Genomic DNA, 144,179 nt, shown 5'->3' with positions numbered 1-144,179 from the left:
TTACCTATATTTATTGAAGACACCCCATGCCCAGTACTGTACTAAGTTCTTAATATGTGTTGGACTTTGGACAAATAAGTGCTTCGTGAACTCAGGATCCAGTTCTATGAAAGAAACATTGACAAAGTCATTGACATAGTCAATATTGGCTATTAAGGTGGGACATTTTGACCTGCAAGATGTTAATAAGTTATGAAAGGCATTGTTAGAAAGTGTCTGGATCACACATTCACTTGCCCTAAGGCTAGGGAAGGATGTTCTCACAGGCCCTGTGAGCCTATAAAAGGGGAAAAACTGGTGTGGTGGCTCATGTGTAATCCCAGCACTTTGGGAGGCAGAGGCAGGCAAATCACCTGAGGTCAGGAGTTCCAGACCAGCCTGGCCAACATGGTGAAACCTTGTCTCTACTAAAAAGTTAGACAGATATAGTGGTGGACACCTGTAGTTCCAGCTACACAGGAGGCTGAGGCAGGAGAATCACCCGATCCTGGGAGGTGGAGGTTGCAGTGGGCCAAGATCATGCCACTGCACTCCAGCCTGGGTGACAGAATGAGACTCCATCTCAAAAAAAGGAAAAAAAAAACAAAAACAAAGAAAAATGGGGGCAAATCCACAGTACTTAGAGGAACTATAGCTACAGAAATTACTCAAAATAGTGAGGTAGAGAGCAACAGACTGACGAGTAGAGGTATGAAAACAACAACTTCATTTCTAAAATGTTCTTAGGAGGAAAAAAATACACATTTTAATTGGGTTCATTCATAGCCAACATCTCGTTATCTTTCATCATTCCTTATGTTTTCTTCAGGTTTCAATTCTAATGAACTGCTAACTGCTTCCTTTCCTTTATTTGCCCAAGAAACATCACATGAAAACACCTTTCAAACACTGTTCCTCTGAAGCCACTTGTCATTGGTGTGAGCTTGTCTCCAACACAAGGGCTTGGACTATTAGAAACTGCAGTTTTACAAAACTGGACAGCTGCCTTTATCCCAAGGCTGTACAGGCAATGATCTGGATATGGATTTGTGAATTTTAGACTTAGAACTACTTGACCAGAAATAAAGTCAGATTGGACAATATTTGTGATTTGATATTCTTCATTGCCATATGCAGCTAAAACAATCTATGCATATTAATTAAAGTATGTGAGCACTTATTTCTCAAAGGATTTGTGTTTCAAATGATTCCAGTAATTGTGGGATTTTCAGCTGTCTTTTCATTGTGTTGCCTGGATTATGAGAAACTTGCAATCATAAATGGTGGCTCTTAGGCCTAGGTCATATCTGGATCATGGATGTATTTAGGGTCTGAACAAGCATTTACAAAATAAAGAAATATACAGAAGAGTACAGAGTTTGGACTTTTGTTGGACAAACTGTTACAGAGTAGCACTCACAAAAGCCAGGGAGTGTGATTTCCACTTTGTCAAGATAGCCTACTTACTGCACCACATTCTCTTCCCTTTGAACTTAAATTACCTCCATATCCATGTTTGCATTTCAGTCTACAATTCTAGGTATAGATTCTGACATAAAATTCTTGACATTTACGGTTTTTGAATGTGGTAAACACCTTGAAAATTAATTTACATTGTACCTGTAGTATAGACATGACAAAGAAATACAGCACAAACTTGGAAATGAACACTTACTTAAAAAAAATAAAACCTGGAATATTCTGGATCTTGCTTTGGCAAATCATATGAATTCACTCTATTGTCTTTTACTAAATGCCCTATGAATGGATACATTGTGTTTTAATATATTTGCATGGTGAAATCAGAATACCCTGGGCATGTTTGAATTGTGTACACTATATAACTGAGAGCCAGTACCCCCAAGTCATTACATTTAGAGGCTGGTATTTGATCTATTACATTCTATAGCTTTCATCTATTCTGCATTGATGTGTGCCGAACGAAGAATTTGAAGCTCTCGTCCTCCTAAGTAAGCTGCAGTTTGCATTGTTTCCATTAGATGGCGCAGAAGATTTTTGAGGTACCAAACAAACAAGACCATCTGAGAGTTCTGCATGTCAACTATGGTGTAAACACCAGCAATTTCAGCTCTACCACGCACATCTTTGTAGAAGGAATCTAATTAAGTATTTCCAGGGAGGAGTTATTTTATAGCTTATTAACTATTTTTCCTAAATGTACTAATAAGGAGACTATTTCTTTCATAACTGAATTCTACTATTTTGTGGTTTATTACTTTATTCCTTTCCAAACTTGAGAAAAATAAACAGTCCAACTATTGCAAAAGATATCGGGGGGTGTGGGGGGGGGAAGGACACTTACATAACAGTGAGCCAAATTCAAAGCTAATGCTCAGGAAATACTAACCAAATATTTCTTAAAACTTTCCAGTTTTGTGTAATTACCAGTTTGCTGTCAGTCCATTGCTAGTCATTTTTGTTCAACTGCCTTCTGAGGATTTCTACTCCCACTAACACTTTATCCTTTTCATGATTTAAGATGGAAAATAGTTTTCAATATCGTGAATAAATCTAAACCTAGTCATAGCTAAGTTCTTCTCGTAATTCAAGTGCCAACCATTATGGCCATTACACATTGTCATTTGTGTTTTTCATGGCTTCAGGTTTCAAAGGGCTTTGGGCATTGTTGTTGTTTTAGATTCTGTGGAAAAGTGTTCCACATTAATTTCATTGGAACTTAAAAAAATTAACAGCCCTGCATTTGGTTTTAGTCCATACATGGAGAAAGAATTTGAAACAGAACCATTAAGATATGTGTTGACCTGGCTTGGATATTCTTAATTCTTCACTTTGCATGTGTTGAAAGACTTAGGGAAGTCCCACAAGGCTTTGTGCACTGGCTAAAATGCAAGCCAATGTTTTACATAAACAGGAAGAAAATTTGCTACCAGAACACAGAGCTCAGCACACTTGAACCAAATTCAGTTGACCTGGTAGTAGAAGTGCACCATATTCATAAATTGCCCGTATTGTCTAATGTCAGTAATTAACCCAATTGCTTTCCTATGTGGCTCGCTTCTATAATTCTTTTCTATACAGTAGTCTAAATGTTGCTGTTTCAAAGTTAGGCCCTTCTTGGAAAACCACCACTTGAACTTGACATAACATCCCTGGCGATAGTGCTATAAACTAGACTGCTTCAACCATCCAGTCATGGAGAACTCAGCATAGGAAACAAATGGAAATTGTAAGAAAAAATGGAGGCAGAGGGGCTATATGTAACTCTGGGACATTTCCATCTCTTTTAAGGTAGCTTATCAGTGATAAAGAATGTGAAGTTATTGTTTATACACTATGCAGTCCTCTTTCAAAAGAAATGAAGTTATTCTAAGGTGAATTAAGGACTCAGGTAAAACATCATAAAAAAAACAGCACAGTGAACAATGAGTCATTGTTCCAGAGGATGTCTTGGATACAGAACAATTAGAAATAAGGGACTGTAAGCTTAACTGAGGTGGCTCACTAGAATTGGGAAAACAGAAAAAGCAAACTCCATGAGAAAGTCATAGCCTAAATTTAATTAATGTAAACCTGTGGATATTAAAACTCTCTTATGATAATGATAAAAGCAGGTTTCACTGAGTACAATCAACATAGCCTATCAGTTTAGACAAACTGAAAATATAACATTAAAGAAATAAAACTAGGAGAAGGAAGACTATTAACATTATTCCTGAGCACTGGACAGGGCATCAGGAGATCTAGGTTCATATCTTATCCTTACTTACAATGCATTAAAATTAGTCTCACAAAAGCCTCCTTTTACTGATTCTGTTTACAGCTGAAGAACAGGTACACAGCATGGTGACTTTTCTGTCCTTTAGGAAGCTATCACCATTTTTCCCTGATTATCCTTCCTTCAGATCATTAGCATGTAAGTACACGTGCACTTGTGCATGCGTGTACGCACATACATGCACATCCTTGTAATGAGAACTGACTTTTCTTGCATAGAATGGATATTCTGGGCTCATCTTTCTAAAATGATTTGAGCCTTTTTTTATATTAAAAATACTGTATCATTGTGATTGCATACTGTTGACCACATACTGTCTGAATAGAATGTGTTCATTTCTAGGCAATAAAAGCTGTGAACTTGATATGATGACAACACTCATACCAATCCAACAAAACAAGACAATATTTCAAAATATAAAAATACTGATTTCTAAGGAAATGAGCAAGAAGCCAAAAAGGCAGGAGTATCAACACGATAAAAAACACAAAGTTTGAAAATAAATAATTACTTTGTTATGGGATCCAAGCAATCTAATTTTCACATTTAGTCAATTTGTTATTATTCTCTATTTAAATCTGAAAAACAAATGCATTTGATTGGATCAACAAAACCAGGTATCGCTATTTATCTCTCATTCTTGGTAGATACTGCTCTTTTTCTATCCTGGGTTGAAAAACTAATTGTGGAGGCAGAAATTTGAAAGAAAACCTAATCTTTCTCTTGGATGGTGGAAGGAAATATCTTGGATAATAAAGGTATTATTACCAACCCAGTTTAGGTTTGGGTTTTGCTATGGATTGTGTTGCTCTATACTGGAGACAGGTTTGGACTGCTGGGAAGCACCATCACCTCCAATCTCATTTGCAAACCATGGTGAATAGATGGAAAAGAGATAGAGAAGCTCAACTTTTAGGGGAAGAGCAAAGTAGTGACAGTAGCACAATTTTCCTTTTGCTATCAAAGAAAGTATCTCCAATTATTATTTGAGAAACACTTATGTCATATACCTTATAACTGGATGTTCTCGGGGGAAATAAAAATAATTATATATGGGTTTAGAAGTCTCTAGATACATCATATCTCCCTCTGAGAGTCACAATGTACATTCACATAGGAAAGATCCTGAGGAAAGCTACTGCAAAGAGCCCTAGTTAACAGAATGCCTGCAGTTGCCTGAATTGGCCAACTAATATCCAACATGATATGTAAGTAACACTGGCTTGAGGCATTAAGTAGGCAGTTGACAAAGTTAAAATGTTAAAAGTTAACGATATAAAGAATGGTTTTCAATTAAAAATTGTAAGCAGGTTCTAAGGACAAATCTACTTTCCCTTCATCAGTTCTAATCCTGCATTAGGCAATGCTTATGAAAGCATAAAGCAATGTCCACAAAATATGGGAAATGGGGTTGACTATCTTCTCAGTCCTTGACAAATGATTTCCACTGGGAAAAAATAGTCACAGTTCAATTTGTTGTCATTAAAGTATAAAAAATAAATTTACTACAAGAACTGAAACTTCAAGCTTCCGGAAGACTACCTTTTCCATATTTTTCTACTTCTTTCTGTGCGTCTCCATCATCATGCCCATTATTAAACTTTCTTTAAAGGAAAGGAATTTTAACAGCCATTAAACCTTAGTTTAGAGAGGTCTGTGTTTGTGCTTCCATCTTCATAGTTATGTGTACTTTAAGTACAGCTATTGTAAACTAAATATTTCTCTCCCTTGTAAAAGAGAATTTTGAAGTAGAAAGTCAAAATATACACGGGTCTACTATCAATCTAAGTTATTTTTATTTTATAATTGCTTTTTAATATAAAGTTAATTCATATCTTATTCCTTATAGTTTGTAATTTAAAAGAAATTGACTTATGCCAAGAGAATTTTTTTGTATGGAATGTATACAATTCACATGTATAAATGTACATACCCTCATGAAGTGACATTGACAATAAATGAACAAGGTTCTGTCATGAATAGATTTTTACCTAGTGAGAAAACTTGCCTAGACAAGCTTTGGCAGTTCTGTTCAAATATGTGTATGAGTGATACGGATTTCTCATTTCACCTCCCTGGCTTACTTCAGGGCAAATTGTCAGGTGGATATACAATAGGAGATCAAAATTATCTTTGTTTTATTTTCAGCTAGTAATAGCACATTTGAGATTCTTCATTCACCATTTTGCAAAATCTGCTGTGGAAGTGAGAAGGAAAACTATATCAGGTAGAAAGATGGATGCAGTACAAAGGCAAGGACAGAGGATGAACTGAGTGGCTCAGAACACAAAAGCCCACATAGAAGGTGGGCACACTGACTCATACCTGTAATCCCAGCACTTTGGGAGGCCTAGGTGGCAGAATCTCTTAAGCCCAGGAGTTTAAGACCATCCTGGGCAACATGGTGAAAACCCATCTCTACAATTAATACAAAAGTTAGCTGGGTGTGGTGGCACAAAGCTGTATTCCTAGGTCCTTGGGAAGCTCTGGTGGGAGAATCACCTGAGCCCAGGAGGTCAAGGCTGCAGTGAACCATGGCAGAGTGAGACCCTGTCTCAAAAAAAAAAAAAAAAAAAAAATGACCAGCTAGAAGTGCAGCCCCCAAATGAGAAGGCTGCCAAACAGACAGCTTATTCTTCTCAGTAGTGCATCTTCATTTCTCATCAATAATCTTTTTGAATAATCACTTGAGAATCATTGTGCAAAGAAAAAGGTATTTACTTACAAACAAAATTCATGATCAAAGAAAGAAAGCAAGTACTAAAGCAAATGAGCATAAGAAATATGTGAGATTCTCACTATCTCGCAGCATTGTTTACTCAGAGAAAAGTTGCTCTCAGGGGACAATTACGATTTGGATTCTGATACCAGGATGAAGCAAAATATTAAAAGGGGCATTTGGTCCTAGCTAGTCCTGGGCAACATGAAACAAAAAAAGATAGGTATTTTCTACTCTGATGTTTCCATTCCCCTTCTGCAATTTAAAGATGTTAGTTGAAAGCAACAGAAAACCCAACCCAGACAAATTTTATTTTACAAAGAATAAAAGAAACATATTGACTCATTTACTAGAGTCCAGGGGCACAACAGACTTCATTCAGAGGCCAAACAGTGCTCAGGATGCTGTTTCTGCATTTTTGTTGTCTCGACTCCACATACTTGATTCTTGATGCTGACCCTAATTGCAAGCAGGTTCTCACTCTGTGGTCCTAAAATGGCTGCTGGCAACAATGGGCTGCATGCTTCTTTATTTGTGTTTGGCAAGGAAAAGAGGAATCTACGATCCAGCATTCTCAGCAATATCCTCTAGGTTCACCCTAACTGGGCTAACTTAGAACATGGCCCAATATCCTTGGACCAATTCAGGGCAACGTAATAAGATGAGCTGATTGACAGGGGCCTGAGTTATGGAACCACGTCTAAACCATTCACTGTGGTCATAAGTAGGTACTTCTCAGATTAGCTTAATGCAATCAAGATTTATCCCTGGAAGAGGGGTGGATTCAGTCCCACCCAAACCATATGACTAAGGGCAAAATGTGTACATGAGGTCTGTAGAAGGTAGGTGATCCTAAAACAAAGAGTCTGTTTCAGGAAGGAGACAAAGTGTTAGGCAGCAAGCCAGGGATGCCCATTGTAGACTCTCTTTCTAGATCCCCAGTTCTTGGCCCCAGTTACATAGCTAGAATCACATTTTATATAATGATGTGTCATTGCTTGTTTATCAGTTGTAACAAGTGTACCTCTCTGGTGGGGGATGTCAATAGTAGGGGAGACTGTGCATGTATGGCTGGGAAGGGCATATGAGAATCTCTATACTTTCTGTTCAATTTTGCTGTTTACTTAAATCCACTGCAAAAAATAAATTCTACATTTTACAAAAAAAAAAAAAAGAAGAAGCCTTAAATTCAGTTGTCCTCTTGATTCACCTTAATCTATTTAATTAAGAAATAACTCAGATTTCACTAGAAGGCCCACTTGAGTGGGTTGTAGGGTAGTGAATTCTTTTGGACACTTGTGTGTCTACATCTGCATTTCTCTCTCTCTCTCTCTCTCTCTCTCTCTCTATATATATATATATATATATATATATATATATACATACACACACACATATGCATATGTGCATATCTATATACACAGTATCTATAATTAGGTGGGTGTATTAGTCATAATTCTCTACAGGGACAGAACTAATACAATATATGTATATATGACAGGGAGTTTATTAAGAAATGACTCACAATCACAAGGTGAAGTTGCATTGCAGGCCATCTGCAAGCTGAGGAAGAAAAAAGTCAGTAGAGGCTCAGTTCAAGTCCAAAAGCCTCAAAAGTAGGGGAGCCCACACTGCAGACTTCAGCCTGTGGTGGAAGGCCCAGGAGCCCTCAGCAAACCACTGGTTTGAGACAGAGGAACCTGGGGTCCGATGTCCAAAGGCAGAGGAATGAAAGGAAGCATCCAGCATGGGAGAAAAATGAAAGCCAGAAGACCCAGCAAGCTAGCTTATCCCCACTTCTTCCACCTGCTTTGTTCTAGTTACACTGGCAGCTGACTGGATGGAGCCCACCCACACTGAGAGTGGGTCTTCCTCTCCCAGTTCACTAACTAAAATGTTAATCTCCTATGACAACATCCTCACAGACACACCCAGAAACAATACTTTATTAGGCATCCTTCAATTCAATCAAGTTGACACCTAATATTAACCATCACAATAGGTTTATCAAAACTATTGTATATAGCATCTACAAAGAAAGGATAACAACTTATAACAAGACTACTTTAAATGTAAGATACTAATTTGTATAAAATCTGGATGTATCAGTTTTATTGCTGCCATAACAAGTCACCACAATACTAGCAGCTTAAAACAACACTTTCTCATTAGCCACAGGTCAGAATTCTAGTCTGTATAGCTGGATTCTCATTTAGAATCTCACTGACATACAATTAAGGCATCAGGCACTGTGGATTTTATCCAAATCTTCTTCCAAGCCCATTGGTTATTGACAGAATTTAGTTCCTTATGGTATAGGACCAAGGTCCTCATTTTCCTGACATGTGTCCTCCTTCATCTTGAAACTAATACTGAAACTAATCTGAAATGAAATATTGAATCTTTTCTATACATTGAATCTCTGTGACTTTATCCTCCATATGATTAATTGGGTCCACCTGCATAATCCAGGCTACTCCCTGTTTTAAGATTCACTCTTTAGTAAGCATAATTACATCTTCAGACTCACAAACTTGCCATGTTACATGACCACAGGTATAACACCAAGGCGTGAAGACCATAGGGACCAAAATTCTTCCTCCCACAATGGATAAATCTTATTTTTCACACTTGTGAAATCAAGTAGAAATAGAGAAAGCCCACCATAGGGAAGAACCCAAAGTGTGAGTTTTTCAGCTTTCACATTTTGGTAAATAACATTCTGATATCTATTGATATATGTACATACATATGTAAATTACAGAAAGATAAAGATGCTGAGACTTTTATTTGTTCTGATTTAGGCTTATAAAACCTCTGTTCTGCAACCTCGGAATCAGTAATAAGGACACCTTTGAAAGAATCTGCCTGCATTTATCTTGTGTTTCTTTTTTGTCAGACAGTACAAAGAAAATTAAGGTTTTTCTTCTTTGCTATACATATAATACTCAGAAGTGAAAGCTAAATTAACTTGTCAGAATTGTGGCATCTCTTTTCTTGAACTGCTGTATCCACCTTCCCAAAAGATTTGAAAAAGAAAGAATAAACCTCCCCATACCTTAACTGGCAGAACTACACATCCACTGCAAACCTGCCCTCTAACATTGCTTCCTGTCATTATTGGTGGTGTTTTTATCCATCTGGGTGAGCACACGCTTTCACCATTTGTCAAGAAGTGTCTACAGTGCAGAACATCAATTGTTCCATAAGGTAAGGCCCATCAGGTTGCAAAGAGGAAGCAAAGCAGAGCAGCTAATTACCATGTACCAAATTCATCTTTTTCAGGAAGACAAAAGAAAAAAAAATTAAAAGAGGTAAAGTAGTTGGCAATTCCAGCATCGCCTGTAAGTTAATTTTCACTTTCCCACTATGGCTTCTTAGTATTCTGCTGTCTGAGAAAGTGATGTTCCCAGAAGCATCTCAAACATTGGAGCAGATCCTCTCAACATGTAAGCTTTCCCTTGGGTCTAAATTATTTACCTTTGAAAGCTGCATAAACTCCTTCCAGAGGCTAAGAGACTGAGTGTAAATTGCAAAGCGCTTCTTTCACTTACTAAGTATAATTCGAGGGATTTGAGGTACTTCTACCTACTGAAAAAGATTGACATTCACTTTCTTAAGCCCACCTCTAACTCCCCTCAAAAATACACCAGAATTTAGCTTTTCTAGCTAAGTTACATTTCGTGTACAACCCCATACCTCCCTGATAACTCCTTTATTCTGGAATGCCATGGATTTGATTTTTCTGGCATTTACAAGCTTGTATTGTTTAATTATTTGGTAAAGTTCCTTATATTGCCCTGTGCCAGTGTTTTCCATCTCTCCAACTGAACCACAATATGCATAGAAATAGAGATCACACTTTTTATTATTAATTATTGTCAATTAATATAATTGGCTGAATCATTGTTTTAGCATCTTTTTAAAATAAAAAACAAAATCACTGAATTATGAGTTCTAAGATTCTTCACACAAAAAAATAGTATGATTACTGGAGAAGCCACTACTCATTATGAATTCATAGTTTTTGAATGTCTCCTGGGTTTGAGGTACTCCTCCGGATTCCCTTGGCTTCTACATTACCCAGCTAAACCATTGTTCAACCCTGTTCGGCTAGTTTTATTTACTTTTTTCTTCTAGACTGTTAAATCAGCCCACATTCTGCTCTAAAAAGTAAATTCTCGGGTAAAAATGGCTTACTTGCTTGTCTGGCTTTACACTAGAAGGAATCTTATGGTTTATCAGATGTATAAAATACCTCCTTCCACAGCATAAATTCTTCCTCAGAGCAATGTTTTATCACGATTCCAGGAGTAGGTAGAAAGGGAAAAACAATGAGTATCAAAAACCTGGAGAGAGACTCATGTCTTAGTAGGAAAGAAATACAACTAATTTATAAAAAAATGGGGTTTATATTTCTACTATGAAAGAAGGAAATCTTGGCTAACTTAAGAGGAACCACAAACAGATTGTCTTGTGAAAGGCTACCTGTACCTTTATGTGTTGGTAGGTCCAATAAGCTACTATATGCTGGGCATAGTACACTGTCAGTGGAAAGAAAAGTTGACAAATTTTTTTCTTTGGAATGCAGCATTTCATTTATCTATGTACATTTTTAAGTGAAAGTTTCATAATAAGAGGGGCTTCTGTATCATGATTGAAAGTGTCAACATATGAAAATATTACTTTTTTATCTTTGCCACAACAATATTGTGTAGTAAGCAAACACAAACCTCAGGGACACCCACCCCATTTGGTTTTGCTCTGGAGTCTGTGGCATGGCTGGCTGGTTCTAAATTGGCTGATGTGGACTGAACTTATTCATGTGTCTGTGATCAGGTACAACTTGGCTAAGAGTTGGCCAGTTAAGGAAGGCCTCAGTTGGGTTGACTAACTCTTCCCTGTAGTCTCTTGTCTTCCAGCAGACAGGCCTGGACTTATTCTCACAGTGGATATAATGTCCAAGAAGAAGAGCACAACCACACAAAGCTTCTTGAGGTTTAAGGTCAGAATCAGCACATCATCATTTCTGCCATATCCTGTTGGCCAAAGCAAACCATGAGGCCATCCCAGTTTAAAGGTGAAGAAAGAAATCATGTTCTGATGAGAGGCAACTGCAAAGCCACTTTGCAAGAGGTGAACAGATGGGAGTGAGAGGAATAATTGCAATCATTTTTTGCAATCACTCTGCCATACCAATTTTCTGACATTCTTGTAGCAATTCAAACACATTTTCCTTTACTACATCAAATGAAGTAAAAAATATTTAATTCAAACAAATAATTCATCATAACTAAAGAGAAAATGCAGTACATTTGCCAATGTGTCGTGTTTGGTACACAGTGCTAGCCCAATTTTCTCTTTTCCCAGTATAAATATATTTCAAAACCTCATGTAGTTTAATAAAGTAAGAGTTTTGCATCTTACCTACAAATATATAGATGTGCCTTGCTCATTTGTTTTTGAAGCTAATAGCAACAAAATCTTCATGGAGGGAAAATGAAAACATTCTTTCTATAAGATGTGTATATATACACCCTCCTCTAAGTAAAGGTAGTAATACCTAAGTCTGTCTTGGCTTTCAATGAGTCCTGGGACTAACCATATAACTGTATCTGCTCATAAACTCTAGGGCTATTCTAAATAATTGCAGGCTTACAGACCCCTACTCCTGTTCCCTATTGAGAAATTCTATTCCCTATTCTCATTATAAAAAGTGCACAAAAATCTTAAATTACTGAATCCCACATTTATTTCTACATGTGTAACTAATTAGGCTTAGCATGATATTTTTAATGCAGTACATCAGGGCAATGGGCTGGAAATATTTATTCCAGATATTTTCTTAACCGTATAAATATTTGAGATCTAGATAGTTTAGAGAGAGCATCTTTTGTTGCTAGCAAGCATGTCCTCCCTGAAGAAGAAAACCTTTCACAGGGACTAAGAATGGAGTACACCACTTATACCAAAATTGAAAAGACATAATCTTTCAAGTCACTGGGGTTCTTACTTAGTATATTAAAGAGTAACTTATGAAATAAGTGTTGCCTTTAAAATGTCGACATGGTGCCATATGGTCTTATGCAGAACCCTGTCCTTGTAAACAAGAATGAAATGTGACCTATCCACACTGGGTATATACCTTAAGAATAGTGTTTCATCCCAGATTCCCAATAAAAAGTTCCTTTAAGGAAATGAGTGCTAACAGAAAATGCCTTTGTTTAAAATATACTATAATAAAAAGCTTTCTTAGGTCGAGCAAATAGCTATTCCAGTTAGACAAAGACTCTGATTGAGAGAGAGAATTCACGATGCCCTAGGTGGTCCCCTGTTTCTAGCTTTCTGACTTTTAACTCATAGGACATTCATGTGAAAAAAAGAACCGTGATAAGTCGCCCACATTTGTAGAATCCCTCTAGGGAAAGCTCTAATTTTTTTCTACAACTGCAGAAAGAGTAAATAACAATTCAAGCAGTGATCAGCAAAGTCTCACAGGTTTTTGCCTGTTGTTTTGATAACCATGTCAAATAGCTCACAATGTCTACTAAATGACAGGGTGGTCTGATACTAAAAGCATAAGCACAAGTTAGAGCATTTTTCAATGAGTGGCTTTGAAACTTTTAAAAATTCACTTAACCCTCAATTCAGGAATCTTTTAAAGGAGGCAAAGAGGTTTCCTCTGCCTACTTCAGATTAATGGTATAAGCATCTAGTAAGTGGATAAATATCTAAATGCTACTAAGGTGCTATAAAATTTAGAAGATCACTATGATGATTAGATGGAAGGTAGAACAATGTGGTAGGAAAAGTATTGAATTAGAAACCAGGTGACCTGGATTTCTAATCCCAGCTCTGCTCCTAACTAGCTGGATATCTTTGGGCAAGTTATTTTCATACTCTAGGATAAAGTATACTCATTGAGCAGTCACCTAAAATTGCAGCAAGAATAAAATGGGGTTCTGGGAAGCAAAATGAATAAGGCAGCCTTTGCCCTGAAGGAGTTCAGTTTTTAGTGGGAGAGATGGAGGTGTCAAGAGATTAAGATGATATAATGTGATGGACTATAAGGGGCACTATGAACTCTGATTGCAGAACATGGAGGAGGAGTGATTCATGCTGCCTGGGGGAGTTAGGTGAGTTCCACAGAGAAGGTAACATTTTAGCTGGGTCTTGAAGGAGGAGTAGGCATTTCTCAGACAACAGGGAGGAAAGAGACAGGAGATGGGACTGGAAAGGTTGAGCTGTGAAGGACTTTTCCTGTCATACTGTGGAATTGGGATACAAGGGAGATGTGATGCCGTAAATGTCTGTTGATTACATGGAGCAGCTGTCTACAGATCTGATACTGTTAACAACTCATTCCCAGGTCTGGCTTCCCATTGCACATGTGGAAAGTAGAGGCATTTTAGGCCTAGGATGGCTTCCAAAATATGGAGTTATCTTGCCTCTTCAATCAATTAACCTGACTTCTACTGCAGGGTTCCTATGTACTAAGAGCTAGTATGCTAGGACCAGTAACAACCTTAGGTTTGTATTCATGTTTGGAATCAAGGGAATGTGGGAAGGTAGATAAGCTTTTAAGAGCTCCAACTAAATGTTCAGCATCTTGTCATTCTTATCACAAAATCAGCTCTGACCCTCAGCTCCAATTATATCCCGTGATAAGATCCTATCCCCCTACTCCTTAATCTGATTTCTCACATACAAGTTTTTGTCCTGACTTCCTGGAGTTTGCACCTTAGAACTTATAGAAATTTTGAGTTATTTCTTAAGGCTTAACAGCCTTTTAGATCCAAAAGCTTGTTTTCTGCTGATAAACTATCTTGAAAATAGCCACTGAGCCATCTGATTAAATGCTAAACACTGCACTCTCTGGGATTTCTGCTACTGATAACTACCAGGCTCCATCCATTTACCAAGGCAATGTCACACTTCCTATCGGGCCTCTATGACCTGGGCTGCAGACCAAGAGTCTTTTGCTGCACACCTCAAATACTGTCCTACCTTCTAGACTGGATTCTTTTCCCACACCTAAAAGTAAGTTTATCCTCATAACCTGCTTCACTACTCCAGGTAAGTCAAGTTTCAGGTCTTAAACCCTGCAGTTTCTCCTCCCACCTTGCCAGTTAGCCATGCCCTCCAGTTAGCCAGGCTTTAAGATATGGCATGCATTGCAAACAAAAACAGACAAAACAAACAAAACTCTCTCATAATAGGTACGAAGTTCTCCAAACTCAAGCACTCGAGACTCCTAATAAAACTGAATAGATTTTCCAACAGGAAAACTGATATAAAAAATCATTACCATCAATACATTTGCCAATACCTGCTTATACTTTAGTTTATCCCTCACAGTCCATCTATCACATGCCAAGACCTTGGGGGCAAAAATAATAATATCTATTGAGGGGCCTACAAGGTAAATGTCATTATACCTATTCACAAATGTGGCAGCTAAAACAGAATCTAATGTGCCCAAGTAAAACAACCAGTTAATAAATGGAAAAAACTGCCATTCATCCTCCCATCTTCCACTCATTTGTGTGTCTAATAACCTGTGCTGATGATTATATAAACCATTTTATAGCACAGAAAGCTAAACAACTCAACAGATAACATCACTGTTGTGATTTTGCATACGGAATTTCTTCCTTATTTTGTCCTTCCATAGGTTCTAGTCTCATGCTATGTTTCTTAGGCAACCCTATTCTCTAAACTCTTCCTCATGTCCTCTCCTTTTTTTCCAGGGTAGCCAGCTCCTCAACCCATTACTATTTTATAAACAGGTTGGTGAAGTGTCAGAAGATATGAAGAATAAAGTGAGAAATGGTAGAGCCTGAGGCATACCAAGATCATAGGCCACACATACATTCTCAGTTGTGAGTGAATGTGCATTGTAGGGGTGGGGGTAGAGTTTAAAAACAACACAAGAGTTTCACAACTGTATAGAGAGCCAGTGCCTGGCTCTCTATGAGCAGGTGTGTAGATGACTGAATAACTAAACTGGTATAACAGAACTGTGCAATTGGAAAGACAGGGTCATAGCCCATGAGTTAGATTCTGTTACTAGAATAATGTAGATGAGAGGGAAAAAGAATAGTGCTGTCTGACTTTCAGTGCCTCTGCCCGTCTTTCAGTGCCTCTGCCCAATTAACCCTATATCAATCTGCTTTTTGAACCGCCCCCCTTTTTTTTGCCTGCCTGAAGTCTCTGGAGAAAATGACATGGCCAACCTGTTTAGAATCATACAATTATATGCTTCTCATCCTTTATGGCCCCTTTCACTTAGTCCCTCACTTTCCCATTACCACATTGCATGCCGCATCACCACTCCCCGCAATCTCCCTTCCCTTCCACCGTCTCACCTCCTCATACTCAGCAGAAGCCTTGCTTCTGACACCAAGGTCATAATGCCATGCAAGAATACATTAAAGTCCCTCCTGTTCACTCCACTGCATTTGGCCATATATTTGTCTCTTCCAGCTCAGGGGAAACCTTGTCTCTACTCCTTTCTAAGACTGACACTTCCATCGATACTGAAGCTCTCTATCCTTCTCTATGGCCTGAAAACTTGATTTTCAAGTATTTCTTCTTTTTGTAGTTTCAATCTTTCTCTCTTTACCCACTCATTCTTTCCAACCAACATATTCAAGTATCTCCAACCTCCAAAATAACGTGTTTACTTCTTGTTTTCCTTTGAGCTGTCATAGTCTTTTCTTATTTTCCTTTATCAGAATTGTTTGAAAGAGTAATCTATATTCTCATCCACAGTTGCATTAATTTTCATTCATTTCTCAACCTGGTTACTTTTTTCCCAATCTGAGTTCTATTTCTATTTATTTTTTATTTATATACAATAGTTGTGCATATTGGAGGGACATGTGATATTTTGATACCTATATGCAATATGTAACAATCAAGTCCGGGCATTTGGAATATCTATCACCTCAACTATTTTTCTTTTTTTAAATCCAGTTTCTGTTCCCACCATGATGTTGTTAAAATTGTTCTTGATAATGTAATCCCTTGTTTAAATTCAAGTAATTTCTCAGACCTGCTTCGTCTTCAGAAACACACAGCTAGAAAAAATAAGGAGACCATCTCTCACTCTACAATAATAGGATTAGCAAAATGGCCTAGGCACAAACACAAGTAATAGCCAATATCAGAAGAATATGTCTGTAAGATGGAAGTTGTGCGCATAATACACACACATGCACACACACACGCACACATACATATATTCAAAAATTACTTTTGAGAAAGTTAAATCAAATTCAAAAATACATGTGATAAGTTGAGTGAGAAAAGCACACTACAAACTATAGATGAAGTTCAAGTCCATTATCTCTATATATGTACGTAATAGAAAACTATACCTCTAAAAAAATTAAAAGAACATTTACCAAAATTTTATCTTTAACAGTCTCTTTTTATATGGAATTGTTAGTGGCTTTTTAAAAATATTTATAAATCCTTCATTGTTTTTAAGTATTGTCTAATCCATATTAAATTTTTTTAGAAAAACATGTTAAAAAGAAAATATCATTTTTATCTTTTCCAATCTCTTATTTTTTAAATAGTCCAGTTTCCATTGTAGGTTTATTTTCTTCTTGCTTTAAGTCTATTCATGAATTTAAGATTGTGCATAATAATCATCATGGTGCTGGGAAAAAAATTAAAAAGTAGACTCTAAACTTTGCCCCTCAGAGATTCCATTCTTTAGATCTGTTTCTTTTCTTTTTTCTTTTTCTTTGCTTTGTTTCTACGCTCTCCTGTTGGTTCTGATGCAGTAGGTGACCCATGTATTACATTAGAAACAATCATGGGACTTCAATTATTATTCTCAATATATAATATTAGCTATTGTTCCCTTACCCATGGAAGACTAAGAAAAACAATGGATGAGAAAAAGGGTAGAATAATAGTCATCTTTGTGATGATTTTGGCTTTGATCAGAATTTAAAAATAGAATCTACAGAAGACCAAGAGCCAAGAAAAAGGCTAGGTTGCTAAATCCAAGGAGTATGCAAACAATTGCAACATAACACTGAGTGGCTAATGCAAAAGCTATTGCCCAGATCCAGGATAAGAGTTTATCATACAAATATTTCCATACAAAATCAAAAGTGCATGGGTAGTCAGCACAGCTAATGAATAAAAAATGAATGCTGTAAACAGAGGAAACAGGTCTAGAGAAATTCTCAAGCTTCGTAATGAGTAATTACAGTGGTTTATTTGAGCTCCCATGAATATCAAAAGAAAAGTGGATGGAAAATTTCTGAAATACTTCTCTAAGATCAAGCTACTACTAGCTGCCAATTAAACACTGCCACTTGATTATCAAACAGGCATCACAAACTAAAGTTTTCCAAATCTGAACTTACTACCTTCCATAATAATCAGGTATCTATTCTTTTAATCTCCATTTCCATTAAAAACATTACTCTCCAACCACTTTCCCCAACACGAAGCCTTAATCCTTCTGCACCCCTCTTTTGATTATTTAACTTCATCTTCTGGCCTTACCATAGCCAGAGTTATGCTATATATAAAACAAGACAGAGATTGAAAGCACCTAGAATACTGCCTGGACAGAGTGTGTATTTCAATAAGTTTTATTAGGTAGGTCTAAAAGTAATTGCAGAATAAGTTCAACCTTTTCTTCTTCAGCCACACTGAGTTACTTGCTACTGGCTCTCTGAAATTCACATTCCTTTGCATCTACTGTTTTATCTGTCTAAGGAATTTTCCTGATTGACATTCTAGGTCACTCTTCCGGAAGACCCAACCCAAACACTACCTTCTTTGTTATACCTTCTAAGATCTCAGCATGTAACTCCATTATGGCACTTAAACTTCATTGAATTACAGCTGTTTATCTGTGTTTCTACCCATTAGACTAAGTGAAACAGATAGCACTTTGTAAGGGCCCCACCCACGTTCATCTCTGTGCCACAGGTATTTCTCCAAACCATTTCAGCCTGAGGCTATACTCAAGGGTTTCATGATCAAAAATCTGAAATTGTTGCTAGACTTCCCTGGGACTTCAGCCTTTGTCTAAGGCCCCTTTCCTAGTTTTATTATGTGTGTATGATCTCAAAAGCAGCTCACAACATGCAGCCAGTCTCAATTTTATGTTTGAGTTATTGGCCCACCCACCTGCTGAGGTATTTCCCAACCATGCCCAGTGATGTATTTTCAGTGCCGCTGATGCTGCCCAAGATGCCACATCCATCCATCTGCTCACAGCACCAGTGCCACTTCTCCACCACCACCTCACTGAAGCAGATGTCTATTGTCTTTGCTCAGAACCTCAGCCACACTTCTGGTAACAGAAACTCTTTCTCCAGCTCAGAATCCTCTCCCAGCAGTCATCTAGATTTGCTAAACAGAATTCTCTGTTCTCATTTTATCCTCAAGAAGTTATTCAGGAATGAGTATGTGAACGATGTCAAGTCCTCACTAAGACTACTCTAAACAAAAAAGCTGTGAGTCTGAGGTTGGCAACCATCTTACCTACCACATGGAAACAGCATGCTTGCAAAGTGAAGTTACACAGACCAGTGAGTGAGGCTTGGAGAATGAGCTCTAGCCCCTGAAACCTGACATATAAGACAATACATTTTTTTGTGGTTTAAATTAGCATAGTATTTCTATCACTTGTGACTAAAGAATTCCAATAACTTCTATTACTGTTTTAGCATAGAATACAGATTTTTTGTCACTTGAAGAAGTAGCATCCATGCATTGCCAGGACTGAGCCCTAGAATGCTTCACCTCTCTCCTTTCATGGCCAGTGTATCATTTCCCTTCCCTTTATTCTTACAAGCTATGAATCCAATCTACATCCCCGCAAGCCTTAGCTCTCTGTCATCTGCTACAGCCTGCTGCTCTACAGTTGCTATTTCATTTCAATTTCCAAAGAATGAATGGGGAATTCAATCCTCTTTCTTAATCCTTTTTTCAGAGGTGAGGGGTTGGATATTTTTTTCTGTAGAGGTCAAGATAATAAATATTTTATACTTTGCAGGTCCCAACTATCTGTGTCACTACTACTCAACTCTAGCAGTGTGGATACAGACAATAAAATAAAGGGACGTTACTGTGTCCTAAAACAACTTTATATATGGACACTGAAATTTGAATTTCATAAAATTTTCATGTGTCAAAAAATTTTTATTATTGCTTTGTTTTCTTCTAATTATTTAAAAATGCAAAACATTCTTAACTTGCCAGTCGTATAGAGACTACAGTTTGTCCACTCCAGCTCTAGGTCCAAGAGTTCTCCCCTTGCCTCCCCAAAATCGTTTTCTCTTCCCTCACACCTAGCCAACTCTCCTCACCATATTTCAGTCAATGAATTGAAACTATTTGAACCGTGTGTTGGTTCATTTCCATTGCTATAAAGGAATACTTGAGGTTGGGTGATTTATAAATATAAGAGTTTTATTTGGCTCATGGCTCTACAGGTTGTACAAGCATGGCAGCAGCATCTATAGGCTTCTGGTGGAGCCTCAGGAAGCTTACAATCATGGCAGAGAGTAAAGGGGAAACCAATATATCACATAGTAACAAGAGCAAGAGAGAGAGGAAGAAGGTGTCAGGCTCCTTTAAACAATCAGATTTCACATAATCTTATAGAGTGAGAACTCGCTCATGACTATGGGACAGCACCAAGCCATTCATGAGGGATCTGCCCCCATGATCCAAACATCTCCCAACAGGCCCACCTACAACACTGGAGGTCACATTTTAACATGAGATTTGGAAGGGAAAAAATCAAACCGCTCCAAACCTATTCCCAAATCTTTCTCTCAAATGTATAGTTCATGTCTGTTATCTAGGAAAACATTCAACCTAGGTTTGTTAAATGACTGAATAAGAAATAGTGGAAGAAATGATAAAATTAGAAAGAGAGGAGAGAGAAAAGTCATGATTTTTTTTCCTTAAGTAATCCTATGGATTCTCAATATCAAGGGTTTTTTTTTGCATAATTTCTTCAGAAGGTAAAAAGGCCATGCAGAACAATAATTCTGGAGGGCACCCAAAGGGGTAATCTCAGTCAGGAAAAACGTTTCCCCTGTTCAACTGGTAGAAATAGCCAGACAGGGATGCTAAATGAGATGTTTGGCCAGCTGGACCCCTGTACTTTGAATGTGAACTCTGAAAGTTTACTCTGAAGAAGAAGATAACAGTTCTAAACTAGCAACATATCTAGGGTTGAGGGAAGCCAGACACAAAGCTGAGAAATGACTAATTTATCATTTTCAATTAATCTAAAGTTTTCTCATAGTCAAACATTATCCTAATTGCCAAATCAATTTCCCTATGGAGTTTAGGCATTCATGTAAGAAATGAAGTAATCTCTTGTATTTAAGTTTAAATATCTAGTGTTTAAATGTAATAAAGATAAAATGATAATGTTATTGCTAAGAAAGAAAAAAGCCATGGATTCCATCCCAAGCCTCATAGTTCCCAGCCACCCCTATGAACCATGCCACATAGTTCTAGTACATGCCACATCTACTAGAACTCCTATCACAGGCACAAATATGTGACTGTACGTATAAGCAAACCTCTGCGGGTGTCTGATTTGTTAAGCAATTACAGCTGCAAGAGCCTGGAAAACCACATCTGGCACCCAAGAGTGAGAGTCTTGGTACTAGCAATATCAATAAAAGAGGAAAATTTTCTGTTTTCAGTTTTTGTGAAACAGAAAGTCAGAGGATCCCATGCAGATGGCTTTGGGTATTCTCTTACTCTCCTCAATTCTTGTCTCCTTCTTCTTCTCTCACTTCCTGATTCTTTCCTCTTCAAAGATGAAAATAAACACAAACACTTCTTTATATGTGGTGCCAGGTTCATACCATACAACAAAATTGAAAGGATTCAGAAACTTTTCTTCTAAATGCAACAAGCAAACATCCAACATTCTTCAAGTAAAACTCCTAGCTCAGGTGTCCACTGCCACATGTTTGTTTGTCTTTACTACGTGCCAGGAAGGAATTGTTCTTGGTGCTTGGGAAGTGTTGTACAAAGCATTTGGGGACATGGCCTGCTCCTCCTGATGTTACTCATGTGCATATGTTATATCACATGCCAAAAGGGACGTTGTAGATGCAATTAAGGTCACTAGTCAATTGACCTTAAATTACTAGGTCCCTTTCTACTTCATGGAAAGTACTATAAGGAAGGAAGCTAGAGAAATGTAAATGAGGCAGTCTTTGATTGCAAGGTAAAAAGAAGGGAAACTATACATCAACAAACATCCTCTATAAGAGTAACTATTCAGGGCTATACTGGTGTATGAATAAAGATATTAAGAAGAGGGTCAACTGGGAAAGGTTTTATGAAGAGGGTACCACTAAACAGGATTTCAGCAAGAAATGGAGCAGGTGAACATTTTGGTTGGAAAAGGTAGCACAGAAGCACAAAGACGGTTCCATTAAATACAGTATGCAGACTCTTAGAGAGCAGTGGCAGAACCAGAATCTGGTGTGCTCAAAGATGTCATTTCCTCAACTTCATTTGAGTGCATCTCACAACAATTTTTCATATCCATGGTCTACGTGTACTACCATTTTATCAATAAAGAATTTGAAAACAACTTTCAGTCAACTCACTTATTTTTGTTAAGCAATAGTGTCTATAAAATCACATTTATTGTACTATATTTTAAAATACACATATTACAATAAATATATAATTACTAAGATTTTTGAAAGTCAGCTTAACCATCACCTAAAATTATCTCATATACTAATTTACTGGAAAGGAGAAGGACTTTAGAGCCAGCCTGACTTGGTTTCTATCCCAGCTCTGCCCTGTAATTTTGACCTTGGGTACTAAACCTCTCCAAGACTCCGTTTTCTCATTAAAGTGTTGAGAATGTTCAAAAGAAATAATACACGTGTCTCACAGTAAAATGATTTATTGGCCAAGTATGATGGCTCACATCTGTAATCCCAGCACTTTGGGAGGCCAGGGCAGGTGGATCAAGAGGTCAAGAGATCAAGACCACCCTGGTCACCATGGTGAAATCCTGTCTCAATAAAATAAAATAAAATAAATTAGCTTGGCATGGTGGCATGCACCTGTAGTCCCAGCTACTCAGGAGGCTGAGGCAGGAGAAACCTTTGAAACTGGGAGGTGGAGGTTGCAGTGAGCCGATATCGTGCCTGCACTCTGGCCTGGGCAGAACAAGACTCTGTCTCAAATAGATAAATAAATAAAAGATTTGTTGTTTGTACCAGTACTCCCAGCCCAGTCCCCACTTAGAATGGATACTGAGGCAAATGCTCTCTTTTGCTGAACAAGAAAATGAAGTGATAATGCAATGGACAAAAGACGTAAGAATAAGAAAGGAAGAAGCAATGCCTTGGAAGAGAAACTTTAGGGGAAGAGCAAAGATGTTTCAAGGACTTGTGGAGGCAGTTTAACTATGCGAGTCCAATAGAACTTGACACACTCTTCATGATACAAAGCTTCAGTTCAATCATTCTTATTTATCAGTATTTTAAGAGGCAGGTTATGTTGTAATGGAATCACAAGAATGCACTGAAGCTGACCTGAGAATAAGAACAGACTACCAGAGGCTGCCTGTGGTGTTTTAAAGGAGCTCTGAGTGAAAAGGAAACAAATGCTCTGGCAGGAGTAATCCAGTTGGCTACAAAGGCCATAACTGCGGAGGCACAGAGAAATCTTAAATCTGCTAGCCCAGGTAGTGGCAATAGGGTCTTAGCTATGGTTGAAAGAAGAGATTAAAAATTGGAAAAAAAAATGTGAAAGCAAATGAAAATACCAATCTGTTGCCAAGGTTTGTCCTGATGATTATACTACTACAGGAGTAGAAACAAACAAACAAACAAAAAATGAAAATAAAGGAAAAAAGAAAAGAATGACAATACTTTCATGAGGGTCATGAACACTATTGACCAATCTACAAATTGAGTTTCTGCACCATTTCTAGAAACCTTTTTTTTTTTTTTTTTTTTTTGAGACGGAGTTTCACTCTTGTTACCCAGGCTGGAGTGCAATGGCGCCATCTCCTCACCTCAACCTCCGCCTCCTGGGTTCAGGCAATTCTCCTGCCTCAGCCTCCCGAGTGGTTGGGATTACAGGTGCGCGCCACCATGCCCAGCTAATTTTTTTGTATTTTTAGTAGAGACGGGGTTTCACCAGGTTGACCGGGATGGTCTCGATCTCTTGACCTCGTGATCCACCCGCCTCGGCCTCCCAAAGTGCTGGGATAACAGGCTTCAGCCACCGCGCCCGGCCGAGAAAAAAATAGGTTTCAGGCCCGGCGCGGTGGCTCAAGCCTGTAATCCCAGCACTTTGGGAGGTCGAGGCGGGTGGATCACGAGGTCAAGAGATCGAGACCACACCGGTCAACCTGGTGAAACCCCGTCTCTACTAAAAATACAAAAAAATTAGCTGGGCATGGTGGCGCGCACCTGTAATCCCAGCCACTCGGGAGGCTGAGGCAGGAGAATTGCCTGAACCCAGGAGGCGGAGGTTGCGGTGAGCGGAGATGACGCCATTGCACTCCAGCCTGGGTAACAAGAGTGAAACTCCGTCTCAAAAAAAGAAAAAAAAAAAAAAAAGAAAGAAAATATTTTTATTGTCTTAGTGGATTTACCAAAATTGAATTCCGTATCTCCCCTCAACTTCACCCTTTTTCTTAGTGATCCATCTTTGATGTTAGCATCCCTTGCTTATCTTGCCTTTTCTAGGTATAAGCTCATCCACTGGTTCTTCCTCCCTGTGACTTGGTGATCAAGGCTGTTTCTGAGTATGTCAGTTCCATCAAAGATCCCTCAAACCTGGATGTAGTCGGGAAGGATGTTTTCAAACAGTCTCAAGTAAGTTAGCATTCCCCTTCCTAAGAGTCCCCAATTTGCTTTTTTTTTTTTTTTTTTTTTGGCATACTTGGATAAAATATATATTTTTTTATTTACTTTAGGTGCATACTATATCTGGCATTTCTCCCCATGTTATCCCTCCCCACCCCCCTGTTGTCTCTCCCCTACCCCCACAACTGTCCCCAGTGTGTGATGCTCCTCTCCCTGAGTCCAAGTGTTCTTGTTGTTCAACACCCACCTATGAGTGAGATCATACAGTGTTTGGCTTCTTGTTCTTGTGTAAGTTGCTTGAAAAGCTTAATCCAACCCCATAAGACATTCCAATCCCCGCCTCTGAACTGTTATTGATCTAGATTTCCCACTGGTGATATGGACATGCCTAAGGGTCAAGTAAAAAATAAGAATTAAAAATAGGAGACACCAGCTTCCTCCTCTTCCAGCCATGTCCATGCCTGGGATGTATCCAGAGCTGTTTTTAGGGTTATTCTTGGAAAAGAAGGTCAATTTAAGACAAGTCACTCTGCAACCTCAGGGTTCCATTTGGCTTTTCTATATTAATAACCCAGCTGTAGTTAATTATGCTAATAAAAATCTAGCAAAATGTGTTGGCAAAACTTTGGAAAATTGTCACTAAAACCTTCATGATTAATAATGAATGCTGAGCTTGGCCAGTTCGCTTGACACAGAGTGACTTGCTGTGGATAATGATAAAGTGAAATGTATCACATTGGAACACAAAATGATAAATGCAAGTCTGATTAAATTATTATAAGCAATAGCTGGACCTAACTAAGCCGTCTGACTCATGAACACTAATAGGTGACATGACAGTCCACATCACTAGTTATCAAATGCTTACTAGTCCTGCTATTGGAGCCAGTACCAGTGAGAATTCACCAGAAACAAGGTAACCTGCACCCAAGGGAGGAAAGGAGTTTCTTAGTCATGCCTTTCAATATTATCAAGAATGCATTCAGCATTCAGTAGTTTTCTAGCTGTACCATTGCAGAGTCAAGCGGAGATATTTTCATATATTCTAAGCATTTGTAAGTATTCAACATTCAGATTTGAAAATGTCTACAGTTTTCAGACTTTTTATGAATTCACCTCACAGAGGCCAAGGAACTGGCATTACTCAGAAAGGTTAGCCTGAGTTCTTTGGAACTTGATTGAATTTAATTTACTGATTGTATATTCATATTTCCTATGAAGAAAGCAAAGTGAGCACAAAAGAAAAATCTCATATTCACTCAAAGTCAGACACCACATACTGAAATTCAGGAACTCAAGTAAATGCCTTAAAACAATGCATTTCAATAATTAATAATGATTCCTCCAGTTTCATGACATAAAATGGATATAAAATGTCTGATACGTAGTGAGAAAAACAAAGATACGAATTCAGAGTAAGCCTAGGAAGTTTCCACTGGAATCTAGAAAATGGGTAAGAAAGAAAAGGACTGTGTTGAGGGTTTACTCCATCTCCTACCCTGTGCCATCCCCCTCATCATGTGCTGTTGGTTAATCATTACAATAGTGCCAGAAGGTATTTTTATTCCCTTTTTCAGAAGAGAAAAAACTGAGGTTCAAAAAAATTAAATAACTCCCAAGGAGTTAATTTAATCAACAGACTGTGGAAAAGCCAAGATTCAAGCTCATATCTGTATCCAAAACTCACATTCATTCTATAATTCCCAAAAGAAGAAAAAATCAAATCTCACATCGAATAAACAAGACGAATCAAGTTTGGGGACAAAAATAATGCAGTAAACAAACACTTTATTATTAAATATGGATTAATTTACTTGAAACATCTTCTCACTAACTGCTATTTCTTCCAATATGCATTTTTAAACTACTTTATTTTAAATGCACAATTATATATTCAGACCAGCAAGCAAATAATGACATCTTATGGATATGATATCTAGCATAATTGATGCTTATGATACATCACAGAATGATATAATCCAGTCTGGAACATCTTCGTCTTGATTTTGGTTTTTTAAATGTGAAACTTAATCTTTCTTAACCTCAGGTTTTATTTAAAGGACAATTATCCTGTGATAATGTTCTGCTCCATGCTAAGTAGCATTTCTTTTTAATGGCCATTCATAAAGAAGCCTAAGAGCAGAATAAATCTGTGGAGGAAATAAATAACATTTCCCCTTTTGGAGAAGGCAAGAAATAGCCCAAGTTGAATCTGTGGAAACAGTTCTCATTTCTAACTGCAAACCTGGTTTATTATGTACTTGAGGAGGACAAATTCTAAAAGATATACAAGGAACAGGTAAAGCTTTTAAGTTCATTATTTACTATGGGTTCTTAAAGAAATGTGCAGTTCACGAGGGGTTATTGGAGCCAGTTTCAGAATTCTGAACAAAGCTCTACCAACAGCTTTCTAATTGAATCTCAAAAGACTATAATTGTGTTCCACTCTGTAGTCAGCCTCCATTCCATGCGGCTACAGTCGGTTGTAGGTAATCAGATTACTCATGGGTTACTGCCTGCAGCCTGCAGGAGAGTGCCAAGAGTAAGAAGGCAACGTGTTGTAGGGTTAATGAAGCTTAATATGGTGCCAATATCACACTGAGCCATTGCCTACAGAGTGAGAAAGGATTATATCCCATGTTAATATCCCATTTGACCCATGCCAGAGAAGCAGTCTAAATCACTGAATAAGTATGTAAGTCACCACAGAGAAGTGTTTGCAATGCCAGCTCTCATTGCTGTGAAAACAAGTTGTTCCCTAGCTTGTGAATTTTAACTTTGGTGCTCTTTAAAGTACAGTTTCAACATTGGCTCCTAACATCCCTAGAAAGGCCATACAGGCATACGATTCTCTTAGCTGGAGCCAATGCAAGGAAACTCACATGCTTTTCTTCATTTTGATCTAAACTTATCTGGAGAATACATCTAAGGTCAACGTACAGCAATTTCCCAACATCCATAAGTGATTTTGATTCTTTGACTTTGCCTTTAACAGATATTTAGGCTATCTTGAGCCTTGGGATTCCTACTAATCTTGAGCCTTGGGATTCCTACTAATCTTGAGCCTTGGGATTCCTACTACTCGTTAAGTTTTTGGCCAAATGAAGTCCCAAATTATGCCTCCACAAAAAGTTAGGAGGCTCAAAGAATTGGTAGAGAAAACAGAAAAGCTTATCTTACATGCACTGCAAAAGCTCAGCCTCCTAATAATGGGAGGAGAGTCATGAGGCAGCATTTCCTTGAAAAATGAGACCAATACTCCAAAGTCTTCTTATCCCTTACTTGACATTTTAGGATGAAGAAGAAGGGACTCTCAGTGGTGTTAAGAATGTGCTGGGAAACAATTCTATCAGCAAATCTTGCTTGTGTTCTTATATTCATAAACATTTATAATTAAAAATCTATTTCACACATCAGAAAATTCTATAAAATTTTCTACATGTAAAATTAGGCCATTTAAACATTTTCTGAATTATATCAATCACTAGATTATAGAAGCAAGAGATTAATACAAGGTAAGCAGACACTAGGGCAGATGTGTACTATTTTGTGAATATTTTTTTCCTGCCGCTCCCTTTTATTTCTTATTTAGAACAGAAAATACATGCTCAGGATACAAATTTCAAAAGATGCAAAATGGTGTGATTTGAAAAGCAAGAACAGTTTCCATTTTTACTGTGATCAATTGTTTGTGCATCCTTTCAGAAATATTCTACCTGCAAGTATCTGCTTTTTTATCTGTAAGTTTGTGTGCCTTTATGTATGCATTTGTGTATATACTTATTTAAATTCAGTTTTCTAATGAGTTGATATGTGTAGGGAATTATATATATTAGTAATTTTTTAATGAGATAACTTACATAAAATAAAAAGCATTTAAAAAACCTTAAAAGTACCATTTGATGATGTTTTACATAATATGTAGTCATGTAACTAGTATTTACAGGTCCCATAAATCTCCCTTTTGCCTCTTCTAATCAATAGTTCTCAAAATCACTATATGAATTGCTGACATTGTTTGAATAAATGTCCTCGCCCAATCTCATATTAAATTATAATTTCCAGTGTTGGAGGCAGGGCCTGGTAGGAGGTGCTACAGTCATGGGGGTGGATCTTTCATGGCTTGGTGCTAACCTCACAATAGTCAGTGAATTCTCCTGAGATCTGGTTGTTGTAAAGTTTGCAAACTGGCCCTCACCCCTGCTCTCTCTCTTGCTCCCACTCCTGCCATGTGAGATGCCTCCTTTTCTTTTGCCTTCCACCATGATTGTAAGCCTCCTGAAGTCCTTACCAGAAGCTGAGAAGACTCTGGCACTAGGCTTCCTGTACAACCTGCAGAACCATGAGCCAATTAAACTTCTTTTCATATAAATTACCTAGTCTCAGATACTTGTAACAATGCAAGAACAGACTAACACAACAGCATAACATAGCATGCACCTTTTATCTCTATCGTTTTTTATTCAACATTATGTCTATAAAATTTATCCAAGCCCTTGGGTGAACAGTTTATTCTTTTTTGTTAGCATGTAAAGTTTTACTGCATGCTAATCTTAAAATTAATTGAGTTTTTGGTTATTTATAGACTAGTACTATGATGGCTAAAACTACTATAGGCATTATTTACACGTCTCTGCGTAGACATCAACAATCATTTCTGTTAGTTAATACCTAGAACTGAAATTACAGGGTTGTGGGTACATGTATGTTTAACTTAGTAGATATTTCCAAAGTGATTATAACAATAAACACCAAGCCAGCACTAGATAAAGGTTCCAATTGTTCCAATCCTTGCCAAGACTTGGTGTGTTGTCAGTTCTTTTAATTTTAGCTGTCTTGATGGGTATCTCTTTGTAGTTTTAATTTATATTTCTCTGATAATAAATAGTGCTGAGAAACTTTTTATATTTATTAAATATCTGAGTATCTTCTTTTGTGCAATACCTATATACATATTTATCGAAGGACTTCTGCCAAGATGGCCGAATGGCAGGAGCTCCAGTCTCTAATTCCTAGCGAGAGAGTGCCAGAAAACAAATGATCTCTGCATTTCCAACTGAGGTACCAGGTCCATCTCACTGGGATGGGTTAGACAGTGAGAACAGCCCAAGGTGGGCAACCCAGAGCAGGGTGGGGCACTGCGCACCCAGGAGGTGCAAGGGGCCAGAGAACTCTCATTCCCAGCTGAGGGAAGCCATTAGGGACTTTTCTGGACACTCCAGCACTCTGGCTCAGATACTGCACTTTTCCCAAGGTCTACACAACCTGCAAATCAGGAGATGTCCTCTGGCACCTATGATACCAGCACCCCAGGTTTCCAGCACAAAACTAGGCACCTGTTTTTGTCGAGTGGGACCTGGAACATCACCAAGAAAGAATTTCCCATTCCCCTGAAAAAGGGAGGCTGAAGCAAGGGAACCAAGCAAGCTCTCTTGGTGGGTCCCACTCCTACGAAGACCAGCAAGCTAAGATTCACTTGCTTAAAATTCTTGCAGCCAGCACAGCAATCTGAGCTCAACCCAGGATGTTTGAGCTTGGTAGGGGGAGGGGTGCCCACTATTGCTGAGGCTCTGGTAGGCAGCTTCAATATCGCCTGTGTAAACAAAACCACGAGGAAGTTGACACAGCAGCTGGGTGGAGCCAAGTACCGCAGCTCAGCAAGGTCTCTGCTGGAAGACTGTCAAGACTGTCAAGTAGATTCCCTTCTTGCTGGGCAAGGCATCTCAGAAAAAAAGACAGCAGCCCATCAGCAACTTACAAAGCCCCCACCTTCCTGGGACAGAGCACCTGGAAAAAGGGGTAGTTGTGGGTTTTGCTTCAGCAGACTTAAATATCCCTGCCCAGCAGCCCTGAAGGGAGCAACAAAACCCCCCAAACAGTGCTTGAGCCCCAATAAGAGACAGGCTGCCTTCTCAAGTGGCTCACTGACCCCCTGTTTATCCTAACTGGGAGAAATGTCATGCAGGAGAGCTCTGGCTGACATCTGGCATGTATCCTTTTCGGACAAAGCTACCAGAGAAAGAAACGGGCAGCAATCTTTGCTGTTTGACAGCCCCCATGGGGGATTCCCAGGAAGCAAGGTCTGGAGTAGACCTTCAGCAAACTCCAGCAGACCTGCAGTAGAGGGGCCTGTTAGAAGGAAAAGTAACAAACAGAAAGAAATAGCTTCAACATCAACAGAAAGTATGTCCACTCAGAAACCCCTTCCAAAAGTCACCAACTTCAAAGACCAAAGGTAGATAAATCCATGAAGATGGGAAGGAACCAGCACAAAATAGCTGAAATCGCCAAAAGCCAGAACACCTCTTCTCCAAGGGATCACAACCACTCACCAGCAAGGGAACAAAACTGGAATGGAGAATAAGTGTGACGAATTGACAGAAGAAGGCTTCAGAAGGCGGGTAATAACAGACTTCTCTGAACTAAAGGAGTATGTTCTAACCCAATGCAAGAAAACTAAGAACCTTATGCTAATGAGAATAACCAGTGTGGAGAAGAACATAATCAACATCATGGAGCTGAAAAACACAGCATGAGAACTTTGTGAAGCATACACAAGTTTCAATTGCTGAATCAATCAAGCAGAATAAAGGATATCAGAGACTGAAGATCAACTCAGTGAAATAAAGGGAAAGGCAAGATTAGAGAAAAAGGAGTGAGAAGAAATGAACAAAGCCTCCATGAAATATGGGATTATGGGAAAATACCAAATTACGTTTGATCCGTGTACCTGAAAGTGATGGAGAGAACAAAATCAAGTTGGAAAACAGTCTTCAAGATATTATCCAGAAGAACTTCCCCAACCTAGCAAGGCAGGCCAACATTCAAATATAGGAAACACAAAGAACACCACAAAGATGTTCCTCAAAAAAAGCAACCCCAAGGCACATAATTGTCAGATTCACCAGGGTTGAAGTAAAGGAAAAAGTGCTAAGGGCAGCCAGAGAGAAAGGTCAGGTTACCCACAAAGGGAAGCCCATCAGACTCACAGCAGATCTCGGCAGAAACACCACAAGCCAGAAGAGAGTTGGGGCCAATGTTCAACATTCTAAAGGAAAAAACTTTTCAACCCAGAATTTCATATTCAGCCAAACTAAGCTTCATAAGTGAGGGAGAAATAAAATCCTTTATTGACAAGCAGCTGCTAAGAAATTTCATCACCACCAGCCCTACCCTACAAGGGTTCCTGAAGGAAGCACTAAACATGGAAAGGAACAACTAGTACCGGCCACAGCAAAAACATACAAAACTGTAAAGACCATCAATACTATGAAGAAACGGCATCAACTAATGAGAAAACAACCAGCTAGCACCAAAATGGCAGAATCAAATTCACACATAACAATATTAACCTTAAATGTAAATGGGCTAAATGCCCCAATCAAAAGACACATACTGGCATATTGGATAAAAATTATCAAGACCCGTCAGTGCACTGTATTCAGGAAACCCATCTCATGTGCAAAGACACACATAGACTCTAAACAAAGGGATAGAGGAAGATTTACCAAGCAAATGGAGAGCAAAACAAAAGCAGGGATTATAATCCTAGTCTCTGATAAAACAGACTGTAAACCAACAAAGATTGAAAGAGACAAAGAAGAGCATTATACAATGGTAAATGGATCACTGCATCAAGAAGAGTTAACTATCCTAAACATATATGCACCCAATACAGGAATACCCAGATTCAGAAAGCAAGTTCTCAATGACCTACAAAGAGACTTAGACTCCCACACAGTAATAGTGGGAGACTTTAACACCCCACTGTCAATATTAGACCAATGAGACAGAAAATTAACAAGGATATCCAGGACTTGAGTTCAGATCTGGACCAAGCAGATCTAATAGACATTTACAGAACTCTAAACTCCAAATGCACTGAATATACATTCTTCTCAGCACCACATCACATTTATTCAAAAATTGACCACATAACTGGAAGTAAAACACTCCTCAGCAAATGTAAAAGAACAGAAATCATAGCAGTCTCTCGGACCACAGTGCAATCAAATTAGAACTCAGAATGAAGAAACTTACTCAGAACTGCACAACTACACAGAAACTGAACAACCTGCTCCTGAATGATTACTAGATAAATAATGAAATGAAGGCAGAAATGAAGACGTTCTTTGAAACCAAGGATAATGAAGACACAATGTACCAGAATCTCTGGGACACATTTAAAACAGTGTCTAGAGGAAAATTTATAGCAATAAATGCCCACAAGAAAAACAAGGAAAGTTCTAAAATCAACACCCCTAATATCACAACTAAAAGAACTAGAGGAGCAAGATCAAACAAATTCAAAAGCTAGCAGAAGACAAGAAATAACTAAGATGAGAGCAGAACTGAAGGAGATAGAGACAAAAAAAAAAAAAAAACCATCAAAAAAAATCAATGAATCCAGGAACTGGTTTTTTGAAAAGATCACCAAAATAGACTGCTAGCCAGACTAATAAAGAAGAAAAGAGAGATAGATAAAATAAAAAATGATAAAAGGGATATCACCACTGATCCCACAGAAATACAAACTACCAACAGAGAATACTATAAACACCTCTATGCAAACAAAACAGTAAATCTAAAATAAACAGATAAATTCCTGGGAACCTACACCCTCCCAAGACTAACCCAGGAAGAAGATGAATTCCTGAATAGACCAACAATGAGGTTTAAAGCTGAGGTAGCAATTAATAACTTAACCAAAAAAAGTCCAGGACCAGACAGGTTCACCAGAATTCTACCAGAGCTTCAAAGAGGAGCTGGTACTATTCCTTCTGAAATGATTCAAAACAATAAAAAAGAGAGAATCCTCCCTAACTCATTTTATGAGACCAACATCATCCCAATACCAAAGCCTGGCAGAGACATAACTAAAAAAGAAAATTTCAGGTCACTAACCATGATGAACATTGATGTAAAAATCTTCAATAAAATACTGGCAAACTGAATCCAACAGCACATTAAAAAGCTTATTTACCACAATCAAGTCAGCTTTATCCCAGGGATGCAAGGCTGGTCCAACATCTGCAAATCTATAAACGTAACCTATTGCATAACTAAAGACAAAAACCACATGATTATCTCAATAGATACAGAGAAGGTCTTTGACAAAATTCAACAGCCCTTTATGCCCCAAACTCTCAATAAACTAGGTATCAATAAATTGTATCTCAAAATAATGAGAGCTATTTATGACAAACTCATAGCCAATATCATACTGAATGGGCAAAAACTAGAAGCATTCTCTCTGAAAACTGGCACAAGACAAGGATGCCCTCTCTCATCACTCCTATTCAACATAGTATTGGAAGTGCTGGCTAGGGCCATCTGGCAAGAGAAAGAAATAAAGGGTATTTGGATAGGAAGAGGGAATATCAAATTATCCCTGTTTACAGATGACATGATTGTATATTTAGAAAACCCCATCACCTCAGTCCCAAATCTTATTAAGCTAATAAGTAACTTCAGCAAAGTCTTAGGATAGAAAACCAATAGGCAAAAATCACAAGCATAGAGAGCTAAATCATGCATGAACTCCTATTCACAACTGCTACAAAGAAAATAAAATACCTAGGAATACAACTAACAAGGGATGTGAAGGACCTCTTCAAGGAGAACTACAAACCACTGTTCAAGGACATAAGAGAGGACACAAACAGATGAAAAAACTTCCATGCTCATGGTTAGGAAGAATAAATGTCATGAAAATGGCCATACTGCCCAAAGTAATTTATAGATGCAATGCTATACGCATCAAGCTACCAATGGCTTTGTTCACAGAATTGGAAAAAACACCTTAAACTTAATGTGAAACCAAAAAAGAGCCCACATAGCCAAGAAAATCTTAAGAAAAAAAAAAAAAAGCTGGAGGCATCACACTACCTGACTTCAAACAATATTACAAGACTACTCTAATCAAAACAGCATGGTACTGGTACCAAAAGAAAGAAATAGAACAATGGTACAGAATAGAGCCCTCAGAAAGAATGCCACACAACTACAACCATCTGATCTTTGACAAACCTGACAATAACAACAAATGGGGAAATGATTCTCTATTTAATAAATGGTGTTAGGAAACTGGCTAGTCATATGCAGAAAGCTGAAACTGGATACCTTCCTTATACCTTAAACAAAACTTAACTTTAGATGGATTATGATTTAAACATGAGGCCTAATATCATAAAAGCCCTAGAAGAAAATCTAGGCAATACCATTCAGGACATAGGCATGGGCAAAGACTTCATGACTAAAACACCAAAAGCAATGGCAACAAAAGCCAAAATTGACAAATGGGATCTAATTAAACTTAAGAGTTTCTGCACAGCAAAAGAAACTATCAATAGAGTGAACCTGCAACCAACAGAATGGGAAAAATATTTGCAATCTCCCCATCTGACAAAGGGCAAATATTGGAATCTATGGAGAACTTAAACAAATTTACAAGAAAAAACAACCCTATCAAAAAGTGGACAAAGGATATGAACAGATACTTTTCAAAAGAAGACATTTATGTAGCCAACAAACATATGAAAAAGGTTCATCATCACTGGTCATTAGAGAAATGCAAATCAAAATCACATTGAGATACCACCTCACATCAGTTAGAATGGCAATCATTAAATAGGAATGCTTTTACACTGTTAGTGGAAGTGTAAATTAATTCAACCACTGTTGAAGACAGTGTGGCAATTCCTCAAGGATCTAGATCTAGAAATACCATTTGACCCAACAATCCCATTACTGGGTATATACTCAAAGGATAATAAATTATTCTACCATAAGGACACATGCACATGTATGTTTATTGCAGCACTGTTCACAATAGCAAAGACTTGGAACCAACCCAATGCCCATCAATGATAGACTGGCTAAAAAAATGTGGCACATACACACCATGGAATACTATGCAGACATAAAAAATGGATAAGTTCATGTCCTTTGCAGGTGGTCATGGATGAAACTGGAAACCATTATTCTCAGCAAACTGACATAAGAACAGAAAACCAAACACTGCATGTTCTCACCCGCAAGTGGGTGTTGAACAATGAGAACACACAGACCCAGGGAGGGGAACATCACACACTGGGGCCTGGGGGATGGGGATCTAGGGTAGGAATAGCATGGGTTGGGGGGATTAGGGAGGGACAGCATTAGGAGAAATACCTAATTTAGACGGTGGGGTGATGAATGCAGCAAGCCACCACTATGGCATATGAATCTCCATGTAACAAACCTGCACCATCTCCACATGTACCCCAGAACTTAAAGTATAAAAAAAAAAGATAATAAAGGGCCCAGCCGGAATAAACAAACAAACAAACAAATAATTAATTAATTAATTAAATAATTATTTGGCCAATCAAAAAAGGGGTCCTTTGTATTGTTTTCTTATTTATTTTTAGGAATACATTATATAATCTACTTATAAGCCCATGGTAAAGTATACGTGTGGCAAACATCTTCATCCAGTCTGCAGCTTACCTTTTACTGCATTTTGCCCTTTTATAAACAAAGCTTAGTCATTTCAAATTACAAACTTATTGAAATACAATAATCTGCACATTAAAAATGTACATCTAATAAACTGATATATTTTAACACTAATGAAGTCATCAGTACAGTCAAAATAATTAACCCATCCCTCACTCCCAAAAGTTTCCTCGTAGTTCTTCATAAAGTATCCTTCCCTCCTGTCATCCACATCCACAGGCAAATACTGATGTGCTTCTTCTCATTATATATTACTTTATATGTTCTAGATTCTTATATAAATGGAACAGTAGAGTATGTACCTCTTTAATTTTGGCTTCTGTCACTTATTACAGTTACCTTGAGATGCATCATATTATTGCATGTAAAAATTATTCTTTCACTTTTATGGCTGAGTAGTATTCCACATTATGGATGCACCACAATTTGTTTAACCATTCACCTGCTGATGGATATTTGGGTTATTTTCAGTTTCTGACTATGAACATTCATGAACAGGCCTTTGTGGACATATGTTCTCATTCATGATGGTTAATACTTAGGAAGAGAATGACTGGGTTATATGGTAGAATGTATATTAAGGCAACCTGTTTTCTGAAGTAGTTATGACATTTCATATTCCTAGAACTGGTATATATGAGTTCCAGTTGCTCCACAGCCATGCCAACACTTGATCTTTTTAAAATTTTAGCATTTGTAATAAGTATGAAGGAATAGCTCAGTAGGACTTAATTTGCATTTTCTAATGACAATTGATGTTGAGCACATATTTATGTTATTCGCCATCTGTATATTTGGTGAAGTGTCTGCTTAAATATGCTGTCCATTTTTGAATGAGTTATTTGTGTTTTATTATCAACTTATGAGTTCTTTGCATATTCTAGAAACACGTCCTTTGTCAGATATATGATTTGCAAGCATTTTGTCCCAGTCTGTTTCCTGCTGTTTCATTTTCATAACAGTGGCTTTAAAAGAGCAAATATTTTAATCTTGCTTAAGATAAATTTATGATTTTATTATTTAATAGTTCATAGTTTTTGCATTATATTTAAGAAATTTTTGACAAACCCAAGATCTTTAAGATATTTTCCAATGTTTCGCTCCAGTGGATGAAACATTAGAAAATGTTTGTAGCTCTTACATTTTGGTATATGATCTCATTCAAGTTAATTATGGTATGGGATGCTGTGTGAAGTAAGGGCCAAGGCTGTCTTGTAGAGGAGGATTGTTTTTGGTTTTTGTTTTCCTACATCTGTCAAGCTGTTGTAATTTATTGAAGAGAATGATAATTTCCCCCAATTAAATTGCTTTTTTTCCTTTGTAAAAAGTTAATTTACTATTCGTGTCATCCTATTTTGAGCATTCTATCCAGTTCTAACGATTCATACTTTGGTACTGTAGTTTTATAACAGGTCTTGAAATTAAATAATGTTTAAGTTATTCAACTTTGTTCTTCTTTTCGAGGTTGTTTTTACAATCATTTTGTGATATCTACAAAAAATAGCTTGAATAGTTTTGACGGGGATTGTATTAAAGCTACAGAAGAGTTTGGGTAAAATGCTGTGTTAACATTATTGAGTCTACTAATAGATTATCAAGGCATATTTCTTTAATTCAGTTCATTCTTTATTCTCTCAGCAATATTTTATACTTCTTAGTGTAGAGTTCATTCACATTTTTGCCAGATTTAAACCTAAGGACTTCATGTTTTTGATGCTACTATCAATGGTATTTTTTAAATTTAAATATCTGATTGCTTGTTACCAGTATACAGAAAAATAATATATTTTCTATAATCGTCTAGTATCCTGTGACTCTGCTAACTCTATTCATTCTAGTTGCATTTCCAATTCATTCCATAAGATTTTCTTTATGGACAGTTATCCCATTACTAGCAAGTAATGCTCTTCTTCTTTTTTTTTTTTTTCAATTCTGATGCCTTTAAATTCTTTTTATTCCCTTATAATACTTCTTAGACCCTCCTGTAGAATGTTGAATAGAAATGGTAGGAGTGGACATCCTTGCTTTGTTCCTAGTCTTAGGGGAAACATTCAGTTTTTTACCATTAAAATGATGTTTGATTTTTCATAGAGGTTTTTATCAGCCTGAGGGAATTTCTATTTGCACTTTTCGGAATTTAAAAAAAAAAATGATTCTATATTGTGAAATGCTTTTCTACACCTATTTGGATGACCATAGGCTTTTGTTTTTTAGTCCATTAATATGATGAATTACACTGACTGATTTTCAAATGTTTAGCCAAACTTGCATTCCTAGAATAAATACTATTTGGTCATGATGTACTATCATTTTTATGTATTGTTGAATTTGATATAGTATAAGTTTGTTAAGAATGCAATCCTCAGTGTCTATGAGAGAAACTGCTCTGTAGTTCTTTCCTCCTTATATCTTCTTCTTTGTATCAAGATAATGTTGGCTTCATAAAATAAATTGGGAAAGCTTTTACCCCTTCAGTTTCTTGAAAGAGTCTGGGAAATTAGTAATATTTCTTTATTAAATATTCTGTATAATTCCTTACTGAAACCATAAAGATTTGGAGTATTATTTATGGACATATTTTTCTTAAAATTTTAACTTAATACATGTAGGAGACTATTCAGGTTACCTACTTCTTCTCTGAGTGAGCTTTGGTAATATGTGCCATTCAAGTAATGTGTTTGCTTCTTCTAAATTATTAAATGTATGAACATAAAGTCAGTGTAGTATTTTCTTATTGTCTTTTGATTTCTGTAAGATATGTAGAAACTACCATGTTCTCATTTTTGATCTTGGCAAATCTTTTCTTTTTCTTTGCTGATCATTCTGGCTAGAGGGTTTATCAATCCTATTGATTCTTTAAAAAGTAACAGGATATCATTGTTTTTGTCTTCTGTTTGTTTTCTGGTTTGTTGAGTTATGCTCATACATTTTCTAATTTCCTTTTTTGTGCTTACTTTGGGTCTAATTTGTTCTTTCTATCTAGCTTCTTGTGGAACAAGCTTAGATATTTGAGTCAAGATCTTTCTTCTTTTGTAACGTAGGCACATAATGCTAGAAAAGTTTTCTCTTAAGTTTTAGCTGCATCTCACAAAGTTTCATATATTATACTTTCATTTTCATTCAGTTAAAAATAGGTTCTAATTTTTCTTTCATTTAGTTCCTAATTCTGTAGGCATTTAGAGGTATATTGTTTATTTTACAAATAAATACTTGGGGAATTTTTCAGATATCATTCTTTTCTTGATTTATAACAATTTCATTGTGATTAGAGAGTATACTTTGTACCACATAAAAGGTTTTTTATTTTTATATTTTTAATTTACTGAGCCACATCTTAATGGTTCAGAATATGATACATCTTGAAAAAAATTCTCTATGCATTTGGAAAAGATGTATATTCTGCTGCTATTGGGTGAAATGGACTATAAATGTCAATTAGGTCAAATTGGTTGATAATATTGTATTTGTTCTCAATATTTTTACTAATTTTCATCTACTTGTATTTTAGCAAATAGTGAGAGGTTTTGAAACTTTCCAACTATAATTGTAGATTTATTTCTCTTTGCAGTTCTACCAAATATTTTGTAACTATTATTATTAGATATATAACATATTAGAATTTGTATGTTCTCTAGATAAATTGACCCATTTATAATTATTAAATGACCTATCTTGTTCTTGAAAATATTTTTGCTGAGGCATATTTTGTCTGATATTAATATAGCTACTCCAATTTTCTTTTCATTAGTATGCCACATCAATTTTTTCAGACCAGAGATTGACAATGACTTTCTAAATGGGCCAGATAGTAAATATTTTTAGCTGTTTCTGTTTCTCTGGTTTCACTGGCTGGCTAAGTTCTGTGTATAGCAAATGCATCAACCAGTGATACTTTTGATGGGTATATTTTTCATTGGTGTGTGCATGTAGTAGGGAGTTCCAGGTTTTACTGCAAGAAGTGGCAACATCTCCTCCCTTCTTTCTCAGTGTGGATATGGTCTCAATCAGAATTCTTCAACATCTCCTTTACCAACATCCCACAATATATCTTGTATTATCTTACCATTGGAGATTGCTTTTTTAGTGATGGTGCCCCAGCAAGATAGTTCAACATTCCATATGTTCATGTTACCCATCCTTTCCAGGATAAACACTACAGAGCTGACTATCTCACTGTCATTCTCTCTCCTCAATTCTCTGCCTCTCTTCAAAACTCTTCTATTCTCACCTACATGGGTACAGAGGGCAGGTCAGAAACTCCTTTGCATAAGCAGATTGCTTAGTTCAAGAAAACATGCCAATCATCCTTGCTTGCCACTCAATGTTTATAAACAAGTCTTTTTGAGTCCTTCTTATTTGAAATGGGAAAGTAATTTGAGAAGCAATCCTTCTCTTTCTCCCATGGGAAAGAAGAAAAGAGGTTCAATATTCCATTTCTAACTTTCTGATGCAGGGTTGTCCGATTTTTTTTATGCCTACCAAAATCCTCCCAATCATCTCCATATAAGGGAAAGATGGCTAGCATAGCAGTCATTCAGCTTTTGGTAGACCTAGTTACCAATTTTCATGCAAGAGGAAAAGTCTCAAGTGACATACTTAAAAAAAAAACACAACAAAACAATAACAGTTGCATACTATGCACTCACCTCTGTGCCTTATTTTATTTTAATACTATATGTTGAAGACTGCTCTGGATCAGTTCATAAATATTAGCCCCTGTCAGACACCCACAGCTGTAAAAACGTTGTCCCAACTTAACAGCATCAAAGGACATCACTTACTATTTTTATCTCTTTCAGTTTCAGAGATTGACAGGACTCAACTAGATGGTTTTTTCTTGAGGCCTCTTATCTCTCTCTCAGATGGCAATATGACTGGAATCATCCTGAATGCTTGCTTACTTTCTTGCCTGGTGGGACATGCTAGTTGTTGGCTGAGAGTTGAGCTGGAATGATAGCTGGAACACCTACAAATGACTTCTCCAAATGGTCTGAATTTCCTTACAACATAGCAGCAACTGGATTCCAAGAGCAAGTATCTCAAGAGAGACTTTGGAAAAAGGAGTGATCTAGCCTTAAAAATCTTGGAACTCATTCTGCAACATTCTGTTTGTTACAAGTGAGTCATTAAGCCTAGCCATTTTGAAGAAAAAGAAAATTACATCCACCTTCTGGACCAAGATTATTTACATTAGCCCCACATGCAAAATTAACTTGCTTCTTGTAAAATCTCATCTATCAGATCTTCAGTCTCAAGTGTATTACCTAGGATGTTATCTAAACTGAATTCAGGTGACCTTAAATATGTTTTCTCACATGCTAGATCTGAATACATGTGAACTAAAAAATAAATTGCGTACCTCTCACATACCAAAAATACAGTGATGGAAGAGACATAAGATATGTGCTCCTGTATCAAGAAAAAACAAAGAAAAGAAAGAAAAAGGAAAATGGGAAATGCGTAACAGTCATGATCCATTATAATTTTGAAATCCAGCCAAGCACATATTCCCAGCTCCCTGATCAGGGCTTATTCCTAGTGCCTTGCAATGAGTCTCTATGGCTCCTTGCTCCATCTTCTGGGTCTTGGTCCCACCCTTTCAATTGTCTTCCTTTCACTTAAAATGTAACCTTTTATTACAGCTGAATATTCTTCTTCACTTTTTTCTTCCCAAGAAGTTTTGGGGCACCAAGACCTCTTTTCATTTCTTGCCATTACTTTTCCTTTTAATCCATGCTGGCAGTGTTTCTGTTAGTACTATCATCTTAAAATTTTTATGGATTTTCTATGAAACCCTTTTAGAGTTCACTCCATTTAGCAAAAACCATTTGCACAAATAGTTTTGATGTAACTTTTCTCTACTTTGAGCTCCTGGTAAAGTTTTTGGGGGACAATGTCATCAAAATTATTAGAAGCCCTAATTTTTAATGAAAAGAAAGAAACTGTGATGCATGGTCTTAAAATCCTTAGATAGCCTTTTCATTTGTCTGAAAAGGTATATGAGGCACCAACTTAAATCTTACTGAAGTCTTAGAAAGTATTTTAAAGTCATATTTAGATCGTGTTTTCCTGACAGTGCCCTGGATTTGATCTTTGCCTGAAAGCTATTTCCTAATTTGAGAATAGTTTACCATCTGGAGAGGTTGGGAATGAGAAACTGTTTTATTTCGAAACCCAAGTCCTGGCTTCTTTATATTTAACAGTTTATTTTTAAGCTCTTATTTCTTTGGTTCTTTACTCACTTTATTACAGGCAGCTAGAAGAAATGGGGAATCTTCAACACTATGCCTAGAAATCTGCTTAAACACATCATCCAGTTAATTAACTACATTTATTTTCCAAATTATAATGGGTGATAATGCTGCTACACTTCCCACCACTACATAACAAGGGTCTGTTTTCCATCATGGAATAAGGGATCCAAGAGCAAGAATGTGGAGAGAGAGCCAGGCTGAAGCAGCACTGCCATTTAGGACCTCATCTCAGTATTTATGGAGCTTCTCTTCCACTTTCATGAGCAAGTATCCCAAGAGGGAGCCAGGGAAATGAATTAGACTTTCCTCCAGCGACTAATAACAGTTTACTCACTTGTATTTAAATTCTCACTGACAAATTCCTCAAGACCCTTTAAACCATAATAACAAACTTTAGCCTCTTCGAGCTATTGCTTATGTCTTATTTTCAAAGTTAATACCCCATGTTTTTGGTCTTGTTATGGCATTTTCCTAGGAAGTACTAAAATATTTTCTGGTTATCTTTAGTGCATAGCAATTCACTCCAAACTTAGCTTCATGTGTAAGCAACAGTCATCTATTAGTGTTGTCTTTTAGGATTCTGAGGGGTGCCTGGTCTCAGCTACCTATTTCTCCCTGGAGTCTTTCATAGGTTGCAGTCAGACAGTGCCTGAGGCAGGAACGATCTCAAAGCCTTCCTCACATGCCTGGTGGTTAATGCAGGTTGCTGCCTGGGACTTCAGCTATCAACTGTATCTCAGAATGTCTACATGACTCCTCTTTGTGGGTTCAGAGATTTTCTCCTTGAAGAATGGTGTCAGGGTTTCATGAGCAAGTATCCCAAGAGGGAGCCAGGCAGCTGAGCCACTGCTTTTTAGAAACAGCTCAGAATTCATGGAGCAGCACTTCCACTGCATTCGATTTTCATTCAAAAGGAAAGGAATTGGACTTCACCGCTGATAGGAATGGCATGAAAGAATTTGCAGATATGTTTTGAAACCTCCATAGTCCCTTTCTTCTTAATGACTATGTGGATATATTATATTTTTAGTAATTTTACATTTTTAAATTTTAACAAAATTCAAAAACAAGTAGATGAAGAAGAAAACTGGAATATTTTAATAGTCTTAGGAAGATCTTCTTAGTTAATCTCCAATAAAATGCCAAGGGAGCACATCTATATTCATACAACTGCAACAGAACACTAATTAAGAGATGGAATGTCACTGACCTAAAAATGCGAAAACACAAGAAAATGTCATTTCATATTGCTGTATATAAAGAAGATCCAAACAGGGTGATGATATTTCATGAAATTTCAGAGACCAGGAAAAGGGTTATCGCTTGGTTCACTGCCATCCTTACTGTAGCAAGTCACATAATATTTTAAGACATTTTCAGAAGGAAGTAAGAAAATGTATGTTACACTTGCATGACTACAGAGAGGAAACCAAGGTGTGGAGATTATAGAGAGATAAATCTGGGCTCCGTAAAGCTGCTTTTTGTTGGAGCAGGTTTTCTATCATTAAAAGTATTCATGCAAAATATACAGAAAATTATCTAGAGCAGTTCATTCATTAGACAAACATTATTTATAACTCAGAGGTTCAATGATAATATGGTTATATAAGAATAAAGGAAACAATTAAAAAATTATAAATGTTTTCAACAAAAGTCTGTGATTTAGTCTATGTAGATTGTCCTCAAAATATGTCTGACAAGAATTCAACAGCACCTAGGAAATCCTACTGTCTTCTCTGAAGCCCATATAGGACCCTAATTAAGTTAGTTGCAAGATGACATAGAACTTTTATCCACTGTCATAGAAACTACCAGAATTAACATAATCAACTGAGAAAAGAGACAAACAATGACAGATGTTTCAGTGATTTTAGATAGCTTGCTTTACTAATCCACTAACTTATATCTCTATCAGAAATATAGCCAAAAAATAGCTGGGAGAAGGATGCTCCTACTGAACAGATTTCTGGAATAATGGTGCATCTTTTATACCTTGATTGATGTGACTTTTTCAATTGATAATTTTTAAAAAGACGCATTCTAAAATCAAGTTCATCCTCTTCATGTTAGATCCTGACTACTTCCTAGGGTATTTTTCTATTTTTCTATCCATATTTACCAAGTACCTAGGGAATACAAAGATGAGTAAGACATTGTCCATTTTTTCATATCGAACCTAGTGACTAACATGAAAAATATAATATCGACCTTGACAACTAACTGTAATACAAAAAGAAAAGTACACTTAAAGTAACTATATCTCCTTGGAGTACAACTTACAAAGTAACATTATGACAAACATCACTTCCAATTTTACAATGAAGAGTTATTTTGTACATACTTTAAGTTTTATTGGATATTTTCTGTAACTAGAAATCAGATACCATAGTCTGAAAAATGCTTTTTGTCTCAGAGATGTAAAAGCATCTGGGAGATATAGTTTAGATGTTGAAAAATTAAATTTTTAGGATAGTCAGTTGGCTTAAAACAAAATGCAAATGAGTATTTGCAAATGAGAACAATTGTTTGAAATTGGGATGAAATGATTCAGAAAATCTAGTATGCTATGTTACCTATGACCAATAAAAATATGCAATAAAATCATAAAGTATGTCAAAGAAGATACTCATATTCAAGGCACTAACATTCACTGAATGTCTGAAAAATGCTGCGAGCTGTACTAAATGCTTTCAGTTGCCTTCATAATAAATTAGCTTTCATAATTATAGTGTGGGGTAGAAACCAAGAATTCAAAGAAAAGAGAAGTCAGATAAGAAGAGTAGATTTTGAAATTAATTTAGAGTAAAAATAGGCAAAGTAATGTAAAAGAAGAAATAGATTCTTTTATTTAGAGATATAATGACAACTTGAATAACTGGTGTATTGAGGCTAAATAATAAAGTCACATAGTATATTGGCAGAGTTCATTGATGAACTGTTCCTGAAAAAGAATAATCAAAAGCTTTAGCCACAACTCAGTCCTATAGAAAAAGCCATCCCTAATATGGAGATCAGCACAAAGGATTATGCCAGTATCTGTAAAATTCCCTTTTTAACCACATCCCTTTCAATATATATTGCTTTTTGAATTTTTAACGATGGCCATTTTTGCAGGCATAAGGTATCCACTGTGGCTTTGATTTGCATTTCCCTGATTATTAGTGATGCTGAGTATTCTTTCACAGGTTTGTTAGCTGCTTGACATTTTTCAGAAATGGCCATTCATATCTTTTGCCCAATTTTTGATGATCTTATTTGTTTGTTTTTTTCTTGCTGATATGTTTGAGTTCCTTGTATATTCTGGACATTAGTCCCTTGTCAGATGCATGGTTTGCAAATATTTTCTACCACTCTGTGGGCTGGCTGTTTACTCTGCTGATTATTTCTTTTCCTATGTGGAAGCTTTTTATTTAATCTGGTCCCATTTATTTTATTTTTGTTTCTGTTGCATTTGCTTTTGTGGTCAGATATGATTTTGCTGTGTCCCCACCTGTATTAATCTGTTCTCATACTGCTATAAAGAACTACCTGAGAAAAGAGGTTTAACTGACTTACAGTTCTGCATGTCTGGGGAGGCCTGAGGAAACTTACAGTAATGGCAGAAGGTGAAGGGTAAGCAAGGCAAGTCTTTGGCAGCATTAGAGAAATAGAGAAGTAGGGGAAGTGCCACATGTTTAAACCATCATATCTCATGAGAACTCACTCACTATTGTAGAAAAGCATGGTCCAATGACCTCCCACCACGTCCCTCCATCAACATGTGGGGATTACACTTCAAGATGAGATTTGGGTGGGGACACAGAGCCAAACCATATCACCACTGAAATCTCATGTTGTAGTTTCCAGTATTCAAGGAGGGAGCTGGTGGGAGTTAATTGGACCATAGGGGTGAATTTTTCTCTTGCTGTTCTCATGATAGTGAGTTTTCATGCTATCTTGTTTAAAACTGTATACCTTCCCCATTTGCTCTCTCTCTCAAGCACCTCATGTGAAGAGGTGCTTGCTTCCCATTTGTCTTTTTGCCATGATTACAAGCTTCCTGAGGTCTCCCCAGCCATGCTACCTGTACAGCCTGTGGAACTGTTGGCCAATTAAACCTCTTTTTTATTTTTAAATAAATTACCAGTCTCAGGTAGTTCTGTATAGCAGTGTGAGAACAGACTAATAACAAAAATTGGTACCGGAGAAGTGGGACATTGCAATAAAGATACATGAAAATGTGAAAGTGACTTTGGAACTAGGTAATGCCCAGAGGTTGCAACAGTTTGGAGGAATCAGAAGAAGACAGGAAGATGAGGAAATGTTTGGAACTTCCTAGAGACTTGATGAATGGTTGTGACCAAAATGCTGGTAATGACATTGACAGTGAAGTATAGGCTGAAGTGGTCTCTGCTGGAGATGAGGAACTTACTGGGAACTGGATAAAGGTTACTCTTCTATGCTTTAGCAAAGAGAATGGTGGAATTGTGCCCCTGCTCAAGAGATCTGTGAAACTTTGAATTTGAGAGAGATGATTTAGGGTATCCGGCAGAAGAAATTTCCAAGCAGCAAAGCATTCCAGAAATGACCTGGCTGCTTCTAAAAGCCTACATCATTTGCATAAACAAAGAACTTACCTGTAACTAGAGCTTATATTTGAAAGGGATGCAGAGCATAAAAGTTCAGAAAATTTGCAGCTCAACCCATATGGTAGAAAAAAAAACTCATGTTCTGAGGAGGTATTCAAGGTTGCAGAAATCTGAATATGTAAAGAGAAGCCTAACGTTAATAGTCAAGATAATGTGGAAAATACCTCCAGGGCATTTTAGAGATCTTCTGACAGTCCCTACCATCACAGACCTGGAGGCCTAGGTGTGAAAAAAAATGGTTCTGTGGGCCAGGCCTAGGGCTCTGCTTCTCCATGTAGCCTTAGAACATGGTGCTCTGTGTCCCAGTGGCTCCAGCTCCAGCTCCAGCTGTGGCTAAAAGGGGCCAAGGTAGAGAATAGGCCATTGCTTCATAGGATGTAAGCCCAAGCCTTGGCAGCTTCCATGTTGTGTTGGGCCTGTGGGTTTGCTGAAGACAAGAGTTGATGCTTGAGAGTCTCCACCTAGATTTCAGGGAATGCTTGGGAATTCCTGGATGTCCAGGCAGAAGTCTGCTGACAGGGCATAGCCCTCATGTAAAACCTCTATGAGGGCAGTGTGGAGGGGAAATGTGGGATTGGAGCCCCCACAGTGAGTCCCCACTGGAACACTGCCTAGTGGAGCTGTGAGAAGAGAGCCATCATTCTCCAGAACCCAGAATGGTAAAACCACCAACAACTTAAACCATGATTCTGGAAAAGCTGCAGGCACTCTGCTAGCCCATGAAAGCACATGTGAAGACTATACCCAGCAGAGCCACCAGTGTGGATGGAGCTGCCCAAGGCCTTGGGGGCCCACTCCTGGCATCAGTGGAGCCTGTATGTGAGACATGGAGTCAAGGGAGGTTATTTTGGAGATTTCAGACTTAATGACTACACTGATAGGTTTTGAACATGCATGGGACCTGTAACCCCTTTTTTTGACTGATTTCTCCCTCTTGGAACAGTTCTATTTACCTAATGCCTGTACCTCCATTGTATCTTGGAAGTAACTAACTTGTTTTTGATTTTACAGGCACATAGGTGGAAGGAACTTGCCTTGTCTCAGATGAGACTTTGGACTTAAACTTTTGAGTTAATGTTGGAATGAGTTAAGACTTTGGCAGACTGTGGGTAAGGCATGATTGTGTTTTCAATGTGAAAAACACGAGATTTGGGAGGGGACAGGGGCAGAATAATATGTTTTGACTCTGTGTCTCCACCCAAGTCTCATGTCAAATTTAATTCCCCATGTTGGGGGAGGGACCTGGTGGGAGGTGACTGGATCATAGGGGCATATTTCCCCCTTTCTCTTCTTGTGGTGGTAAGTTCTCATGAGATCTGGTTGTTTACAAATTTGTAGCACTTCCCCCTTTGTTCACTCTCCTGCTGTTATGTGAAGAAGTACTTGCTTCTCATTAGTCTTTCTGCCATGATTGTTAAGTTTCCTGAGGCCTTTCCACCCATGCCTCCTGTGCAAGCTGTGGAACTGTGAGTCAATTAAAACTATTTTCTTTATAAATTACCTAGTTGCAAGTAGTTCTTTATAGCAGTGTGGGAATAAACTAATAAAAGGTCTTAGTCATTAATTCTTTACCTAAGCCAATATCCAGAAGAGATTTTCCAATATTGTCTTCTAGAATTTTTTTTTATGGTTTCAGTTCTTTTTTTTTTTTTTTTTTCAGACGGAGTTTCGCTCTTGTCACCCAGGCTGGAGTGCAATGGCACGATCTCGGCTCACAGCAACCTCCACCTCCTGGGTTCAGGCAATTCTCATGCCTCAGCCTCCCCAGTAGCTGGGACTACAGTCACGCGCCACCATGCCCAGCTAATTTTTTGTATTTTCAGTAGAGACAAGGTTGTTGACTGGGATGGTCTCTATCTCTTGACCTCGTGATCCACCCACCTCGGCCTCCCAAAGTGCTAGGATTACAGGCATGAGCCACTGTGCCCGACCCTCAGTTCTTTAAAGTACTTGATCCATCTTGAGCTGATTTTTACATAAGGTGAGAAATGAAGATCCAGTTCCATTCTACTTGTGACTTGCCAGTTCTCCCAGCACCACTCATTGAATAGGGTATCCTTTCCCATTTTATGTTTTGTATGCTTTATCAAAGATCAGTCTGCTGTAAGAATTTGGCTTTTTTCTCGTTTCTTGATTCTGTTCCATTGGTCTATTTGCCTATTTTTATACTAGTACCATGCTATTTTGGTAACTATGGCCTTGTAATATAATTTGAAGTCAAGTAATGTGATGTCTCCAGATTTGTCATTTTTACTTAGTATTACTTTGGATTTGTGAGTTCCTTTTGGTTCCATAAGAATTTTGGAATTGTTTTTATCTCATTCTGTGAAGAATGATGATGGTATTTTAATAGGAATTGCATTAAATCTGTAGATGTCTTTGGACAGTGTGGTCTTTTTTACAATATTGATTTTCCCCACTCATGAGCATGCGATATGTTTTCATTTGTTTTTGCCATCTATAATTTCATTCAGCAGTGTTTCATAGTTTTCCTTTTAGAGATCTTTTATTTGGTTAAGTATATTCCTAACTATTTTATATTTTTTACAGTTTTATAAAAGGGATAGACACAGAATAGGCATTTGATAAAATCCAACATCCCTTTATGATTAAAAAATAATAAACCCTAAACAAAATAAGCATAGAAGAGAATCACCTCAAAGTAATAAAGGCCGTATGTGACAAGCCCACAGCCAACATTACTGCATGTGGAAATGTTGAAAGCATTCCCCATGAGAATTGGAAAAAGATAAAGATGCCCACTTTCACCACGTCTATTCAACAGGTACTAGAAGTCCTAGCCAGAGCAATCAGACAAAAGAAAGAAATAAAGAGCATCCAAATTGGACAAGAGAAAGTCAAACTGCCACTGTTCACCAATGATATGATCATCTGACCTAGAAAACCCTAAAGACTCATCTAAGTAGCTCCTGGATCTGGTAAATAAATTATGTAAAGTCTCAGTATACATAATCAATGTATACAAATCAGTAGCACCATTAAACACCAACAATGACCAAGCTGAGAATCAAATCAATAATTCAATCCCTTTTACAATAGCTACAAAAATATTAGCAATTCATAGCTTGTCATAGACTCATAATTGCAGAAAATTGAAGGATGTTACTCTTTTCTCACAATTCTTCATCAAAAGAAAATATTTCACTTATGATGATAGAAATAAGTTGTGGCAGTTGAATGTAGAAAGTATATTATATAGTTGTTGCTGCAATTTTAAAGATTCTGGATCTAACTTTTCCTTCTAACGTCAAGCTTCTATTAAAAAATAAATATGCTAAAAAAAGGATAACTCCATAAAATGCTGTCACTCAAAGCCAATATGAAGTGCTATTACTACCACAACCAGATATTGGATCGCTACAACCACCTTACTACTTTGCCCACTGACTACTCGTTTCAACTGAGTGGAGCACACACTTGTAAAAAAGGGATAAATTTAAAGTACAGCTGCAGTATGCAAGTTCCATTTTATATGATTCTGTTGGAGACTGATATTACTTACATTTTTTTTTTTTTTGAGACAATTTCACCCCTGTTGCCCAGGCTGGAGTGCAATGGCGTGATCTCAGCTCACCACAACCTCCGCCTCCTGGGTTCAGGCAATTCTCCTACCTCAGCCTCCTGAGTAGCTGGGATTACAGGCATGCGCCACCATGCCCAGTTAATTTTTTGTATTTTTAGTAGAGATGGGGTTTCACCATGTTGACCAGGATGGTCTCGATCTCTTGACCTCGTGATCCACCAGCCTCGGCCTCCCAAAGTGCTGGGATTACAGGCTTGAGCCACCGCCCCCAGCTACTTACATTTTTGAATTCTGTATTCTCTTTTCTATTCGGACAATGAGTCTAGTATACTCCAAAATATGAGAGTCAAAAAGTTTCATGGTAACATCACAAAATTGAAATAGAGAGCATAATGCATAATCTTGAAGTTGCCTGGAGAGTCCATTAACAAGTACTTTCTCCATCCCTCAAACTGTCTACTTCATCGAAACGTTACTACTTGTAAATAAGATTGAATATAAAGCCTCTATCTTTGAGTCAGAAGTTTGCATGGTCTTTTCCCTTTTCTTATGCATTCAAATTAGCAAAAGAATTAAAAACCTATTGCTAAATTCTAATCTTACTGTCTTGTAATTCAATTGTAATATGGTGCTATTTTCAGTCATATCATCATAAAAACTAACTGAAAAAACAGAGGAGCTTCCAGGATACACCCATTTATTACATTTCAAATGAAGATAGATGTGGATATATTCACTTTTTCTTCTGTGAAATATCTACTTAAAGAGATATTATAATTTTTAAAAAAAGAAGGAAACAGATACCTAAAATAATCACTGTTTATACTTTAAAACTATGCAAATTAGCTGCTCTAAATGCGATCGATGACTGGTTACATGTATCAAATGAAGATGTGAATGACTGATGAAACACACTGGGTCTTGACTAAAACGTCTTATTTCTTTACTCAGTTTCCTCAAAAGAGTAAGGTATGAAGCAAGAACTGGTGAGTTATATAGAACATGGAGCCAAATAGTATGAAGAAAGGTAGGCAGAGAAGGATAAAGTTACATTATTTTCTATTTCTTAAGTAGTCAAGGCTGAGAACAGTTAGGAGATATTTATGGCAAGATATGACAATATAGTGCAAAAGTTAAGGGCATAATTAAGAGCACCAGCTTTAGAGCCAGATATTCTGGGTTCAAATTCAGGTTTTACCACATTAACTCTGTGACCATGGGGAAGTTATTTAAACTCCTGGATCCTCTGCTTTCTTAGTATAAACATAGAGCTAAGAGTAGGCCTTGTAGAGAATTGTAAGAATTATGCTAAATAATGTATGCCCAATACCTAGCAGATTGCAGGCATCCACTAATTGCATCACCATTATTAATTCTTCATTATGGAGAGGTCCATAAAGGATCCAGAAGGCAAGGTACTTTATTTTTTAATATCCTAAATTATTATTTCAGCCATAGAATTGCTTAATCCCTTCTAAAAGTAAATTTCCCCATAAAACTTAACAGGAAAACTTTTTCAGCTACAACCAAGTCAAAAGTATTCAGTATCTTAGTCTTCACTAAGACTAACCCAACCTTCATTTCAGGTTTTGTTTGTTTGTTTGTTTTGAGTTGGCTTTTCTTTTCTTTTTTTGCCCATTTTCTCTTATTATTTCTTCAGTAAAAATGAACAGGAATGATCTTTATCAAAATCTTACAAGGTTCTCTTAGAAATGGATACAACATGGGAGGATTCAATTAAGATAAAAAAAAAATAGCCTTCCCTCGTTCAATCCCAAAAGAGGAAGTTTCCCAGGATTTCTGCCTCTTATGGAGTTTAAGGTCTATGTCTTGCCATTCTCTCAGTAGCAAGCTTCCCTATGGGGTATTTTAAATGTAAAAAGCAGAAGGGCTGTTATACCAACCACTGTCATACAAATAAAACTTCAGCCATCCACATCATTGACACCGGCTGTTTCTGTTAAGAGAAAAAGTATAATCATTTTCTTGTAAGTATTCTTGCATGAATTCATGAATCTGAGGTGTTGATTATGTCTCTGTTCAATCTAGTTGACCACAGTCATGACTACCAGAATTTAAAAAAAATATGTCAAGTCAGTTCTCCTTTCTGTATAACTTAACCATCCTCACAATTGCTCACAGCCTGAGGCAAACTGAAGACGTTTGACAAAAACTCTGTAAGCCAAAAAGTAATCAATCAAAACATATTTAAGAAGCATTATAATAGACCTCAAAGGGAAAAGTAAAGAATTACAAGCAGACTCCCTCTGTGACTAGGTTATCAATAATATTTTTTTGTCCATTTGCGAGTTAGCAAGCATATAAACAATGTTATTGTGGCAAACACTCAGCCAACCCAAGAAAGTTATTTTAACCAATTACATATGTGAAAAGAAAGATGATCATCTAAAAGAAATGGATCATGACATAGAAAAGTGTTTCCATGTTAAAACTGGTTTCCAGTTCCAAGTCAGCATGCCTGAGTTAGTGTCTTCCTTATGTCTCTTTCTTCCTTTACCTTCCAAAATGAGCTGAACAGCTCTGCCCCAACACAGCAAGGGCTGGGATTTCAGAGGCTATTGGGAGCTCAGAACATGGCACCAAGTCCCAAGGAAGAAAAACTGGGGATCACGGGACCTTGCTGTAATCATCCTTTAGGGCCCTTCTCAAAAGTCTCACTTGGTATTATGGGCTGAGTCATGGCCCCTCCCAAAATTCATATGTTGAAGTCCTTACCCCTACCTCAGAATGGGATTCGATTTGGAGATAGGGTGTTTAATGAGATAATTAAGGCAAAATGAGTCATATGGGTACGTTCTAATCCAATATGACTGGTGTCTCTGTAAGAAGAGGAATGAGGACAGAGACACGTATAGACCAAGTGACCATCATGTAAAGACACAGAAAGAAAGAAGAAAGAAGTCAAGAAAAGAGGCTTCAGGAGAAACCAAACCTACCAACATCTTGATATTGAACTTCTAGCTTCCAGAATTGTAAAAAAAAAAAAAAAAATTCTGTTGTTTAAACCACCCAATCTGTGGTTTTGCTATGACAGTCTAGCAAATTAATACATCTGGCTATCTGCCACCTCTTTCTTTTCTTCCAAGGGCTCTAAAGCAAGTTCTCACAACTTGCTTCAAATAGAATTTCTCCCTTCCCCCAGGAGCAAAATGCAGTCCAGATCTTTCCTTAATGACTGCCCCTGGATCAAGTACAGTCTTTTTAAAATGTGTTTAAGAGTTTTGAGCAGTAGAAACTATAGGGAGAACTCATATGAAATTTAAGGTTGTTTGCTTGCTATTCCTCTTAAATCAGTAATTCCTTGGGATAATGGGAACCCCTTATTTATACTGATAAACTTTTAAATTCCCATGGGGTATCTGCTGATTAATAAAATACAAAATTTCAAAAGACTATCATGTATTCAATAATGTGTTTAAATAATGTCGAATATTTCAGATCATGGTAATACACATATTCAATGGTGTTACCCACTTTTTAACCTTGGGATACAAATATGGTAATAACTGTTTTTTCCAATTTATCATCAAATTTCAATAGACTTCTATTAGCAAAATTGCTATGAATCCTATTAAATAATACTGAGGCTTACTTGGAAAAAATAATTCATTTCCTTCTAAACATCAAGTGGAGTAAGAACTGTAAAATCCTTCTAGTTCATGACCACTGCCATATTGCTGTTGAGTGATTGCTATGACACAATCACACCCTGTGGTACAAGGAACACGAATGTAGTATGCAGTGATGCCCTTGTCATTCTGTTTCCTGTCAGCACATCCATGCTTCCTCAAACAAGACTCCTAGTGCTTCAGTCATTCTTCTCCAAAGGGTGGTGGGACCTGCAGGTACATCCTGGCTCAGACATAGGCCGCACCAGCTCTACACTCCTACAAAAGCACTAGAATCTATACTGAGATGATGTTGCCAGCCATTTAATTTATAGTCAGAGCCTCTCTAGGACTTCTGGCATCCTTTAGCTTTGTCCATCCAGGTATGTTTCCCTTACTTCTATTCTCAGTGATAAGAGGATAGAATCTCACACCCATCCTTCACAAACAGTATCTTTGCTTCTCTTCATCCTTCTCCCTAAAGACTAACTCTGAAAACCCAGATGCCAGGGAACAAAATTGTTTTTATTACAAGATTCGCGCAGCACAATGGCACTTTCTTGCCTAGCAATTGCTTAACTAAGAAGAATTACTCAAGTAGGTCCTCCTGTAATGTGAGAATTCTGCTGCAAGATGATTTGCAATTTCCACTTCTGCGTATAGAAGTGATTAATTGGTAATATATTGTTTCACCAAATGCAAACATACATTAGAAAAGGATATATGAAGAAATAATTTTATATCATATTATATATAAACAAACACAATGTACTGTGTATTGACAGATGTATTATTCAGGTTTGACTCACCACTTTGTGTACTTGTGATATTCCTTGATTGAGAACCACTAACTTAGATCCTGTAAGTTAAAATGCAGGTGACAATGATAGACATTTGAGCTGGTACTTCAGAGGGAATCCTCAATCTGCATCTTTTGCGTATTTAACTAAAATATGAGGATTAGAGGGGTAAGTTCCAAAAGGATTTATGAAAATATAATGGGACTATGGGGCCAGCTACTAGGCAGCCTTGGAGCAGGAGATGTGATAGTGTGAGGGGAGAAAAAGGAATATTTACTGACCTTTCACCATCTCTGCCATGCATTTTTCCATAATTTAGAAGACCTTCTAGTCTTAGAGAAAAGTAGAGACACTCAAAAGGAGAAAAATGGATTATAGAATATGAAGATCCAGAGAAATACTCCTTTGGCAGAGCGGTCACCAGTGAATCACCGTTACTGTGGCGGGATGGCCATTCCTTTATAATTTTGAGACCACCAGTGTGGTATCTGTACCCTGCTCCAAAGAGCTTTATCTAGTCAAATGAATAACACAAACACACATAGAAAAGAGGGGAATAAAGTGCTGCTCTCAGTTCTTATCAAAAGCGCAATAGAGAATAGAGTAATGTGTTACGTCACTTTTCTCTCCTAAAATTTGCTGTTTCCCTCAGGTATTTCTTCCCCTTGCAAGCTTCCCAGTATTTTACAGAATAAGATGGCATTTTATCTGAAAGCATTTGGCAAATGTTCTTTGAGTCTAGGAGGCTGCAATTTAACAAATGGCTTCCTCACACAAACTATAAGTTTGATACAGAATGATTGACAAGGATGCCAACATTTGAAAAGCAGCTAAGAGCTTCAAAGCCTACAGTAGCTGGGCCAGGACTGAAGTTTATCATCAGCCTTGGAGATTGTGGTTTATGTTGGCAATATAAAATATCTGTCATTTTAATACAGCTCTTAAAAGATTTTTAAACATGTCATTAAACAAACACACCAGAAGAAACCAGTTTTAAGATAACAATAGAATCAAAATACATTATCACCAGATAATAGTCGCCTACTGTTTGATAAAGGATTCAGCTTCTGAAGCCAAAACAAACACAGAGGCATAGCCAAGATGTTTGTTTTAGAAGTGGAAGACATTGATCTTATGACACGTTTCTATTACAACAGCTCTGTTACACTCAGGGCAGGCTCTATGTAAAATTATGCTGTGTAATTTTGGAGGTGTTCAATGGAAGGAAAGTTACTTCTAGTGCAGCACATTTATCCTTTGGGAGGTGTGCCCCCTTCTCCCCTGTGCACTATCCCTTCCCAAAACAGGATTTGCATTATGGTAAGACAAAAATAAGAGGATCCTGGGTCAGTAAGTAGAGGGGATGTTTGAGAGGTAGGGGAATGTTTGAGAGGTAGGGGAATTTTTTACTGCAGTGTCTTGAAAACTCATGTGTAAAGTTGAAATCCTGTACCTACTTCTTCAGCAGAGCTCAGGATCTGCAAAGCTGAGATGCTATACCTATCTCTTCAGCAGAGCTCAGGAGTTGCTTAAAGATGCCATTTAAAGTGGCTAAAGGCCATCTTCACTTCCACTGCTTTAGAAATGTATGTGTATTTACATTATTGAAAAGGTCTGTCCTATGTCCTTGGGGTGTAGGAATGAGTATTAGGTTGGTGCAAAAGTAATACCAGTTTTTGCCAGTAAAAAGAATGGATTTTGCCATTAAAAGTAATGGCAAAAACCACAATTACTTTTGTACCTACCTAATATAACGTCTGATTAAAATATTGGGCACTAGAATTACTTTCTTGCCCTGCTATCAGAATAACTCTCTTTCTCTCTGACTTCCATGCTTTACTCAATGTTATACTTTAGGTGCCACTCTTTTCTTTCAGTCAAACCTCAGTGAGTTCTGGTTCCTGCTCCAGTCAGGGTAGACCTTTGTATTTTTCTAAATTATGCAATCAGAGTCAATCTTAAGAGTGGGTGGGTAGAATTATTGAACGACTGATAGATGAATTAACCTGCTCAAAACCCTCACTCCGTCTAACATTTCCACTGCCTGCCATGCCTTTGCATATATTTTATTCAATTCAACTATGTGACCAGCACTGGTCATCTCAAATCATTTAGTCTTTCAACAGATATTGGGTAGCAAATGTATTGTAAGCAATAACATTGGCTAAGCATTATGCAAGGTAACAGTATTATGAAGATGGATGAGGCAGAGACTCAGACATAAAAAACTACACCACCAAGATAGGGAGAGAGACAGACAAATTTAAAACTATAATGCTGCAACGCAATTTTCCCAAAGAGTACTGAACTACATTGAAAAAAAGTACCTCAGATTGGCAATTAGATTTTAATGATGATGATCTTAAAGAGAGCAATTTAAGGAGAGAAGATTAAAGCTAGATTTCATTAGCGTTGTAATGATTGGGCAGTTAGTAGAAGAGACAATGAATTGTCCTATTAAAAATTTTTCTTAAACATTGATAAACACGGGATGGTAGCTAATGGCATCTCCAGGGTCAAGAGAGCATTTGTTTATTTGCCTTGAAGATGGAGCTATGATCCTATTTATGAGCTGTAGTAAAAAACTTTAGGCCTTGATTCTCAGAGGACTTTGTTTTTAAGTTTTTAAGTCAACTTTTGAAGTGAAAATACTACTGGGAAGAGTAGGCTCTTAGTAAAATCTGTCAGTTGTCAGTTAACACCTTAGCAGGGCACAGGATGCTAGGGGGTGCCAAGAGCAGGCAGGAGAACGCTGCTCCTGACGAGGTGGGAGAGCACCCAATATCCGCTTCTTCACAGTCGCATCTGGGAGTCAGCCAAAGAATCCCAGCTGGTCCTGCTTTGACAAACAATCCTCATTCTCCTTTAATAGACTGAAATATAGGAACACAAACAGGGCTCAAATTAATGCTTTTGCACATTGCTCTTCCTTGCTGAGATTCTTTTTTAAGTAAATGAAGATATAGATTATAGAAGCAAACCAAGAATTACATAAGTAGGTTTGAGTATTTCAAATGGTACCAAAACAATGCATATTTGTGAAAAGTTAAAATACAACAGGCGGAATAAAAACAGAGGCCACCTTTCTCCCCTCCCTACTCTGTATGCTCCCACACAATGGTAATCCAGTTACCAACTTGGTGAGGGACTTTCTCTATCTATACTGTGCATTTACACCCGCATGTAAACACAATGCATATATGTAATCTAGTTGCCTGGCACTGTTTTCCCTTCTCTAATATATACACATTGGCAGAAGTGTAATTCAGGGCATGCCCACATATCCTTAATAATAATAATAATAATAATAGCTAAGAGTTAGTAAGTACTCACTATATTGCAGACATAGTACTAAGCACTTTGATTTTTAGCTTTACAAATAATAATTACCCAAGTGTATTTTCAAAACTAGCCAAAACACCACATAAAAAAGCAAAAGTTCCCATAATCAATCATCCTAATTCTCCTCTGACATGACCATTGTTGCCAGTTAGGTGAATATCCTTCTAGACATGTTTAAATGTATACAAATACCTATATATACATGCAGAAACATGATAAATTTTGTTTTTTGTAATCATTACCATACTGTAGATATCGTGTTGGACTCACAATTTTCATTTTGGTCATGTAGATCTTTCAATTTCAAACCATGTTGATATAATTTATTATTTTTAACATTTGCATAGAAGGCATGCTAATCCATTCTGTGGTTTTACCACAGATTAAGCAGTCATTTTACTGGTGGTCATTAAGATTGATAGATTGATTCCAGTTTTACACAGTAAAAAAGAATAGCATGATAAAAAGCACACACTCGCCCTTTGGACACATATGTCAGCATTTCCTTCAGTTAGTGAGAAGAGCAGTTGCAGGTCAAAGAACAGAAAAGACATTCACCTGGCATCCTTTCGTTGCTTCCCATTTGCAACAACCCTTATATTCCACTCAACCTCTTTCAGTCTGGAAATCAGATTCTAACAGAAGTAGAGCTGTGAATTAAGGTAATGAGCCCATTGAATATCTCTGATGAGACTGATGGATTTAGAAGATGGTGCATATCTTAAAACTGTTCTAATCAAATGAAACTCAGGAATTTTGATGAGCATTCTGAGATACTTACTCTTTGTTTCGCATATACAGGAAAAATATAGCCCTGGGAGATGTCAAATACCATCTGTATCAGTATGCTAGGGCTGCCATTAACAAGGTACCACAAACTGAGTGGCTTAAACAACAGAAATTTATTTTCTCACAGTTCCAGAGGCTAGAAACTAAGATCTCCGCAGGGGCAGTTTGTTGTACCTGCCATGAGAGGAGAACCTGTGCCAGGCCATTCTCCATGTCTTATAGGTGACCATGTTCTCCCTGTGTCTTCTTCACGTTGTCTTCCCTCTGTGTGTATCTGTGTCCAGATTTTCTCATTTATTAATTATCCTTAAAAGGTCACCAGTCATATTGGATTAAGTCCGACCTTAAGGATCTCATTTTAATTTAATGCCCTCCTTAAAGACCCTATCTCCAAATATAGTTATGTTCTGAGGTCCTAGGGGTTAGGACTTCAACATATCACTTTTGAAGGGGACATAACTCAGCTCATAGCATCAGCTCCAGATCACAGGTGGAGGCAACCATAGGATAAAAGGGAGAACAGAGAATCAGCAGGAAACTGGGTGCTTACTTATCAAGACTCACTTAAAGCCAACGTGTCTTTGCTGAATTTCTTTCAATTGAATTTTTCAGTTGAGTCAACAATTGCAAACTCACATAGGATGTTTTACTTATGACCATGGAAATCCTAGGAGTGAATAAGTTAAACTGTGATTAATACTGTTCAATTAAACTCCTGAAAATGCAAACATGCTTCTAAGAAGTTAAAAGCTTTAATATGCTTTATCATCAACAGCATATAAAAGTTCTCAGTTCCTCATACTGTCATCAATAAGAATTATTTATAAACTTGTTTAAAAATTGGCCTTGTTATGGGTAAAAACCAAAATCTAATCAATTTTTTATTTTATCTTTTCCTGATGAGTAGGAAGCTGAATTTATTTTCCTGTTTATTGGGCATTTCGGTTCTTTTGTGAACTGCCCATTTATATCTTTGGTCAATAATTTTATTTAGCTATTTAGGAATGTTTGCATTAACTTGTACAGTCATACAGACAAAGCAAATATTTTCTCCTGGATCATTTTTAAACTCTGATGTTTTATGTTATATAGACGTTTTAAAATTTGGATTCTTAGTTGGTTCAAATGCTCAGTCTTATTCTTCGTGATATCTACGTTTTATATCTTTTTGAAAAGGTTGTCCCTATGCCAAAATTACATAAACATTGTCTTATAATTTCATATATAATACCTTAATTCTTAGTTTTCCTTATATTTAGATCTTTCATATATTTGGAATATATTGTTGTGACTATTACAGCAAATGTGATTTGTTTTAATGGCTAGTCAATTGTTTCTAAATCTTTTAGTAAATAATTTGAGTCTCTTGTGATTTGAATTATCTCATTTATTATATATCACATTATCATATTTATAGGGTCTGTTTCTGAAAGATCAATCCTGTTGTATTGACCTGTTGTGCTTATTTCTGTACCAAAATCATACTGTTTCAATTAAGGTAGCTGTATCACATAGAAAAATATTATTAGAAATATAATAAGGTAACTTTGTAATACAACATTTGAAATACAAATTTTGCTTTATTTTTCTTTTTAAACATTTCTTGGCTACTTTTCTCCATTTACTAAAATCAGCTATTCTAGTTTCTTAAAAATCCCAATGATATAATTTCAGCTTATTTACAGAGCCACAAAAGTAAAAGGAGATCACTTATACCCTTGCAATGAAAAAGAGCCAGACTTCAAATTTGTGCTTTTTTTTGAATGCATTAGAGAGCTGAAATACAACAGATAGTCCCAAATATCTCTGGAAAGATGAGATTTGCAGAAAGAAAGGAGATGTGAGAGTTCACTCACCTGGAGTAGACAGCAAACATATGATGGGAAAAGTTAAGCTAGAATAGCTGAAAAAAAAATAGTAAAGGCTGAGTGTGGGCTGGCAGGACAAAAGGAAACCCATGGAGGGCCATAGGTCTTGCAGGCTATTGCTTCCTGAATCCCACGTAGTGCACTGAGAAATGATTGGAAAGAGATGAGGAAGTGTGGGGAAAACAGCTGTACAAGAGGAGCAAGAAACACTGCCTGATCCCCTCCTGTCTCCACTGAGGAACACAAGCCTTCATTAAAAACCATAGGAAAAAACCCACATGGCGTCGGGTTAGGCAAAGAGATTTGTGATATGAGACCAAAGAAAAATTCACAAAAGACAACAAATGATAAATGTGGACTTTCTAAAAATGAAAAACCTTTTTACCTGAAGGATCTTGTGAAAAGAATGAAATACAAGCCATGGGCTAAGAATATATATACATATGCAAATTACATTTCTGAGAAAAGACTTAGTGTTCAGACTATATAAAATCTCTAAAAATACATTAATGAAAGCATGAACATTCTAATAAAAATGGACAGAATATCTGAACAAACAATTCAGTAAATATGATTACTAGATGACAAAAAACAAACCATTGATTCACACAACATACACGAGTCATAAATACATTTTACTAAGTGAAAGAAGTCAGAGCCAAAAGCCACATAGTGCATGATTCCATTTATATGACACGCCAGAAAAGGCAAAAGTATAAAACGATAGAAAATGAATCAGTGGTTTGCCAGCCTCAGGAGTCTGGAAGAGATGTTGTCTACATAAAGGATTTTGGGGGTAAATATGGTGGTAGATTCTGACATTTCTTAAGACCTATGGAACTATATACCACCCAAAGGGTGAAACATATTGCATATAAAAATTGTTTCAATAAATTGTATTCTGTATATTTGAGGTTTACAACATGTTATGAGATACATATAGATAGTAAAATGGTTACTATAGTGATGAAAATTAACGTATCTATCATCTTACATAATTACTTTTTTGTGTGTGACTAAAAGAGCTAGAATCTTAGTTACAAAATGACAAAAAATTTAACAAAATTTGGAAATTTTAACAAAAATCCCCAGTATAATTTTGTTAATGTTAGTCCTCATTAGATGATGTACATTAGATCTCTACACTTGTTTGTCCTACCTATCTGGTACTTTATATCCTTTGACTTAAATCTCTCCATTTCCTCTCTCCTCCCTGGCCCCTGGTAACCACTGTTTTATTCTCTATCTCTGCACATTTGACCTTTTCATAAAGCTTTCATGGGTAAGCAAGATTATACATTTTTTTCTATGTCTGGCTTATTTCACTTTGCATAATGTTTTCCAGGTCCACCCATATTGTGGCAAATGGCAGAATCTCTTTCTTTTTCAAGCCTGAATGATACTTAATTATATTCCTATATTCATATATATTCATATACATTATTCCATTATATTTCTATTCATATTCATATATATTATATATTTATATATCAGTAAGTTAATAAGGTGTATATATACATAGTCCATTACATATAATGAAATATATATATTAACATACATAATGGGATATATATTAATACATATATAATAGAATATGAATATACACACATTTTCTTTTTCCATTCATCCATCTATGGACACTAAGGTTGCTTTTATAACTTGGCTATTGTGAATAATACTGCAATGAACAGAAGACTGCAGAGAGCTTTACAAGGTAATAATTTTATCTCTTTTGGGTACATACTCAGAAGAGGGACTGCTGGCTCATATGGTAGTTCCATTTTTAATTTCTTTAGGAACCACCATATTGTGTCCCATAATGGCTGTTCCAATCTACATTCCTACCAGCAGTGCACTAGGGTTCCCTTTCCTCTATACCTTTTCCAAAATGTATTATATCTTGTCTTTTGATAATAGCCATCCTAATGGGTGATGTCTCACAGTGGATTTAATCTACATTTTTTAGATAATTAGTAATATTTCACACTTTTCACACCTATTGGCTGTTGAATGTTTTCCTTGGAGAAATGTTTGTTTAGGTTTCTTGCCCATTTTTCAATGGGGTCATTTGTTTTCTGCTATTAAATTATAAGAGTTCTTTTTAAACTTTGAATATAGTCCCCTTATCAGATATGTGGTTTGCAAATATTTTTTCCCAGTTCATAGGTTGCCTTTTCAGTTTGTTGATTGTTTTCTTTGCTGTACAGAAACTTTTGGGTTTGGGGTGAATCCATTTATTGATTTTTGCTGTTGTAGCCTGTGCTATTTGGTGCGATAGTCACAAAATTATTACCAATATCAAGTGTCAAGAAGCATTTCTTCTGTATTCTCTTCTAGGAGATTTTTGATTTCAGGTCTTATATTTAGATCTTTTATCTATTTTCACTTGATTTTTTTTTGATGTGGTACAAGATAAGGATTCAGTTTCATTCTTTTGCATGTGAAAATCTAGTTTTCCCAGTACCATTTACTGAAGCAACTATCATTTCCCATTGTGTCTTCTTTGTGCCCTTGTCAAAAATTTGTTGACTACATGTGTTTAAATTCATTCCTCAGCTGTCTATTCTGTTTCATTGGTCTATGTTTCCATTTTTATAACAGTACTATACTGCTTTAATATAATTTTGTAATAAAATTTTACATTAGGAAGTATAATGCCACCAACTTTGTTTTTCTTTCTCAGTATTGCTTTTGTGATTCAGAGTTGCATGTGGCTCCCTACAAATTTTCGGATTCTTTTTTCTATTTCTGTGAAGAATGCCATTGAAATTTTTATAGGGATTATGTTAAATCTATATATTGCTTTAAGCAGCATAAAAATTTTGAGAATATTAATTCTTCTGGTCTATGAACATTAATATCTTTCCATTTATTTGTATCTTCTTTAATGCATATGAACTTTTTAAAAATTAAATCAGCCAACATGTATGTGTGGGAGGAAGAAAGATGAAATGTGAATTATGACAAATGAATCTATATTATAAATAAATCACATTATCATATTAAAGAGAATGGGAAGAAACAAGATAAGTAAGCAACTTTGTAACAGTACTTTGGAAACCACAAAGCTAAAGATGGAAAGACCATACTCAAACACTGCACTGTAGTTGGGGAATTATTTCTCACAGGGATCTAGGGTAGAAATTTTGATTCTACTTTGTTTTTATACTTGAACAAATAAGTAAATGTACTGTGCATAAGGAGACCTAGAGCAAGTAGCTACAAGTAAGGAAATGAAGACTAGAATGAATCTTGCGGGGCTAGAAAAACGACGGAGGTATCAATACAAACATGTGGTTAAGGATCCGATCCAGGATGGTGGATTAGACACAACTCCAGCACACAACACCCAGTGAGAGAGATTCAGAAATCCAGAGACCTCCTAGCTCCAAATGAGGTACCAGGTGCATTTTAACAGGTCTGGTCCAATGGTGAGCAAAGCCCACTCAGGGCAGACGGAGGCAGGGAGGGGTGCTGTTTCACCCAGAAAGTGCATCTGACTGCCAAGTCGGAGGCTCCCCCTCTGGCACTCTTGTCCATATACAGCACTTCCCCCAAAGCCTCAGCAATACACAGAACAGGGGATCTTTGCCAGTCAAGCACCAGGAATTACCAGCACAGAGTTGAATGAGAGCCTGCAAACTGAGCTATCACTGCCTCCCCACCGTCAGGAGAAAGAGGGAGGTGTAAGCGGGAGCAGCTGTGCAGGCCCCTACCCCATGACTAGAGAGAGAGGAAGCTGAAAGAGGTTGATGGCTGGGTGCAGCTGGGTGGGTCCCTACCCTCCCACACAAACCCCAGGGGGCTGAAGCTCTGACTGTAGTTGGTTGCTCAGCCAGTGCCACAGACCGAGATGAACCCTGAATGATCTAGCCCGGTGGAGGAAGGGCACAACCCACAGCTAGAGGGGTGGTACTAGACTATATGTTTTAAAAAAAAAAACACAGGAAGCCTACATAGCAACAGGATGGTGTTCTTGACAACCCAGCAGCTCCTACAGGTCAGTGGAAGAGGTGGGCCTAATCTCCCAGTATAAACAAAAAAGACATAGCAAGCTTCCCTAGTAACTTGAAGGAGTCCCTAGAAACCCAGTAGCACCTCCACAGGCAGACAAGCAACCTCATCAAGCAGCTCCCTGACACCACAGCCAGGTAAATTCACAAAGACAAGAAAAAACCAGCACAAAAAAGATGAAACCATCAAAGACCAGAACACCTCTACTCCTTCAAGGGATCACAACTCCTCAGCAACACAGGATCACACCCTGACCAAGGAGTGCAACAAATTGATAGAAACAGGCTTCAGAAGGTGGGTAATAACAAACTTCTCTGAGCTAAAGGAACATGTTCTAACTCCATGCAAAGAAACCAAAATATTGAAAAAGGTTAGATGAAATGCTAACTAGAATAACAGCTTAGAGAAGAACATAAACAACTTGATAGAGTTGAAAAACACAGCATGAGAACTACATGAAGCAAATACAAGTTTTAATAGCCAAATTGATCAAGCAGAAGAAAGGATATCAGAGATTGAAGATCAACTCAATAAAATAAAAAGAGAAGGCAAGACAAGAGTAAAAAGAGTGAAAAGAAATAGCAAAGCCTCCAAGAAATATGGGATTATGTGAAAAGACCTAATCTACGCTTGATTGGTGTACTTGAATATGATGGCGAGAATTAATCCAAGCTGGAAAACACACTCCAGGATATTATCCAGGAGAAATTTCCAAGCCTAACAAGGTGGTCCAAATGTCAAATTAAAGAAATACAGAGAACTCCACAAAGATATTCCTCAAGAAGAACAAACCCAAGACACATAATCATCAGATTTAACAGGGTCAAAATGAAGGAAAAAATGCTAAAAGCAGCCAAAGAGAATGGTCAGGTCATCCATAGAGGGAAGCCAATCAAACTCACAACAGATCTCTCGGCAGAAACCCTACAAGCCAGAAGAGAGTGGGGGCCAATATTCAACATCCTTAAAGGAAAGAACTTTCAATCCAGAATCTCATATCTAGCCAAACTAAGCTTCATAAGTGGAGGAGAAATAAAATCCTTTACAGATAAGCAATTACTGAGAGATTTTGTCCCCACAAGACCTGCCCTACAAGAGCTCCCAAAAGAAACATTAAGCAGAGAAAGGAACAAGTACCAGTCACTGCAAAAAGCAAACCAGTTGGCAAAGACCAAAAATGCGATGAAGAAAATGAGTTAACTAATGGGAAAGAAAACCCGCCAGTAACAAATTGGCAGGATGAAATTCACACATAACAATATTAACATTGAATGTAAATGGCCTAAATGCCCCAATCAAAAGACACAGACTGGCAAACTGAATAAAAAGTCAGAGCCCATTGGTGTGCTGTATTCAAGAAACCCATCTCACATACAAAGACACACATAGACTCAAAATAAAGGGATGGAAGAAGATTTACCAAGCAAATGGAGAACAAAAAAACAGGGATTGCAAACCTAGTCTCTGATAAAATGGACTTCAAACCAGCAAAGATCAAAAGAGACAAAGGATACTCATAATGGTAAAAGGATCAATCCAACAGGAAGAGCTAACTATCCTAAATATATACGCCCCCCAACAGGAACACTCAGATACATAAAGCAAATTCTTAATGACCTAAAATGCGATTTAGACTCCCACACAATAATAGTGGGAGACTTCAACATTCCATTGTCAATATTAGACAGATCGATGAGACAGAAAATTAAGAAGGATATCCAGGACTTGAATGCAGAAGCTGGACCAAGAGAACCTAATAGATATATACAGAATGCTCCACCCCAAATCCACAGAATATATATTTTTCTCAGCACCACACTGCACTTACTCTAAAATTGACCACATCATTGGAAGAAAATCACTCCTCAGCAAATGCAAAAGAACAGAAATCATAACAAACAGTCTATCAGACCACAGCACAATTAGACTACAACTCAGGATCATGAAACACACTCAAACCCACACAACCACATGGAAACTGAACAACTTGCTTCTCAGTGTCTATTGGATAAACAATGAAATGAAGGCAGAAATAAAGATGTTCTTCAAAACCAATCAGAATGAAGACACAACTTACCAGAATCTCTGGGACACCTTTAAAGCAGTGTTGAGAGAGAAATTTGTAGCAATAAAGGCCCACCAGAGAAGAGAGAACAGGTCTAAAATTGACACCGTATCATCAAAATTGAAAGAGGTAAAGGAGCAAGATCAAAAAAACTCAAAAGCTGGCAGAAGACAAGAAATAACTAAGATCAGAGCAGAACTGAAGGAGATAGAGACACAGAAAAAAGCCTTCAAAAAATCAATAAATCCAGGAGCTGTTTTTTTTTAAAGATCAACAAAATAGACCACTAGCCATATTAATAAAAAAGAAAAGGGTGAAGAATCAAATAGATGCAATAAAAAATGATAAATGGGATATTACCACTGATCCCAGAGAAATACAAATTACCATCAGAAATTACTAAAAACAGCTCTACTCACATAAACCAGCAAACCAGGAAGAAATGGATAAATTCCTAGACACTTGTACTCTACCAAGACTAAACCAGGAGGAAGTTGAAAGCCTGAATAGGCCAACAACAAGGGCTGAAGTAGAGGCACAATCAATAGCCTACCAACCAAAAAAAGTCCAGGTCCAGATGGGTTCACAGCCGAATTCTACCAGACATACAAAGAGGAGCTGGTTCCATTCCTTCTGAAACTGTATCAAACAATATAAAAGGGGGAAATCCTCCCTAACTCATTTTATGAGACCAACATCGTCCAGATACCAAAAGCAGGCAGAGTCTCAACTAAAAAAGAAACTTCAGACCAATATCCATGATGTACATCAATGCAAAAATCTTCAATAAAATACTGGCAAACAGATTGCAACAGCACATCAAGAAGCTTATCCATCATGAACAAGTAGGTTCCATCCCGGGGATGCAAGGCTGATTCAACATATGCAAATCCATAAATGTAATTCATCACATAAACAGAACCAAAGACAAAAACTGCATGATTATATCAATAGATGCAGAGAAGGCCTTCAATTAAATTCAATAGCACTTCATGCTAAAAACTCTCAATAAACTAGGTATTGATGGAACATATCATACAATGATAAAAGCTATATATGACAAACCTACAGCCAAAATCATACTGAAAGGGAAAAAGCTGAAAGAATTCCCTTTGAAATCAGGTACTAGACAAGGATGCCCTCTCTCACCACTCCTATTCAACATAGTATTGGAAGTTTTAGCCAGAGTAATCAGGCAAGAAAAAAAAGAGTATTCAATTAGGAAAGGAGGAAGTCAAACTGTCTCTATTTGCAGATGACATGATTGTATATCCAGAAGACCCTATCATCTCAGCCCAAAATCTTCTCAATCTGGTAAGCAACTTCAGCAAAGTCTCAGGATACTAAATCAATCTGCAAAAATCACAAGCATTCCTATATACCAATAACAGACAAACAGAGAGGCAAATCAAGAGCAAAATCCCATTCACAATTGCTACAATGAGAATAAAATACCTAGGAATACAACTAACAAAGGATGTAAAGGACTTCTTCAAGGAGAATGACAAACTACTGCTCAATGAAATAAAAGAGGACACAAACAGATGGAGAAACATTCCATGCTTATGGTTAGGAAGAATCAATGCCATGAAAATGGCCATACTGCCCAAAGTAATCTATAGATTTAATGGTATCCCCATCAAGCTACAAATGACCTTCTTCACAGAAATGGAAAAAACCACTTTAAACTTCATATGGAATCATGAAAGACCCTGCATAGCCATGAGACTCCTAAGCAAAAAGAACAAAGCCAGAGGCATCACACTGCCATACTTCAAACTATACTACAGGGTTACAGTAGTCAAAACAGCATGGTACTGGTACCAAAACAAGACATAGATCAATGGAACAGAACAGAGACCCCAGAATAAACACCACACATCTACAACCATCTGATCTCTGACAAACCCAGCAAAAACAAGCAATGGGGAAAGGACTTCACGTTTAATAAATGGTGTTGGGAAAATTGGCTAGCAATGTGCAGAAAGCAGAAACTGGACCCCTACCTGTCACCTTACACTAAAATTATCTCCAGATGGATCAAAGATTTAAATATAAAACCTAACACCATAAAAACACTAGAAGAAAACATAGGCAAAACCATTCAGGACATAGGCATAGGCAAAAACTTCATGACTAAAACACCAAAAGCATTGGCAATAAAAGCCAGGATAGACAAATGGGATCTAATTAAACTCCAGAGTTTCTGTACAGCAAAAGAAACCATCATTAGAGTGAATCAGCAACCAAGAGAATGGGAAAAATTCTTTGCAATCTACCCATCTGACAAAGGGATAATATCCAGAATCTACAAAGAACTAAAACAATATACAAGAAAAAACAAACCCATTCAAAAGTGGGCAAAGGATATGAACAGATACTTTTCAAAAGAGAATATATATGAGGCCAACAAACATATTGAACAAATGCTCATCATCAATGGTCATTAGAGAAATGCAAATCAAAACCACACTGAGATATCATCTCATGCCAGTTAGAATGGTGATCATTAAAAAATCTGGATACAACAGATGCTGGAGAGGATGTGGAGAAATAGGAACACTTACACAGTTGGTGGGAGTGTAAATTAGTTCAACCATTGTGGAAGACAGTGCGGTGATTTCTCAAGGATCTAGAAATAGAAATTCCATTTCACCCAGCAATCTCAATACTGGGTATATATCCAAAGAACTATAAATCATTCTACTATAAAGACACTTGAACACGTATGTTTATTGCAGCCCTGTGTACAATAGCAAAGGCCTGGAACCAAGCCAAATGCTCAACAATGATAGACTGGACAAAGAAAATGTGGTACATATACACTATGGAATACTACACAGCCATAAAAAACAATGAGTTCGTGCACTTTGTAGGGACTTGGATGAATCTGGAAATCATCATTCTCAGCAAACTGACACAAGAACAGAAAGTCAAACACTGTATGTTCTCACTCATAAGTGGGTGTTGAACAACAAAAACATGTGGACTCAGGGAGAGGAGCATCATGCACTGCAGACAGTTGTCGGGGTAGGGGAAAGACAGTGGGGGATGGGGAGGGGGGGAGGGTGGGGAGGGATAACATGGGGAGAAATGCTAGATATAGTATGCACCTAAAGTGAAATAAATAAATAAACCAAATGTGGTTAAAAATGACACATAGATAAATGATACATAGATAGAAAAATAAACATAAATATGGCTATATACATCAGTGTGTTTGTGTGTCCTATCTCTATCTAGTGACAGGAACTGAAAGCAGTGACACCTCAGTAGCAATTTGCATACCTAATAGCCTGAACTTGGTTTCTATATACCATTCTCTAATCAAAGGCACCAGGGCTCATTAGAGAACTGGTTTAGTTAAAAGCCAAGGCACATAAAATACAAGGTGAACCTGAAGCATCTTGTGGTGCCAGAAAGCATCAAAGATCCCTTTAGAAAGAATGAATAAGAGCTAGTATTTGATAGCAAACAGGGTGACTATAGTCAACAATAACTTAATTATACATTTAAAAATAACCAAAAGAGTGTAATTGGATTGTTTATAACACAAAGGATAAATGTTTGAGTGTGCAAATACCCTGTGGTTATTATGCATTGCATGCCTATATCAAAACATCTCATGTGCTCCACAAATATAAACACCATATACTCACAAATTAAAAATATTTTTTTAAAGAAAGAAATAAGAAGTGTTCAAAAACAAGAAGATAGAAACTTATCAAAAAACTGTAAAAGTCCATCTGAAAGCTCCTAATGGTCAATGATGGAACACCTTGAACAATAAAATAAATAATATTTTACTATAATCCAGAGAATATAAATATCCATGACTCTATACCATACAGATATAAATAAAAATAAATAAATGTGGCAATTATTTCTTACAGAAGAATAACAGTTAATAAATGTAAAAAGAAAAAAGGAATTATGGGGATTTTGTAGTGTTTTTGTAAACACTTCTATAAATTTGAAATTATCTCAATATAAAAAGTCAAATAATAATAATAAAAAACAACACTGCCAGAAGGATGTTGATTGAAGCTAAGTTAAAACTACAGAAAATCACTGCTGGAACACCACAGTAGGAATCACTGATGGCAAGATGTACCAATGGCTACTAAAATTAGTGGGTAAAAATTTAAGCAGAAACAAACTAAATGTTTTGATGGTGAAACAAATGAATCATATAATCATTGTTTAATGATTTTAAGAAGTTTATTAGATAATTTTTAAAAACTGTTTTTAGTGGAAACTGTAAAGCTTAAGAAAAAACAAACACTGTTTGTTTTTTTATTTTTTATCCATATAACTGATTATTTTTATTCCATAAAGAGTAATAAAGTACTGATTCGTGCTACAACATGATTAATCTTGAAAACATGTTAATTGAAAGAAGCCAGTCACAAAAGACCACATATTGCATGATCCTATTTATATGAAATGTTCAGAATAGACAAATCCAAAGAGACAGAAAGCAGATTACTGATTTCCCTGAGGCAGCAGGGGTTGAGGAATGAGAAGTGACTGCTAATAGCTCTGCAATGGGTTGAGTGGTATCCCCCAAAACTTCATGTCTACCTGGAACCTCAGAATATGACTTTAGTTGGAAATAGTCTTCACATATGTAGTTAGTTAAGACGAGATCAAACTGGATTAGGCCAGGCCCTAGAACCAATTACTGAAGTCTTTATAAGTAGGCCATGCGAAGACACAGACACAGGGAGGAAGGCCACATGAGACCCAGACACAGGGAAGGCTATGTAAAGACAGAGACAGAAACTGAAGTGATGCAGCCACAATCCAAGCACTGACAAGGACTGCCAGTAGCCACCAGAAGCTAAGGGGGAGGCATGAAAGAGTCTTCCTTAGAGCAGCAGTCCCCAGACTTTCTGGCACCAGGGACTGGTCAAACCCTGTCTTGATATTTAATTTTTAATTACAAAGGAGTAAATAGTTATCTTAGAGTTCAGAATCCTGGCAGATACCACTCTAATCAAGTAATCAAGTTTAATATCACCAGTATTACGAACCATCATGCGTACCCTGAGATGATGCACTCCAGCACATCATCTCTGTGGGATTCATCCCAATAATGCATAACCTGCCATCTAATGAAGAGAAAATTTCAAACAGACCCTCACTGAGGGACAGCATGCCAAACGTGACCTGTATGCCTCAAAAATGCCAAAGTTGTGAAAGACGAGAAGAATGATAGTCGCTCACTGATTCAAAGAGTCCAAGGAGACAGGACAACATAGTGTGATAATGCAGACTGAATTCTGGAAAAGAAAATCAGTGAAGACTAAGAAGTTCTTTACTTAATACTATTTACCAAAGATAATTTCTTAGTTTTGATAAATGTTCTAAGGTTGTGTAAGATATTAAGAAGAAGCTGAGTATATGGTATATGGGGATTTTGTGCTATTTTTGTAAACACTTCTATAAACTTGAACTGATTTCAATATAAAGAGTTAAATTAAAAAAAAAAAACACTGCCATAAGGATGTTGATCAAAGCTAAGTTAAAACTCTAGATTAATTTGAAAACTGATATATTTATGATAGTCTTACATCCAGATATCATGTTTTTGTCCATTTACTCAGGTTTCTGTTTTATCTTTTAATTTTTATCAATACCTGTAATTTACAACTTCTATTGTCTTAAGTTCCTTCTTATATATCTTATAATTTTATTACTCTTATTAAAATTATATTTTTCTATTAGTGCCTAATTGGTAATTGCTTGTTTATAGTCAAGCTATTTTTTTGTTGTTGTTTATAAAACCAGTAAGTGGAAATTTTGCTGAACTCTTACTAGAGTCCTAATATTTTCAATTATTTTGTCAGGACTTTCTATGTAAAAAATAAAAAAATTTACAAATATTGACAGCTTTTTTTCTTCTAATATTTATATTCTACAAACTCATGTTAGGTTCTACAGAACAAATTGGAACACTGACACTGATAGGCATTACTGCTTTATCCCTGACTTTACCGTGGAGCGACTTTAGTACAACTGAGTGATTTTTTTATTGTTCATTTTTCTCTTTCATATCAATGAGTTTTAGAATTTCTTTCCTTCACTTTTAAAGCACATTTAGTATATTTCCAATTACTATCAATATTATTTAATATTGAATCTTCAGCCTAAACAAAATAAAACTTTTAGCATGCTTTAATTTCTGATGTTCACCAATCCAACATCTTTATTTAGAAAAAGATTTGGAACTTTATTTCTAAATGAGGCTAGAATATAAGCTCAGTAATTCATTTGAAAATTTTGTTGGTGATCTCTGAATCCTTACATGGTTGAGCATTTTTTGCTTGGCCTCTATTCTTAAATGATATTTTAACAATATCAAAAGAAATGTATATTCTAAATTATGTTCCCCCAGTGCTTTGAAGAAATTTTTTTTTCTTTCTAATATCTGTCCTGCAGATGGGAAGTCTGATGCCAGTCTAAGGATTATTCTATACAGCAAACTAGAAGTTTCTTCTCTGAAAGTTTAGAATCTTCTATCATAGACCTTCTGAAATTTAGTTTTGTTTTTCTTGCTGACAGTCAGATATTCCTCCAACTGTTAAGACAAATCTGTCTTCAGCTAAGGAATGTGTTCTTCCATTATGTTTTAGGTATTGCTTCTCCTCTATCTCTTCTGAAATTCTCTTCATGCTGTTAAGAAAACTAACGTATCTATTTTTATATCTCCTAATGTTTCTTTTGTATCTTTTATCTCTTTGACTTTTTTGTGACATTCTAGAAGAATGCCTTCATTCTGTTTTCCCTTCATGAATTCATACTTTGGCTCTGTTTATTCTAATATTCAGCTTACTTTCGACATGTTGTCTAAATCAATTATTGTATCTTTAAGATTGTTTAATGAACTTTAAGAACATCCTTATTAGAGAAATCTGACTTATTAGTTTTCTTGTTGACTTTTAGTAAGCTTAATATATTTCCTCATGACTCCAAAAATTTATATAGCAGTAATAATCAAATTTATGTTAACTATTTGTTCTCATTATCAAAAGTTTTCCTTAATGTTTTTATTCCTTTTTTCTTGTTGCCTGATTTTGTTTGTTGTTGTCTGATTAGTGATAGCCTAGATTGATCTGTAATCAAGGTTACAATGAAGGCCTAGATTGACTGATCCTAGAAAATGATATGTCCTAAATCCAGATGAAAAATATTTCTTTCACTAGCAGTAAATGAAGGTTCAGATATGTCCTAAATCCAAGTGAAAAATATTTCTTTCTTTTTTAAAAAAATCTTTATTTTTATTATACTTTATGTTCTGGGGCCCATGTGCAGATCATGCAAGTTTGTTTCATAGGTATACATGTCTTTCATTAGCAGTAAAGAAGGTTCTGACTGTAAGAACCTGGGCTATGCAAATATCTGGAAGGTTAAAGGGAGTACATAAATCTAGTAGATTTTCTTACCAAGTACTGGTCATTTTTTTCATGTAGATATCAATTTCTCTTTGCTCCTAGCCGGAATAAGTGCGGTAAAGAAGTGCCCTGATTTGATAGCCCAAAGTATCCATTCCAGGGATCACTTGCATCAGAACTGTCAAAGGATCTGGCAAGTGAAGTGTAGTCCGGTCAACAAATAGTGGAGTCAGCTAATCCAAGAGGAAGGTACTAATAGACGATTCCATAGCCAACTCTCTATGGCCTTCTCCTTTCCTAGCCTCCACATTCTCTGACCTTAGATTACATTAGAATTCTACTCAACTCAGGCCTTAAACTTTGTATACTTCGGAGCTGATTTCATTTGCTGGTATGATACAGGAATGATTCAATTTTTTTATTTTTTTGGTATGAGAATATCCCATCTGCTTTTACATGATGTTATAAGAATATTATTTTTCTATTTATACATGTCATGAGATTGAAAGTTGGAAAGAAACAAGAGCTAATGTGTTAAGGCAGCTACTTCAAATTGTAAGCATTTTTCTTTTTTTTTTTTTAGACGGAGTTTCGCTCTTGTTACCCAGGCTGGAGTGCAATGGCGCCATCTCGGCTTACCACAACCTCCGTCTCCTGGGTTCAGGCAATTCTCCTGCCTCAGCCTTCTGAGTAGCTGGGATTACAGGCATGCGCCACCATGCCCGGCTAATTTTTTGTATTTTTAGTAGAGACGGGGTTTCACCATGGTGACCTGGATGGTCTCGATCTCTTGACCTCGTGATCCACCCACCTTGGCCTCCCAAAGTGCTGGGATTACAGGCTTGAGCCACCGCGCCCGGCCCAGCATTTTTCTTAACAGAGAAAATAAAACACATTTTCTATCTCACTTTTATGACCTTATATTCACAAGATAGAACAAAAAGATTATAGCAGAGGGATAGGCAAAGATTTTAGAGAGCTACTGTTAACACAAAGAAAGGGAATGGGATTTAGAGGAAAGAACTTAGAAACGATAATTCATAAATATTAAGAAACTCTAAAACTCACAAGGAGAAAGCTGGAGAGAAAAATAGAAAAAAGCAAGGCATGCACAGAAAAGAACATTGAAAAAGACACCTTCAAACATAAATGGAAATTGAATGATAAAATGAATACTCATATACACACACACTCACACTCACACATGCCTATGCATACATGCCCTCTACATAGACTAATTTAACAGACTGCCAGTCATTTCTAGGACAAAGTCAATTTTTTCTTCCTCCAATTCAGAGGTACCAGAAAGTTCAGTACTACTTTTTGTTTTACTTTTATTTTCCATGCTAAACACTATGAAACATTTTTTTAACTTCACATTGCCAACGTGAAAGAAAATGCAAAGAGCAGCAGAATTTGTTTAAATTAACTAAAATAACACACTAATAGAGATAAAGAATTGCTGAGGTAATTGCCCTGTGGTATTTCCAGATGTTCCTTGTGCATCCAACAGTGATTCATTCAACCTCCCGCATTCTATCAACTGGTAATGATGGCAGCCAAGACCTGTCTGGAGCAGCTGCTGCAAAGACAGCAGCTGCAAAAGGAAAGGAGCAGCCAGGGACGTGTGTTCCACAGAGCCGGTGGGGCCAGGAACAGGCAGGAGCCCCATGCCCACCAAGTCAGGGGGCAGGGACCCCATGCTCCGGAGCGCAACAGCAGCCACCTAGCCATAGCTGCAGACCCCAGCATCCCTGTGCTCTTGGGGGCCCAGGAAGTCCCCAAAATCCCACAGGCTCAGAAGCACCTGCTTTTGTTGCCTGGCCTCTCCCCACTCCTGGCATCCACTAAGGGGTGGAACAAAGTTGTGGCCGAGCCCAGGCACTGTCGTGACCCAGCCAGGTGTGTATGTTCAGGGCAGTGTTAACATGCCAGCCCCCAGCTGCCCCAGCACCTTACAGACATTGGGCACTGACAAGCATGGGAGGGAGGCCAAGGAGGTTTGAGGGTGGTTTGGCACGGGCCTGCAGGCACCCCTTGGCACTAAGAGCCTGAGTGCCATGGACAGCATCTTGATGGCAGCAGTTGGCAGACAGGCTCCTGGGCAGAAAGAGGTGGGTCCCAGGTGAAACCCCACCTTCAAGTCAGGCTGCCTGTTTCAACTGGAGTCTGCAGCCTGGAGGGAGAACTCAAGAGTGCTTTTTCTGTGTCTGCCCATGGACCTATCAGCATGCACTTCCTCCCTTCTGAGCCCTAAAAATCCCAGATCCAGCCAGACTCAGATGTCAGGACGAACCAGCTGCGGAAATGCGCTAACTACTGCAGGTCTCCTCTCTAGTGAGAACTGGACATTCATCAGGACAACCTACTTAAGGAAAGGAGCTACCCACTTCTGATCTCCTAAGAGCTGTACCATTGCTCAGTGAAGCTCCTTTCTGCCTTGCTCACCCTCCGGTTATCCACATATCTCATTCTTCCCGGACACGGAAACTGGGCACCCACTGAATGGTTGTCCTAAATATTCTAAAGGTAACATGTTCAGGAATCCAAAAAGTAGAGTCACAACCTCAAATCAAAAACTGCCTTTCTTTCATTTGGTGCTATATCATCAAATTTGTTGTCTTAGTATGGCAACAGCAAATATATTCAACTGAAAATGTTTTATATATGAACAGTTAAAGGAAAACTGCTGCATCTCCTGAACTAAATGAATACATTTCCATCTTTTGGCTACTGTGTTTCTATTTTGCAATAAGAAAAAGGGGGGGGGGAGAGAAAGAGAGAAAGAGAGAGAGAGAGAGAGAGAGAGAGAGAGAGAGAGAGAGAGAGAGAGAGAAAGTTGCATGTAAAGGAAAACCTAAACTAGCTTACATGAGGTATGGGTTTATCTCTTCCTCAAAAGAACTCTAGAGCTAGGGAGTCCAGGACTAATTAACAGATCCGTGGTCCACAGAGACTCAGCCCCCTCTACTCTTCTTTCCAACCATCCTCAGTATGTGACTTCCATTCTCACTGCAAGTCTAAGATAGTTGTTGGAGATACATTCATCAGAGCCACTTCTAGGCTACAGGAATCAATTGTAGTTTGATATGTGTGCAAAAGCTTGCCCTTGTTTTCCGCCCCATTTTTACTTTCTGGAAGTCTCACCAAATAATTTTCCTTTTTCATTACAAGGGTCAGTCCTAGTTATATAGCTATGCCTTCTTACAAGGTGAGTTAGGATGCTTAGTCTAAAAGGCTTCCTTGGCATACCAAGATACATTATGGTTTGCTTCTAAAGATGAAGGTCCCTACTACAGTACCTGATCCAGGGACTTTAAAAAATCAGGTTCATAACTGGTCTTAGGTGAAGCAAGCAACTTCACTTAAGCTTCATTTCAGGTGTGTTTTGGCTTAAAAAAAAAAAGGAGCTCATTCACACAGCAGACTCTTGATTTCTTTAGCCAAGTTTCCAATATTTAGTGCAAATGAGGAGACCAGAGAGCAAGAAAAGATGAGGAATATCAGTGCAGCATCCTTTGATGAATATCACTAGGCCCAACAGAAGGAACATGGGGCAGTGAGAGTGTCTGTTCAGGATGTGGAAAGGCTTACTTTTGTGCTTTACCATAGTCCTTTTATATTTGGGCTTATATCCCTATTGAAGAAGAATTTGCATAATCTATGTTTGCTATGCTTCCATTTAAGAAAAGGTTTATAGACATGAGGCTGTTTTAATCCTTGAACCAAACGTAAAAGTCCCTGGGGTTGCACCCTCTTGGGAGGAGGAGGAAGAAAAGTTATCATCCAATTGTCTCTGATCTTTTTTCTCAGTCTCCAGTTAAGCTTGATTCTGGGAAGCATGTTTCCTACAACAAACAACCCAAATCCTGTTCCTGGCTTTAATGGCTTTGAAAGTAAGTAAAAAGAAAAGATAGGATGTTTGATGTTAACCCTGCAAGGATTCTGCTCTTCTTAACTCATTCCTCAGCTAACTCAAGGATTCTCTGTATGAGCAGCAGAGACCAAATTACTGACACATATATTGCCTTCAGACAAATTTGCTTCATATCTGATCCTATTGAAGTTCATATATTTATTTTTCTCAGTTGTTCCAAGAGTTTCTTGGATATTTGTTTACTACCTGTTTATACTGTATTTTCTTTTTAAATTTTAAACATTTTTATCAATACATAATAATTGCATATATATATATATTTATACATGCATACAATGTTTAGTAACCAAATAAGGGTAATTAAGATATCCATCATCTTACATGTTTAGAAATTCTTTGTATTGAGAATGTTCTGAATCCTCTCTACTAGGTATTTTGAAATATATAAGTTATTGATAACAATGGTCACCATACTATGCTGTAAGAACCCAGAACTCATTCCTTTTACATAACTATATATTTGTACCCGTTGGCCAACCTCTCCTCATCCTCCTTTTCCCCCTATCCTTCCCAGCCTCTGGCAATCATTTTACTCTCTACCTCCTTGCGATCCATTCTTTTAGCTCCCACATATGAGACAGTACCTCTGATATTTGTCTCTCTCTCCATGTCTTATTTAACATTAAGTCCTTTAGTCTCATCCATGTAACTGCAAATGAAGGATTATTATTATTTTTGTGGCTGAATAGCATTTCATTGTGTATACATACTGCATTTTCTTCATCCATTCATCAGTTGAATGGATGGAATCAACTTAGGTTGACTCCATATTTTGGCTATTGCAAATAGTGCTACAAAAAACACGGAAATTCAGATATATTGATTTCCTTTGTTCTTGATATATACACAGTAGTAAAATTGATAATTCAATTTTTAATTTATGAGGAACTTTCATAATATTCTGCATACTGGTTGCACTAATTTACATTCCCGTCAGTAGTGTACAAGAGCTCCCCTTTCTCCACATCCTTACCAGCATCTGCTATATTTTTGTTTTCTTAATAATAGCCACTTTAACTGGGGTGAGGTAATCTCTTATAGTGGATTCAATTTGCATTTCCTTCATGATTGGTGTTGTTGAGCATTTTTTCATATACTTGTCAGCCATTTGTATGTCTTCTTTTGAAAAAGCATCTATTTAGATCATTTGCTCACTTTTAATTTTTTTATTTTATATTCTTCTTGTTGCATTGTTTGGTTTCCTTACGTATTCTGGTTATTAACCCCTTGTCGGACTGTTTGCAAATATTTTCTCTCATTTTATGGGTTTTCTTGACTCTGCTGATTGTTTGGAGAAGCTTTTTAGCTTTATGTAATCTCATTCATCTGATTTTATCTTTATTGCCTGTGCTTTTGAGGTCTTAACCAAAAATTATCTTTGTTCAGACAAATGTCCTGAATTTCTCCAGTCCTTTTTCTAGTAGTCTCATAGTTTCAGATCTTACATATAATTGTTTAACCCATCTTGCATTAATTTTTTATATGGTGAGGGATATGCATCTAGTTTCATTGTTCTCCATACAGATATCCAGTTTTCCTAGCATCATTTATTGAAGAGACTGTTTTTTCCCTAAAATATGCTCTTGGTACTTTGGGCGAAAAAAATTTAAAAAAAATTGATTCTAAATGCACGAATGTATATTTTTGGGTTCATTATTCTTTTCCATTGGTCAATGTATCTGTTTGTAGGCCAGTATTGCATAACCTTGATTACCATAGCTATGTAGTATATTTGAAATAAGGGAGTATGAAGTCTCCAGCTTTGTTCTTTTTGATCGGAATTGCTTTGGCTCTCCAGAGTCGTTAGTAATTTCACACAAATTTTAGGATTGTTCTTTTCTATTTCTGTGAGTAATGTCATTAGTATTTTGATAGGAATGTCATTAAATTTGTAGGCTGCTTTGGGTACTGTGGACATTTTGACATTAATTCTTACAATCCATGAACCATTAATTCTTAAAATTCCAATGAATCTTTCCATTTTCTTGTGTTTGCTTCAATTTCATCACTGTCTTAAAGTTTATATTGAGTTACTTCACTTTTTGGTTAAATTTATTCCATTGTTTTTTTGTAACTATTATAAATGGAACTGATTTCTTGAATTCTTTTTCAGATTGTTTGCTGTTGGCATACACCAATGCTACTGATTTTTGTATGTCAATTTTGTAATCTGCCTCTATACTGAATTTGTTTATCATGTCTAACTTTTTTTGGTTTTGTTTTTTGGTGTAATCATTGGGCTTTTCTAAACGTAAGAACATGGCATGTGCAAACAAGGACTTTTTTTTTCCCTTTCCTATTTGGATTCTCTTTATTTCTTCCTCTTGCCTAATTACTTTGGTTAAAATTTCTAGTACTATGTTAACAAAAGTGGTAAAAATGAGGATTTTTCTTCCAGAACTTAGAAAGTTTTTAATGTTTTACTCTTCAGTATGATGTTAGCCATGGGCTTTTTCATATATGGCATTTATTGTTTTGAAAATATGTTTCCTCTATGCTCAGTTTCTTGAGTTTTTATCATGATGGATTTTATCAACTGCTTTTTCTGTATCTCATGAGATGATCATATGGTTTTTGTCCTTCATTTTGTTGACGTGCTATATAACATATTTTGATTTGCATGTGTTGAACTATCCTTGTATTCCTGGGATAAATCCTACTTTACCCAGTGCCAAACATAACCTTGAAAGACACAGTCCCACCTAACACAATTCTAAATGTTGAAATTTCAAAGTGTCAAAATTCTTAAATGTCAAAATCCTGAAAGTCTCAAATCCATAAGACTGAAAATCCAGAAAATCACAATCCCAGTATGAAATCCTAAATTTTAAAATCCCTAAAGCCAAATCTGAGTATATGATTAGTGTGTTTTAGTTGTACACAGGATGGTTACATCCTGTAAAGTGGAACTATTACTCTGTTATTTGTTTGCATCTGGTAGAAATTTCACATGAGTGTATTGGTCATGTGATAGTAACATAATAAAAACTCCAGTTTAAAAATACATCATGTGTCTACACTGATATTCTTTTTAGCTGATATAATTTCAGATTTTAATGAATTAAAGCTTCATTTGCCTGAAGAAGGCAGTGAAGTCACTAACTGGATTGAAAACAATTATGTGCACAGTAGAATAATAAGACACTTATGCAACAGTGTTGCCATTAGATCATTGGTCTTATTTCCACCAAATTGTGGTCTCTGTATGAATACATGTGGAATGAATTTCTGCATACTCAAAACAACATAGATGCACAGCAAGCACAGAATATAGGAAAATGTAATACAGAATGCTCAATCAGTTTACCTCAAATCATAGAAAAATTTCAGAAAGAGCTGTGTCACATAAAAATAAATCCATGTGACCATTTTCACCAACCAAGGAGAACCATACCATAAAAGAAAAAAGTAGCTATTTGCTTAAAGGCAAGGCTTCAAAAATAGTTAGTGATCATAAATGTCTTCCAGCTCTTATCGACTATTTCTGTGCAATTTTCCATAATTTATCCTTAAATTGTCTTAATTTTTTGGGAGGATGGTGATTTTTGTTCTTTCCATTTTTCCCCATGATCTTAAATTGTCAGCATTATATTTTATAATTTGCTATGCTATGTGTATCAGTTTTGCATCATTTTCAATACTGAAAATGTAAGTTGCATGAGGACTTTTAGAGGGTTCTAATTTGCTTATGCATTTTCTGAAAATTTGGCTCCACAAAGGTGCATTATCACAACGTTAACTTTGTGTGTAAACATTGTGTGTACATAAAAATGTTGAAACATTCTCAATACATGAAGAGATATTGTCTTGTACATCTGCATTTGTAAAAGATAAAATTTCTCAAGATCTTGGCTTTTAGGGCAATTGAGTATGTGATGGTCACTCATTATGGCTTTGACTGATTTTATCAAAATACTTAGGGTATTCATCATAGTTTTTCAGATGACCATAGTTAGAAAGCTGGGTGCACACAATTACCAACCATCATGATATATATTTATACATTTTTTTCTTTTGATATATTTCTTTATGAATGCAGCTCACCTGCTCATAACTTATATCTGTGCAACTGTCATTAGTATACCTGAGTGTTTATGTTTGATAAAATATGTATGTTATTGCTTATTTTATTGGGCAAAGTGACCTATGAAGTGTTGTGTTTTTATGTTTTTCAGATATTTTCCCATTTAAAAATGGAAATGAATGTCTTATAAATAATTGTTAAATTATTTCTTACAGAATTATATTTTTGGGATTTTGATATTTTGGGATATTAATATTCAGTATTATGCCTATTGGAGTTATGACCCAAATCCCACTTAATTCTCTTATATTTTATTTTCGGTGTGTTGTGGAGTTTGGTTTGCTAGTATTTTATTGAGATTTTTGCATTTATGCTCATCAGGAATATTGGCCTGTAGGTTTCATTTTTGTTGCATCCCTGTCTGGTTTTGGTATCAGAGTAACACTTGCCTCATAGAATGAGTTAAGAACAATTTCCTCTCGTTCTATTTTCTGAAATAATTAGAAAAAAATGGTGTTAGTTCTTTAAATGTTTGGTAGAATTCATCAGTAAAGTCACCTGGTTCTAGGCTTTTCTTTATTTGGAGATTTTTGTTACTGATTTAATCTTATTACTAATCATTGGTCTGTTCATTGAAAAATTTTAGGCTGGGCGCGGTGGCTCACACCTATAATCCCAGCACTTTGGGAAGCTGAGGAGGGTGGATCACGAGGTCAAGAGATCAAGACCATCCTGGTCAACAAGGTGAAAATCCGTCTCTATTATTTGTAAAAGTACAAAAAAAATTAGCTGGACATGGTGGTGCACGCCTGTAATCCCAGCTACTCGGGAGGCTGAGGCAGGAGAATTGCTTGAACCTAGAAGTCAGAGGTTGCGATGAGCCAAGATGGTGCCATTGCACTCTAGTCTGGGTAACAACAGCGAAACTCCATCTCCAAAAAAAAAAAAAATAGTTTTTCATAATAGTCTCTGATGATTCTTTGTATATCTGTTGCACCAGTTGCAATGTCTTTTTAGTTTTTGACTTTATTTATTTGGGTCTTTTCACCTTTTTCTTGAGTAATCTAGCTAATAGTTTATCAATTTTGTTTACCCTTTCAAAAAGTTAACTTTGCATTTTGCTGATTTTTTGCATTTATTTGGTCACTATTTCATTTATTCTGCTGTCTTTATTATTATTTTTCTTTCTAATTTTTGGTTTTGTTTGTTCTTCCTTTTCTAGTTCCTTGAGGTGGGTCATTATGTTGTTTATTTGAATTATTTCTACTTTTGTGATATAGGCATTTATAACGCCTATATAAGAGGGCTATAAACTTCTCTCTTAACACTGCTTGTCTAGTATATTAGAGGTTTTGGTATGTTGTGTTTTCATTTTCATTTGTTTCAAGATATCCCTTTATTTTAATCTTAATTTCTTCATTGACCTATGGTTGTTCAGGAGAATGTTGTTTAATTTCCATGTATTCATATGGTTTTCCAAAGTTCCTCTTGTTATTTATTTCTAGTTTTATTCCATTGTGGTCTGAGAAGATACTTGATATTATTTTGATTCTTAGATATTTTTGCAAAATTGTTTTGTGGCCTTACATGCAGTCTTTCCTGGTTTCATGGGCTGATGAGGAGAATGTATGTTCTGCAGCTGTTGGATAAAATATTTTGTGTCTTTTAGGTTCATTTGGTCTTTAATGGAGTTAAAATCCAATGTTTCCTTGTTAATTTTCTGTCTAGATGACCTAATGCTGAAAGTGGGGTGCTGAAATTCTCAACCATTATTTTATTGTGGTCTATCCCCAGGCAGGATGCAAAGAATCCAGCAGTGGGCCTAGAGAGCTGGGTGGATAGGCTCTCAGGTTTCTAGATGGCACATGTGAATGTCAGCAATGGCAACATTGGGCTCCAGGCCAGCTGGCCCTTAGGTTTCCAGATGGGATGCATGGGTGCTGCTGGCTATGTGGTCTGCTCCTAGGGTCCCTAAGTGGGGCACTGGACACTAGTGATGATGGTGAATTGGTCTTCAAAAACCTAGGCAAGTATGTAGGCACCAGCAATATCAGCAGCAGACTAGTCAGTCCATTCTCTGGGTGGTGCGCATATGTGTCGGCAGTGTCGATGGTGGGCAGGGTGGTATAACTGGGTGCTGGTGTTGTTTATACAAAGTGAATAGGTCAGCTCCAAGGTTGCTAGGTGAGGTATAGGAATATATCATGACCCAATTGCTGGAAGGGAGCAAGGTCAGTGTGTGTGGTGGTGGCCCTAGGCATGCTGCTTTTAGGCTCCAATAAGTCCCGATGTCATGGAGGCCACCTCCCTGATGTGATGGACTATCTGATTCCCAGTATAGAGGACACTGCATGGGCTTAGGTGACAGCAACATAGACACATCCTTGGATCCAGCAGGTACCACAATGCTGCAGTCCTCTGGGTAAATGTGGGAGACATTGATGGGGCCCTGGGATATAGGGATACAGAAAATATTAAACTATAGGGTAGGATATAGTACAGTGTTGGTCCCATCCCCAAAAAGTTTCTGTGCTTCAGCAGCTTGGGTTCTAGGGGATGGACCCAGCATGAATTCCCTCTCCAGAACAATGTAGTCTCATGGCCTCCAGGCAGCTCTCTACACTAGGCTAAGGGCCTATGAGGGCAGAGGGGATTTCCTACAGCTAGAAATGCAAATGTCCACAATGAGAATGTAGATTTCTGGACATCTCTTACTTACTTATTCCCTGCAGTGGGGAGTTTCTGCTGGTTCTGAGCCTATCCTGCCAGCTGTGTCACTTCACTCTCTATGCTGCCAAGTCTAGTATCCATGACTTTCAGCTGTACCAGAAACAAGAAAAAAATAGAAGATAAAAATGGAGAAAAGTCAAAATCAAATCAAGTGTTCATGCCTTAGAGTGTCCCTGTCATCTTGATGACATCTCTGAAGTTCGTATTTAGAGAAACGAAGCCATTGCATAATGATGGGAGGATAAGAGTATAATTTACAGTAGTAATGACAACCTCTGACAGGTTTTCAGTCCAGTAGCCTTAGTCTCCTGAGATTTAAAATATAAATGGAAAGATTAAATATAAAGTAGAATAGTGATATGATAAATAAATTAAACATTAAAAGTTTTAACATATTAAAATAAGAATCATATTAATGTTTAAATCAATGGCAATCACTTTTGTTTCTAAAAACATCATTTTTTAAGACCTTAAAACCTTCATTGTGTTATAAATATTTTTTCACACCATCTCTGAGAGATAGACATGCTCTCCCAAGATTAATAGACTCTGGGCTTTTCCTAAAGTTATTTTAGACAACTTAGAAGAGATCCTCAATTATACAATTAACTAATAAACAATGTTAGGCAAGACACCTAGCATAAAAACAAAGAGGTAGAGCTATGCATTAATTGATCATTAGTTCTGAATGTGTATTGTTTGGCTAGTTGTTTTGTATATTTTAATGTTGGTCCCTTCATCAATAGTTACAATGCTGTTTGTATCAGAGATTGATCTATGCTATCAACAAGATCTAAAAAGACAAGCAAAGGTAAGAAGAGAAAAAAAGTCTAAAAGAGAAGATTTGTAAGGCATATAACAGGATTAACAGCAACAAAACATAAAGAATATCTACAAATTTAAAAGATACATCGACAATGTTAATAATTATAGCATTGCGGTAGTAAAACTGGAAACAACCTAAATGTTTATTGCTAGAAAATTATTTTTAAAATACAAAGAATTATACATTTATACTATGTAAAATGTAGACAACTATTAAGAGTTTGCATTTCTTTCAATATTTCAATATTTGTTGATTACTTAATAAAATCCAGGAAATGGAAGATGAAAATCATAGCCTTTAAACAATGGTAGTACTTTATTAGTTTATTACTTATGTAATAGTTGGTGTGAGTCTTTGGAATAAATACTGTATACCCTAAATGTTTCATAAATGCTAATTTGATAAGCAGGTATAAGGGACCTAAGAATATGAACTTGACTACAAAGTAAGGTACATAAGATGCAGGATTTTTCTTTAAATTTCAGTGAGAAACTAATTTCTTCAAGTAAAGACTTGGCAAAGAATGGTTAATCTTCAAGAGAAACTTTTAAAAAATAAAAGAAAATCTTAAAATCACCTACAGCACTCTCTGACAGTTGTTAAGGCAACAGCCAAAGAAAGATTTTTGCCCAACCACTCCCAATTACCAGCCCAGTTGCCACAGATTTTTATCCACCTGCCCCATATACTACTGTTCCTCATGTATTAAGAGGGCTTATTAAAAGTGTTGACTGAAAGCACAATAAATTCAGAATTGTGGTGAATTTGAAACTGATAAAAGAAAAAACTCTGTTCTTTGTCCTAATTGATTCATAACCTAATAGAGACCCTATAAATATATAAGGCAACGCTTCCCTACATTTAAATCAGTTTAATAATCAGAGAGTGCCTGTAATGCTGAAATTAGCAAAAAGGTCCATCAATTGTTGAGTCACTTACCATGTTGATGACAATATAGTCAAGTTCTCAAACTCAATAACAAGGGCCATCCTAGACTATGTCTACTCATCCTTTAGCATATACAGATGGTCCCTAACTTACAGCGGTTCAACTTAAAATTTTTCAACTTTATGATAGTGCAAAAACAAAACACATTCAGTAAAAACTATTTTTGAGTACTGATACAACCATTTCATTTTTCACCTTCAGTATAGTATTCAATAAGTGATATGAGATATTCACACTTTATTATAAAACAAACTGTATGTTGGATAATTTTGCCCAACTGTAGGCTGATGTAAGTGTTCTGAGCATGTATAAGATAGGTGAGGGTAAACTATGATGTTTGACAAGTTAGGTGTATTAAATGCATTTTTGAATTATGATATTTTCAACTTACAATGGATTTATTGGGGCATAATTCCATTGTAAATTGAGGAGCATCTGTACACATATCTCTTCACTCACTGTTTTTGGAAGCAGAGTCATAAGCAATAGCCTTGGATACCCATTCTCAAATTTTCCTTTCACAAACAGACTAAAAAAAAAAAAAGCAAGCCATGCCAAGCCCTTATTCTCTTGATTCTTCAATGCCCTGACTGGAAACTCCTGCTTCTGATATTAGTCTCACAAGCTACAGAGCAACCTTCAACCCTATTTTGATGACCAATTTAGACTCTATTCTGTAAAAAATTTATTTTCACTCCCCAAGCCAATCAGGGGAAACCTGAAAGTGGACGGCATGTTACCTTTCTGTCAGAGCAGAGTCTACGGTCACACACACACATAAACCCAGCACCATAATATGGCCAACTCATAACACAGAATCTCCATTTATGATAAAAATACGACAGAATACACAATTAAAATGTGAATTCCTTGGTGGCGGTTAGAAGGGGGAAAACTAAATATATAGGATCTAATTCATAAAAGCTTCTGCAAAAATTTTCCATAATGAACTGGGCAGTAGATCAAGGTCAAAATCCTGCTTCCACATACACTATCCGAGTTTCTGTGGATGTATACAACTTTATACATAAGTAATTAAATCTGTTCCCCCCGACCCCATGATACCTCCCAGTGTTCTCTCATTCTGTCTTAAATCTACTCCAATTGGCCCTTTATTCTTTGAAAGATTTCCACATCCACTCATGTTATCAAACATTTCCTCTCAAGATTGCCAATGAACTCCACATTGTGAAGTCTATTGGTCAGCATGTCTTCACAAAGATCAGTAGCAGTATTTTAACCCAGTGGATCCCACCCATCTCTTTAATATACTTTTTGCATTTGGCTTCCAGGCTGGCAGAATCTTTTCTTTTCCATTTTATTCCAGTAGCTACTCCTTCCTATTCTTTTTGCCGTCTCCTCCCTTTTTCCCCAATTTCTAAGAGATGTGGTCCAAGAATCTGTTTTGGTTCTTTTCTCTTTTCTATGGATACTCCCGGGTGATTTTTTCTTACCTAGGGTCTTGCGTTTTTAAGACTATCTTTGTTCCAAAGAGTCAAGTTTTTATCTTCATTCAAAATTTCTCCTCTGAATTCAGACTGCCTATGTGACATATCTACTTCAATGTTTAGTATACATCTCAAACTTAAGTTCAAAGTGGAATTTCTGTCCTTCCCCTCTAAATCAGCTTCCCTTATAGCCTTTCTCATCTCAAGCATGATAATTTTATTATTTTACTTACTCAGGCCAACAAACTTAAAGTCACTCTTGATTCCTTGCTTTCTCTCCTATCCACATTTATTCTGTCAGGAATTCATGCTAGTCCTACCTTCAAAGTTTATCCATTATCTGACAATTTCTTACTCTCTCTACTGTTTCCACCTTGGTTGACATCATCACCTTTTGACATTTAGACTGCTGCTATAGTCATCTCATTGGCCTCGCTGATTTTGTTCTTGCCTCCAACTTACCCCAGAGTGGCCCTTCTTTAGCTAAGTCAGTCCTTGGTTTCTTGAAGCAAACAATGTAATCTATCTGAGAAGCACATCAGAAATATAAAAATGAATTTAATAATATCTGACTTTATTGGATTTATCTAAGGAATCAATAAGATGATATAAACCATGATCACACTTAGCACTTAGTATATACTTAATTATAGTAGTATATAGAGGAGATTAATTTTATGTCATTTATGTAATCTGTTGTTTCCATATATTAGAAGCTATTTGTTATTTTCCAGGTATTAGAGAGTGCTATTGTCTTAACATTTATCTCCCCAGTATATAAATGTTGAAATCCTAACCCTCAAGGTGACTGTATTAGGAGACAAGGCCTTTGGAAGGTGATTAGGTTATGAGGGTGGAGTCATGGTGATTGGCATTAGTGTCCTTATAAAAGAGACCCCCAGAGAGCTACCTACTCCTGCTGCCATGTGAGGACACAGCAAGAAGTTTCCTGCTTTGAATCAGGAAGTGAGCCATCACCCAATACCAAATATGCCAGTGACTTGATCTTGGACTTTCCAGTCTCCAAAACTTTCAGAAGTAAACTTCTATGTTTATGAGCTACCCAATTTATGGTATTTTGCTATGGCAGCCCAAGCAAACAAAGACAAAGAATACGATTCAAAGTTCTCTATATTCACAACCACTAAGTTACTGTTGGAAGAAATCCTGGACCCCTGTGGGCACCATGAGCAGCCTAGAACCCGATTTACTAGACCATAGGAATTGCCAAGAGAAATATTTTTTTTAAATATCAAGAATACATTACAGCATGCCAAGGATTTCCATGAATTAAGGGATTAAGGAAAATGTCAAACCTAACATAATAGAAAAAAGAATTGTTGGATCTTAACGGCTGCTCTTTCTCTTTTGAACGTAGTTAACCCACCCATGCAACAGTAAGAATTTTCCTGAGACTAGCTACAGCAGTCAGCCCATGACTCTCTGTTACAATGTCCATGACTGTTTCTTCATCCCTTCACCTTCATCACCTTCTCCACACCAGTTTTTCTCGTTTTGTTTTGAGACAGAGTCTTGTTCTGTCTCCCAGGTTGGAGTGCAGTGACTCACTGCAACTTCCGCCTCCTGGATTCAAGTGATTCTCCTGCCTCAGACTCCTGAGTACCTGGGATTATAGGCACCCACCACTATGCGTGGCTCTTTTTTTTTTTTTTTTTTTTTTTGTATTTTTAGTAGACAGGAGGTTTCACCATGGTGGCCAGGCTAGTCTCAAACTCCTGACCTTGTGATCTGCCTACCTCAGCCTACCAAAGTGCTGGGATTACAGGCATGAGCCACTGTGTCCGGCCTCCACACTAGTTTTATATATTATGCCCCAGATGTGTTTTTGTAACTTGTGTGATTCCTCTTCTCAAACACATAACTTTTAGCATGTCACATTGTCTCGTATCCAGCAAACCTGCAGCTCTGGTTATAAGAATTTTCTTTCTCATTCTCAGCTCTGCAGATGCCAGTATAACTCCTAGTCCTACTTGCCATTAGGGACATTCATCAGACAGTCACCTTTGGGGTTCTAGAGCTAAATACTAGCAAGACAGTGATAACAATTTTATTAGTGCTTTTACCCAGAAGAGGAGTTGCCAGCCTGTTTTATATGCATAACAATAATAATAAATAACACTTCTTTAGCACTTACTATGTTTTGGTGCTTTACATATATGAACTCATTTAATCCATATGAGCACTCTATGGAGATAAGAAAATGGAGGTCCAGAGGGTTTAAGTACATTTCTTGGGTCACATATAAAGAATAATGCTTCTAGAATTAGAACCTGAAAGATCCACCTTGGCATGTGTGCTCTTAACCACTCTACTGTGCCATGCATAGCCTCATAAAGTAGTTAGTATATTTCAAGAAATTTATGCATTGAGAGCCAATTAATTAATTCAGGGATGAAAATGGCTAGAGTTGATGCTCAAAATTGAACAATTACATTTCATAATTGGGAAACTAAAAATCAGTAGCCAGAACTTCACAAAGCTGTTGAGTAATGACATCAGTATCAAAAAACACTTAATGTGACTTATGAGAAATTCATATGGTAAGAAAGTTCTTTACAGTGTTACACAAGGCATGTGGTAACATGTAGGTACAAGTGTAACAGACATCTGTGGGTATATCTGTTAAATCATTCAAACCAAATTGAGGCAAAGAGAGTAGGTAAATCCACATTTTACAAGGAGGCATTGGCACCAGCCATTATGGGATTCAAAGTAAGGCTTTGCTGTTTCCCTAGATTGTTTGCCAGTGGTGGTGTCTAATATTCACTGGGGAGCAAGCCTTGGCTCAGTGTTTCTCTGAAAGTTCCTGTCAATTAAAAGGACTATAAAAACCTGGGTAATGGTAATAAAAATGCCCACAAGCCCTTTTTATACTTAGTATATTTTATACTTACTGAGCAATCACTATACCATCTACTGTCCTCAGTGCTTTACTTCACTGTATTTAATTCTACAAGAAAGATGCAAGAGAGATTTGATTATCCCTATTACATATGAGGAAATTCAGGCTCTTAGGGGACTTATTCAGCCAAGGCTCCACAGTTAGTAAGTGTTAAAGTTTGGATTCAAACCCAGTTTTTACGACAGCAAAGTCTATGTTCTTAATCACAAAGTTACTGAGAAATAAATAACCATTGACAATTGTGTGTAATTCTTTTGCCTTATTTGTCTAGAATGCAGAGGCAAAGGAGGTCAAGAATTTCTCCTTTAAAATATCTATATCATTGTCTCCATTCACGACCACTTGGCAGTATCTGTGTATAATCTTTAAAAAATAATCAACTCTTGTTACCTCCATTCCATTCCGTTTACTCTCCCATCTGTAATATATGCCATGTAGGGTAGAAAGACCCTGAGAAGGATTTATAGAATTAAAAATGCTTCCTGAAATGTCACTGACTTAAGCTATTGTAAGCTGCCTTTATGTGACCCTGGCTAAAACAGATGTAGGCTCTGTGTTCTTTCATGCCATTGACATGTTTCCTAAGAGGCTAGAGAACAGGCAGATTGACTGGTCTAGCATAACCAGAGCTTGGGGCAAAGGGGAGTCTTTGACCTTTAGGCAATCTGTAACTTTATATTGACGTCATGCTTCCCACCCAAGTGCACCCCGAATAACACTTTCCCAGGCAAGGTGCCGTGGGAAGAAACTAAACTTTGATAGGTGGCATTTAGAAATGTCCTGAAACCTCTGTAGAGAGAAAATGTTCTCTCAGACTACTCTGGTGCCTCCATGTAGCCGTCAGAACATGCGTGAGAGCCCAAGGCTATGACAAGCTTATTGTGCAGCTTCGAACAATTCCGTGATTGTGTCAGTATCACCCTGTTTAGATTCATATCACGGGCAGGATGTGAATATGTCCCAAGCAGAGTTTGACAGCTGTTTCTGAGCTTTCTAAATCAGAGATAGAAACAGATATGATCTTCAAAGCCTCCTTTTTGCATTATATTTCCAAATGGGTGGATCGCCTTTCATGTTACACAACCAACCCCAGCAAGTTACTCAGCCTCCCACCTTACGCAGGCCTGCCCGGCCCTGCCTTGCTGGCCACTGCCATCTTTCCATAACCATTTTCCACAATACTCATAATTGTGTCAATACCCTGAAGACCTGATAGACCTGACATTGCTTTGAAGAATCACTAACAAAGGACAAATATCAGTTACAGGTTAACAGAGGAAGGAACTGAGGCTCTTGGAAATTGAACAAAACTTTTTCAACAAACAGAAATTATCACAGTTGTCCTATAGGCCATCCACTCATTCAACAAATAATTGCTAAAGATGTCCATAAGCTAGGCCCAATACTATATGCCTGAGGTACTATATTAAGCAATCACATTCCTGTTTCTTAGAAAGCTTGCAGTCTAGTGTTGGTAGCAAACTTATATAGAGACAACCTCACCAGAATGTAATGAGAGTTAAGAAAAAAAACCACAGCCAATAAATAACTATGGGTCCAGAAATAACAAGTGAGACACATGCATAGGTTATTCCCTTCTCTAGGGGCTAAGGCACAGAAGAAATATAAACACTGGATGCGTTTACCAAAAGCAGGAGCTAGTCAGCCGTCCTCTCCCTTCCCACACCCACATGATTTACAACACAAGTCCACCTCCCATACAACAGGTTGTACCAAGGGGTACATCTGACAGAAAGACAACTTTGTAGCCCATACTTAGGCTAGAAAGGAAAATAATGTTTTAGAAGTTATGACAGCCTCCCACCTCAAAATATTATATAAGCTAAGCCTATACGCTCTCCCTGTTAGGAAATTTAACTGAGAAACGGGGACTAATGTGTCACTTGGTGGTAAGGCAGGAATGGAAACACCACAGGGAGTGTAGCTATTAGTACTAAGAGCAAGAATGAGTCCGGCACGATTTTCTGAAATCCTGAAAGTATTCTTGAACCCATAATGTCACCCTTAGGTTTAAGTTTCTGTGAAGCCAGGCTGTCCCGCTGGTCCCATCTCTGGGTCCTCATGAAGTCATGTGGCTCCCTCATCATTAGTCTCAGTAAGTGTCCTTTGGTTGCACTAGCCTGAGTTATCTCTGCTTCATATAATAAAGGAGCTTACTAGGTGGGCCTAAATGAAAAGAACATGTCTAGATGTCAAATTCAGCAAGTCAGAATTGAAAAAAAATCTATTAATTTTTCTGTGAAACCACACAAATATGAATTTTTAAAAGTCAGTAATCTCCAAATGGAATTTCCTTTGATTACCACCACTTTCCCTCAAAAAAGCCAATATAGAGTGACCTCTGCACCTTTCTCCAAGCTCATAATACATGTGCATACAGAATCATATACAAATATATAAGGTCTTTTTGGGTTTGTTTGTGGACACTGTGTTTTTTTTCCTAAGCACTTATAGTTATAACGTATTTGTTCAGAGCTCTTTCTGAGGCTATTCAGGGATGGTTTAATGCTGTGAGAGCTCAGAAAACCTAGATTCTATTCCAAATTGTCACTATTTCCCCATGAGATTGCCTAGAAATAAATTTGGCCCTTACTAAATTAGGGTTCCCATCTTTTTATCAAAGACAAGAGGCAATAAAGTAGCCTTGCCCTTGGTACTGTGCTAAGTAAATTTTAAAAACTCATCGTTGTCTTATAGATGCCAACACAGCAAATAATAATAATAATACATTTAAAAAATAAATAGTACTGAGCAATAACCTGAAAGTGATAGTACTATGCTCAAAGGAGCATGACTAGAAAGTCACACTTGCAGGCTTCCCACCTCACATACTTGATACAAAGAGACAGAGACAAATACATACCCAACATAAACTACCAGTAGGAGAAATCTTTCCTGGTCTTAGCTATAAATCTACATGTGACTTAAGCACGTTGCTTAACATCTTAGATTGGTCATAAAATTCAATTCAGTACATTTTGATAACTACTTATCTCTCTGTGTTAGGTAATAGGTATTGAGAAGAAAAAGATTAGGACAGAATTTCTGCCTTTAAATTGTTTGCAATCTCAGTAACAATGGGGCAGCAATATGAACAAGGCATAACAAAATTATCTTGCAGCCAATACAAAATGTGAAGCACCAAAGAAGAGAAACTACTTCTGCCCCAGGAGCCTTGGAGTTGGGAAGAGTTTAGTAGAGGAGGTTTCTGTTAGCTTGAGTATGGAAGTCATCTAACAGAGTAGGAGAGGTGAACTGTGGAATCTGAGAGAACCCTTCCAACTCTGACTGCCTTTGAGCTTATAGGACAGATATGTGACATAGGTTATGCTCCCTTATTCCCACATACACAAAATCAGGATACAGGTATACAGGTAGCATTTTAAAATGGGTATAATGTCTAATGAGCAGGACAAACTCTGCTTGCGTTTTCACTATAGCTCATCAATCCCTTTCTCATATCTTCCTACCCCTTCATCTTTAAACTACAATGACTACCTGAGACAAGTAGTAAGCTAAGCTTATCTTAAGTTTCATGCAGCTTCCACTGTATTTTATCCTCTTGAATATTAATGGAGAAGAGATGATCTTGAAGCAGAGTGTTCCATTATTAAGAATACATTTAATATAGTTAGGTTTGGATTTTGGCTTTATTATACTGCCTACATGCTTTTGAGCAAATTATCTAACTTCTCAGACCATCAGTGATATCTAGATATTTTAAATATAAAATTAAGATATAATTTAAAGTACAGGGCTATTAGAGAATTAAACATTTTTTGTAAGTTTTTGGCTTCTGGAATATAAATGAGATATTAATAAATGGTTGAGGTGATGATGATGATGATGATGATAGTGGTAATGATAACATTTTCACACACAATGTCATAGTTCTCCAAGATCCCCAGAAAAGCAGATAAATCTCACTAGGTATAACCAATGTCCCTTCCATTTTATGAATTCTGTCTACTTTCTCAGCATCTAATTCCAAATTTTGCTAACCCATAACATCCACTCCTAGATTCTAATCTAGCCTTAAACAAAGCTAACTCCTGATTATACTTTGCTTTGTCACCTCAATTTCTCAGCCTTAATCCTATTCCCCACAAGCACTGCATAGGCCTCATTATGGATTTCTATTAGTTGATTCAGGGTTCTATCCTGAGCCTTTTTCTCCTGGATCCCTGACCTTAACCTAGATAACCTCTAATTCAGTTTCAGTCCTTCTTCCTCTGACACTTTCCTAACCAACACTCATTCACTTGTGCTTCTGTTTTGATTGCCTTTTTACTTGCTCCTGTTAGCTTGCTGATGTTAGTCTTTAAGACCTTGAGGATCCCCAGTAATGGTAACTCAAAAAGTCAGTCTAGTGCTTAATTTTTTTCAAATCTGGCTATAATTATTTCCCTAGGTACTACTTCCTTATGTGGGCTCCCTAGAAGTTGCTGATAATCTCACAGGAAAACCAGTGAGAAAGGAGAAATTTGATCACAGTAGTGAATCAGTACATTTAACCTCCAAAGTAATTGGACTCTACTCAGCTCTCTGAACTTGAATGGCAATTTCGTATTTTCAAAGATACTTTTTCTGTGTCTTTAGCTCATTTCCATATCAAAAACATGAACTCTTTTTTCATCCTACTGACTAGATTAATATTAATAGGATTTAAGAAAGACTACAATAATATTGTTATTGAGATTGCAAATAACATATTTGTTCTATATGTATATGTGTATATATATAATTTACATATGTAATGTATATAATTTCATATTTATATATTTATATGGTATTTATTATATATAATATATTAAGTATTATCTTGTATGTATTATATATTATGTATATATTCATATTGTTATTGACATATGGTCTGTATTAAACTATGGAAAAATGACATTAATAGTAACATCTCAAAAACAAATTAGTAACAAAAAATCTACAAAGACTTCATTATGAATTCAATTTTTCATCTGAACAGTAGATTCAGAATATGTTTAAGAAAAAATTTAGAAACCTGCATAACAGACACACATTTATAACAAAACCACATCAAAATAGTGCCCAGCTTTCAAACCATCTTCTATTTTCATGCTGCTGAAGTGCATGCTGACTCTTCCTGGGAAGTAGAGTATCATCAAGGCAAAAAGCTAGAGAAGTATGTGTTCCACTTGTAGTTTTGTGGCAAAGAGTCTTACATTTCGTTCTTGATTTTCCTTTCCTTGCTGAACCCCACCCCAGCTTCTTTCAGGGTCCATCATTATACTTGCAGATTTTCTTGCCAAGACCTTTTTTTTTAGTTCTCAAGAACATAAAAGTTGTTAAAAGTTGGCACACACAGTTTTATACTCCCAAGATAGGAATCATATGAAGGTGCCAGAAAAAAGAAAGAAAATTTAAGATACTTTCTCTGGGCAACATGAACTTGGCCTGGTTCTCTTTATTGGGCCTGATTCATAGAATTATCTCTCAACTCTTTAAGAATGCCTATTGAGAAATGGGTGTGTAAGAAATAGTTATCAAACAGGAGGTGTAGCTAGCTCATTTCTGTGATCCACCAAGATAAGCCTATTATGCCTTCATTTTTGCCCTTGACAAGCCCTGTTCCAAATGTGGTTGAAAGGGTTTACATTGTGTAATTTATGTAATTCTACCCACTTAAGCAATAAGAGTCATCAGTGAAACACATCTAGGGGCAAAAGAGAGAAACTATTGTAATACTTATGTAAGCAATCTATTCAAATTGTAATCATTATCATTATAACCATTTCCCTAGTGGAAAATAAATGCCACTATTTACTCAGTCACTAGAATCATTTGCTTGTTTCATCAATCAAAGTTTACCTGTATACAAACCAACAGTGAAACTCTCAGTACCATGCAAAACTTTTTGAAGTAACAGCTTTTCTGAGGTGTAATCCACTTATCATAAAATTCACACCTTTAGAGTGTAAAATTAAGCACATTTAGTATATTCAGAGTAGTGCAACCATCACCACTAACTGATTTAGACAGTCTCCATACCTGTTACAATCACTCCCCGTTCCTCTTCCCCCAATCCCATTACAACCATGAATCTATTATCTATTTTGTCATTCTGGACATTTGATATACATGGAATTATATACAGACTTCTATGCCTAGCTTATTTCACATAGCATAATGTTTTTCTTTGTATCTTTGTTGTATCATATATTATAATTCATCCAATTTTTGGCTGAGTAATATTCCATTACATAGATATACCACATTTTGTTTATTCTTGTATCAGCTGATGAACATTTGAGTTGTTTTCATTGTTTTGCTGTTTTGAATAATGCTGCTGTGAACATTCATGCAAAGGTTTTTATATGCACATATGTTTTCCATTTTCTTGATTTTTGATAACCAGAACTGAATTTAACATTTCAAGGGACTGGCAAAGTCTTTTACAGTGTGATTGCACCATTTTATAATTCTACCAATAATGTATGAAGGTTTCAATTACTCCATATCCTCACTAACACTAGTGGTTATCTGTCTTTTATTTTTATTTTAGTCATCCTAGTAGGTATACATTAGTATATCAGTGTGATTTTGATTTGCATTTCTCTTATGACTAATGATATTGACCACCATTTCATGTGATTTTCTATTAAGTTATTTTTGCTATTACTAAATGTGACATTTAAAAAAAAAAGTCTCTAGCAATTATTGTAGAATGATCTATTTCTTTCTCCTATTCTGTCAGGTTTTCCTTCATGCATTTTGAGGCTATCTTCTTGAGTACATAGATGTTTATAGTTGCTATTTTTTCCAAGTGTATTGACCCTTTTATTGTTATAAAATGTTCTTTCTTATCTCAAATAACTTTTTGCCATAAAATTTATCTGATACTGCTATAGCCACTCCACATCTTTGCATGGTATATATTTTTTCCATCCTTTTACATTCAATCTCTTTGGATGTAAAAATCTAAAGTGTATATCTTGTAGACGGTATATAGTTAGATAATGTGTTTTTATTTCTTCTCCTAATCTTTCACTTCTGATTGCACTGTTTACTCCATTTACATTTAATATATTTACTAATAAGGTAGAATTGGCCCTTATCAGTTTTCTGATTGTTTTCTGTGTTTTGTCTTTTTTATTCCTCTATTTCTCTATTATTAGCTTGTTTTACGTTAAAAAGTTATTTTCTAGTGTACAAGTTTAACTCTTATGTCACTTGTTTTACTATATTTTTGAGTTATTTTCCTAGTGGTTGCCCTGAGGATTATCACTAAAATCTTAATTTACAACAACCTAGTTCAGATTAATATCAACTTAATTTTAAAGAACAAATGTATATAATTAAAATATGTAAAATATAATTTTAAATGTAAAATCTTTGTGACTATATAGCTTTAATTTCCCTCTTTTTTGTGCTATTATTATACAAATTCTATCTGTATTTATTATAAGCTCATCAACTGAACTTTATTATTATTGCTTTATACAATAATCTTTTAAATTAGGTTGGAGAAAAAAATTATATACAAAAATACATTTATATTATCTTTTATATGTACCATAGTTACTTCGACCAGTGTTCTTTCTTTCTTCATGTGAATTTGAGCTGTTGCCTTATATCATTTTATTTTAGCCTAAAGGATTTCCTTTAGTATTTCCTGTATGTCAGGTCTGCTAGTGAGTATTTTTTTCAGTTTTTGTTTATCTGGGAATATATTAAATTTTTTATAGTTTTTAAAATTATAGTTTTACTAGATATAAAATTTGCTGGATAGTTTTGCTGGTCACCAGTCTTTTTTCTTTTAGCACTCTAAATATATCATCCTACTGCCAACTGGTTTTCACAATTCTTCATGAGAAATTCTCCATCATCATTGTGAATCCTTTGTATGTGATAAGCCACTTCTCTCTTGCTGCTTTCAAGAGGCCCTGTTTGTCTTTGTCTTTTGACAGTTTGATTATAATGTGTCTTAGTAGATCTCTTTCAGTTATCTTACTTAGAGTTGATTGAGCTCCTTGGATGTGTATGGTTTTTTCTTTAATCAAATTTTGGAAATTTTCCATTTCTAATCACTGTTGAGTACTTACAATGGCTGTATTTTTCTTTCACTTATCATATTACTATTTAATTCAAAATTTTTGTTTTTAAAATAATTTTTACTATTTAAATTATATTATCTATTTGATAAGATACTATCTTATACTTTCCTTTAGTTATTTAGCAATGGTTTTCTTTAGTTCTTTGAACATATTTAAATAATTTAAATTATTTTTCTACTTAGTCCAATGTCTAAGCTTCCTCAGGGGAATTTTCTATTGATTGTTTTTTTTTTTTTTCTGTTTATGGGCCATGCTTTCCTCTTCTTTATATGTAGCAGACTTTTTTTTTGAAATATTATAAATAGTAATTTTGTAGAACTTTGTCCTTAGTTCATCTAAAAACAGGGTCCTTTTCACATAACCAGGCTCACAGATATATAGAAGGGTAGAAAAAAGGAATTTATTGGGCAAAAAGGAAAAAAAGTCACCAAAGTGAGAGAAGTTCCTGTTACCACCAGGTCCCCATCTCACAGATTGAATCCCAGGTTACCATTGAGAAACAGGAGGGGCTAGGCTTCTTCTCTCTGCAAGTGGTGCAAACTTCCAGAGGTTCCACCCCAGTTTGCACTCCTCCCAGTGCACAGGTTGTTTGGAGGGTCTCCAGGGACCCCTTTATATTTGGCTATCTCAGTAATAACATAACAGCTCTGGAAATTCAACCAACTCATCCAGGATTTTTTATTGATACAGTTTGTCGTTGCTGCAAATATTGTTTCTTCTGCTGCTGTTGCTGATGTTTGTTTGCTAAATGACATTATTGAACTAATTATTTAAAGTCTGTAACCTTTATTATACATGGCCACTGAAGTCTCTTTCATAGCTTAATGGTCTGCTATGATTGAATAGAAAGATTCTTAAATGACTTAAACCAGTATGTCTCCCAATCTTTATTGAGGAGCTCTTTGTTTGTGTTGAGGAACTTTCCATGTTTCAACAAATAGTTTATATTTTCCTTAGGCTTCACTTCCTATTTATACAAAGCTTCAACATCAACCAGACATAAGAGTATAGGGGCTTTACTAGAAATATGCACAAGCCTACACACACATGTGTCCTTCTAAGTTCTCAGAAATATGTTCTAGTTTTTCACAGCCTCCTATGGGCATCTCATTCCTCAGCTTTTTCTTTTTTTTAATTTTATTTATTTATTTATTTTTATTGCATTTTAGGTTTTGGAGTACATGTGCAGAACATGCAAGATAGTTGCATAGGTACACACATGGCAGTGCGTTTTGCTGCCTTCCTCCCCGTCACCCACATTTGGCATTTCTCCCCAGGCTATCCCTCCCCAGCTCCCCCCCACCGCTGTCCCTCCCTTATTCCCCCAATAGACCCCAGTGTGTAGTACTCCCTTCCCTGTGTCCATGAGTTCTCATTTTTCATCACCCGCCTATGAGTGAGAATATGTGGTATTTCATTTTCTGTTCTTGTGTCCGTTTGCTGAGAATTATGTTCTCCAGATTCATCCATGTCCCTACAAACGACACAAACTCATCATTTTTGATTGCTGCATAATATTCCATGGTGTATATGTGCCACCTTTTCCCAGTCCAGTCTATCATCGATGGGCATTTGGGTTGGTTCCAGGTCTTTGCTATTGTAAACAGTGCTGCAATGAACATTTGTGTGCATGTGTCCTTATAGTAGAACGATTTATAGTCCTTTGGATATATACCCAGTAATGGGATTGCTGGGTCAAATGGAATTTCTATTTCTAAGGCCTTGAGGAATCGCCACACTGTCTTCCACAATGGTTGAACTAATTTACACTCCCACCAGCAGTGCAAAAGTGTTCCTATTTCTCCACATCCTCTCCAGCATCTGTTGTCTCCAGATTTTTTAATGATCGCCATTCTAACTGGCATGAGATGGTATCTTAATGTGGTTTTGACTTGCATCTCTCTAATGACCAGTGATGATGAGCATTTTTTCATATGTTTGTTGGCCTCATGTATGTCTTCTTTTGTAAAGTGTCTGTTGATATCCTTTGCCCATTTTTCAATGGGCTTGTTTTTATTTTTTCCTGTAAATCTGTTTGAGTTCTTTGTAAATTCTGGCTATCAGCCCTTTGTCAGATGGGAAAACTGCAAAAATTTTTTCCCATTCTGTTGGTTGCCGATTCACTTTAGTGACTGTTTCTTTTGCCGTGCAGAAGCTGTGGAGTTTGATTAGGCCCCATTTGTCTATTTTAGCTTTTGTTGCCAATGCTTTTGGTGTTTTGGTCATGAAGTCCTTGCCTACTCCTATGTTCTGAATGGTTTTGCCTAGATTTTCGTCTAGGGTTTTTATGGTACCAGGTCTTATGTTTAAGTCTTTAATTCATCTGGAGTTAATTTTAGTGTAAGGTGTCAGAAAGGGGTCCAGTTTCTGCTTTCTGCACATGGCTAGCCAGTTTTCCCAACACCATTTATTAAACAGGGAATGCTTTCGCCATTGCTTGTTTTTGTCATGTTTATCAAAGATTGTATAGTTGTAGATATGTTGTGTTGCCTCCAATGCCTCTGTTTTGTTCCATTGGTCTATATCTCTGTTTTGGTACCAGTACCATGCTGTTTTGATTACTGTAGCCTTGTAGTATAGTTTGACATCCGGTAGTGTGATGCCTCCCACTGTGTTCTTTTTGCTTTGAATTAACTTGGCTATGTGGGCTCCCTTTTGGTTCCGTATGAAGTTCATAGTGGTTTTTCCAGTTCTGTGAAGAAAGCCAATGGTAGTTTGATGGAGATAGCGTTGATTCTGTAAATTACTTTGGGCAGTATAGCCATTTTCACAATATTGATTCTTCCTAACCATGAACATGGAATGTTTCTCCATCTGTTTGTGTCCTCTCTGATTTCGTTGAGCAGTGGTTTGTAGTTTTCCTTGAAGAGGTCCCTTGCGTTCCTTGTAAGTTGTATTCCTAGGTATTTTATTCTTTTCGTAACAATTGTGAATGGCAGTTCATTCTTGATTTGGCTCTATTTAAGTCTGTTACTGGTGTATAGGAATGCTTGTGATTTTTGCACATTGATTTTGTATCCTGAGACTTTGCTGAAGTTGCTTATCAGTTTCAGGAGTTTTGGGCTGAGGCGATGGGGTCTTCTAGGTATACTATCATGTCGTCTGCAAATAGAGACAATTTGGCTTCCACCTTTCTTATTTGAATACCCTTTATTTCTTTTTCTTGCCTGATTGCTCTGGCTAGAACTTCCAGTACTATATTGAATAGGAGTAGTGAAAGAAGGCATCCTTGTCTAGTGCCAGATTTCAAAGGGAATGCTTCCAGTTTTTGCCCATTCAGTATGATATTGGCTGTTGGTTTGTCATAAATAGCTTTTATTACTTTGAAATACGTTCCATCAATACCGAGTTTATTGAGGGTTTTTAGCATAAAGGGCTGTTGTATTTTATCAAATGCCTTCGCTGCATCAATTGAGATAATCATGTGGTTTTTGTTTTTGGTTCTGTTTATGTGGTGAATTACGTTGATAGACTTGCATATGCTGAACCAGCCTTGCATCCCTGGGATGAATTCTACTTGATCATGATGGATAAGTTTTTTGATGTGCTGTTGCAATCGGCTTGCCAGTATTTTATTGAAGATTTTTGCATCTATGCTCATCATGGATATTGGCCTGAAGTTTTCTTTTCTTGTTGGGTCTCTGCTGGGTTTTGGTATCAGGATGATGTTGGTCTCATAAAATGATTTGGGAAGAATTTCCTCTTTTTGTATTCTTTGGAATAGTTTCAGAAGGAATGATACCAGCTCCTCTTTGTCTGGTAGAATTCGGCTGTGAACCCTTCTGGACCTGGGCTTTTTTTTGTGTGGTAGGCTCTTAATTTCTGCTTCAACTTCAGACCTTGTTATTGGTCTATTCATAGTTTTGGCTTTCTCATGGTTTAGCCTTGGGAGGACACAGGTGTCCAGGAATTTATCCATTTCTTCCAGGTTTACTAGTTTATGTGCATAGAGTTGTTTGTAATATTCTCTGATTATGGATTGAATTTCTGTGAAATCTATGGTGATTTCCCCTTTATGGTTTTTTATTGCATCTATTTGGTTATTCTCTCTTTTCTTTCTTATCAGTCTGGTTAGTGGTCTATTTTGTTGATCTTTTCAAAAAATCAGCTCTTGGATTTATTGATTTTTTTGATGGGTTTTTTATGTCTCTATCTCCTTCAGTTTTGCTCTGATCTTAGTTATTTCTTGTTTATTTTATCTTGCTCCTCTAGCTATTTCAATTTTGACAATAGGGTGTCAATTTTGGATCTCTCCACTCTTCTTATATGGGCACTTATTGCTATATATTTTCCTCTAGAGACTGCTTTAATGTGTCCCAGAGATTCTGGTATGTTGTGTCTTCATTCTTGTTGGTTTCGAAGAACTTCTTTATTTCTGCCTTCATTTCATTGTTTATCCAGTCAACACTCAAGAGCCAGTTGTTCAGTTTTCATGAAGCTGTGTGGTTCTGAGTTAAGTTTCTGAATTCTGAGTTCTAGCTTGATTGCACTATGGTCTGAGAGACTGTTTGTTATTATGTCAGTTGTTTTGCATTTACTGAGGAGTGCTTTACTTCCAATTATGTGGTCAGTTTTAGAGTAGGTGTGATGTGGTGCTGAGAAGAACGTATATTCTGTGGATTTGGGGTGGAGAGTTCTGTAAATGTCTATTAGGTTTGCTTCTTCCAGGTCTGAGTTCAAGCCCTGGATATCCTTGTTAATTTTCTGTCTGGTTGATCTAATATTGACAGTAGAGTGTTAAAGTCTCCCACTATTATTGTGTGGGAGTCTAAGTCTCTTTGTAAGTCATTAAGAACTTGCCTTATATATCTGGGTGCTCCTGTATTGGGTCCGTATATATTTAGGATCATTAGCTCTTCTTGTTGTATCGATCCTTTTACCATTATGTAATAACCTTCTTTGTCTCTTTTGATCTTTGTTGCTTTAAAGTCTATTTTATCAGAGACAACAGTTGCAACTCCTGCTTTTTTTTTTGCTCTCTGTTTGCTTGATAAATCTTCCTCCATTCCTTTATTTTGAGCCTTTGTGTATCCTTGCATGTGAGATGGGTTTCCTGGATACAGCACACTGATGGGTTTTGGTTTTTTATCCAATTTTCCAGTCTGTGTCTTTTAATTGGTGCATTTAGCCCATTTACATTTAGGGTTAATATTGTTATGTGTGAATTTGATACTGCCATTTTGATGCTAGCTGGCTGTTTTGCCCATTAGTTGATGCAGACTCTTCATTTTTTGATGCTCTTTAGCATTTGGTCTGTTTTTGGAATGGCTGGTACTGGTTGTTCCTTTCTATGTGTAGTGCCTCTTTCAGAAGCTTTTGTAAAGCAGGCCTGGTGGTGACAAAAATCTCTGAGTACTTGCTTGTTTGCAAAGGATTTTATTTCTCCTTCACTTTTGAAGCTCAGTTAGGCTGGATATGAAATTCTGGGTTGAAAGATCTTTTCTTTAAGGATGTTGAATATTAGTCTCCACTCTCTTCTGGCTTGTAGAGTTTCTGCCGAGAGATCTGCTGTGAGTCTGATGGGCTTCCCTTTGTGGATGACCCGACCTTTCTCTCTGGCTGCCCTTAGTATTTTCTCCTTCATTTCAATCCTGTTGAATCTGATGATTATGTGTCTTGGAGTTGCTCTTCTTGCGGAATATTTAAGGTGTTCTCTGTATTTCCTGGACTTGAATATTGGCCTGCCTTGCTAGGTTGGGGAAATTTTCCTGGATAATATCCTGAAGAGTATTTTCCAGCTTGGATTCATTCTCTTCATCACATTCTGGTACACCTATCAAATGTAGGTTAGGTCTCTTCACATAGTCCCACATTTCTTGGAGACTTTGTTGATTCCTTTTTGCACTTTTTCCTCTAATCTTGGTTTCTCATTTATTTCATTGAGTTGATCTTTGACTTCTGATATTCTTTCTTCTGCTTGGTCAATTCGGCTGTTGAAACTTGTGCATGCTTCGCGAAGTTCTTGTGTTGTGTTTTTCAGCTCCTTCAATTCATTCATATTCTTCTGTAAGTTGTCCATTCTTGTTATCATTTCCTTGAATCTTTTTCAAGGTTCTTAGTTTCTTTGCATTGATTTAGAACATGTTCTTTTAGCTCATGGAAGTTTCTCATTACCCACCTTCTGAAGTCTGATTCCGTCATTTCATCACACTCATTCTCCATCCAGCTTTTTTCCCTTGCTGGTGAGGAGTTTTGGTCCTTTGTAGGAGGCAAGGTGTTTTGGTTTCGGGTGTTTTCCTCCTTTTTGCACTGGTTTCTTCCCATCTTTGTGGGTTTATCCACCTGTCGTCTAAGTAGTTGCTGACTTTTCAATTGGGTCTCTGAGTGGATGCCCAGATTGTTGATGATAAAGTATTTCTGTTACTTAGTTTTCCTTCTAACAGTCTAGCCCCTCTGCCGTACAACTGCTGAGGTCAACTCCAGGTTCTGCTTGTCTTGGGTGCACCTGTAGCAGCTGCGGAACAGTGAGGGATGCTACCAGTTTCTTCTTCTGCTATCTTTGCCCCAGAATGATGCCCACCAAATGTCAGTCTGATCAGTCGTTTTTGAGGTGACTCTTTGGATATACAAGGGTCAGGGAGCTGCTTGAGGAGGCGGTCTGTACTTTATAGGAACTCAAGTGCTGAGCTGTGAGCCCCGTTGATCATTCAGGGCTGTTAGGCCAGTACGTTTAAGTCTGCTGCAGCAGAACTCATAAAACCCCTTTTTTTCCTCAGATGCTCTGTCTCAGGGAGTTAGGGCTTTTTTTTTGAGTATCCGTTGCACTGTCCTGCCCAGCTAGGAGGCAGTCTAGTCACTATTTGCCTGCCAAGGCTCCACCCTACTGTTGTGGGCTCCGCTCTGTTGCCATGGGCTCTGCCCTGCTGTCATGGGCTCCGCCCTGTTGGCGGAGTCTCTCTGTTATGGCGGGTTGCCTCGGCAATGGCAGGCTGCGTCAGCAATGGGAGTCTACCTCAGTAGGGGTGGAATGCCTCAGTAATGGCGGACGCCCCCTCCCCCCAGCGCACAGACCTGCACCGTTCTGGGTGCAGCTGTGCCTGTAGTGAAACTCTCAACCCCGAGCATTTTGAATCGGCTTGGGGGGAAAAAGAAGATGGCATGGTAGGAGCAAATCTGGATTGTAGCTCTCAGTGAAGATGCAAAGGTTGAGTGCAATCTGCATTTCCAGACAAATCTTTGTTGCCCACAGAACGGGGAAATTCCAAGGTTTAGGAGAGACACAGGATGCCAGTGCAGCTTTTGCGGCTCATGGGCCGTATCGGCCGGCACTGCAACGCATCGGCACTCCACACAAAATGCACTGGTCTGGGTGCCCTGTTAAACTGGCAATCTGAGATTTGGGAGGGCAGATTAGCATCTCCATCTGATTAAATGGGACTTGGACAGTGAGCCAGACCAGGAGATTCCTGGGAAGCAACATTTGAGCTGGCACAGTGGGTCACTGCACGGGAAATCACACAGATCCTGGTGCCCTGGGGCGAGTGGAACACCTGGGAGAGAGTCAACTTAAAAATAATAATAATAAATAAATAAATAAATAAATAAATAAAACGGCTCTGAGGCAGGGAGCCAGGTGATTAGGCTCGGCGGGTCCCACCCCCACAGGGACAAGCCTTTTCTTTTATGTCTTTTGATCTGCTTCCTGTTTGTTCCAACTATTATTGCCACCTTCAGCAGCTTACATGTTAAACAATTAACACTGATTTTATTGGGAAAAAAAATGCTTCTAAGGAAAGGCTGTTTGATTGAGTAAGCCCTGAAGCAATGCAAATAAATACAAATCCTGCAAGTGGTGGTTTCCAGGGAACTGCCCTTCATACCCAACAATGAAAATTCTCTGGGAATGAGGACTTTGGATGCTCCAGACTCATTCTATCTTTTCCCATGGCTATAAGTTTGCTGTTTTTTATGACTATAGTGATGGCAAGACTGTTTGTTTTTAAGATTACCATAATATGGAGGAGAGAGGTATTGGAATAGGAAAGATTAAAACCACAAAACTCAGGAGAATCAATGTCAACAAGCTAGAAGAACAGGAGGCCTTAGGCCCTCTTCCCCCCTGAACACAGTGACTTAACAACAATAAGTCTATTGTCAGTAGACCAACTTGCCTTTGTGAGAAAACAGGAAACCAGTTAAGAGGTTGCAGCAGTCCAGGCTAGCATCAAATATAACTGCATTAAAAATAGTAAAAAGGATTCCTGGGCAAGATGGCTGAATAGGAACAGCTCTGGTCTGCAGCTCCCAGTGAGACCAATGCAGGTGTGTGAATTCTGCATTTCCAACATAGGTACCCAGTTCATCTCATTGAGACTGGTTAGACAGTGGCTGCAGGCCATGGAAGGTGAGCAGAAGCAGGGTAGGGTGGCGCTCACCAGGGAAGCACAAGGGGTTGTGGAAATCCCTCCCCTAGCCAAGGGAAGCTGTGAGAAACTGTGCTGTGGGGGACAGTGTTACATTTTTCCCATGGTCTTCACAACCAACAGATCAGATTTTCTCGGTTGCCTGTACCACCAGGGCCCTGGGTTTCAAACACAAAACTGGGTGGCCATTTGGGCAGACAGCAAGCTAGCTGCAGGAATTCTTTTTCATACCCCAGTGGCATTTGGAATATCAGCAAGACAGAATCACTCATTCCCCTGAAAAGGAGGATGAAGCCAGGGAGCCAAGTAGTCTTGCTCAGTAGATCCCACCCCCACAGAGCCCAACAAGTTAAGATCCACTGGCTTGAAATTCTCACTGCTAGCACAGCAGTCTGAAGCCAACCTGGGATGCTCAGGTTGGTGGGGAGAGGGGTGTCCACCATTACTGAGACTTGAGTAGGTGGTTTTCTCCTCATACTGTAAACAAAGCAATTGGTAATTTCAAACTGGGCAGAGCCCACCACAGCACTGCAAAGCCACTGTAGCCAGACTGCCTCTCTAGATTCCTCCTCTCTGGGAAGAGCATCACTAAAAGAAAGGCAGCAGCCTCAGTCAGGGCCTTATAGATAAAACTCCCATCCCCTTGGGACAGAACACCTGCATGAAAGGGTGACTGTGGGTTCAGCTTCAGCAGACTTAAACACTCCTGCCTGTAAGCTCTGCAGAGAGCAGTGGATCTCCCAGCCAAGAGCTCAAGCTCTGTAAAGAGACAGACTGCCTCCTCAAGTTGGTCCCTGACCCTTGTGCCTCATGACAGGAATAAACTTCCCAGCAGGGGTTGACAGACACCTCATACAGAAGAGCCTCAGCTGGCATTTGGTGGGTGCCCCTCAGGGACGAAGCTTCCAGAGGAAGGAGCAGGCAGCAATCTTTGATGTTCCTCAGCCTCCACTGCTGACACCCAGGCAAACAGGGTCTGAAGTGGACCTCCAGTGAACTCCCACAGACCTTCAGCAGAAGGGCTGACTACTAGGAGGAACACTAGCAAATAGAAAAGAATAGCATCAACACCAACAAAAAGGACAACCACTCAAAAACCCCACCTGAAGGTCACCAATAGTAAAGACCAAATGTAGATAAATCAATGAAAATGAAAAAAAAATAAAACCAGCACAAAAAGGCTGAAAATTCAGAAAACCAGAATTCCTCTTTTCCTCCAAAGAATCACAACTCCTCACCAGCAAGGGAACAAAACAGATTATGTTTGAATGAGTTTGATGAATTCACAGAAGTAGGCTTCAGAAGGTGGGTAATATCAAACTCCTCTGAGCTAAAAGAGCGTGTTCTAACCCAATGCAAGGAAGCTAAGAACCTTGATAAAAGGTTACAGGGACTGCTAACTAGAATAACCAGTTTAGAGAAGATGATAAATGACCTGATGGAGCTGAAAAACACAGCATGAGAACTTCATGAAGCATACACAAGTATCAATAGCCAAATCAATCAAGTGGAGGAAAGGATATCAGAGATTGAAGATCAACTTAATCAAACAAAGCTTGAAGACAAGATTAGAAAAAAAAAAGAATGAAAAGGAATGAACAAAGCCTCTAAGAAATATGGGATTATATAAAAAGACCAAACCAACATCTGACTGGGGTACCTGAAAGTGATGGGGAGAATGAAACCAAGTTGGAAAACACTCTTCTGGAAATTACCTAGGAGAACTTCCCCATCCTAGCAAGACAAGCCAACATTCAAATTCAGGAAATACAGAGAACACCACATAGATATGCCTCAAGAAGAGGAACCTCAAGACACATAATTGTCAGATTCACCAAGGTTGAAATGAAGGAAAAAATGTTAGAGGAGCCAGAGACAAAGGTCAGGTTACATACAAAGGGAAGCCCATCAGAGTAACAGATGATCTATCTGCAGAAACCTTACAAGACAGAAGAGAGTGGGGCCAATATTCAACATTCTTAAAGCAAAGAATTTTCAACCCAGAATTTCATATCCAGCCAAACTAAGCTTCATAAGTGAAAGAGAAAATCCTTTACAGATAAGCAAATGCTTAGGGATTTTGTCACCACCAGGCCTGCCTTACAAGAGCTCCTGAACAAAGCACTAAATATGGAAAGGAAAAACTGGTACCAGCCACTGCAAAAAAATACCAAAATGTAAAGTCCATTGACACTATGAAGAAACTACATCAACTAATGGGCAAAATAACCAGCTAGCATCATAATGACAGAATCAAATTCATATGTAAAAGTATTAACCTTAAATGTAAATGGACTAAATGCCCCAATTAGAAGACACAGACTGGCAAATTGGATAAAGAGTCAAGACCCATCAGTGTGCTGTCTTCAGGAGATCCATCTCATGTGCAAAGACACATATAGGCTCAAAATAAAGGGATGGAGGAAGATTTACCATGCAAATGGAAAGCCAAAAAAAAACAAAAAAACAAAACAAAACAGGGGTTGCAATCCTAGTCTCTGATAAAACAGACTTTAACCAACAAAGACCAAAAAAGACAAAGAAGGACATTATGTAATGGTCAAAGGATCAATGCAAAAAAGAACTACCTATCCTAAATACATATGCATCCAATACAGGAGCACTCAGATTCATAAAGCAAGTTCTTAGAGACCTACAAAGAGACTTAGACTCCCACATAATAATAGCGGGAGACTTTAATACCCCACTGTCAATATTAGACAGATCAATGAGACAGAAAATTAGCAAGGATATTCAGGACTTGAACTCAGCTCTGGACCAGGCAGGCTTAATCGACATGTACAGAACTCTCCACCCCAAATCAACAGAATATACGTTCTTTTCACCACATAGCAATTACTCTAAAATTGACCAAAAATTGGAAGAAAAACACTCCTCAGCAAATGCAAAAAAAAAAAAGATAATTATAAAAAACACACAGTGCAATCAAATTAGAACTCAGGATTAAGAAACTGACTCAAAACCACACTACATGGAAACTAAACAACCTGCTCCTGAGTGACTACTAAGTAAATAACAAAATTAAGTCAGAAATAAAGAAGTGCTTTGAAACCAGTAAGAACAGAAACACAACATACCAGAATCTCTGGAACACATTTAAAGCAGTGTTTAGAGAGAAATTTATAGCACTAAATGACCACAGGAGAAAGTGGGAAAGATCTAAAATTGACACCCTGACAAGACAATTAAAAGAACTAGAGAAGCAAGAGCAAACAAATTCAAAACATAGCAGAAGATAAGAAATAACTAAGATCAAAGCCGAAGTGAAGGAGATAGAAACATAAAGAACTCTTCAAAAAAAATCAATAAATCCAGGAGCTGGTTTTTGAAAAGATTTACAAAATAGACTGCTAACTAGACTAATAAAGAAGAAAAGAGAGAAGAATCAAATGGACAGAATGAGAAATGATAAAGGGGATATCTATCACCACTGATCCCACAGAAATAGAAACTACCATCAGAGAATACTGTAAACACTTCTACACAAATAAACTAGAAAATGTAGAAAAAAATGGACACATCCTCCCTCCCAAGACTATACCAGGAAGAAGTGACATCCTGGAATAGACCAATAACAAGTTCTGAAATTGAGGCAGTAATTAATAGCCTATGAACCAAAAAAAAAAAGCCCAGCTCCAGATGGATTAACAGCTGAATTCTACCAGAGGTACAAGGAGGAGCTGATACCATTCCTTCTGAAACTATTCCAAACAATAGAAAAAAATTAGAAACAGAAAGAATAGTAATAAATGGAAAAAATTAAAAAACAACTATTCCAAAAATAGATAAAAATAAATAATAAGAGCTATTTATGACAAACCCACAGCCAATATCATACTGAATGGACAAAAGCTGGAAACATTCCCTTTGAAAATTGGCACAAGACAAGGATGCCCTCCCTATTCAACATAGTATTAAAAGTTCTGGCCAGGGCAATTAGGCAGGGGAAAGAAATAAAGGGTATTCAAATAGGAAGAGAGGAAGTCAAATTGTCTCTCTTTGTAGATTACATGATTGTATACTTAGAAAACCCCATTGCCTCAGCCTAAAACCTCCTTAAGCTGATAAGCAACTTCAACAAAGTCTCAGGATACAAAATCAATGTGCAAAAATCACAAGGATTTCTATACTCCAATAATAGACAAACAGCCAAATCCTAAGTGAACTCCTATTCACAATTGCTACAAAGAGAATAAAGTTACCTAGGAATACGACTTACAAGGGATGTGAAGGACCTCTTCAAGGAGAACTATAAATCACTCTTCAAAGAAATAACAGAGGACACAAACAAATGGAAAAAAAAATTATGCACATGGAGAGGAAGAATCAATAACATGAAAAGGCCATACTGCCCAAAGTAATTTATAGATTCAATGTTATCCCTATCAAGCTACCATTAACTTTCTTTACAAAATTAGAAAAAAACGACTTTAAATTTCATATGGAACCAAAAAAGAGCCCATATAGCCAAGACAATCCTAAACAAAAGAACAAATCTGGAGGCATCATGCTACTTGACTTCAATGACACTACAAGGCTACAGTAACCAAAACAGCATGGTACTGGTAACCAAACAGATATATAGACCAATGGAACAGAACAGAGGCCTCAGAAATAATGACACACACCTACAACCATGTGATCTTTGACAAGCCTGACAGAAAAAGGCAATGGAGAAAGTACTCCCTATTTAATAAATTGTGTTGGGAAAGCTGGATAGCCATATGCAGAAAACTGAAACTGGACCCCTTCCTTATACTTTATACAAAAATTAACTGAAGATGGATTAAAGACTTAAGTGTAAGACCTAAAACCATAAAAATCTTAGAAGAAACCTCCACAATAGCATTTGGGACATAGGCATAGGCAAAGACTTCATGACTAAAACACCAAAAGCAAAGGCAACAAAAGCCAAAATTGACAAATGGGACCAAATTAAACTAAAGAGCTTCTGCACAGCAAAAGAAACTCATCAGAGTGAACAGGCCAGCTACAGAATGGAAAAACTTTTTTGCAATCTATCCACCTGACAAAGGGCTAATATCCAGAATCTACAAGGATCTTAAACAAATTTATAAGAAAAAAAAACACAAACAACTCTATCAAAAAGTAGGCAAAGATATGAACAAACACTTATCAAAAGAGGACATTTATGTGGTCAACAAACATGAAAAAAAGAACTAATGATCACTGGTGAATAGAGAAATGTAAATCAAAACCACAATGAGATACCATCTCATACCAGTTAGAATGGTGATCATTAAAAAGTCAGGGAACAACAAATGCTGGAGAGGATGTGGAGAAATAGGAACGCTTTTAACTGCTGGTAGGAGTGTAAATTACTTCAACCACTGTGGAAGACAGTATGGTGATTCCTCAAGGATCTAGAACCAGAAATAGCATATGACTCAGCAATCACATTACTGGGTATATACCCAAATGATTATAAATCATTCTGCTGTAAAGACACATGCACAAGCATGTTTATTGCAGCACTGTTCAAAATAGCAAAGACTTGAAACCAACTCAAATGCTCATCAATGATAAAGTGGATAATGTGACACATATTTACCATGGAATCCTATGCAACCATAAAAGAGAATGAGTTTATGTCCTTGCAGGGATGTGGATGAAGCTGGAAGCCAACACTAGCAAACACAGGAACAGAAAATCAAATACTGCATGTTCTCACTTAATAGTGGGAGTTGAACAATGAGCACATACTGGCACACGGGGGTGAACATCACACCCTGGGGCCTGTCAAGGGGTGGGGGGCAGGGGAGGGATAGCATTGGGAGAAATACCTAATGTAGATGATGGGTTAATAGGTACAGCAAACCACCATGGCACATATGTACTTATGTAACAAACCTGCATGTTCTGTACCTGTATCCCAGAACTTAAAGTATAATAATAATAATAAAAAGAGCATACCAAAAAAAAAATGTAAAAAATTCATTACATTTACTTGTTATAGACCTGTCCCTAGCAAGTAGAACATAGAACATAGAACTATTAGGAAAAATCCCCCAACTCACAGCTTCTACCTGGACAAAGGAATAGTTTCTGTCTTGCCTAATTGAAAGCACTGACAGTAACCAGCATAGTTTGAAAGTCTGTTGGCTACTCAGAATAATGGCCAGTGTGGCAACTTGTTGCAGCCTCAGAGAGATTACATTACTACACAAAGACAACAGAGAGAGCAAGAGATTTCACGTTTCTTAAAAATAAATAGGAAGAAAACATTTTAAGCCCAGAAAAGATACATTCTCAGAAGAGGTTTAAGATACTCCAAGAATATCTAGCTACACTAATTGGTGATAGTCTTACCGTGTTAAAAGACAGTAAAGACTGGGAGAGGTGACTGTTTTCAAATGTCCAAATTTTAATAAATTACTATAAACTATACTCAGAAACAGACGGACGTGGCTCAATTAAAGGAACAAAATAAAACTACAGAAACTAACCCCCCAAAAATAAAGATCTATGAGCTTCTTAAAAGAAAAATCTTAAATAACTGTAAAAAGACATTCAGTGAGCTAAAAGAGAACACTGAAAACTAAACAAAATCAGAAAAGAGATGGATAAACAAAATGAGAATATCAACAAAGAGAAACTATTTTTAAAAAGAAATTTTAGAGCTTAAGAATATAGGTGAGTTGAAAATTTTAATGGAGGGCTTCAACAGTAGATTTGATCAAGCAGAAAAAGAAATCAGTGAACTGGAAGACAAATCATTTGAAATAATTGAGGCAGAGGAGCAAATAGAAAAAAAAATGAACAAAGTGAAGAAAGATAAGGGATTTGTGGGATACGATTTAGCACACCAACATACACATTATGAAAATTTCAGAAGAACAAGCAAGAGCTAAAAGGACAAAGAGCCCAATAAAGAAATAATGGCCAAATACTTCTGAAATTTGGTTAAGAAAATGAACCTTCAAATTTAAGAAGTTCAACAAACTCTAATTTAACCCAAAGAAGCTTGTATTGAGACACATTGTAATCAAGCTGTCAAAAGTCACAAAGAATCTTGAAAGCAGCAACAGAGAAGCAAACGGTCATATTTCATGATAATCCCAGATCATCAGCAGATTTCTTAGCAGAAACAGTCCAGAAGAAAGTGAGATGATATATTCAAAATGCGTAAAGAAAAAAAAAAGCCAACAAAAATATTACATCAGACAAAACTCCTTCAAAAATGATGGAGAAATTTAGATGTTCCCAGATAAACAAAAGTCTTGCAAGTTCATCATTACTGGATCTGTACTTCAAAAATGCTAATGAAAGCACTTCAAGCTGAAAGAAAAGGATACTAGACAGCAACATAAAAGCATATGAAAATATAAAGTGCTATGGTACATGTGTAATATAGACAAACATAGAATGCTGTAATTTTGTAATGTTGATGCACAAATTACTTCTAATTCTTGTATCGTATTTAAAATACAAAAGTATTAAAACAACAAATCTATTTTAGTGGATATACAGTATAAAAAGATATAATTCACGAAATCTATAACATAACATGTTTGGGGGCAGAGATGTAAACAAATAGAGTGCTTATATGCAATCAAGTTAAATCATCATGGGTTTTAAATAGATTGTTATATGATTAAGATGTTTTATGTAATCCTCATAGTAACCACGCAGAAAATACCTGTAAAAGATACACAGAAGGAAATGAGAGAGAAGTTAACACATGTCACTACAAAAAAATAAAAAAAATCAAGAGAATATGAAAGAAAATAGCAGAAGAGGAAAAAGGGGCCAAAATACATACAATAAACAGAATACAATTAACAAATGACCATAGTAAATTCTTCCCTATAAGTAATTACTTTAAATATAAATGGAAGAAATGCTTCAGTGAAAAGGCATACATTAGCTAAATGATTTAAAAACAAGAGTCATCTATATGTTGTATGCAAGACAACTTAAATCTATTGACACACCTAGGCTGAAAGTAAAATGATAGAAAAAGCTGTCCTATGCAAATCTTAATCAAAAGGTGGCAGAAGTGGATATAATTATATCAGACATTGTAGACTTAAGTCAAAACCCCTAAAAAGAGAAAATGAATTATATATATATATATGTAATAATATATATAATAATATATATCATGATAAAAGGTCAATTTGTTAGGAAGATATAACAATTGCAAACATGTGCTCCTAACATCAGAATTCTCAAATATATGAAGCAAACCTTGACGGAACTGAAAAGAGAAATGGACAAGTAACACAGTAATAATAGCAGACTTCAACAGCCACTTTCAATAGTGGATAGAACAATAAGATAGAAGATCAGTTCAGACACATAGAACTTGAACAACACTATAGGCCAGTTGGACTGTACAGACATATACCAAACATTCCATCTAACAACAGCAGAATACATTCTTCTCAGGGACTTGTGAAACTGTTCTAGAAATACCACATATTAGGCCATACTGGAAGACTTAATGAACTTAAGAAGACTGAAATCATACCAAGTATTCTTTCTCACCACAATGGAACAGAATTAAAAATCATAGCAGAAGGATATATAGAACATTTACAAATATGAAGAACTTAACACACTTTTGAATAACCAATGGGTCAAAGAAGAAATCACAAGAAAAATCAGAAAATATAATGAGACAAATAAAAACAAAAATAAAACATATCAAAATTTATGAGATGCAGAAAAAATAGTAGTAAGAGAAAGGTTTATAGCAACAAATACTTATATTAAGAAAAGAAGAAATGTATCAAGTAAGCAACCTAACTTTAAAGCTCAAGAAACTAGAAGAGAATCCCAAAGTTAGCAAAAGGAAGGAAACAAAAATGATTAAAGCAGAAACAATTGAAAATAAGAATTTCAAAAAATAAACATAAAAAATCAATGTTAACTAAGAATTGGTTTCTTGAAAATATGAACAAAGTTGACAAATCTTTAGATTAAGAAGAAAGAATATTCAAATAACTAAAATCAGAAATAAAAAGGAGATACTACAACTGGTGCCACAGAAATAAAGAGGATTATAAGACATTCCTATGAACAATTATATGCCAACAAATTAAAAACATGTAATATGCCAAGACTGAATCATGAAGAAATCTGAACCAACCAATTATCAGTAGGAGATAGAATCAGTAATCAAAAGCCTTCCACAAATGACAAAAGAGGCCAAGCCAGATGATTTCACTAAGAAACTCTTTCACATATTTAAGAATTAAACACAATCTTTCTCAAGCTATTCAAAAAAATATTGAACAGGAAGGAACTTCTTTTTAAGGAAGGAAGCTTATAAGCTCATTTTATAAAACCAGCATTACCCTGTTACTAAAGCCACAAAAAAATACTACAAGAAAACTGCACACCAATATTTCTGATGAATATTGATATGAAAAATCCTCAACAAAATACCAGCAAACCAAATTACAAATTAAATGATTATATATTATGACCAAGTAGAATTTATTCCTGGAATGCAAAGATAGTTTGACATATGAAAATCAACCGAACGGAAGGAAAAAAAATCACACAAGTATCTCAATTTATACAGAAAAAAGCATTTGACAAAATCCAGTAATCTTTTGTTACAAAACACCCAACAAACTAGGAGTAGAAGGATATCACCTTAACATAATAAAGGCCATACAGTAAAACCCTACAGCTAACATCATATTCAACAGTAAAAGTCTGAAAGCTTTTTCTCAAGATCAGAAATAATATAATAATGCTCATTGTCATCACTTCTATTTATAATAATACTGGAAATCCTATTCACAGCAAGAATTAGACAAGAAGACAAAATAATAGTCATCCAAATTGGAAAGGAGAAACCAAATTATGTATTCTCACATGACATAACTTTTTCATAGCAAACCAGAAAGATTCTACAAAAAGACTGTTAGAATTAATAATTAAATTCAACTAAGTTGCAGGCTACAAAATTAACATGCAAAATTCAGCTGCTTTTTATACATTAACAATGAACAATCTGAAAGGAAAATTAAGAAAACAACCCCATTTACAATATCATCCAAAAGAATAAAATACTTAGAATATAACCTTAACCAAGGAGACAAAAGACTATACACTGAAAACTACAAAATATCACTGCAAAAATTAAAGAAGACACAAATAAATGGAAAGACATCTGTACTTATAAAGTGGAATAATTAATATTGTTCAGCTACTAATTCAACTCAAAGTGATTTACAGATCCAATGCAATGCCTATCAAAATTGCAATGTGTTTTTTTGCAGAAAAAAATAAGAAACACTAAAATTCATATTGAGTCTCTAGGATTCCTAAATAGACCAAACAATCTTTCAAAGAATAAAATTGGAGAATAAAATAATATATTTTGAAGCTGTAGTAATTGAAGTAGCATGGTCCTGGCATAAAGGCAGACATACAGACCAATGGAACAAAATAGCCGAGAAATAAACTCCCAGGCATATGGTTCAATGACCTTCAAAAGAATACCAAGACTTTTTGCCAATGGGCAAAGGACAGACTCTCTTTAATAAACAGGTGCTGAAAAAAATGACTATGAGCCTTTTTCATAAGACACTGTTTAGGACCCAGATGACAAAGTGACCAACCTATTCTGGGTGCTTCATCTTCTCATGAATGCACTAGTTCTTTGTATTTCTTCCTTAGGACTGTTTTGCCTTCTCTAGCCTTGATACGATTAAGCATCTTGCTGTGATGTTGACCGTGTTTTTCCATCTTCTCATAGTGCATAGTGGCTACTGGGCCTTTAGATAAGCACCTGGCTGGGCAAGGTGGCTACTTGTGCCTTGCTTTTATAAAAGCCAGTGCTCACTTTGAGGCAACTATTGATTGTTTTTCCCCTCATGGGTAGCTGGCCCTAGTACTGGTTTTGTTGTTATTTTCTATTTTTTAGGTCACTACTACAGTCATAATCCTCCACCAACTTATGAATACTTACTGGGCACAAAAATGCCTTTAATAAAATTTGCCTGTATTTCAATTTTTAAAAAAAGAAAGAAAAAACTGAGTACATGCAAAAGAATGAAGTTGAACCCTTATCTTGCACTATACACAAATATTAACTCAAGATGAATTGAAAGCCTAAACAAACACCTAAAATTATAAAACTCTTATAAACATTCCAAGGGGAAAACTTAATGACGTTGGATTTGGCAATGATTTATTTGGCTATAACACCAAAACCACAAGAAATAAAAGCAAATTGAGACAAAAGGGACTACATTAAATTTAAAAACGTTTGTGCATCAGAGGAAACACTCAATGGAATAAAAAGGCAACCTATGGAATGGATAAAATGATTCCTAACATGTATCTCATAAGGTGTTAATATCCAGAATATATGAAAACTTCTACAACTCAACAAAAACAAAATGCAATTTTAAAATGGGCAAAGAACATAAATGCACATTTCTTCAAATACACAAATTATACAAGCTATGCAAATGCCCAAAGAACATATGAAAAGATGCTCAACATAACTATTAAAAAAAGGAAATCAAAACTGTGTAAAATACCACCTCATACACATAAGGATGGCAGTATCAAACAAAAACAAAGGAAAAGAACAACTTTTTTAAAAAATACTTTTTAAAAAGTTGGTAATAATATGAAAAAAATGGATAGTTTATGAAATGTTGGTGGGAACAGTATAGCCACAATAAAAAACAGTATAACACACCCTTAAAACTTTAAAAACAAATTATCATATGATACAGCAATCCCACTTCTAGAGATTATAACCAAAAGAATTTAAAGCAGGATCCTGAAGTGATATTTGCAGCACTGTTTACAATAGCCAATAGGTAAAAGCGACCCAGATGTCCATGAATGAATGAATGGATAAAGAAAAAGTTTTCTATATCTAAAGTGGTATATTAAAAAAAAGTAAATCTTGCCAGATTCTAAAACATTGATAAACCTTGAAGACACTATGCAAAATGAAATAAACCAGTCACAAAAGGCAAAAACTATATGATTTACTTAAATGAGATATCTGAAGTAATTAGTTTTATAAAGACAGAAAATAGAATGGGAGTTGTCAGGGTCAAGAGAGAAAGGAAGTAGTTTAATGGGTATAGATTTTCAATTTTGCAAGAAATTTATTCCACAACAATGTGAACATTGTTAACACTTCTGTATTGTAAATAGTTAAAAGTGGTAAATTTTATGTGTTTTTAACATAATTTAATAAATAAGTAACTAAATAAATCTCTACCAAACTCAATTTTTTTTAAATCAAGATTTATCTAGTTTTCTTGAATAAACTCTCTGTAAATAGTTTTAAGCCTTTGGTTAATTTCAGAAGCTACAAACAAAGTTGATTTTGACAATTTTGCCATGTTCTATTTGCTTTTGCAGAGGAGTAATTTTGGGGGGTCTTTACTTCACCATTCTAGATGTCTGACCTCCCTGATTTGAATCTTAAAAGATCACAGCCTTCAGTAATTTGGCTCAAAAATCCCATCCATTGCTTTATCCCACAAGTAGCTAAGTAATGCCCTATATATCCTGTTTGTGCTGGTATTCCTTAAATTAAAGCTACAGTATCAGCTGGGCGAAGTGGCTCATACCTGTAATCCCAGCACTTTGGGGGGCCAAGGTGGGCAGATCATGAAGTCAGGAGTTCAAGACCAGCCTGACCAACATGGTGAAACCTCATCTCTACTAAAAAATACAAAAAATTGGCAAGACATGGCAGTGCTTGATTGTTATCCCAGCTACTAAGGAGGCTGAGGCAGGAGAACTGCTTGAACCTGAGAGGCAGAGGTTGCAGTGAGCCAAGATCACGCCACTGTACGCCAGCCTGGGCAACAGAGTCAGACGCCATCTCAAAAACAAAACAAAACAAAAAACACTACAGTCTCCTGTTCTAAGCTCTGACACATTTAGCACAGTCAATAGATAAAACAAAGATCTATTTGATTTTGTACATGTCAGTCTCGTATTCTCCAATGGTAAAATGATGATTCTGATATTTGCTTCTTTCCAGTAGCAGCCCCACAATTTCTATTTAGAGGGGCAGTGGAGGAGTTACTTGTTAGATCTGGAGAACTATGGAATCAGCCTTGAAATCGCGTTTTCATAGGTAAGACAATGTTATTTATTTAGATTGCATGCCTATTTGGGGTGACTTGGGAAAGAGCTTTGACTAGAGACTTTATTTACATTGCAACTGCACTGTTGTATTGAGAATGCCAGATTATAGAGTGTTTGTATGAGGGCCTTTGAGGATCCCTGACCATCCACCCTTAAGCACAGCTGCTGCTTCCATTTTCCTTACCTTATTACTGTAAGGAAGAAGGAGGGAACATATGCTATTTTAAAAGTATTAAACTATACAAAATAACGTGTAGCTGGAGACTATATTTACGTAATGACTTTAGCAGCTCCCACTAAGTGTGACATCTGAGACTCAACATTCTTTGTTACAAAGGGCAGAGGCTAACTGAAGACAATGTTGTGCTTTTTATGTAGATTGCTTCTGAGAAAAACCAATTTTCCCACGACCCACCTCTTGCAGGCTAACTTACGTTTACAAGTCAGTGGGCAGAAGTCTTAGCACATAGTTTCCTAAATATCATACTGATTGATGTTGCTATGTTAATTAGATGAGCAGTCTGCCTTCCAAAGGACCTACATTAGTAATCATTGTCAATCAGTTAAAAAAAAACAACAACAACCTTTCCTTTTGCCTATTACACAAAAAATTAAAGAGTGGTTCACTTGTCATACATGAAAAAACATTCAGCAAGATAAGGGAGTGATAACTAACACTGAAGTTAGCTACAACGCCTTTTTTATGTCTTTTTCCATCATTCCAAAAGATTCTGATGATCCACCAAGGAATCAGTATGCCTTTATGATTAATCCTAAGAGAATGATGTGACTATATTCCATAACTTAGCTGAGAAAAGTGCCCATAGTGCCTAAGCCAGGTAAAAGGTTTTGATGATTGGGGAAGGGGTTGAATTGTTCCTTTAATCTAGATTCAGTGCCACAAACCTCTCAAGTTCAATATAATGGGGGTGTGGAAAAGTTAATTTTGGGGGTAATAATTCAATATTGCATTATTCTGTAGTTTCATATTTCCATTAGCAAATGATTTCCTCTAATAAATCTTTTATGATTAGAACAAGCTACTCTGATGTCTTCATAACCGTTGACTTCACCATTGTTAATTTATATGAGACTCTTTGTCCTTGCTTCTGGTTGAACGCAAGTCACTTATTTGCTGTGCCTTGGTGTTTGTGTTCTCAGTAATATAGTGAAGTCCATGATAAGAAAGACCAGATTGCTTTGTGTCCACTTTTAGGATTTAGAACAGTGTTGTGCTTTTACTGAGTGTCAAGAATAAGTCAATAACCCAATCGAATTGAGATCTGTGTTTTGTTATTTAAAAAATATTTCACCTCCACTATTTTGTTTGCTTAGATTCTAAGCAATGCCAATACTGTAGAGTCCCTTGGCTAGTTGTATACATTACTAAGGTTATTGACCTCAGTTATCTGGCCTTATAAGAGACTCTCAGATTTATTTTAGGGAATGACTCCCTTTTCATTCTTCACCTACTTGTGATTTAAGTGTGAGAAGATCATATCCCAGTTTCCAGAGAAACTACTTGACTCAGGTTTGTCCAATCAATGCATTCTACACATCAGCCACAGTATTAATTTTCACAGATGGCATAAAACAACAATAAATTTTATGTGCTTAGCATGTGCATTAAACTTATTTAATACTTCCACAAGCCTACAAAGTAGGAATTACTATTATCTTCAATATGCAGATGAAGAAACTGAGTCACAGAGTATACATTTCCTGGAAGAGATCAAATAGCTATTGAATGGTAGAGTCAGAATGTAAACCAAGGCAGTCCATGCCACTCGGTGCTCTTGCCAGGGTACTTAAGAGTCTAGTTCTTTGCTAGAATCAACAGAAAGGAAGTGCTGTAAGGGTAAGTTGAGGCAGGAACTGCTTGACACCATCAAGTAGAAAGGCCTGCCTGAGAAAATGTCATCATAGAGGAAAGCATATAGAACAGGCTGAGTTCTGATGACATTGATTGAGGCCTTGGATTTAGCAGTTTCTGAAGCTTTTAACCTGGGACTTGGAAGTTTTGTTAGCTAATAAATTTATCTCTTCTTCCTAACTTGCAATGGCAAGCCTAAAGAAGACCAAGTTGAAAGCAAACTTTAAATTATATTTGCCCAAGCAGTTATCATCACTGCCCTCAGAAGAATCGTTATAAAACTGGTAAGTGTTGAAAGGATTAGTGCTATGCACTTTAATTCCATAAATATTTATTTAGGTAAGGGGACTGGGATCTGGGAAATTCATGCTCTATTTATATTATACATAGGTAGAACAAAACTAATCTTGTTAAGAAATGGGAAGGGGCAGGGGGATAGTGAGTATTCTGGCAATCACAAACAAAATGGTTGCCATCCTTAGAAAGGGAAAAAAAAGCATTGTTTCCCCCTGCTACTCCCAATGATTAGTAAATCTCAAAAAAAGTGGGTATTGAATTGTCAGAAAGATTTCAGAGCAGAAAGAAACACTACGAGTTTGATATATGAGATTCTGTATTCCAGTCCTTGATGTAATGGCTAGATTCCCATCTGCAAAGATTCTATCATGTAGAAATACGAGCTCCTTCTGCTTCAGCCTAGATGATCTTCTCTGTCCACCCTCTGAGAGGGCAAAGGAGTGACCCCACCCAATAATAGAAGTGGTCAGAAATAACCTTAATATTATCAGGTAATTCATACTGCCACGCTGCCCAGCAGTGCCCCTCGGGGCCTGCTACTTGAAAGTGCCCCTCTTGTAGTCAGCTTGTCTGATATGCTTGTGCTGCCAAAGAGGGTGCCCTGAAAGGCACTTAAGGGATTTGAAGGGTATATGGTTACAGAATCAGTTTCATATATGAAGAATTTGTATCTGCTATTATGTCAGTGTTTGAAAAGTGAAAAAATCACTCAATATACTTGCAATTATGAAAACTAGAGACAGGCTGCCCGCTCCCCGCCAAACCGAGACTCTCCAACCCAATCTTAAGCAATTTATGCAGTATTAATGTCTACAACCTGTTTTCTGACTTCGTTTATCACTTTGCTTTTTTTCCTTTCTGATTGGACAATTATATCTAGACTAGTTATAACAGCCAGTGCAGCACCAGGTCCTCTAATTTATGTGTTAATGTGGTGTTCTGGAAGCCTGATGTTAAAATGATGAATATCACCTGGGAAGAAGATTGGAAGAGAGCAAAAGAACTGGCAATTTGCCTTGTGGAAATAGCTTTCGACTTTATCAAACCATGGGGTAACATGTCAGATTATATTACGTACAATTAATTATTAATGGAGTCTGGGCCTTATTTTGAAAAGTGCTAACATGCACTTCCAATAATTTCCTTCCCATGGAAAATCTGTTGTGTCCCTCAAACTGAGCAGCAAAATGTCCCTCACAAAATACCTTAAGGCTTCCATTTCTCCATATTTAGCATGCATCTGAGACAAGAAAGCTTTCACAAGCCTCCTTGCCATGGACAAAACAGAGATGTGTTTTTGCTTAATTAAAATTCTTTTTTGGCAACAGATGTCCTTGCAAAAATAGCTGAGTGCGGTGAAGCATTTTTATGGGCTGGAGTTCAGCAATGAGGAGCCCGTCATCTGCCTTCTCTGCTCTGAGAGCAACACAAGAGACCAGGTGGCTGGTCACAGTTTGAAAAGTGAACAAATGTATTTATTCATTCTGAGCAATTTGCAACCCACTGGGAGAGCAGGAGCCCTGTCCCAGCCCCTAGCTTTTGAGAGCTAGGACTGTGAGAGAAGGGGGCTGTTTAATTGCTTTGCACAGTTTCTCTCACTAAAGCAATTAGCACCCAGAGGAAAGTCCAGGAGAAGAACACAGCCAGGCCTCACACACATATGGTGGCCTGAAATCGGCCTGCCTACTGTCCCAGGCACACAGATGATTCAATCAGTGATTCAGGCGGAGACAACAATGCTCCCCTTCCTGGGTTTGCTGCTGCTGAAATGTTATCTTCCTATTCTTGAGCTTGTAATCCATTGAAGAACTAGTGTACAGAGGGTGGGAGCTCATCAACTTCACACCTCGCTAACGCTACTGGAACAACAAAAACAACAAAATCTTAATAGGCTTGAAAACTGAAAGAAGACAGCTTAGATCTGTACTCAGACTAAAGTGACTGCCAAATGGCAGAAGAAATCAGATAAACCCACAGAGGTCACCTGGCTTAGTATCTGAATAGAATTAGAACCTGGATTTTAAAATAAATCAGGCAGAAGAACACACACTTTAAAAAATAAAAAATATACTTGCTAAAGCTTGTGTGGGTAGGATACATGGCTGTTATATATGACAAAATTTAGTGAAAATTACGTGAATCAATTGTGTATTGTCATCGTTGTTTTTAATCTAACAAGGCTAGATTATAGCAAAAACATTGTTTATTTTTAGCATATTCTGACAATGACTGAACCTGATAATGCAGCAGAATATAGCTCATTAATTAAGATAATCACACAGTTTTATTGCATGTTAGTAAATTTTGCTGATAACTGAAGCCTTTCTCTTAAAAATTTAAGGTTTTCTAAAATATTTAACCACTTTCCTTGAAAATCATTTTAAAATATATTATACACGTCTCTTTATTGTTATTCAAGGTTCAGAGAACACTCACAGTTCACAGAGAGATACATTAACAAATTATCCTCTTCTTCCTTTTGTGCAAAGTATGTGCATTAATGTTCCCTTTGTGGTTAAGCTACTTTTTTATATTGAAAGAGTATAATTTTAAAAGTCTTACTTCTTTGCATGGGGACGGGACATCTGAGTGATTCATTCTAAAAGTCTGAGGAGGTAGACAGGGTTACTGAACAGAATTATTCAAATATTCATTTAACAACTATTCAGTGATCACCTACCCTGTCAAGTACTTTTCCAGGAGGTGGGATTCAACAGTGAACAAAACAAAGTTCTAGGCCCCTGGAATTTGCATTTGAATAGGGAAGATAGCCAACATAGCATTAAATTCATATGCAGTATAATTTCAGGTAGAGCTGAGTGGTACAAAGAAAAACAAAGAAGATAAGGGGAGAAATGGGGTGGTCAAAGAGGCCTGTGACAGTTGAAATTGATCTGAATGAAAAGAGGGAGGAAAAAGCCAAATGAGAGGAGAACTCCAGGCCGGAGTTTTGGTTGGGAAACAATTCTCTGTGATGTTTCTACCTGTGAGAACTTTATTAGGAAGGACCCTTTTAAAGATATCTGTATAGCAAAGAGCTTTGAAAGTTCCAACAGTATCTCTGGGTTAAAGGGCAGATTTGTTTCTTGACCAAAGTTATAAAAGATCATCTCTTTCTGGGGATCAAAAGTCAGGCAGGTTTGTTGTCAATCACTTTAAAAGACTGGAGTTTTCTCAACTCAAAGCTCAGAACCTAGAACACTAACAAGGTGTGTACAGCATCTACTCACGCTGCCTTTGCAACACCTTCATAGAACTGAGGAGACAAAGGAACCCATGCAAACATGCAAGTCATGCTGCCTGCTGTGCCAGAAATAATAAACTATCTAGATCTATTAGAACTCAGGGGGAAAAGGGAATTTCAAGGAGGACGGAATGATTAATGGGTTCAAAGCCTGAGTATGAGTAAACAAGGACGGAGAATTGACTGTTTGATTTATCAACATTGAGGGTCATGCCAAATAAGAGCTGTTCCTGAGGGCAAAATTCTTACTGGAGTCGATTATAGAGGAGATGAAAAGAGATAAGAGAGATGTCAAGTATAGCAAACTCCTTCAAGAATTTTCCTGTAAACCAGAGCAGAGGAAATGGGTACTCACTGGAAAGGTATATAGGAATCAAGAGAGGGGTTTTGTATTGTTTTGTCTTAATATAAGAGACAGTATAATATGTTTGCATGTTGGGAAATAATGTAGGGAGGGGAAAATTTAATGATGCAGGACAGAAATAGCATCCCTGAAGGAGAAAAGTTCTCAAGTAGCTAAAAAGGAATGAGCTTCATCACGTCACCTGCAGTGCTAACCTCACATAAGAGTGCAGGCAATTAATTCACTATAACAGAAGAGGAGGCTGAATCTATAGCACAGGTGCAAGTAATGTGCAAAATTTGGTAATGAGTGGATAGAGAAATTTTCTTCTGATTGCTTCTATTTTCTCAGTGACTGAAGTGAGAATCAAGTCATCCGTCCAGAATGAACAGAGTGGAAGGGCTACTCGAAGTTTGAGGAGAGAGATGATGGGGTGAAATAGTCACCTAAAAAAGTGAAAGAAGAGATTGACTGGAAAAAATAATGTATTGCAAAATAATGCCAGAAAGTACTAAATCTACATTTCTGCACCAGTGATCTTTAAGATATTAAATGATGTTAAAAGGTCATTCTATCGTGGTCGGGGGAAGGGGAGAAGATGATTCCATTGCCGATTAAGTTGGAACATGCTTGGCATCAAAAACTAATCAGGAATCTTTACTAAAGAAGTTTTCAGAGCCTTTAATATGTTACGCAAATGGTGATTTTCCCAAAAGGGTGATGGTATTCAAGGTTTTCTAAATTTATTTAATTCTGGAATATTGGGGTTTTAGAAAACAAGTCTTAGAAAATGCTGGGTTAAATCACTGATGTCTGGCTATATTTGTCTGGGTTAAATAGGCCACCATTCCTTCGGGGTAGAACTAAAAACATCAGGCAGGGCTCATCAGAGAACAGGGCTCTAACAGTAGTAATTGATGCATTTATTGAAACACTCTAGTCATTGTGAGACACAGCATGACCTGGAAACCCCATGACTTCTAAGGGATATCACTAGCTGAGTTTCCAGAAATGTGACCATAGGGTAGTTGAAGTCCAGAAGAGGAATCTCTAGACCAGATAGGAAAAAGTCTTTTTTATCCTGAGTGTTCACTGAGGGTTGGAAGAGATGTCTACGAAAATGATTATGGACTAGCTTGTAACCTTCAGGTACAAGCCTTCAGCACACAGGAAGGTAGAAAGTGATTTCTGCACTTCAGGAGCCTGGAGGGGGCAACCACAAGGATTCAAGCTCAGGAGCAAGGTAATGGGTTTTAGTAGGGATAGAGTATTTCACTGGGCTTAGTAGCAGTTCTATTCTGATTCTACTTTGAGTTAAAGTCTATGTAGCGTATGCCAACACATCTAAAATAAAATTCTAGCTATGTTATTAAAAGTTTTCGGTACTATGTAGGAAGGGCATCCTGAAAAGGCTGACTAGACTTACAATTTAATTTAGTGTAACTTGTATTTTGGCTATTTTTGTCATTATCCCTCTTAAGCTTTGTCTTAGGAATTAGAAATGAGTGTATGTGTGCACGTACACACACATACACACACACACACATCTAAAAAATGAAAATACCTAAATTCAGAGGAACAGCAGGACGAAGTCAGTCCAAAGACTCTTAACTCCTCACCCAGGCTTGGGGTGAGTGAAAGTAACCCAAAGAAAAGGGGTTAGGGGTTGCTGCTACAGAAAAGAAAGGAAAGATTCCTACGGAAAGAAACAAGGGAAAGTATAATGAGACAAGCTCTTGTCTAACCCTGAAATATTGGTGCTCAACAAGAGGTGCCAAAGATTTCTGCAAATGAAAAAGTCAGTTGATATTTATTCCTTCTGCAAAATACTTCTTGGACTCAGCACTGCAGAGGTGGCTTTTGTTCAAACCCTCTTCCATTTTTATGATGACACACGACCTTTGCTGCATCTTTGGTAATGCTCTTAACACAAAAGGGTTGCAAATTCAAATGACTTCAAAGAAAAGGCTTGTGATGTTCATAAGGAAAGCTGGGCCTCCTATTAAAGTGGTGAGGGCTATGAAACTGGAAAGGCATTAAATTCAAATCATTTAAAAGCATTGTAATTGGGCCTGCAAGCCGACAGTTTAAGACTCTGCTTGAAAGCATGCCCACCTCCTTTTGGAAAGTGGGATGCGCAGCCTGCTAAGGAGTCATCCTCGTCACCACACCTGTCCAATGTGCTGCTTCCAATGTGCCGCCTTATGTTATACATGATTGTCTAGAAGAAAACCATCATCTTTCTTTGCAAAGAAAGTACAGAGGTTTTATGACAAATTTTTAACATTTATTTCTAAGTTTACAATTGTATTCTAAATTCTTGTATTGCCAAATATTTCCAAATAAAAGGTGGAAGATGTGTATATGCAACTAATAGTATATTTCAAATCATTCATGAATATATGATTATATATTATAGTTCTTATGATATATGCAAATGTAATATGACATTATATAAAGATGTGTATGCATTTAATATTCCTGTAACATATATAATACATGATCATATATGTATACGTATATACATATACATGCATATATATATACATGGCTGACTGGCATTAGAAAAAGTCCTATGTGTTATTTTAGGAAAGCAAGAACAAAATGAGTTAGAAGAAAAGGAAGCAAAGTAAAAAAAAATTATTTTGAGAAAGACGGGCATTCCTTTAATAGTAATTTCTAGTACTGTACATTTGTATAATTGTCATCACCATTTTACTCACTTTATAGAACCTATAAAAGAAAAAGTAATTTGTAAATATAGATCATACACTGAAGGACCATAAGCCAAATCCAGTTTATCCAATTTGGCTCACATTTCTTAAAAGAAGTTGGATTCAGCAAACTCCAGTTTGAATTGGGACATTTCACATAGACATTCATGTTTTCTCTCCTCTCTTCCGACAGAAAATGTGCTCTACAGCTCACCGCAGTCATCATCAGAACTGCCACACCCATTTACATTATATACCTGATCCTGTTCGGCATTTGATTTTATTAACTCTCTATTTACCTCCAGTACAGTATACAGGGATCTGTCTGTTTTCAACAACACGTCTCTGGTGGATGAAGTCCAGAGAGTGGTGCAGGGACAGAGAAGCCTTTTTAAAATAAGACATGAAAAACGTAAGCCAACAAATATAAATCTATAAAATATTTTGAGGATTAGAAGATCCTGTCTCCTGTCTGGAGGGCAAAGAATCATTTTTAAACGAGAAAGGCATCCTTGAAGAACAGGTGCTGGTGTAGATCTAGGACATGTGACCAAACAAGGGGCTTCCAAGGTATTCTGTCTGAAGCTTAAAGGTACTGAGAGTTGAATGAAGTTTAACCACCTCTGTAGCCAGATTCCAGGTTCTTCTCTGTTGAGTGCTATATAGTTTCTTATAATACCAAAGAATCCCTGGTCACAAAATAGTCTAGAAATGTATCACTGAGCCCTGGGAGGTCATCAGTTATCCTTGAAAAATGGGTTGTAACTTTTAGTTTGAGATTCTTCTGTGCAGTTAGAACATAAGAAGGCTACATTGTAGGGGAGAAGGTAAAAAGACTGAACCATATCATTTTATTTTTTTCCCCAATACTGTCTTATGAAATTGAAAAATCTACCCTAGAACATGTTGTCCAAGTCAAGAGTGCTTAGAAATTTACCGAAAGAAACAAAATACTTTCTATAAGAACTTTTAAAAAAATACCTTAACTTATTCCCATATCCAATTATTATTATTATTTTTTTTTTTTTTGAGACAGAGTTTCGCTCTTGTTCCCCAGGCTGGAGTGCAATGGCGCAATCTCGGCTCACCGCAACCTCCGCCTCCTGAGTTCAGGCAATTCTCCTGCCTCAGCCTCCCGAGTAGCTGGGATTACAGGCACATGCCACCATACCCAGCTAATTTTTTGTATCTTTAGTAGAGACGGGGTTTCACCATGTTGACCAGGATGGTCTCGATCTCCTGACCTCGCGATCCACCCACCTCGGCCTCCCAAAGTGCTGGGATTACAGGCTTGAGCCACCGCGCCCAGCCCATATCCAATTATTTTACATTTAAATTATTTAGGAATGTCAAGGCTATGAGAGATTTAACACACAATTAAGTTTTGGGGTAAAGGTGGGAGTAAATAGAAAGAGAAGAGACTCTCCACAGGAAATAGCTTTTTAACAAAACATGTTGAAAGACAGGGACATGGAGATAGTTCCTGAAGAAGGGAAGACTAAATTGAGAAAAATAATAAATCCTGTGAAAATATTATTAAAGAATTAATACAATAGGAAAGCATTTACTAGTATAGTAGCCTAGTTCAACATATAACTAAAATAAAAATTCTGCTTTATGATATGTTTTAAAATGCATTTAAAAAGCCTTGAACACTAAATAAACTTTCACAAGAACTGTGGTAATGAAAAATGCCATGAATAGTCACACTGATTGGTTAAAGTGTGTAGAAGGCTGCTTTCAAAAGAAATGGGGATAAAACCTTAACTAATGTGTACTCATTTTAATTTGTCTGAAACTCTGTGACCTTTGAAATGTCATATTATGTCTCTGGTTCTCTGGTTCTCATTTCTAAAGTATATTGGTCCATTTTCATGCTGCAGATAAAGACATTTATAAAATAAAGAGGTTTAATTGACTTACAGTTCCATGTGACTGGAGAAACCTCACAATCATGGTGGAAGGCAAGGAGGCGCAAGTCACATCTTACATGGATGGCAGCAGGCAAAGAGAATGAGCATGGGAACTACAATTAAAACCATCAGATTTCCTGAGATTTAGTCATTATCACAAGAATAGCATGAGAAATACTTGCCTCCATGAGTCAATTACTTCTACTGGGTACCTTCCACAACACATGGGAACTCAAAATGAGATATGGTGGGGGACACAGCCAAACCACATCCTTCTACCACTGGCCCTCCCAAATCCCATATCCTCACATTTCTAAACCAATCATGCCTTCCCAACAGTCCCTCAAAATCTTAACTCATTTCAGCATTAACTCAAAAGTCATCTGAGACAAGGCAAGTCTTTTACACCTATGAGCCTAAAAATCGAAAGCAGGTTAGTTATTTCCTAGATACAGGGTGGGTACAGGTATTGGGTAAATACAGCCATTTCAAATGGGAGAAATTGGCCCAATAAAAGGGGGCAATGGTCCCCATGCAAGTCCTGAAATCTATCAGGGCAGTGAAATCTTAGAGTTCCCAAATGTTCTCCTTTGACTCCATGTCTCACACTCAGGTCATGCTGATATAAGAGGTGGGTTCCAGTGGTCTTGGACAGCTCCGCCACTGTGACTCTGCAGGATACAGCCTCCTTCACAGCTGCTTTTATAAGCTAGTATTGAGTGTCTGCAGCTTTTCCAGGTGTACAGTGCAAGCTGTCAGTGATCTATTCTGGGGTCTGGAGGATGGTGGCCCTCTTCTCACAGCTTCATTAGGCAGTTCCCCAGTAGGGACCCTGTGTGTGGGCTCTGACCTGACATTTTCCTTTCTAACTGCCCTAGCAGAGGTTCTCCATGAGAAGCCCTCCCTGCAGCAAACTTCTGCCTGGTCATCCAGGTATTTTCATATATTCTCTGAAATCTAGATGGAGGTTCCCAAACTGCAATTCTTGACTTCTGTGCATCCACAGACTCAACACCACATGGAAGCTGCCAAAGCTTAGGGCTTCCATCCTCTGAAGCAATAGTCCAAACTGTACCTTAGCCCCTTTTAGCCGTGGCTGGAATGGCTGGGTTGCAGAGCACCAAGTCTCTGGGCTACACACAGCATGAGAATCCTGGGCTCAATCCATAAAACCATTTTTTACCACCTAAGACTCTGGGCCTGTGATGGGAGGGGCTGCTGTGAAGACTTTGACATGTCCTGTAAGCATTTTGTCCATTGTCTTGGGGATTAACATTAGGTTCCTTGTTACTTATTCAAATTTCTGCAGCTAGCTTAAATTTCTTCTCAGAAAATGAGATTTTCTTTTCTATTGCATTTTCAAGCTGCAAATTTTCCAAACTTTTATGCTCTGTTTCTCTAATAAAACTGAATGTCTTTAACAGCACCCAATTCACATCTTGAATAGTTTGCTGCTCAGAAATTTCTTCCACCACACTCTATATCATTTCTCTCAAGTTTAAAGTTTCACAAATCTGTAAGGCAGTAGCAAAATGCCTTTAGTCTCTTTGCTAAAACATAACAAGAGTTACCTTTGCTCCAGTTCCCAACAAGTTCCTCCTCTCCATCTGAGACCACCTCAGCCTAGACCAGACCTTATTGTTCATATCACTATCAACATTTTTGTCAAAGCCATTCAGGAAGTCTCTAGGCAGTTCTAAACTTTCCCTCATTTTGCTGTCTTCTTCTGAGCCCTCCAAACTGTTCCAACCTTTGCCTGTTACCCAGTTCCAAAGTTTCTTCCACATTTTTGGGTATCTTTTTAGCAACACTCTGCTGGTACCAATTTACTGTATTGGACCATTTTCATACTGCTGAAAAAGACATACCTGAGACTGGGCAATTTACAAAAGAAAGAGGATTATTGGACTTACAGTTCCACGTGGTGAGAGAAGCCTCACAATCATGCAGAAGGCAAGGAAGAGCAAGTCACATCTTACATGGATGGCAGTAGGCAAAAAGAGAGAGTTTGTACATGGGAACTCCTCTTTTCAAAATCATAAGATCTCATGAGACTTACTCACTATCACAAGAACAGCACAGGAAAGACATGCCTCCATGATTCAATTACCTCCCATAACATGTGGGAATTCAAGATAAAATGTGTATGGGGACACAGCCTAATCATATCATAATTTGAGATTAAACTTGGTGACTTCTGGGTACTTACAGCTCTAAAATTACATATGTTTATATATCTTTTCTGGAAGAATCAATGTACCAGTAGACATTACTACTCTGCTGGATTATTAGTTAGCAATTCCCTAGAGGAGGGCAAGAACCTAAGATAAATGCAATATAGGACAAATTGCAGTTTCTTAGTAAAAGCCTCAAGGAGGCTCAAGAACTCATTCTTGAATAAACATTTATTGGATACTTATTCAGACCCAGGCCCAAATGAATTAGATTCAGTCCATGGTGTTCAAGGTACTTGCTATCACTGTGGGAGACAGGCATGCAAGCACAACCTAGTAGGTAAAAGAACAGGGTGCTCTGGGAACATGCTATAGAAGCCTCTAGACCAGATGGAGAAAGAGATTGTTGCAGAGGAGAGGACCTAGGACTCATGAACACAAAACTGAGTCATCAGGGATTAGTAGGAGTCAGCCAGAAGAGATGATTGAGATAGAGTGCTTCCAGGCAAAGTGAATGAAATACGCAAATCCTAGATATGAGAGAGCATGATCATTTGGCAACTTCAAATTATTCAGCATGAGGGAGCATTGGGCTAGATGGAGGAATGTAGAAAGATGATGAGCATAGGAGTAAGCAATAGTAGGAATGTGACACTCCAGTGGTGAAGGCCTAGCATTTACGTGATGCTGGGTCTGCTTGGTCTTGCCTGCATGGGAGCACTGTACCCCAGATGGTTAAAACTCAGCATAATGAGGGTTTGTGGACTGAAAGAGAAAAGACAGAAAAATCTCACATGCATAGAGTGCTATGGCAAGAGCAGTTTTTCATCCTTTGTTTTACAAGTAAAAAGACAGGACCAGAGATTTCATTAAAGCAACATTATGTTATCCTTATTTCCTGATTTTGCCTTATGTTTTACAGGTATGTATTCAGCTGTCTAGTGGGTATTAATATCAGGTATCCTGTAATATAAAACCAGCATCTCCTCTCCCTACTCCATCCTCTACTTACCAGCTGTACCTCCATGAAAGGTCTATGCTCTGTGATCACATCACATGTTCAATGTAGCACTTATACTGAAATAGAATTATCCTCTTACTTGTTTGTCTTCCCTATCCTCCATCAAGCTGGGTACTATCAGGTCAGTGCAAATGAGGAAAATAGCAATAGCTTTTGCACCAACCTAATAATACTTGGTGATAGAGATTTTATTTCAACTTTAGATTTTCAGAACCTAGAACTGAGCCTACCACACACACTTCTTGCTTAATAAATGTTAGCAGAATAAAGTAAGATATAAATATGAGCTTTCTGGGTGGAGCTTTAGGGCAAATCTATTCACAGTAGAATCCTCAGACCAATAGCATCCTCATCACCTGGGACTTTTTTAAGAATGCAAGTTCTCAGAGCTCACTCAGACCAAATGAATCAGAATCATTGTTGTTGGGGACCTAATATGTGCTTTAACAAAACCCTCCAGTTGATTTTTATGCATGGAAGTTGGAGCACTGTGTTAGGGGACATGAGAGGATAATAAGACATAGAAATGCACAAACCCAATAAAGAGGTATTTTCACTATAGTCTATTTTTATTTTTAAAATAGATAAGGGCTAAAACAAGTGAAATTATTGGAATAAATGATTGGGAATACATTCATTTAGGTGATGTGAAAAGGTAAATAAGTTGTAATCTTCACTCTTTATAGTTTATACAAATGTTATCAATAGCATATATACTTATATATATGTTATCTACTTTAAGGACACTAACATTATATATATATATTTATTCTCTACATTTTGATTATAGGGACATATAATTATATTGAAGAATACAGGGGTAAAGTGAAAAATCTTTTCTATATTTCTGTCCAAATCCCAACTCCCACCTCTAGAAGTAACAACCATTAAGAGCTTGATGTATGCTTCTAGACTTTCTCTGCATTTCCTTTTTTACACATCAATATACTTACATGGGAACTTTTAAAATAATATAGGAGATTATGCTATATATCACAGTTTTGTGATTTTCTTTTGGTTCTTTCTCTCTCACACACACTCTCTCTCCAAGCATATGTGCGTCTCTTTGTATCTGAATATATATCTCTGTATATATATGTAAATAATATCTGATATGTTTTCATGTCAGTACACATAGATCTACTTTATTGTTCTTCAAGTTTCCCTATATTTTCTTTTGACTGATATACCTTATTCACTTAAACAATTACACTTGATGACTACTTAGGATGTTTCTCCCCTCTAGTAAAGAATGCTGTCATGAACATATGAGTGTGTATATATTTGAAGGTACGTGTTGAATATTCCTGAATAATAGATCTGAGGAAAGTGCTGAATCAAAAAGTTTATGCACATTTATTACTTTATTATCTCTCATCTTTTAACTTATACTTTCACCGACTTTGGCCCCCAACATTTCTGTTTGTCCTTTTGGGAATCCCAGAGGCAGGATGGGAGACATAACCATGGTCATTATACAGAAGATATTACCATTTAAAGAGGCTAAGAAAGTTGAAACAAGTCACTGCCCTGCACTTATCCCTGATACAGATTTGAAAGGTTGTATATCAGATTTCAAATTATGATAAGGCAGCACCAACCTTTCAGTTTATACTTTGTGAGGACTCCTTCAACTCCATAACATTTGCTTAATATTTCTAAAGAACCCTTGGATGTGATTGTTCACATCAACACTCCATCCTAGTTCAGAAATCAGCTTCTAATTCTTTAGTCTGCCCAATTTGCACAGCAACACTGTGACTTGCATGTACTATCTCAACATCAAAGATGAGAGAATTGAGTGAAGCCCAAGGGGGCAAAACAGCCTCCACTTGGCTGAAACAGGCAGAGCTGGAGCACACAGTCTACATTTCAGTTTAGCGAATTTTCCACCTCACTCTACTGATTTAGCTTTCACCAAAAAAATAAGAAGGGAAATCTGAAGTTAAATGTCAAGGGTTTAGAAATTCATTCCTGTAGGGGCCACATTTAGCTACACAAAATTTAGGGGCAGTCTCCTCACATAGGTTTTGAAATTTCCTATGGACTTATTTCAGGCAAGTCTAAACTACTATAATCGTGATAAGAATCACCTCCCTCCTTGAAGTTAAGCCAGGTGGGAGGTGACTGTGAATCACTTAGGCTCTCACTTTCTCTGTCTATAATTCCCCAAAGTCACTCTCAAGGCCCCATTTCTAAACAGGTTTCAGAAGCCCATTCCATTCATTCTCACAGATTTCTTAGGTGCTGTATTATTCAGGGTTCTCCAGGCAAACGAAAAACCAACAAGGTGTGGGGTGTGCATGTGATTGTGTGTGTGTATGTGTGTGTGTGTGTAAAGAAATTTATTATAAGGAATTGATTAATGTGGTTATGGAGGCTGAGAAATCCCAAGATGTGTAACCAACAGATTGGAGACTCAGAAGAGCTGGTGGTATAAGTTTCAGTTCAAAAGTTGGCAAAATCAAGCCCTAAAAAGAGCCAATGTTTCCATTTGAGCCTGAAGGAAAGAAAAGACTGATGTTCCAGCTCAAGGAAGTAAGGCAGGAAAAGTTCCCTTTTACTCACAGAAGGTTCAGCCTTTTTGTTCTATTCAGGCTTTCAACTGACTGAATGAAGCCAATTCACATTAGGGATGAAGATCTATGAAAACTGATGATTCCAGTGTTAATTTTATCCAAAAACACCCTCAGAGACACACCCAAAAGAATGTTTGACAAAACATATGAGCACCTCATAGCCCAGTAAAGTTGATACAAAATTAACAATCACAGGTGAAATCTCCTTTGATTCATTCTGTGAAAATTCTCAAGTTTTGGCAGTTCCAAGACTGACCAGGAAGCAAGAAAGCAAAGGCAAAGTTTTTTCATTCATCTATCTAACTCTACTTAAATCATAAGGTTAGAGGAAAGGCTTCCTCCCACTAACTTCCATTATAACCATGCAGGTACAGAGCAAAAAATATCCAGGATATATTTATGCCAGCATGTACAATAATATATAGGTGAACACTGATAAAAACACAAAATGGCAGAGTTACAGAATTCCAGACCGGAAAAAGGCCTCAGAGCTCACTCGGATCAACCCACTCATTCTTCATATAGATATGTAAAAACACCAGACACACATAATGATTCACAGACAGGAAGACACAAACACACGAGCAAGCAAGAGGCAGAACACATTCAGATGGGCAGTGATGCACATTTTTGCAGCAGCCCTTCTTTTACTCTGCAAAGTATCAATTATCTGATCATACACTCTGACTTCTCCTCACTTTTGTTTCTTATTTATTTGGATTTTATCCTGGAGTGAATCCAGCCATATCTCATTCGTAATATAGCCTCCTCAAACTTCCTTTCATGTATTCCTTCTATCTATAAAGGAGGAATGGGATGAAAGTAAGCTCAGTACCTATGGAGGGTGCCAGTCCGATACTGGACAGTACAATAACTAGGAAAGTCTGAGTACTGACCTAAAATTATTGCTGTTCTCTGGGCTTTTATAGGTAAGGGAGAAAATGCTACAAAGATAGGGTGTGTACAAGAACCACAGTTCTAAAAGAATTGATACCACAATTAACTACAATAAATAATACATAGATATATAATAAAGTACTTGATGATTCAGGATCAGTACCCATTGGAATGAATTTAAAGTGTGTCTATGTTACTAACTGGACTCTCTCTCTTCTATGTCAAGAATATCAGTAACCTCTTCCAAGTGTTTGCAGACTCTTGCAAACCTGCCAATAAAACTTTCTTCTTTCAGTCAGTCCCAGCCCACTTCCATGTCTCTACAGCTGCTTCTGAAAACACTCTCTCCTAGAATTGCTTCCTTTTCTTAAAATTCAAATGCTAAAGGGGTTGGCAGGTTGTACTAATTTAATTTAGTTCAACATATTAAAAAAGAACTATTTATTTATCAATCATCATAAGCCCTGAAACAAAGTATTTAATTGTGTTCTTTAGGATTTGCCTACGTGATTTAAAATTTTGCAGAAGAGGACATGAGAGGAAAAATGAAGTTAGCCCATTTTCCAAGGGTCATACTGAGTTGGTACCAGAGGTTGTAGCCTGTTCTGTTAGATTTTAAAAAATCTAATAAAAATAAGGAAGGTATTCAAAAATATTACAGGTTCTAGTTCTTTTGTGATCAAAGGCACATCCAAATCAACTAATAAAGATGCATATAAATGGCTTTTAAAACCATAGAACAACAATATTACCTAGGAAAGATGTAAGAATTAGTGGGCTAAGAGGGCAGGTATGGGCAACTCAGTAATGAACTTAGATTTTATGGGCTTATGTAATTTAGGGGGCCTTCTTCAAGGAAAATAATAAAAATTTATAACACAAAATTGGATACATTAAAATGATGAATTAATTGCAATAAATTACTGATGTAAAAATGAGGGTAAATTCCACCAACATCACATAATGCAGGAAAATTGTTCAATATTTGGAAGACTTAAGCGCCTGATCTACTTTCAAATACTTTCCCTTTATTTTTTTCCTGCATATTCCAATTATTTTTTCATATGACAAAATTTTATATTATTTCCCACTGGGAGAATAGAAAGGTGATCTGATCTTTCTCCCAGCATTTTTCTCCTCTATACTACCAATATTTACTCAGTGTTGGGGCCATAGAAACATTCACATCATGATGCTAGCTTTGGCCCTGTATCATCATGCCCTAGAAGCAGGTGAGTTGGCCAGTGGGATGTTTGGCAAAAGCCCCATTAACATGACATGACTGTGAATCACATACATGTAACCCACTAATCCAAAGGAAACATATCCTCCACCCAAAATCCCTGTAACTGGATTCCTAAAATACCTGGAGACAATCTCACACCACTCAACACTGTAGCAAGACAAATGGGGAAGTTGGAGTGAAAACAATAACTTGCTTTAACCCTTGTGGTTAACATATTTTACTTTTGCAAATTTTGCTAAAACATATGACCATGTTAGCTCTTTCCTGTGGTCTTGCAAGAGGTCTATGCAATGGAGGGGTCCTGAAATTTAAGCTTTATCAGCTTCACAGCCAACCTGCCTCTGGGACAGGAATCTATAAAGGAGAGTCTTCAGGGGCATTGGAGAAAAATCCAGAAAGCAGGGTATATTAGAAACCCAAGAGAAGAGGATATTTCTAAAAGGGCATAAGAAACTATGTTAAATTTTTCTAATAGGTTAAATAATACACAAAGAAAAATATCAAAGGATTTTACAACATAGAGGTCATTACTGACTGACAAAGCCATTCAAGAGGAATAGTAGGGGTGTCAACAAAATTAGACATAGTTATAAAGCGTATAAATGGTGAGAAAGTATAAACAGAAATTTATTTAGGTGCTATTAGAAGAAGACTTCCTTCCCATGTTTTGGAAACCCTTGGATCTTTGATTATGCCATCAGAGGGGTAACTTCTTGGTTTTCTCATCTACCATACCAAAATTATCTCTTTACATGTTTGACCATTTTATTGATAGCTTCTTACCATTACGAACAAAATGGAGGCATTGAAGATACAATGGAAGATACTAAATAAATATCTGTTGAATAAATGAATGCCTTTTAGATATAGCTTAGTCTACCTCTTGCTCTCTAGAAATTTTTTATGTCCACCCTAATTAAAGAAAAATATTCACTCCTTGAATGAGGACTAAACAGGATTTCACATCTTTAGTTATTTTTCTCCCAGGAGAGAAAGAAGGGGGAGAGAGAGACAGACAGACAGACAGATACACACACACAGGTATTTTTAAAATTATTCTTAAGAAATTTATTATAATTTAATGCAACTAACAGTTATTAAACAGTAACTTCTTCATCAACCCTAAGACTCAAAATGAAAAAGATATTGTCCAGAATAAAAATTTTAAAAAGTTTAATTTAACTTGGTAAATAATAAGATAGATGCCCAAAATCCCAAAAAGCAGGGAGGAGGCAGGGTATGAAGGAGGCTCCCTGGGAAAGATAGAAGCCTGAGTTGAAGTTTTAAGAAGGTGAAAATTACCCAGGTGCAGTAAACTGAATTTTCATTCCAGGAAAATTGTGCATGCATCAGGAGTGCAAGAAATTTGGTAACATGCGAGTCAAGAAATAGCAAGATTCACCTGAAAATGTTTAAGGGCTAATTTTGAACTACATTGCAAGAGATGCAAAGATACTTGATCATTAGCCTGGTTAAATTCTGGTTAAAGTTAGACTTACATGGGAAGCAGAAATTTGGCTTCCAAATTCTCTCTTGAAAACTAGAATATATCTACTCATTTACTGTGGAACTTGCCTCCTGTATTGTGTTCCCAAGAAATGAAGAGATTCTTTTCCTCCTTCTTAGGACTTCACCTGTCCAAGTAACCCCTGTCATGCACTGCCCCACAGTCCTGAAAAGTTCTGGAAGTAAATCTCACTGCAGCTGCAGTACAGTCACAGTGTGTCTGCTGACTACTTGAGAGTGAAAACAAATAGCAGCCATGTGCTGGCCACATATTCCAATGGGGATCCTGCCATCTGTCTTTGTGTTCATACAGCCATTCAGATTTCCAGTTCATACCAGCTCGATGCCACTTCCAAGCAGAACTTGGAACAGTTAGAACAGAGAGCAAGTTCATGGACAGCATCAAGCTTTGCACAGGATTTAGCACACTCACACAGAAGCAGCAATGTGAGGGCAACATTACAGTAATATTTGTGATAATGATAATAATAATTTGCCAAGATAACAAGTGGAGTAGATGGTAGTGGAGCCAGTGGTGTGGAGAAGGCACAGCCCTCATCTATATTACAAAGCCACACATTCCACATATTGGGAAGGCCAAAAAATGTTTTGCCATGGGCACAAACCTACTCCCAGTGAATTGCATTATCGAGTTAATTAATCCCTCTCACTGTGCTCTAAAGAAGGTATTTGATTATTATCCCTGTTAGGTATTGAGTTTTGTTTCCCCAAAACATATGTAGAAGTCCTAATTCCTGCTACCAGCGAATGCGATTATATTTGCAAATAGGGTATTGCAAATGTATTCAAGTTAAGAGAAGGCAGGTCTTAATCTAGTATGAACAGTGTCCTTATAAAAAGAGAGAATTTGGACACACACAGGATGAATGCTATGAGAAGACAGAGGCAGATATCAAAGTGATTCATCTACAAATCAAGGAATACCCAGGAATGCTGACAGTCATCAGGCATGAGGAAAGAGGCATGGGACAGAGTTTCCCTTAGATCCCTTAAAAGGAACCACCTCCATTGACACCTTGATTTCAGCCATCTAGCTTCTAGAACTGTGGGAATTAAACGTCTGTTTTTCTAAGCCACTCAGTTTGCGGTACTTTGTTCAGTAGCCATAGGTGGCCAACATATGCCTGAAACAAATAGGAAAATCATCTCTAGAGAGGCCAAGTGCCTTGCATAAGCCATAGATAATGAAAGAGCAAGCTTTGGAACTCAGCTCTGTCTGACTCCAGGAGCCAGCTACCACCCCCTGCCAATGTGGCCTTCTCTTGGGGTACTGCTTACGTAACAAGAGATATTTAGATTAACAGTACCCTCCTTTAAATACTTGTGTTTTTGTTTTGTAGTGTTTACCACCTAAAATATCTACTATGGGACTGGGGGCAGATTCTTTGGTGCAAAAACAATGGGAAGGACTATTGAGAATATTCTCATATTTGAAATATGAGACAATGTTTTTAATACTTGTTCAAAGAACAAGCATTGACAGTTCTAACATTGACAATGTTTTTAATTCTTCTTATTATTATTGATACTTAACCTCTCTATATTCTTAAAAAGAACAATTCTTAGTTTTCAGGAATTTTGCTGAGCATAATTACACACAACTATAAATAGTATGCTATCAACATCCAGTGAGGAGGGGGACATTACCCTTAAACAGTGTGTCCTGTCATATGTAAGAACATGTTATCAAAAAGTGGTCCTGATCCAGACCTAAAGAGAGGGTTCTTGGATCTCATGCAAGAAATAATTCAGGGTGAGTCCACAGAGTAAAGTGAAAGCAAGTTTATTAAGAAAGTAAAAGAACAAAAGAATGGCCACTCCATAGACACAGTAGCCCTAAGGGCTGCTGGTTGCCCATTTTTACAGTTAGTTCTTAATTATATGTTAACCAAGGAGTGGATTATTCATACCACCTCTTTTAGAAAACATAAGGTAACTTCCTAATGTTGTCATGGCATTTGTAAACTGTCATGGTGCTAGTGGGAGGGTAGCAGTGAGGATGATCAGAGGTCACTCTTGTGGCCATCTTGGTTTTGGTGGGTTTTAGCAAGCTTCTTTACTACAAGCTCTTTTATCAGCAAGGTCTTTGTGACCTGTATCTTGTGCCAACCTCCTATCTCAACCTGTGACTTAGAATGCCTAACAGTCTGAGAATGTAGCCCAGTAGATCTCGGCTTTGTTTTACCCAGTTATTCAAGAGGGTGTCATGCTGGTTGAAATGTTTCTGACATTTCCTCCCTCTCTTTTACAGTAGAACCCTTAATTCTAAGAGTTGCAGAGGGACAAAGATACATCTTCTGTAACTTCTTCATGCTGAACAGGAGCAATGATATTTCTGCCTACCTATTAGGATATCTTGTATTTGCGATAGAGAGGAACTCAGTCAGAAAGCATCAGTATGCTGAGGGCTATTCATAAATCTGAGTTCTGACAAAAGGTCGTATCTGGATGATTAATAACTTTTCAGTATAAGAAAACATCCAGTAAGCTTATCCTGCATTCCTATACAAAGAGTACAATAGCAATATATTCCATAACAGCAAATCAGAATAAGCTAAATTATCCCAAGTATACTAAATCAGAAAGTTTAACATGAACTGGCAACTGTTGGAACCAACCTGATATGGGATTGTTAGCTGATTCCAATGTGTCCAGAATTAGAATATTGATCCAGATTTTGACATTACCCATCCATTTTGTTTCTTATGAGCTGGGGTCAAAGATTACTTGTTGGTTCACAGAAATAAACAGGGTTAGTCTAAATTGCAAGAAAAAAATCTAAAAAACTTGAGACTAGAACAACAGGTATACCACAGTTCTTAAAACATAATTTTTCTTTTCTTCTCTCTACAGTTTCCCATTTTTACTAAGAACAAATCATGGTAAGGCTGATTTGCTTCATTATACTTGGATGGATTATTTGTATACTAGGTAGCAAGAACAATTATTTTTACATATGTTCTTATTAAATTGGCTTTGATTGAACTCTGTTTCATTGAAAGAATCCCAGAAAAGAGTTTTTTAGAGCTTAGACCCGACATGGGTTTCTACCCTCGAATTCCTATGAGTTGGGTAAATGTCTCTCCTCTTAACATCCCAGGATAATTTCAGGCTCCTGGGACTGTCACAAAGTGACATTCCTTACTTACTACAGGTCAAGAACTGTACACAGGGACTGTGTAGACAAGGTATAAGGCCAGTTTTCCAAGGGGCTTTTATTGGCTCTATAATTCAAGCTTGATTCCTTAAAGGAAAGCATACCATTACAGTCAAAGCCTCAATAAAATAAATTTCTCCAGATGTGTTTTTTTTTTTTTTTGCAAAATAAAACAGATTCTTATTGCACTTATACAAATAACTATATTCCCTAAGTTGAGAATATTTACAAATAGTTTTCAAATTTTGGAGAAATCAGGTAGAGAGAAACAAATATGCTCCAAATTTTGTTCATGGGAGTATACGTTACTCAATTGTTAAAAGCTATGAATAGCTCAGAACAAAAGTTCCCTTGACTCTGAAAAACAAAACAAAGAATCAGCAACATTTTAAGCAAAAAGTCAAAAAGATTGCACATAACAATTATAACTAGTAAAAACATATACTAGGTCATATTAGGATTACAGGAGTTTCCCATAATTTTGAAAGAGATAGCAATAACATATTTATACAAACACAGCCCAAAGAAAGCTAAACACCATTCCATATTTGACAATGCTTCCTGTATGGATTTTATACCAAAAAAGGCAAATTTCACTCTTACATTGGTGT

Source organism: Callithrix jacchus, chromosome 6, assembly GCF_049354715.1.
Source record: "Callithrix jacchus isolate 240 chromosome 6, calJac240_pri, whole genome shotgun sequence".
Classification (NCBI taxonomy): domain Eukaryota; kingdom Metazoa; phylum Chordata; class Mammalia; order Primates; family Cebidae; genus Callithrix; species Callithrix jacchus.
The sequence above is the reverse complement of the archived record's forward strand: the minus strand, read 5'-3'. Positions refer to the sequence as shown.